Source organism: Xyrauchen texanus, chromosome 36 (assembly GCF_025860055.1).
Source record: "Xyrauchen texanus isolate HMW12.3.18 chromosome 36, RBS_HiC_50CHRs, whole genome shotgun sequence".
NCBI lineage: Eukaryota > Metazoa > Chordata > Actinopteri > Cypriniformes > Catostomidae > Xyrauchen > Xyrauchen texanus.
The window spans coordinates 8,754,688-8,898,866 of NC_068311.1; the positions used below are offsets into that span (position 1 = coordinate 8,754,688).

The 144,179-nt window shown below is 36.9% G+C and overlaps 9 protein-coding genes across 14 annotated transcripts in view; 6 read left to right on the forward strand and 3 right to left on the reverse strand.

Moving 5' to 3' along the window:
• The window catches only part of LOC127629754 (gamma-aminobutyric acid type B receptor subunit 1-like), a 68,717-nt gene extending 42,831 nt beyond the window's left edge, over positions 1 to 25,886 (forward strand). For both annotated transcript variants that reach the window (XM_052106976.1, XM_052106975.1), the window contains 9 exons: positions 1,468 to 1,618; positions 4,265 to 4,397; positions 4,556 to 4,672; positions 8,321 to 8,428; positions 8,677 to 8,770; positions 14,817 to 14,944; positions 20,306 to 20,434; positions 21,071 to 21,214; positions 22,768 to 25,886. In XM_052106976.1, coding sequence (XP_051962936.1) covers positions 1,468 to 1,618; positions 4,265 to 4,397; positions 4,556 to 4,672; positions 8,321 to 8,428; positions 8,677 to 8,770; positions 14,817 to 14,944; positions 20,306 to 20,434; positions 21,071 to 21,214; positions 22,768 to 23,028 — 1,265 coding nt within the window. In that variant the 3' untranslated portion in view covers positions 23,029 to 25,886. The remainder of the gene's footprint in view (positions 1 to 1,467; positions 1,619 to 4,264; positions 4,398 to 4,555; positions 4,673 to 8,320; positions 8,429 to 8,676; positions 8,771 to 14,816; positions 14,945 to 20,305; positions 20,435 to 21,070; positions 21,215 to 22,767) is intronic.
• Positions 25,887 to 27,516: 1,630 nt separating this feature from the next.
• On the reverse strand, positions 27,517 to 29,680 carry LOC127630185 (tumor necrosis factor-like). The gene is made up of 4 exons (XM_052107659.1): positions 29,448 to 29,680; positions 29,259 to 29,319; positions 29,018 to 29,077; positions 27,517 to 28,452 (listed from the first exon to the last, which is right to left on the reverse strand). Exons 1-4 carry the CDS (start codon positions 29,625 to 29,627, stop codon positions 28,025 to 28,027), a joined length of 729 nt encoding a protein of 242 aa, XP_051963619.1. The 5' UTR covers positions 29,628 to 29,680; the 3' UTR covers positions 27,517 to 28,024.
• A 13,611-nt stretch (positions 29,681 to 43,291) lies between these two features.
• LOC127630292 (uncharacterized) lies at positions 43,292 to 48,361 on the reverse strand. The gene is made up of 6 exons (XM_052107798.1): positions 48,232 to 48,361; positions 47,214 to 47,338; positions 47,038 to 47,086; positions 46,341 to 46,373; positions 46,037 to 46,084; positions 43,292 to 43,665 (listed from the first exon to the last, which is right to left on the reverse strand). The coding sequence occupies exons 1-6, from the start codon at positions 48,251 to 48,253 to the stop codon at positions 43,292 to 43,294; spliced, it is 651 nt and encodes a 216-aa protein (XP_051963758.1). The 5' UTR covers positions 48,254 to 48,361.
• Positions 48,362 to 57,262: 8,901 nt separating this feature from the next.
• bag6 (BCL2 associated athanogene 6) lies at positions 57,263 to 85,158 on the forward strand. The gene is made up of 25 exons (XM_052107454.1): positions 57,263 to 57,607; positions 58,082 to 58,180; positions 58,321 to 58,438; positions 59,018 to 59,262; positions 59,362 to 59,433; positions 63,241 to 63,363; positions 63,547 to 63,698; positions 65,570 to 65,699; positions 68,260 to 68,463; positions 69,612 to 69,831; positions 69,905 to 69,964; positions 70,164 to 70,483; positions 71,905 to 71,989; positions 72,208 to 72,521; positions 72,684 to 72,963; positions 75,767 to 75,936; positions 76,401 to 76,454; positions 76,548 to 76,650; positions 77,141 to 77,265; positions 77,490 to 77,624; positions 78,508 to 78,561; positions 78,671 to 78,835; positions 82,351 to 82,458; positions 83,875 to 84,021; positions 84,512 to 85,158. The coding sequence occupies exons 2-25, from the start codon at positions 58,097 to 58,099 to the stop codon at positions 84,605 to 84,607; spliced, it is 3,564 nt and encodes a 1,187-aa protein (XP_051963414.1). The 5' UTR covers positions 57,263 to 57,607; positions 58,082 to 58,096; the 3' UTR covers positions 84,608 to 85,158.
• A 10,094-nt stretch (positions 85,159 to 95,252) lies between these two features.
• On the forward strand, positions 95,253 to 102,386 carry LOC127630117 (uncharacterized). 2 transcript variants are annotated; one of them, XM_052107554.1, is made up of 3 exons: positions 95,253 to 95,277; positions 97,776 to 98,870; positions 100,247 to 102,386. In XM_052107554.1, exons 2-3 carry the CDS (start codon positions 97,862 to 97,864, stop codon positions 101,368 to 101,370), a joined length of 2,133 nt encoding a protein of 710 aa, XP_051963514.1. In that variant the 5' UTR covers positions 95,253 to 95,277; positions 97,776 to 97,861; the 3' UTR covers positions 101,371 to 102,386. The 2 variants fall into 2 exon arrangements, with proteins under 2 accessions (XP_051963514.1, XP_051963515.1); XM_052107555.1 differs by having other exon boundaries at positions 100,262 to 102,386.
• A 999-nt stretch (positions 102,387 to 103,385) lies between these two features.
• Positions 103,386 to 109,054, reverse strand: LOC127629957 (tetraspanin-13-like). The gene is made up of 6 exons (XM_052107295.1): positions 108,926 to 109,054; positions 107,131 to 107,298; positions 106,685 to 106,765; positions 106,474 to 106,587; positions 104,798 to 104,908; positions 103,386 to 104,661 (listed from the first exon to the last, which is right to left on the reverse strand). The coding sequence occupies exons 1-6, from the start codon at positions 108,986 to 108,988 to the stop codon at positions 104,587 to 104,589; spliced, it is 612 nt and encodes a 203-aa protein (XP_051963255.1). The 5' UTR covers positions 108,989 to 109,054; the 3' UTR covers positions 103,386 to 104,586.
• Positions 109,002 to 117,911, forward strand: LOC127629955 (ankyrin repeat and MYND domain-containing protein 2-like). 2 transcript variants are annotated; one of them, XM_052107293.1, is made up of 11 exons: positions 109,002 to 109,157; positions 110,389 to 110,453; positions 111,118 to 111,256; positions 111,924 to 112,022; positions 112,735 to 112,895; positions 112,998 to 113,063; positions 113,301 to 113,449; positions 114,130 to 114,265; positions 114,426 to 114,554; positions 116,850 to 116,979; positions 117,264 to 117,911. In XM_052107293.1, exons 1-11 carry the CDS (start codon positions 109,118 to 109,120, stop codon positions 117,392 to 117,394), a joined length of 1,245 nt encoding a protein of 414 aa, XP_051963253.1. In that variant the 5' UTR covers positions 109,002 to 109,117; the 3' UTR covers positions 117,395 to 117,911. The 2 variants fall into 2 exon arrangements, with proteins under 2 accessions (XP_051963253.1, XP_051963252.1); XM_052107292.1 differs by lacking the exon at positions 109,002 to 109,157 and adding an exon at positions 109,824 to 109,972.
• Positions 117,912 to 121,700: 3,789 nt separating this feature from the next.
• On the forward strand, positions 121,701 to 125,090 carry sostdc1a (sclerostin domain containing 1a). The gene is made up of 2 exons (XM_052107294.1): positions 121,701 to 121,997; positions 123,960 to 125,090. The coding sequence occupies exons 1-2, from the start codon at positions 121,799 to 121,801 to the stop codon at positions 124,391 to 124,393; spliced, it is 633 nt and encodes a 210-aa protein (XP_051963254.1). The 5' UTR covers positions 121,701 to 121,798; the 3' UTR covers positions 124,394 to 125,090.
• A 269-nt stretch (positions 125,091 to 125,359) lies between these two features.
• The window catches only part of crppa (CDP-L-ribitol pyrophosphorylase A), a 63,013-nt gene continuing 44,193 nt past the window's right edge, over positions 125,360 to 144,179 (forward strand). For 2 of the 3 annotated variants that reach the window (XM_052107290.1, XM_052107288.1), the window contains exons 1-8: positions 125,713 to 126,109; positions 129,634 to 129,910; positions 131,297 to 131,446; positions 134,499 to 134,603; positions 135,665 to 135,710; positions 136,765 to 136,862; positions 140,712 to 140,792; positions 141,518 to 141,610. In XM_052107290.1, coding sequence (XP_051963250.1) covers positions 125,877 to 126,109; positions 129,634 to 129,910; positions 131,297 to 131,446; positions 134,499 to 134,603; positions 135,665 to 135,710; positions 136,765 to 136,862; positions 140,712 to 140,792; positions 141,518 to 141,610 — 1,083 coding nt within the window. In that variant the 5' untranslated portion in view covers positions 125,713 to 125,876. Of the gene's footprint in view, positions 125,422 to 125,712; positions 126,110 to 129,633; positions 129,911 to 131,296; positions 131,447 to 134,498; positions 134,604 to 135,664; positions 135,711 to 136,764; positions 136,863 to 140,711; positions 140,793 to 141,517; positions 141,611 to 144,179 lie in introns of those variants that run through there. The other variant, XM_052107291.1, reaches the window with a different exon arrangement.

Here is a 144,179-nt window from a genome sequence, read left to right on the forward strand (position 1 = left end):
GTGACTCCAGCCAGGTCTCCAGGTTGCTCTTCGGCAACCGAATTGGCCCGGATGCTAGGGAGGGTAGAGTCACATGGAGTAACCTCCTTGTAGTCGCTGTAATGTGGTTCACTCTCGGTGGGGCGCGTGGTGAGTTGTGCGTTGATGCCGTGGAGAATAGCGTGAAGCCTCCACATGCGCTATGTCTCCGCGGTAACGTGCTCAACAAGCCTTGTGATAAGATGCGCGGATTGACGGTCTCAGACATGGAGGCAACTGAGATTCATGTCACTATGTCACCACGAGGACTTAGAGCAAATTGAGAATATCCAAATTGGGGAGAGAGAAAAAATGAAACAATCAATTATGAGTCCGAGTTTAAGTAAGAAACTTTAAAAATACAATGTACAGTCAAGGGATTTAACCATGCTAAAATAATGTTATTTTGCTTACTGGAAGTATTTTCACCAAGAATAATCTAATAATAAAGAGGAGAAATGGCCTTGTCAGTATATTTGTGCATTGACTTTGCAGAACTAGCATATTTTTAGAGGTTCATCTTTCAGCCTGTGCACTGCTGTTTTTACCACTTTGATCTTTAGTCATGTAAATCATTATTTACTAGTCATTTTCTAGCCCCTTCCAAATGTCTGCATACTAGATGTCATCATTAAACATCCTCCACTTATAAAAAATGGTTCCCAGTAGCAACATTTCCATGCATTGTTAGAGAAGAATGGTAAATGGTCTGCACTTATATAGCGCCTTTTTAACCTTAGCGGTATTCAAATCGCTTTTTCACTGCGTCTCATTCACCCATTCAGACACACATTCATACACCAATGATGGCAGAGCTGCCATGCAAGGCACTTGCATGCAATTGGGAGCAACTTGGGGTTCAGTGTCTTGCCCAAGGACACTTCAGCACGTGGAGTCGTGTGGGCCAGGAATCGAACCACCAACCCTGCGATTTGTGGACAAAACCAACTGAGCCACAACCTCCCAAAAAGAAGATAACCGAAGTGTTGTCATTCATTAAATCTGTTCCACAGGATTCTGTAGATGTTCTCTAAAAGAAATACAGGAAATGTGGGGAAAAAAGTCTGGACCTGCTATTGTGTGACCATTGTGAGATCCCTACACTTTCAGACTAGATACTTGTCATGTCAAATCAACCCAGTAGCCTTATTTTATTGAAAATTGTCTGTCAAAACATTTTCATTTGGATTCTATCCTTGCCATGTAGTTATGAGGTCTGACAGCGCATTTGTAGCTAACGACTCTCAGAACTGAGCTGAAATGCCTCTGTTGCTCTTCAAGCTGTCAATTTTTTTACGCTCTTTTTTTTGTTCACGTGTCTGATGTCACTGTGCTGTGATCTTTACACTTTGATCTGCCATTCTGCTCTGTCTGCATTCCTCATATCTTCACCTCAGGTCTCTTTTGGTTCCTTGGATATTTCCAGACTGATTTCTCTCCTCTCAACAGGCCTCGGCCCACCGGCAGACCAGACCAAGGTTATTGAAGAGTTCCGTTATCTTTCCCAGAAGCTCTTTGTGTCTGTATCTGTTTTTGCCAGTCTGGGAATACTTCTAGGCATAGTTTGCCTTTCCTTCAACATATACAACAGCAGTGTCAGGTCAGTATCCTGTTGTGGCAGGGCGGAGGGCGGGTCCGGGTCGTGATCCTACACACCCTGTCCCGTATTAGACTAATTATGCCTCCGTGAGGGTTAAGACACAAACACACACGACGGACATGTCCGTAAACGATCTCTCGCTCCCGCACGATCCTCTGCAGTCGACCTTTAACCCTCACAGAGGCATAATTAGCCTAATACGGGACCGGGTGTGTAGGATCACGACCCGGACCCGCCCTCCGCCCTGCCACACCTGTGTTTTAAAAAGGATTCCAAATGCAATTTCTCTTGAGTACTGTGTTGTAACAGTATGAAATCTTACTATTAAATGTTATGATAATTGTCTTTAGTACAGTATAGTGCATTGCCATGATATAGGAAAGCCCAGTAGGAAGTTCCTGTCCATTTTAATTTAAAAAAAAATTATTTTTCACATTTTATAGCCTCTCACATCTAATAAGTATCAAGTATCAGGAGCTTTTAATTGTGAATGTGTTCATCTTTGCACATTAAAGTGGTCGCACCATACATAAAATAAATACAAATATATATTTTTTATTTTTAAATTATGATGGTGTTTTAGTGCCATGTCCAAAAATAATGACACGCTGGTTTTTTTTCTCAAAATATTTCTACTTTATTCTCAAAATGCAACGACTTTATTCTCTTAATTTTCGTTTTATCCTCAAAATATTAAAACTTTAATCTCATAATGCTATGGCTTTATATTGACTTTATTCTCAATATATTTAATTTATTCTTGTAATTTTTGCTATTCTCAAAATATTACGATTTTAATCTCATAATGCTACAACTTTATTCTCGTAATTTAGATTTTTATCTCTAAATATTATGACTTTATTCTCGTAATTTAGATTTTTATCTCTAAATATTACGACTTTATTCTCGTAATTTGTATTTTATTTTCAAAATATCATGACTTTAGTCTCAAAATGCAAAAATGTTATTTTTTACTTTTTTCAAAATATTGTGACGTTATTCTCAAAACATACAACTAATCTCATAATGCTATGATTTTATTCCAAAAATATTACTATTCTCAATATATTATGACTTTTTTCTTGTAAATTTGTCTTTATTCTCAAAATATTACGATTTAAATCTCATATTGCTACAACTTTATAGTCATAATTTAGATTTGATTTCTCAAAATACTACGACTTTATTGTTGTGATTTTTATTTATTTTTTCCTCAAAATATTACGACTTTAATCTCGTACTGCTACAACTTTATTCTTGTCATTTAAATTTTTTTTAATCTCATAATTTTGACTTTATTCTCAAAATATTTACTTTATTTTTGTAATTTTTACTATTCTCAAAATATTATGATTTTAATCTCATAATGCTTCTCATAATTTCGATTTTTATCTCTAAATATTATGACTTTATTCTCGTAATTTTGATTTTATTCTCAAAATATTATGACTTTATTCTCGTAATTTTGATTTTATTCTCAAAATATTAAGATTTAAATCTCATAATGCTACAACTTTATTCTTGTAATTTTTTTCTCTAAATATTACGACATTAATCTTGTTATTTTTTACTTTATTCTCAAAATATTTACTTTATTCTCATAATTTTGACTATTCTCAAAATATTACGATTTTAATCTCATAATGCTATAACTTCATTCTCATAATTTTGACTTTATTTTTCTAAATATTACGGCTGTATTTTTGTAATTTTAATTTGATTTTGAAAATATTATGACTAATCTCATAATCATAACTTTATTCTTGTAATTTAGATTTTTTTCTCTAAATATTACGATTTTAATCACATAATGCTGCGACTTTTTTCTTGTAATTTTGACTATTCTCAAAATATTATGACTTTAATCTCATAATGCTATAATTTTATTCTCATAATTGTAACTTTTTTCTGAAAATATTATTTCTTTAATACAATGGCGTTTTAGTGAAGTGTAAAAAACAATTATACATTTAGAAAATAAAGTCAAAATTTCAAGAATAAATATTCCACAACATGAAATATAGAATAACATTTTATTGGCCTAATTTAAGTGTAGCAAATTGTTTATATCAAAGGACAAAAGGAGAGTGTCTTAGATTTCATGGCATGGGTTTTTTTTTTCAGAAGAGTAGTCTTCAAGCCATGTGAATAATTATTAACATCAGTGTTTTCATGTATGTGCTATCTGGACAAGACTCCTCTGTTCCTTTTATTTGCCAGATGTGGGTCATCTCAGACTCCTTGGCTCTTGCAGAGCAGAGTCTTTAATTTATGACGTTTTGTTAAAAGCTTGGGTTTTCCTGGAACCCCTCCCTTGTTTTGTGATAGTTACATTTTAGGCAGATGTAACAAACTTCTCATTTAGCTGGGCCATCCTAGACTTTAGGGTGCCATTTTGGCAGTGTCTTATTTTATGGCTTTGAGGAATTTCCAGTGTGGACTGCAGGGCCACTGTATTATTCTCCTAATAATTTTAATAATCATATAAAACACACTCATTTATTTCAGAAAGATGAAGGAACATTTTATTTTTCATCAACCTTTAAATGCTCAGCAGAACAAATTTTGAAGTACTTTTTGCAAGAAGTTAATATACCGGTGATGTAACTGAACATTCAGTTCCAGTCCATTCTAACCCATGAACAGGTACATTCAGAATTCTCAGCCCTATCTGAACAACATGACTGCAGTGGGTTGTGTGCTGGCGCTGGCTGCTGTCTTTCCCCTGGGCATCGACGGACTCCATATCCATAGATCACAATTCCCTGTTGTGTGCCAGGTAGCATTTATTGCTGTTTCTTCTCATTTTCTCTCTTCATTTGCTCCCATTCTGCCATGACCTTTGTACACCTTAGATGATTTGTTGTAACTGTAGCAATAAAATGGCTGCTCTTCACCTGAGCTCTCAAATTTACTCTCTTTCACTCATTCTCTCAGTTTCGCCTGTGGCTACTTGGTCTTGGCTTCAGTTTAGCCTATGGCAGCATGTTCACCAAGATCTGGTGGGTTCACACTGTCTTCACCAAGAAAGATGAGAAGAAAGAGAAAAGGAAGGTAAATTATTTTAGAATGGGTAAATGTATGTGTGCATTTGCATTTAAAGCTGAAGTTCACACATAAGTAATCACCCTCATGTTGTTTAAAAACCCCTGTACACACCCCAATCCACCCCCCCTCTCAATGTTGAATGCCAAATTCCCAATGCGCTCTAAGTCCTCGTGGTGACGTAGTGACTCACCGTATCCCGAGTGGTGGAGGACGAATCTCAGTTGCCTCTGGGACCATCAATCCATACATCTTATCACGTAACTTATTGAGCGCATTACCATGGAGACGTAGCATGTGTGGAAGCTTCACGCTATTCTCCTTGGCATCCATGCACAACTCACCATGTGCCCCACCGAGAGCAAGAATCAAACATTATAGCAACCACAAGAAGGGTTAACCCAATGTCACTCAACCAACCCTAGCAACAAGGCCAATTGGTTGCATAGGAAACCTGACTGGAGTCACTCAGCACGCCTTAGTATTTTAGAGAAATGTTAATGCTTTAAGTGATATTAAATAAATACGATAGAAACGCTACCTCTCTCTCTCTCTCTCTACAATTCTAGCTCTGAGAAGTTCACAAACACACACTCTGACATCGTACAGGCACACTATTAGCATTGCGACACATGTTCGCTCTGATCCCTTGTCCTAAAGCAGCAAGCCACGGCATTAGGGAATCCCTAAGTCCTCATCAAAAGATGACCAGATTACCCCAACTATGGACTATCTATGAATATGGATGAGCATTAAACTTCTTTAAAGGAAATCCAACCTTCGGGGGGCTTTATTATTCAAACGCCCTGCATTTGGGATGACTTTCAACTCTCCAGATGGGGTGATTTGCCTAAGTGGTTCGACAGCACTTGAAGAAAGCTTGTTACTCATGCAGAATGTGGTGGAAACCAGGGGCGCTCTGGTCATTTCATGCCTTGCTGGTGATTGAGGGAGTGAGAGAGGAGAAAGTGTGGTACAAAGCTCAGTTCTATCCCATTTTCTCAGTCTGATGGCCTGGAAGGAGCTCGTGGCCACGGATTAATGGATGGAATAGAACTGAAAATAACTCCACATTTGTAACACATGACTTTCGTCATTTTTGCTGATGATTGGCATTCCCTTTCCTGTTACCCACCATACAGTGGAATAAATATGTAACGGTTATGGTGTCAGAGCAATTTCATCTTTTTCCTTGATGGGAATATAAATGTGTTATTCAGACCAGCACCTTGAAGGTGGTAGTTTAGTTTAAATGCTGTTATTATTATTTTTCATGGAAAACAAAAGCCACATTTTTCAAAGTAATTTTACACAACTTATACAAAACAAAATTCATAATTTATATATTTTAGTTTTTTAAGAAAAAACGTAATTTGTTAAGACCTATTCACACCAAGTCTGTTTTTTTGGTGTGGATGTTCATTCTGAATGAGCTTTCGAATTGGAACAATGGATTCCTATGGCACTATTCACACCAGGTCCAGCAAGTTATCTGCCGAATCATGGTCCAATTTTTTCTTCTTCTTCAGACTGCAATGAAAACTGACTGACCAATGACAAACAAACTTTTTGTCACTTTTCCAGAGTCGTTGCAGCTGCTCAATCCAGTGCGTTGTTTGCACTAATCAACTGGTAAACACTAGGCATTGGATGTGCAGCTGATCCAAAAATATATACTTAAATTGTTGCAGTTTATAAACCCTTTGTACTGCAAACATAAACCCTGAAAATAAACCTAAAATCTGCTTATAATAAACTGTATGAGCATGTATTATAAATGTCCATAAACATAAAGACTCTGGAGTATATTCCTGTACTTTTAATTGTCTCGTGCAAAAAACACAATTCAATGCAAATATGCATTAAATAAATAATATAGAAGCTGTTAACACATTCTTTTTTTAAAAATACTTGTGTAATGTGCTGATACCTAAAATGTTTTTGAATGTACATTTTTTAATATGTATATCACTGTGCCTGTTATATTATCGTGGCATTACAAATAGCAGTGAGGTTCAGAAATTTGTTTGAACTAAGCTTGTAGTAAAATAGCCCATAAAAAACTTACAAAGACATATAATATTTTACTACGAGTGTAGACAAACAAATGGGAGAACCTCACTGCTTTTTTTATTGCAAGGATAATATAACAAAGCATTCCTGTAACAGTGCTCTTAAAAAAAAAAATATATATATATATATATATATATATATATATATATATATATATATATATATATATCTTTTCTCCCCAATTTGGTATACCCAATGCCCACAGTGCTCTAGGTTCTCGTGGTGACGAAGTGCCAATCTGGGTGGCGGAGGACGAATCTCAGTTTCCCCTGCATCTGAGACAGTCAATCCGCACTTCTTATCACGTGGCTTGTTGAGCTTGTTACGGCGAGACTCGTGTGGAGGCTCATGCTATTCTCCACGTCATCCACACATAACTCACCACGCGCCCCACCGAGAGCAAGAACCACATTATAGCGACCACGAGGAGGTTAACCCAACTTGACTCTACCCACCCTAGCAACCGGGCCAATTGGTTGCTTAGGAAGCCTGATTGGAGTCACTCAGCACGCCCTGGATTCGAACTTGCGACTCCAGTTGTGGTAGTCAGCATCTTTACAGTGCTCTTTTCAAACCATGCACAAGAAACCCTGAATTCAGTACAAATATCCAATAATTAAATACAGAATAGACAGAATAAAATGAGCCGGTGTTTTCTTCTATAATTATTTTTAATATTATGCATCATATTTTATACTATACCTGCTATTCTTAATGTACATTATTCCACGTGTATTTTTATCACTGTACCTTGTGTTATATTATTCAGGCATTAACCCTGGCATTATAAAAAGTGAATTTGGGTTCGGGAGTTCGTTTGGAATATACTCTTAGCAACATGTGCTAATATGTGCAAATATTAAGACACAGGATGAAGGCTTATGCAACACCATTCTTTAATCGCATAAAAACACAGATTCTATATTCCTTAAAATGACAGACTGCAAAATTAGGTACAGTAAATAAAAGCTTTAACAGCATTCAATATATTAATCTCTAGCACTGACAGCTGAATGCTGAAGGGTCTGGGAAGGAAACTAGTACAAAATAGAACAGCAACAGCATCACCTACTGTACAGGAGTGAAGTTTTTCGCTTCATTCAATATGGTTTCAATGTAAATAGACCTTTTGTCTGAAGTTTTCCTCACAAATTCATCATGGATTTGGTGTGAACAGGCCTTTATTCACTGATAATCTTCCTCTCTGATGAAGCTCACGTTTAGCCCCATCTGTGTCCAGATTCAAATTTAGTGCATGATTTTGTATGAAGTTTGTTTATGGTGCTTTATATGTGTTTTTTGTCCTTTTTGGAGCTTGACAGCTGCAAAAGCTACGGCAAAAGCTATGCAAAGACTCCTCAAATATTTCTCCTATTGTATTCCACAAAAAACAACAACATACTGGGGTTAAATAATAACAGAATTAAAATTTTTGGGTGAACTATTCCTTTAAAGTCTCCAACTGCTATGACCGTACCTACAGTATAATTTATTTTCTCATTTACAGCTATTGCTCATCTTGATCTATATTCTGAGTCTTGTGTATCATTGACTAGTGATTATGCTCTTGTTATGTCCCAGCAGCACTTGGATCCATGGAAGCTATATGCAACTGTTGCAGTTCTGCTGGCGATTGATGTAATCTCTCTGCTTATCTGGCAAATCATGGACCCCTTGCACATCACTGTGGAGGTGTGGTTACCCAATATATTTTGTTGTTGTTGTTACTGTGACTTTTATGATGTGCTTCCTTTGAAATGCTTTAAGAATTTCCTGCTGAGCAAGCTCATGGAAATAGTTGTTAATGGTGAAGGATTGTAGTGCTACGCTCTGCTGCATTGACCTCAATCTCTGTCCTTTCATCTTGCTCTCTCTCTCTCTCTCTCTCTCTCTCTCTCTCTCTCTTTCTTTCTCTCTCTGGTGTTTCTTCTTCTGAGCAGAAGTTTACTAAAGAGGCTCCTAAAGAAGATCTAGATGTGTTGATTCAGCCTCTTCTTGAGCACTGCAGTTCAGAGAAGATGAACACGTGGCTTGGTAGGTTTCCAGTACTTATCTTCTTTCTCTTTGGTCTTCTGTTTCTAAAAACTCCGTGACTCAGTTCTTATTGTTGATTACTATTACTATTGCTCACAATTAGGGGTTAGGGATTTGACACCTGAGCCTAAGAATTTCAATTTGGCATGTAACATCCTGTACTGTGTTATGGAAATAAATCATAGCTCAAACTGTGGAAATAGTTAAGGAGAGGTGTGCTATTACTTTTTAAGATGATTTTGACTGGCTGGTGATAAAACAGGCATATAAAACACATATACTTACATTGAAAGAGGGACCCATGCCAAATCTAGAGACCATATTGTTGTAGAGACTTGGTGGTGGGCTCTTTTTGGTTGAGGCCAATAAGCAACCACCCTAGCAAAACCCTAGCAACCACCCAGAACACCATATTAACCACAGAGCAACATCTGGTAACTAGGGCTGGGATGATTCATCGACGTAATCGATGCCATGGATTACAAAAATGTCGATTTGCATAACATGTGTCGGTGTGTCGCAATGGAATAATTAAAATGGCATCACACGGTTTAAGCATGGATTCACCGAAGAACAAACTGCAGCTAAAAAAAAACTTGCCCATGGTGATCTAAAGCATGGGAGTATTTTAGCCAGAGACCCAAACATGTGGTGCTGTGTAAGATATGCAAATTAGAAATGGCTTATCACAGCCGTACAACCACCATGAAGGAACACTTGATGCGAAAGAATCCCGGATCGTTTACTTTTTGTCCCCACCCACCCAAACATGATATAGTATTACAACACGTGTTTCTGTTAGTAGTAGTTACTTAAAATATATTTTCTAAATGTTTCCTCATCGCCCCCATGTTAAAAGTAATTTCTGCACCGCGAGTACATTTCGCACTATGCGACCAAAATACATCTGTTATTAGCCACTGGCAAGTACATTTTTACATTTCACTCGCCAGCGATAGAGTCGTGTAGTGTCCGAGGCCCCTTTACTGAATAAAAAGCAGTTGATTAAGAAGCTGGATTCAGCTTAGTCTTTCCCTGCATGTCTCATGAGCGCGGAGGAAAAAACACTTGTGTCTCGTTCAGTTGAGCATCTCCGGGAACTGCACAGCGGACGTCACAACAGCCGCTCTCTTGAGTGTGTGAAGATGAACCACTTGTCAAGTGCACTGGTGTGCACGCCGTCTACAGAGGCGTGTGCAAAACTCCCGCGAAAATATAAACATGGTATAAACGGATTTGTTTTGTGAATGCAAAGTGCTCCAGTTTCACTTTACGGCCATGTAATGTCAAATATCCATGGTCATTGTGGGTTTATTCACGCAGTTTAATAATAGGCAGTGAGAGAGAGGAGATGCCCAAGCAGATGCACTATTTCTGTGGAGATGATCAAACGCAAGAAACAGAATCTCAAAGTCTTCCTTCATGAGAAATAAGGGCTTGTGTGTTAATCAGAGAGCCTTAAAATAATGTGTGAAAGTGAAGAATTTATGGCAGATATATTTTAATATTGCATAATATAATATAAATACAGGTTAGCTGGGTTACAAAAGAAGCAAATGAAAACAAAACATTGAAAGTCCAATGGATCAAAAGTAAATCAGACAAATAGGAGAGATATATATATTTAGTTATTTAGACATATTTTAATAAATAAAATATGATTTTAATTATTTTATCATTTTATTTGACTGTCATTCATATGTTTTTGAAGCCAGAAAAGGAAATCATATACCCTTATTTTATTATATGACCCAAGCTAAATTTGTATACATGACTGTTGTGTGCATGAAGCACACACATAGTGAGTTTGTATGGTAATTAATAATCATATTTGTGAAACACCTAAAACAGACAATTAATCATCATAGTCCTAAAACAGTAATCATAGTCATAATCACAATTATTTGTTTGACAATTAATTGTCAGTCAAATTTCACAGTCGTGACCCCTAATTTTCATTATTAGGTTCCTACCTTGTGAATTGTTTTGTTACAAATGTTTCTTTTACTGAGAGTTGATTAAGAATGCACAAGTTTTAGTTATTACTGTTAGAAAAACATTTAAGTGTTACTCAAATTGCACTAATTTTTCTGTAAAATAATTTTATGTTGGACTGCTAAACTCGAGGTTGCACAATGTTTTGATATTCCTCCTGAAAGTGACTTGAATTTTACATTTTGTTTAATTTATTTTGTTGTTGGATTGCTAAATGTAGATTACTTTCATTTTCCAACATAAAATCTCTCCAAAATAAAATGAATGTTGGACTGTAAAATGGGGATTACCAGTTAAAACAGGGCTATTTTTGTTGCAGAATAATACCCTGCAGTACACACTTTGTTTCTTGTACATTTGTTTGTGTTTAGATAGATAATTTATTAAAATATTGAAATATTAATGAGACAAGTTTTTATATTTATTTTGGGTTAATTAATTGTTATATTAATCAAGAAATAATAATAAAAAATCGTTTGAATTTTTTAGAAAAACAAAATGGCAAATTAGTCGTTAGATTAACCGACTAATTGAAAAAATAATCGTTAGATTAATCGATACAAAATTCTCGTTAGGTGCAGCCCTACAGGTAACCACCCATAACACTGTAGCATTGTGGTTTCATGTATTGCACAGAAAAGCACATCTCACATTTGATTCAGAAAAGCTAAATTTAATAATGATTTCTTTAATGTAATGTATTTAAAAGTTTGAAGCATCTATACTTGAAGTTTTTGTGTTTGTTTTCAAGCTAATATGTTATTGCTTATTTCAAACTTGTTTCAGCTGAATATTGCCCATAAAGTTAAAGCATTTCACTTGGTCTAGAACATCTTATTTATATGTATCCAGGAGTTTAATTATCTATTGTGCTGCTTATCATGCTGCACTTCTCTGACACAATCTGTCTCTGAAATTTAAATTAATAATTTGTCATATGCTCAAGAGTTCCTATTCATTTTATATTCCTCGCACTCTTCCACATACATTCCTATCAACTCACTTTTTCTCTCTCGCTCTCTGTCTTACTATCTCTTTCTTTCACTCTCCCTCTTGCTATGGCTCCCTATCAAAGCACTGCAGTGTAAAATTAAATTATATGGGTCAGTGCACAGGTCTGAATCTCATAGCCTGACTCTCTTACACTGTAAGGGAAGATAATATTACAGAGGAAAAACCCTCCCTGAACTCAATACGAGATTAAACTCTAATGTGACTTATTAGTCATTCTCTTTTGACTCACTTCTATGTTTTTTCCTCTTCATTTTTTTCACTTTTAATTTCTTTCACAACTTTTTAGAAATTAACAAGTGATATGAAGTTGTATTTTTAGGACCATTTAAATTTTTGCATTGTGATATTATTTTCATGAAAATTAAGCACATTTCCCCCAATTATCCTTAATGCAATGCAAAAATCATTACAGTTTTACAAAGATAAACTATTAAGTATGGGGTAGTATTTGCTGTACTTTAATTTATATTCATTAAAAAAAAATTAAAAAAACATTGTTACCTGGCAAGATTAGTTATATAACTGTATTGCAGTAATGAGAATCATTATTGATAATCATGAGAAATATAAACAAACTATAAAGTAAAAACGCATTATAGTAATGGGAATTAAAAAGGGGTTGGGGAAGATGTGCTTAAAGGAATATTCCGGGTTCAATACAAGTTAAACTCAACCGACAGGATATGTGGCATAATGTTGATTTCCACCAAAAATTATTTCAATTGTCCCTCGTTTAAAATAAACAAAAATTTAGGTTAAAGTGAGGCACTTACAATGTGAACGGGACCCATTTTTGGAAGGTTTAAAGGCAAAAATGTGAAGCTTATAATTTTATAAAAGTATTTACATTAATTGTTTTTCTTAAAACAAACATTTTATTATTTGAGCTGTAAAGTTGTTTAAATTTTTGTTTTTACAGTCAATTTAGGGTTTTAGGGTTTACAGCGTTACATCGTCATTGCAACAAAGTTGAAAAACTGGATATAACTTTACACAGAAAAGGGTAGTAATTTAATTTATCACAGTAAAATCATGTTATCAGGTACACTGGCGACCAGAAGTTTAGAATAATGTACAGATTTTGCTCTTATGGAAAGAAATTGGTACTTTTATTCACCAAAGTGGCATTCAATTGATCACAATGTATAGTCAGGACATTAATAACATGAAAAGTTACTATTACAGTTTGAAGCTTAAACTACTTCAAAGAGTTCTCATCAAAATATCGTCCACGTGCAGATTGTAGATCCTTGGCATTCTAGCTGTAAGTTTGTCCAGATACTCAGGTGACATTTCACCCCACTCTTCTTGTAGCACTTGCCATATATGTGACTGTCTTGTAGGACACTTCTCACACACCTTACAGTCTAGCTGATCCCACAAAATCTCAATGGGGTTAAAATCCAAAACACTCTTTTCCAATTATCTGTTGTCCAATATCTGTGTTTCTTTGCCCACTCTAACCTTTTCCTTTTGTTTTTCTGTTTCAAAAGTCGCTTTTTCTTTGCAATTCTTCCCATAAGGCCTGCACCTCTGAGTCTTCTCTTTACTGTTGTACATGAAACTTGTGTTGAACGGGTAGAATTCAATGAAGCTGTCAGCTGAGGACATGTGAGGTGTCTATTTCTCAAACTAGAGACTCTGATGTACTTATCCTCTTGATTAGCTGTATGTCTGGGCCTTCCACATCTCTTTCTGTCCTTGTTAGAGCCAGTTGTCCTTTGTCTTTGAAGACTGTAGTGCACACCTTTTTTGAAATCTTCAGTTTTTTGGCAGTTTCAAGCATTGTGTAGCCTTCATTCCTCAAAACAATGATTGACTGATGAGTTTCTAGAGAAAGCTGTTTTTTTTTGTTTTTTTTTGCCATTTTTGACCTAATATTGACCTTAAGACTTGCCAGTCTATTGCATAATGTGGCAACTAAAAAACAAACACAAAGACAATGTTAAGCTTCATTTAATGAACCAAATAGCTTTCAGCAGTGTTTGATATAATGGCATGTTATTTTCTAGTACCAAATTATCAATTTAGCAAGATTACTCAAGGATGAGGTGTTGGAATGATGGCTGCTGGAAATGGGCCTCTCAAGATTTGATCAAAATTTTAATTTTTCTAATAGTTATGGTGTTGTTTTTACATCATTAATAACCTGACTATACTTTGTGATCAGTTGAATGCCACTTTGGTGAATTAAAGTAACGATTTCCTTCTGAAATAGTAAAATCTGTACATTATTCCAAATTTTTGCAGCCAGTGTATATTGTTTATGTCTTTTGGCTATACTTTTGAAACAGTGAGTATTTTCATGTTGACAGATTCACATCCATTATAAATGCCTCACTGTAGCCCAGATTTTAGGGCCAAGTTGAAATACTTTTATATGGCAATCAGTATTGTGCCTTTAATTTATTGTCATGAAGATAATGTAGCAATGCAAAAATCTTAATGGTGCTAAAATAGTCTGTTTTCATTTTCATTTTCATGCAAAATATAACTTTTTTTCTTTCATTTGATTTTGGAATTAAATATGGCACAGTGAATCAATTTGTTCCCTCTTTTCATTTCAATTATCTGGTTCAGACTGGAACCCAATTCACTGATGCACTTGTCTTTGCATCAGAAGTGTTATATTTTACGTTTAATTTTTGTAGTAAAACACATTTTTAGTGAGCTACTTCTTATCACTACATTTCAATTAAATTATACACTTTAGATTGTGTCAAATATCAATTTTACTCCTAAAGTTCTCCCTTACATTTGTGTGATTTACTAAGCTGAATTAGTTCAATAGAATAATTGATTTGATAAAACTGGTTCAGTCCATAAAAGTGGTTTATTTGTGGATTGGACACTATTTTTGAATTCTGCAAATGTGTTTACAATGTTTGTATTTATTTAGACAAAAGTCTTACACAAAATATACAGTATCTGCATGTAACACAGAATAATAGGCTTACATGAGTTCCAAGTTGGCAAAAACATAGACCACCTCAAACCTTTAAGAGCACTCACTATAACTAATGACTGTTTCCCTCAGGTGTTGTGTATGGCTACAAGGGACTTCTGCTGCTGCTGGGGATCTTTCTGGCCTATGAGACAAAGTCAATCTCCACAGAAAAGATTAATGACCATAGAGCGGTTGGCATGGCCATCTACAATGTATCTGTAAGTGTTGTTTCTGGCTGTTTCTATTTTAACAGCATATACTGTTATAGAAGGGCACTCTAACCGTAGCTGACAGCATAGTGCAGATGGGTGAAACACATGAGGCCATGTACTCTACTGTGAAGATTTCATGAGTGTTTAATTGTCACCAGCCCTTATCTTTAAAGGGAGAGTTAACTTAAAAATGACCCAAAACTCCTTTCATTATTTACACTTCATTATTGTTTCAAATCAGTGTGACTTTCTTTTTTCTGTGAAACACAATATAAGATGTCAGAATGTTAGCCTCACTAACATTCTGACATCTTTTACCATACAATGAAATTAATGGTTCAGGCTGTCAGTTCTTTTCATTTTTGGTGAACTATTCCTTTACAGGGTTTCCACGGGTCTTAAAAAGGTCTTAAAAATTCTTAATTCGCCCTTCTGCAAAATAAGGCCTTAAAAAGGTCTTAAATCGGAACAACAAGTCTTTAATTCATTTGGTGATGGCATTAAATGTTGTGTGTGAGGGATTGTTTTCTCCTTGCGGGATTGTATTCTCGTTGCGTTTAAGTAGGGTGAACAGATGTCCAGTTTTGAAGAGGTGTCACGGTGTCCCGACAATTCCCTTAACATTGTAATTATGTCCTGGTGTCTGCTGGTAGGCTCACTGATTTTTTTTTTTACTTACATTTGATGTACTCATTTTTCTTCTCACTATTGTCTTTGGTATCGTTTGCATAGAAGAGTAGCAATTTCGGAGCGTTGCACGTTGATTTGACGATACTTTCATTCTAGCCTTTCTGCAAATCTGCTGAAATGTATCTAGATACCATGGCAATGACATCATACATTTGGCGCGTACTCTTTGTCATCCTGTCAGTCAGCACAAGTAGAAATGCACCAATAAAATTTTTTTTCAACAACGAGCTGAAAGAAGTCACATTTAGACAGCTACACTTCACTTTTTACGTAGTACAAGCACTTACATGTTCAGACCTGGGGGTTGTGTTATGAACTTTTGGTTACAGTGTTGTGAATTTTTGTGAAGTCATTTAATAATTACACATGCATTATGATATCATATGGATAGGATAGGCAACTTGGAATTTGTACATTAAAAAAAACTAAAATGTGGTTAAATCGTGAAAGAACTAAATCTAAAATAAAATATACATTTTCACAAACTATATAGCCTATACAGTTAAGTGCAGAAGTTTGCATAACCCTTTTGTTTTCATACATTTCCACATCCCTTTCAGAATGTATACAAATACCCTATAAGATATTATATTTTTTATGTAGTACTGCCCTTCAAAAGCTACATAACACAAAATGTACTCTTATTTACACAAATCATCATGTTCATAAGTTTGCACCGCTTGGTGGATCTTATGTTGCCTTCTTGAGCATCAATAATTGTTTGCACCTTTTGTAATAGTTGTGTATTAGTCCCTCAATTGTCAAAATCTGGACCTCATATATAGCCACTGTTGGGAAGAACTGTGCAGAAGATGCTGAGAGACCAAATAATTTTACTGTAGTCTGATTTTTTCTTAAGAAAGGTGGACATCTTCACTGCTCAGGACGAAGCAGGGATTCATGAACAATTATTATACAAACAGTTATTAACCATTGAGAAAGCAACGCACCATATTAGAAACCAAGGGTATGTAAACTTCTTAACAGGATCATGTGTGTGAATTCAGTTACACACACATTGTTTCCTTACATTTTCTTTAGTTGGCCTTAAAACGTTCTAACAAAAGTCTTAAATTTAGCTTCATAAAACCTGCAGAATCCCTGTTTTAAACACTAGAATACACCCCACCTAATCTAAATCAGTGTATAAAAATGATCTTTACACAAACTATAAAGGCTGATGTAATCCTAACCATAAGTGTATCTATTTCTAACAAGAAAAAGACGACATATCACCTTGCGTGCAAGCCTTTTTTAGCACTTTTTTTGAATGAAGTGTTGATTACGGTCATATTGTGCTGCGCTATGGATTGCTAGACTGCTTGCAAACAGTTTGATTCCAGCAATAACTCCAAGTGCTTTGCTGGATGATTTGCATAATTGCAACTAATTGCTAAAACTCTGACTAAAACAACCAAATGAGGCAAAAAGAAACACTTCACTGGAACGTGAACATGATCACAGCTTTTTGTCAGTCCTACAGCTATTTTAAATAAAATCAGATGTAATCCCAGAACATCACCATGTCTCTGCTCTGTGTCAGAAATAACATCCCTTACTTTGATGCTACTTAAGTGTGCTTGAGTTAATCGTCAAAAACAAAGGAATAAACGTCTGTTTTTTTGCCATGATGCAACATTCTGAAATTAATCAGATGCAAGAGTTGTGTGTTCTGTTAGCTTTGAGGCCATCAATAGGCTAGTGTAGGGCAGAGTGGGGTAAGATGAGCTGATTTTTACATATGTTGTCTGCTATACAAGGACAAATTAGACCGAGGTAAAATTAATAGAGCTACCTTTATTACAAGGTGTCACTTGATATAATAAAAATGAATGCCCCCATGTTAATAGAGTGGTAAAAGTGGAGTGGTTATTTGGAGTGGTAGAATGATAAGAGTGGGATTCTCATTTTCCCTCCCATTGAGTTCAGTGACCCCACATCACAGTAAATAGACCAAACAAATTATATTTAAACAAAACAATCAATGCATTATGACTGCATAATAATATTTTGCAGGGTAAAGTTTAATTTTAGTTCAATATTGATTAATTATTCACTTATGGTGCAAAAGAGACCGTCTGAAAAGTCCACACACTGTGCTAAAACGTTACTGGTATCCAAGTGTTCAGTCCAACTGCCTTGCATGTTCTGTCTTAAACACTTATTAAAAAAAAACCTTTACACATTCTTAAGACTAAAAATTGTATGCATAACTTACAATTCAATTGGATTTAATTAATGAATACTTGGACAATTTAGTGCTGTGGGTGGAATTTTCCGTCAGTCCCTTACAAGCACTAGTCCATGAAAGGCCATAGGAGCATTATTATGCATAATTCTCCAGCTACAAGCGTTGACCATTTGAGATCAATGTTTTATACCTGTATGATAAAGTCATATATTTTTTAACATAATTGTGCTAATGATAGCATTTCAAAATTGTATTTAGAAATGTGCTTAAAAATTCTTAAAATAACCTGAAATGAATTAGTGACCATTTACAAGACCTGTACATGCTGATTATAGCCTACAGCTTAAATTATAATCTAAAATCTTGATGTGTAGCCTATCATTAATTTTATTGATAGTTTATTCATTAAGAATTGAACAGCATCAGTCTTTCTAAAGAACAGTATGGCAACATGGCTTGTGGCTTTGTGGGTAAAACCAGAATGTTAGTGTGTATTGACTTATTGAAACGTTTGTCATGAGCCTATTTGTTTACATATTTTCAAAATATTTACTCAAATTTGGTGAATCTTTGGTAGTCTTTAAAAAATTGCATGACTGATATTAAAACAGCAAATTATGTTTTATGGGCGTACAGGGGCCATTTAAGTTATTATACAGTTGCCCCCCCTACTAGCAAACCTGCCCCTGCCCCCAAAAACTGCCCCTGCCTAAAAGTTAACAAAAGTAGCTTTAAAAGGAATAAATATTAAATAATAATGGATGTGGCCTTTGAGACTCTATGCCCTATGCCCTACCTCTACTTCCTTTTTCAAAAAACTGTGCTCGTCAAGCAATTTCAATTGGTCTTTAAAACTAGCAAACAGCATGGTTGCTCTAGACAAGTTGTTTTTTTTTTCAGGACAGATATGACAGTCAGGTAATGCCCGCTGTTATCTGACTGTAGTGTGATTTTGGGAAATACAAGCTATTGTCCTGTAATGTTTGCCAGATATGACTTCTCCACTGTCATATGAGATCGTAATCTAGCACTGTTGCCCACTGGTAGTGTTTTGACAAAACAAGCTCTCTCTTTTTCATCAACAATTCTCTCTTTCTTTCTCCCTCTATCTCTCTTTTTCCATTTCATGCTTTATTTAATATCTCAATTCTCATATACAGCAAAGATTCTGCTCTGCAATGTTGTTTTTTCTTAAAGGCAATTTACGCCCTCTAGTGCTGATGCCAGTGTGGTATACTAACGCCTTATTTACTGTTAAAACAAATAAGTAATAACTTAAAAAAAAGTAATAACTTTTACAGAGATTTCTATTAAAGGAACTCTAAACTCAATAAAGTAAAAGTAAGACAAAATTTTTGTTTTGGTAGTTTGTAAAGTTTTAAGAACACATTTGTAGGTAGTTTGAAATCCGAGTAAAATCAGATGCGTTTCAGTCTGGACACATTTTCAAGTAGTTGTTTTGACCTTAAAATCAAAACATTTGCAATGTCAATGCACAATGTTCAGTAGTCTTTACAGCTGTGTCTGAATTCACTCACTTCCCCCCACATATCAAACCATGTTGCATTTGCTATCTTGTGAATTTTGAAAAAGTAAATGAGTAGGTGATTTCAGACACAGCATATGCATGACATTTCCAGTTTTACATCCTCTCTTTCCAGTGATATCTACTAAATTATTCTGTAAGAATGTCTCTTGGCATTGTGCTGACAAAGATATCAGATACTAACCACATTGTCTGAATAAACAGATCCGATTTAATAATTTACAAAAAACATATCGGATTTGTCTGCGGTGTGAACAAGGCCTAGGTAGTTTATCGCTCACAAACTCTAGAGTTGAGAAATTAGAATAATTGAGTCATTATCAGACATCCACTCACTTTATCGGAACACCTGTACACCTACTTATTCATGCGATTATCTAATCAGCCAATCATGTGGCATCAGTGCAATACATGAAATCAAGCAGATACGGGTCAGAAGCTTCAGTTAATGTTCACATCAACCATAAAGTATGGGGAAAACATTTTTATCTCAGTGATTTCATGTGTGGCATGATTGTTGGTGACAAACGGGCTGGTTTCAGTATTTCTATAACTGTTGATTCCCTGGGATCTTCATGCACAACAGTCTCTTGAGTTTACTCAGAATGGTGCCAAAAAACATCCAGAGAGCGGCAGTTCTGTGGACGGAAACACCTTGTTGATGAGAGAGGTCAACAGAGAATGACCAGACTGGTTCAAGCTGACAGAAATGCTATGGTAACTCAAAAAGTTAGAAAGGTTATGGTAAAAATATTGTAGTACAATTATAGTGAGTAGAATAGCATCTCAGAATGCACAACAAGTCGAACCTTGAAGCGGATGGGCTTCAACGGCAGAAGACCACGTCTGGCACTTTATTAGGACCATAGTGTTCCTAGTAAAGTTCTCAGTGAGTGTATAACACTACATTATTAACCTTTATTTTCTCTTTTTTTTTCAGGTGCTGTGTATGATTACTGCTCCAGTGACAATGATCCTCTCCTCTCAGCAGGATGCTTCATTTGCGTTTGCCTCCCTGGCCATCATTTTCTCTGTCTATATCACTCTTGTGGTGCTCTTTGTGCCTAAGGTCAGTGCACCAACAAAATCCCCATTAGCATTATATGACTTCTGCATTTGTGCTAGTTTTGTTTTTATGGGGGAACAGATTCTCATTTTTTTCTAATTTCAGTTTTCTTTCCCTTGACACAGTTTCTATTGTCACTGCAAATTCATTAGGTTATGTTTCATTCTCAATAAGAAATGGATGTATTTTTGAACATTTAAATATTTGGCAGATGCTTTTACTGTACGTACAAGGTATACATTTCATCAATATGTGTGATCCGTTGACTTTGAACCCATGACATTGGCATTGCTAGAGCTATGCTCTATAAGTTGAGCTATAGGAACATATTATATTTATTTTAACATGGCTATCTGGAATACTTGATTCTGATTGCATTTTACGGCAAATATTTTTGTCACTTGTATCATCCCACTGCCTCTTTTTCTGACATAATAATTTCAACTCAAATAAATATTTCATGTCCATTGATAGGGTGATACAATAACTTGCCAGTTCATGTTGGGATTTATTTTGTAAAATGACAGATTGGCTGTGCATAACCCCCTACTTATTACCTCTGTCCTCTCCTACACAATATTATACATAAGAACTATTAATTTCGGTGGTATTTAATTCAGTGGCCTGTTATTTCTGCAGATACGACGTTTGATCACTCGTGGCGAATGGCAATCAGAGCAGCAGGACACACTTAAAACCAGCTCCTCCACCAACAACAACGATGAAGAGAAATCACGCCAGCTGGAGCGTGAGAACAGGGAACTCCAGAAGATCATTCAAGAGGCATGTGCTCCTTTTTTCTCCATCCATCCTTCACTTCCTTCTTCCCTCTGCTTATGTGCACACAGCTTGTTTGTTAATTATCATGATAATAGATTAACAAATTAATGCACAGGATAGGATCTCAGAAATCCACAGGAAAGATTATATGAATTATAATTAAGGCAGTAGTCGCCCTTGTCTTTGACTTTCAGAGCACATGACCATGTGCTGTTCATTCAGTGAACAGAATAGGGTTTAGCTGAGGATATATTAATCACGTTTTGAGTTTTACACTAAAGTAAAAAAGAGTCTCTGCTTTTTAATGATGTAATTTTATGTTTCTATCCCAAACCGTTGCTGATATATAATAGTTTAAATGTTGGCTGTCATGAAACATTGTTTAACTCTGGAGATTAGATCACTTTCCTTAGGTAAATGAAGTTGTTGATGTTATTGACGTCTTCCCATGGTTGAAACGCTGTTTCCCCAATAACGTTAGAGACGATCATTTTAGATAATTGCATTGTGTCATTCAACATCCCCTCTGATGTTCATTTATAAAAAAATATATAAATTATATAATGTTTTCTTTAATTTGTAGTAAAGGCTGATTGGAGAGATGCTATCAAATTGACAAGCACTGCATTAAAGAGCATAAAAACAAAAGTTTCATTTGAATTTAAAACTGACACAACTTGAACACTGATGCTTTGTTTTATGGAAAAAAAGAAAAAAAAAAACGTTTTTGACTACATTTCTAGTTTCTCCAAAGATGGCCCATTGCAACTTCTGACTTATTTTATTACAGTGCATCACATATACATAAATGAAGGCTATTTACAGATTTCTAAAAAGGCACCAGCTGAAGGATTCCTGTACTGAAAGGTTAAAGAGATACATTTATGCACCCCCAAATTGTTTGACTTTTTTGGAACACAAAAAGAGAAATTTAGCAACATAATGTAGACAAAAAGGAACAAATAAGTATAAAAAGTAGCCCATATTAGTGGTGTGCACGGGCTGTAAAATTAAACCTGACCATACCCGTGACCGTGTAACCTAACCCTACCTGACGCAAACAGTACCGTCCAATTTTTAGGCAGAACCAAACCTGAAATCGGTGACTCTCTTTATAAGAGAAATCTGTCCAGCAAATATTTACATAGACAAGGTAAAGTTATTAAGACAAATAAGTTACATTTCGAACTTTTCTTTATTGTCTAATATCAATATCTATCAAGATATTGTATGGCTTCAAAACTTGAAATATAGTGCACAAGTCATATGAACATATGTTTTGTTAGTTCTATGGTGCTTTTTTGTTCTTTGTTGGAGCTCTACAATGTACATCCCCATTTACTTTCACTGTAAGTAAAAGATCAGCCTGAACATTTTGTTAACCTTTCCTTTTTGGGCTCCCCTGGTTTGGAACAACATGATGGTGAGCAAATAATGACCGAATTTTTATTTGTGGTCTCCAATACTGTGCAATACTGTTTGAAGATCTGTCAATTTTGTAATAGAGAATTGTATAATGTGGCTATTTAATTTTTGTATTATTATTGTTTGCACAGAAGGAAGAAAGGGTGACAGAACTACGGAGTCAACTTGCAGAGCGTCAGGCCTTGCGTTCTCGTAGGCGCCAGTCAGTCCTGAATCAGAACCAGAACCACAGCGTCCAAACATCTCAGGTGGATCCCCCTAGCTACTCCCCCGCTACAGACAAACAATCTCTGCCTCCTTCCTTCTCCAATTCCTCCAACCTCTACCAGGGCGAAGGCAAACTGAGTCGAAACAACTGCCACAACAGCCGTTTGCCCCTGCTGTATAAATGATCCAGGTGTTCTGTATGGTGCAAATGTATATCTAGTAACCTGTAGCTTAAGGACACTCTTTATTTCTAAGTTGGCAGGTTTATGACTCAACGTTTGGCTTCCTGACTTTCCACGACATTCCTATTTGTTTACTTTTGATAGCTCAAGAATTCTGGAAATGATTTAAAATGCTTTCACTGTATGAATCTTTTTCCACTCCAACTATGTGTAGATACCCATTAAGCTTTCTAACTTTCCTTGAGGGCTGGATGGGGCTAACTCAAAAGTAATGGATCTGAACTGCTGTTTGCATGCTTTGAAGTTCTGAGCAGGAGTAAGTCCAAAAGAGATGAGTTACTTAATTCACGTTTGAGTTTTGTCATTATTGTGCCCTTGAGCGTAGCACTTAAATCTGAGTTCTTCTAGAGGAACTGGAATTGGACCGTTGTAAATCCCTTTGGAACACTTGGACAAGGGTGTTTAGAAAGTTTTACTGAGGTGCTGGAGCCAGACCCGGTCAAAGGTTTCTTTGATATATTTTCTTCAAGTGTCAGTGGAAGAAGACCGTGTCTGAAGAAGAGCATACCTTTGTGCTTCACTTAACATTTGAAAAGACTAGCTGAGTGTCACTTTAATGAGACAGGCCTTGCATTGCGGCAACTCTGTATCTGATGAATTGCTCGTTCTCATCCAGATCACACAGGAAATGAGACAAGGTTTTAGCTGAACCTGTGATTTACGTACTCCTAAAGGTATTTGACCTGAGTCTGGTCGATACTCTATTTTTCTCATATGCTTTTTCTCCTCTAATCCCTAAGGCTGTGTGCCAGTGTGCTTTAATGGCTTTTCTGTCCTTGTATCACCCTCTTTTGCTCACATTTTTTACAGCCACTGTAGTAGAAGTGGAGTAGAATGAAATGGAAGTAAATGAAGTAAGGGTGCTTTATATTGGCCTGGAATATATAAGAAAAGTGTTGGATTGTTTTCCATTTATTAGGGTACAGTCATATCGCTATATTAACCTGAGCAAATCATCAATAATGGCTTTTTTTGTTTGTCAAATCATCTTAGACATTGTGATTTGTGTGTAATTCACAGTTCATGTGAAAAATAAGCACAGGCCTCAAAAAAGCTTCTGCACTTCCAGGGGAATTTTTGTAGACACCACAGAGCCTGGAGCTGGTGCCACTAACCCTATTTTATAAAAAAAAAATTCTAATATGAATTTTTTTATTTAGTTATTTTTGTTTTTGGTGATGTCACTGTTGCTGAGTTCTGACAGTGGAAAGTTGTCTCCGGTAACTAGCTGCCCGGCCAGTTTAATTTTCTTATCCCAAATTCAAGAGCAGTACTTGGTCTGTGTAATACTATATATGTTTTATGTTTATTTATTTATTTATTTATTATTTGTTTGTTTATATATTACATATTATATTTTTTTATCATTTACAGATGGTTTTAAAAATCTTTTTGTGCCTCCTACAAATTGTAGTAGACAAATGATTCCTCTACACAATTGTTGCATTGTATTATTGGTAAATGTTCACAAATATAAACAAATATACTCTTTTGTAAACATTTTAAATCATATTTATGCCACTCTGTGACATTTAAATGGATCAATATTATGTATTCCGAATCCTCTAGCAGATATGACATAAACACTGGCACAAATCACATACTACAGTATAACCATAACAGGTTAATGTGTGAAAAAATGATTGACTCTCTTCTCCTATTTGCAATTAAAAATTGGGTCAATGCTTAGAATTTTGTACTTGTTGACAATCACTATGTACAGTATATTTACATTAACTGCAATGTTATAGGTTAATTTTCTATGATAAGACAATCACTTTATTTTACTTTAATGTTTTCAAAATAATACAATATATGGAAATTTTTATTTAAGACAGTATGTGTACATTGTTGCATGTTTCATTCTTGTATTTTATCATTGAGTAGTACTTAAGTGTATATACTACCAAGTAACGAGCAATTATTCACAGTTGGCGAGCTGGACAACTAAGCATAGTACAGGGCACTGTTTTCCCTCTAGTATAAGCATTCTAGTAATGTAGCTCAGGGTGTGTGACTATATATTCTAACACTTGGCACACAGTAAAGGTACAATCTGTAATGACTGAAACAGTGCCTTTTGATCTGATAGAAGTGGTTCTACTTTGTAAACATCTGGGCTGAGTGACCACTAACAGATATGGTAGACTTGTTGTTATTCGAAAGCATCTATTTCTCTAAATTACGGATTTCCCTTTAAAATGTACTGATTGATTGTCAGGAGTGTGCACTATACAACAAGAAAAATTTGAATTTCCTTGTCATTTTTAAAGGATAAAAATGAGCATGTATGTATGTAAGTTAAAGATGTTGTAAGCGATTTTATCTGTTATGGAACATCCACAAGACTGAGACATTGAATGAAAACACACGACCCTCCAAAGAAAGCATTGAGACTGACACCAAACAGTAGAGCAGCATGTCTTCTCAGCTGACAACTGTTATGAATCTGAATATAGCATTAAACCTGAATGATCCACTTCAACTGCTACACTATTTGAATGCACAAAATGATTGACAGCAGAAAGCACATCAAAGTCTTGTTCTGATTGGCTGATCAAAGAATGTGACCGTGGCCTGCAGTCACATTTTTGTTTACTGTTAGCACAGTCAAGTCCTTTCACTGAGGCTGATGAGATATCTTAGAACACTTTATTTCCATGATATCTTTCAGGGAGAAGGAACATTTTCTGTATACAATTCCATAAAAATTTGAATCGCTTACAGCACCTTTAAGATTAAAATTTTTCTCTAAATATGCAAACTTTCTGGATTTCAATATTCAATAAACTCATTATTTTGCACAGAGAGTACAGCTGGGATTGTTTATGATGGCGCAAGATAATGAAGCCCACCCCTAAAAAGTAATAAGACTAGCTCAAAAATCACCCAAAACCTATACCAAAACTCAAAACAGAACACAGACTTTATAGTTCCTATTATGTATTTTTAAATTCCAGCACTGCAAAAAAAAAAAAAAAAAAAAAAAATTATAATTCTTGATAAGTATTTTTATCTTGTTTTCCAGTAAAATATCTTAATATTCTTAAAACAATATATTTTTACCTGATAGGCAAAATAGCATAAGATATTAAGTGTAGTTTTCAGATAAATCTGACAAAATGTTAATGTTATGTTCGGTAGATAAATGTTTGTTTGTTTTTTTTGGGGGGGGATTAGGCCTACTTTGAGATTGTGTAGGAGTCGGTGTTGTGCTGGGATCCGGCGAATTGCTGGATTCCATCTCTAGGATAACGTTAGTGTTGCAGTTTGTTGCCACTGTTGAATAGCGGAAAGTTTCTCATTATATTGACTTACAAAATGACCTTTTTTTTATTTAACTGTGGCGGAAACCGGCTTCCATATAAAAGTCATTGACTATATATATATATATATATATATATATATATATATATATATATATATATATATATATATAAGAAAAAGGAAGACAAAAAAAAAAAAAAAATGAAACGAGACAGCCTCGATGACGTATGTGGCCGACAAATCCGACCTCCGGTGTACTCAGCCTTCCAAACGAGACAGTTTGATCCACCTTGGTGGCATTTGTAATAATCACTCTCTCGCACGCGAGACAGGGGTATGAATTATCGACATGCTGAAGTCCTTCGCAGCTGCATGCCAAATCTAAGTGTGATTAAACAGCGCTATTCAGCAGAAGCGCGCAACCCGTACAAACATTCACGCGCCCACCGCTCATCACGCGCGACACAAACATCAGATTCAGCAGCGCTGCAGTGGAGGTCGCGTGAATAAACGCGTCTACGTTGCGGTGGTCGCGCTGTGCGGTTGAGCAGATTACAGCCTGCTTTACCACCCTGATCAGCTAAGGCCAGCTAAAACCAGCCAACCAGCTAATGCTGGTTTTAGCTGGTCTTTTCAGCAGAGCAGTATTTAATGATTTTTTCAATGATTCTGCAATGTAAAAACATCATGAAGTACGTACATACAAAATAATATGGTAGCCTACCATCCATGTTTTTATAGGCATAAAACAACACTCAATATGTAACTGTGTTCCCGGCTCCATCTCTCTACCCACCAAGGGGTCCTTGGCCTGAAAATGTTTGGAGACCCCTGCATTAGCTCCATAGTTGCACTTAATTGTTTAAGTGCAATGGGACAAGTGATGCATTCCTGTTAATTCAGTGCTCTGAGGTGTTGTGCAATCACACTTGGAAGGAAGCAGTGAATGTTTGTGAGGGAGTAAAACAGTGACATCATTTTTCTACAAATAAAGGGAAGTCATGCATTAGGAGGTTAAAGATCAGCGAATGCAAAAATCCCCTATTATGATGTTACTTCTTCTTTTTGAGGGGAATGCATGTGTTGAACAGTGCACCTGATAGGAAAGAGATTTTCGGATTGCATTATTACTTTTATTAGTTTATTGAGCATAGTCATGTGCTTCACTGTAAAAGTGTCAGAATCTGAGAGGAGTGTATAAAAGCACTTCCAGACATAAAGTACAGTTCATTCAAGAAATTATAGCATACATACTCGTTAATAAATAATCAAATGATACAATAAAATACATTAAATACGTTAATATAAGTTATAAATAAATATATTTGTGCTGCAAAAACATAGTTCTTTTGAACATTCACATTCCTCACTATTTCTACAACGAAATATGAAAGTATTTAATAAACATGAAAGTTGTAGTGCCCTTGGTATACTCATGACTAGGTACATAGTACTCAGTGCATGGCTCTCATTACATCTATTCTTTTTTAGAACCAAAACATTACATTCAAATGCAATAAGGACTCTCAGCATAAGTCAAAGTACTTCTAAACAACGCCCTGAGAACATACTTTCAAAGTTTTAACATAAAACGCCTTGCCTTTTTGCTGGTGGCATCCCTGTTTGTAAAACAGGTCATGCAACTAAGTTGTATAGAAAAGGATCATAAACCTTACAATGCAAACACTCCAAAAAATGTTTTGGCATAATTTTCCTCAATGTCAGATACACTGGTGGTTTTGGTTTTCAGCTTATCACCCTCCAAAAGACTAAAGACAGCACCAAGGTAGACAGTGCTGTACGTGGTCTTCTCGCTATATGCTGAATGACAGACGGTTTGAATTGAGTTCTGCAGGGGCATCCAATCTTTCCCTATGGCATTTGAGAAACGCATAATACTGTGGCTTAAGTACTTCTGAGGTCCCTCATCATCGTCGTCTTCGTCAAAGTTGCACTCTACAGCGTATGACACTTGGCTGTACACAAAGTAAAGGCCATCTGCGGGAATGTGAATGTTGTCATCTACCAGCTCAAGGCCACCCTGCGCAAAGGACTGATCCACACCGCTGACCCACTTCAGTGAACCTGAATTTAAATCACCTGGGGAGAGAGAGAATATATATATTTGAGAATGTGACTCTAGGTACTTTGTACGAGTACTGATTGTGTTTGTAATGTGTAACCTAAAAGATTGTTGTTGTTTTTTTTGAAGAATGACACTTTTTGGGGGGTTTTGAAGCAATAACTCATTTATGGCCTTTATCTTCAAAGGAGTAGGTAATGAAGAAATCACCTCTGTGGGAGTCTCCCCACCTCTTGTCTCCACCCTCCTCCCCCACAACCAAGCCACATTTGGGTGAGGACACTTTCTGTTAGTGGCTTAGTAGATATTAATTTCCACTACACTGGGAAAGCTACATTAGCTAATGTTTGATGAAAAAATCCTGACTTACTGCAACTGGCAGGCCATTTGTAACATCTATCAACAGTATGTCTATAGATCTATTTATCCATTTCCCATTTTAAATCTCTGTTTTTTAGGATCTGATAAGGTGTTTGAATTCCACTATGAAGACTAAAGTAAGTCTCCTAAAATGAGATAACCTCTGACGTATTTTAAGAACCAGTGCAAAGAAAGGTTAAAGACAATTTGAGATTAACTAACCATGTAAATGAATGGCAGCCTTTGTGTTCTCGGCTATTTGCTTCAGGACTGTTCCATGCTCTGTGGATAAGAAGATTGGAGTCAGTTTCAGTGATGCTAATCATTCTACGTCTAACATAATATGCCCAGCAAAGCAAGTATTCCATTTGTTTGTAGGTTAAATTTCTGTTGTTTTAACAGTGAACAGTGAAGCAGGTTTAGCTTTCAAAACAAGAAATGGTATGTCAAGAATGTCATTTACCTGATGGTGTGCTGGTCTGCAGGCCAGACTCGTAGATTTGAATTTCCCTTTTGTTCTGTTTCTGTGAAAGAGATTGAAAGAATTTTCGTCATTAAATATTGCTCGTCAAAACCATACTTTTAATTAGGTCGCTCTACCATGTACTTGAGTAATGGTGGTTAACTTCCTACATTAAAGTTTCGGTCTTACCATCATATGCCAGGCAAAGAAGACAGAAGCTGTGGCACAGAGGCCGATGAAGATGATTGCAGCGACTGCCTTCAAAATCCAACTGCTGGACGATTTCACCGGTATGGATGCCACAGTTGGCTGATAAACATCAGCTACACCGGCCTCCAGATCTACTACAGTCTTTTCGTATTTCATCATACTGTTACTTCTCTGTGATGTGTTCCTTTTTGTGCTAGTTTGTGATATGAAGTTATGTTTACTTCTCAGCTTATATAAAGAAATCAAGGGGGAAACTCCAGTGATGTCAGTGAACAACCAGTCTGAGGAACGGAGGTTGGTTTTGGGAAGGGAAAGAACGCCTCCAACTCACAAACACCAACTTTCCACCCACACACTTACACACACACACACAAATCTCTTGACAGCAGTCACATGTGCATAATTTGAGTACACTCACATAGCTCTGCATACTAATTAGCAGTAAAATTAACACTGTTTTTTACACTTTCAATAAACTTGTAAACATGTATACATTACAAGTATAATGTTATGACTTTGGTGATTCTTTGGTAGCACTATATAATAGCTGTCATTAAATGAATATTATAAAATTCTATTTCGATCTGTCCCTCCTTTGTTTTTGAAAAAACAAAAATCTGGGTTACAATGAGGCACTTACAATGGAAAGAATGGGGTCAGTCTGTAAACGTTAAAATACTCAAAAGTATACTTTCAAAAGTATAGCCACATGATGTAAACAATATGCATGTTAACGTGATACTGTAATAAAATCACTTACTGCACTTTTTTTGTGCAAAGTATTATCTAATTTTACAACTTTGTTGACACAGCAGCATAGTGCTGTACACTCTAAAATGACCCTAAAAACTAAGATTTAAACAACTTTACAGTTTAAATAATGTTATGTTTTAACAGAAGTATTAATGGAAGTGCTTTTATAAAATTATAAGCTTCACATTTCTGCATTTTGGCCCCCATTCACTTCCATTGTAAGTGCCTTAGTGTAACTTTTGCTTTTTTTAAAGAAATCTTTTTTTTGGTAATCAACATTATGCCATAAATGCTGTCGATTTAGTTTAAATTGTATTGAACCCAGAACATTGCTTTAATAGAATAATAGTAAACATTTTATTGTATTATGCTTAAAACTGAAGTGTGTCAATATTTTGTGTTTGATAAAATAATTTATCCTATCCCAGCAATTCGTAGGTTAAATTTAAAAGACAGGAAAATAAATTTGGAAAGCTGTTTGTACACGATGTTGATTTTTGCAGTTCTGTTCTGTGGGGCAAGTGGCACAGACAACACACTTAAGCTAACAGATCATTAGTTAGTAGTGCATAGTTAAAACAGAAAGAAATGTCAAAACTGTAATTTATATTTCATACATATAAAATATTAATTTAAATGAACTACTGATCTGTTAAACAATAAATAATGTTCATCAATGACTTGTTAAAGAAATGAAAATTATTTGGTTTATTTAAATGCTTTAATAATTAAATATAATATTGCATTAGCAAATAAAAAAATATTTAATAATCTAATATAATAGATTGCCCCTTAACTGACTTGTAACCTGATACCCGATACTAAGTGGTTAATAGTAATGAACCAAAGACACTTTCAGTTTCGAGCTGATGATGGAATAGCACAACCCATTCCAACACGACATGCTTCAACACAGCAAACATACTTCCTATACTGGGAGATTCCATTCTTATGGCATTTACAGATCTGTTTTCCCTCTCCTTTTCGCACTCATCTCTCCATTTCTCTTTATTTCTCAGGCTCTATCTACTCCCTTTTGAACATTATCACAAATTCACTTTCACTATGGTCACAGTGTTTATTGAAGTGAAAGTATAGTTATGTTAATTTTCTTTTGAGATGTAGGAGACATAAAAGCTTTATGACAGTTCTAATGTTACACCGATAAACATGACTAAACTCACTATTTTGCAATACAGATCCATTGATTGAACCTTAATCTGTCCTTTGTGGTTTCTTAAACCCCAAGGAAACACAATGTGAGTTATAATGAGGTTTTATAAATTTTTCTTGGCTTGTATCAATATTCTCTGCAGGCAGAGTAAATATTTCAGTGTGAAAACATATGACGTTAGGGGTTAGTTGTCAAACCACCACTAAAACCATGATAATTTACAGCAGATGTGTATTGTGCTTTTCAAGTCGTGCAGCTGGAAAGATCTTTGCATTGGATAATCAGGAGTTATTCAGGAATGCATTAATGAAATATGCAATAAAAAGCTGTTTTTCGTTTTTTGGGGATGCTGACCTGGCAATAAGAAATGTACCTCTCTAGGCCATACATTAGATAATTTTTTTCTGTTTATTGATCAACATTGAGGATAAAACTAAATTTCAGTATATCTTATTATTTGGTATTTCTCCCTGTAGAGTACATGTTCTCAAACTGGCCTGATTTTTTAATTTGTGGACTCAAATTTTCAAACCCCACTATATAGTAGTGCTCTATTTATAGCTGTCTGTGTAACAATGCCATTATGACTCTTTTCCTTCACTCTAATCACTGAAAAATGAAATAAAGTATGAGACCACAGCAGCCTTCACTATCTTCCCATCTCTACTTCCCCTTCCACCAAAGTTTCTGTCAACACTAAAGAAAGCATGCTAACTCACACAGGATCTCATTTATATATTCATTCAAAGTGAGTCATCACGTCAAGCTGCTTTGTGTCAATTTTGAAGTAATTGATACATATATAGCAGGGATGCTGAATAGAGTACATTATGACTGCTCCAGAATTGCATCATCTGGCTCACCCACTGTTTTGTGTAATTATTCCCTAATCTATCACTTTTTTCTATTGTTGCCTAATTGAGGAAATGCAATGAAACTGTTTGTTCATTAATTGATCCTTCCCAACCTTCTATCTTACCCATGCTGTTCGTTGATGATCTGACACCTCTGGCTTTATTTGTGGCATCTGATGTAATAGTGGATTCCATGTCAACAAGAAGTGATATTTATCAGGTCCTCTTCTGTAGTTGTCATGGCTAAATGACATTTATTTACAGTGATTTCGATCTATATGTAGGCGTTGAAGCTTGACCCTTAACTCATTCGAGAATCCACTGCTATCAATTAATAACCACTCAGAAGTCTTCTGCTGTAAACAGAGTTTTATCTGTTATATTACATCAGAGAGAGCAGAAAATGACTAGACTATAACCTTTTGAGTGATGTATTTAAAATGGCTTTGTTCTCTGTCATCATTTACTCATCCTCATGTCATTCAAACATGATCTCATTAGTATTCGTAAGTATTTGTACATAAAGCGTGGTTCTATCACATGTGTATTTTCGAACATTGGCATAGAAACATACAATATCCATGTATTTATAGCAACTAACATGTAAACCCTTTTATGTTTGAACAACTTTACAGATGTTACATATACTTATAAATTCTTTGGTGTTCAAAGAATCAGAAGTTTCAGAACAAGTTTGTAACACACACACTCACACATACACACGTTAATAGTACATTGCATTTCATACTTTTGATTATTATGATTACATCTAGCCATACAAAGAATGAAAATGATTATAATTTATTAGTCTGATTTGGATATCATTTATACATAACTATGGCATTAAACAGGTCTCTCTCATAACAAAGTTTCTCTATTATTCAGTGATACATATTGTAACCGACCAGAAATTGGTTACTGTGGTTTTTAAGTGTAATGCCACTACCATGCACTGGGGGTTCTATGTGGCATTCCTCCTCTTGTATACAGCCAGGTAAGAGGAGAGAAGTTAGATTGGTGAAAGGGAAGCATGGTCTTCTCTTGTGTTTACCCAAGTGCTCAGAGTCCTGATTGAGAAACTTTGGTTTCAAGCTCAGTCATAGGGACTCTTTACGCACTACCTTTCTTTATTGGCCGGCTTTATATTATGGTGCTGCCTTAACTCGTTTACCTGGAGTTTGACATTTCTAAAGACACAAGGCTTTTTAATCTACCAAAAAGGAGCAGACTGAGGACAGCGGAAGCTAGGCCTAAAATTTCAGCACATGGTGTTTGGATTTAATTTGGATTGTTGTTTCATCACACTGCATCATTCCACGGACATTACTTCAATTTCTCTTCATTTTTGCAACTACAAGACATTCGGATTACTCTATGGACAATAGGACAATGGTCTGATAAGGGTTACCTTCTTTCCCTCATTTCTAAACCACAGTGACAGAAGTGCATTTGCATTACTTTGGGTTTATTGTGTTGCTGTGATTTCTATATTTTTGGGGGGTTTTATCAATGCAAATATTTTTCAATTAAACTTTAAAAACTATATTTTTTGGCTAATTTGTGTTGGGAAGTTTATATGTTTGCGTTATAACGCTGGGGTTGATTGCAAATCTGGTCGGTGGGTCCATCCATTAAAATTATCATGTAGTTTGCCTCCTTAGAAGTTTGGAGACGGTTACAATATGTGCTTGTGTATTGAGCAGTCGGCTGCGTATTTGTGAATTTTTGAACATGTCTAAATTTTACGAAGGCATTTTAGTGCCATGTTAAATAAAAACAATCTAATATTTTGAGAATAAAGTAAAAATTATGTATGGAATTAGCAAATTTGTGACAGCATATTTACAACTGCCAGCTTTCATCACCAATTATATTTAGGGAATTTGCATAATGGTTAACTTTTGGCTTTAAGCTTATGCTTACGTCATTTTCCAACCACTAATGCAAGGAATTTAGCTCAACAAGGGATTAATGATTGATTTGGGGAATATTAAAATAATAAATGTTTACATCCTATCAAAGTCTTCGGGCAGCGATGAGTTGATCGGCACACGTAAGATTAATTCTTAGAGAAACATTAATTTCATTGCCATTGAAAATAATATCACAAATATATTTAAAGACGGATTAAGAGAATGCAGCTTTTTAAGATTGACAGATTTATAGGGACCGTATGGTTTGATAAACTACACAGTCAAATTCTCTTTGAATACAAACAAGACTTTATAACTAATCTACAACATACAACTAAACTAACATACAGACAAACATAAACACGGTTGGTAAGTGAGCTTTGAAAGAAGATGAATTACAGTTATAATTCAGTTATAATGCATGATAAAATGTCCTAATATTTCATTTGTTTCTTTTAAACATGGATAATACATTACACATTATGAGAAACATAATTGTCGGGGTTATCATCTGCATAGGATGCATTTGTCAAATGTTTTAAGAATAATCCTACACATGGTTCTGTATTTTGATAGTAGTAAAATAAGTAAGTCCAAAGTGGTTATATTGAAGAACAATGGGGGTTTCCATGGAGGTCATAGAACAGTCCCTCAGATTATCAGTCATGTGATGAGTTGGGGGTTTATCTGAAGAAACTTAAAGGCCGAGGAGTTTCATTGTGTTCTCCCGCAGTTAAGATTTGCCAGATACGACAAACTCAGTCTTGCTGGCACCAGTCCGAATTTCTTTATAGCTCAGAAGTATGTGTAGAGTCTGGATTGAATTCATTTTGCGAAATTGTAACATTTCTGTCAGTTTTCTTCTGCATCGATGCACTACAATTACGAGAATAAAGTCATCGCATTATGAGATTGAAGTCATAATATTTTGAGAATAAATAAAAAATTATGAGAATAATGTCATCGCATTATGATATTAAAGTTGTAATATTTTGAGAATTAAGTAAAATTACGAGAATGAAGTCATAGTATTAAGAGTATAAAGTAATATTTTGAGAAGTTGTAAGGAAAGTAACATCAAAGTGATGCAGTGGACAACAGCAAAATAAGTCTATACATTTTTATATTGTCCATATAATTGTATTGTCCATACTTGTTTTTGTCTTTTGTTATTTTTGGAGCTTAACCCTTAAATGCATTCCTCTGGTCTTAAGAAACCAGGTGCCTCACTCCACCCCCTGTACCTCATCCATATTTTGGAGTTGTGCTCACGCCTCTTTGGTATTCCTCTATCTATCTCTTATAAATAGTGTAACACAAAAAATTCAAAAATTTCAAAAAGACCAAAAGTGTATAGGTACTATGTACAAGATACTACGTATGTTTTTCTTTGCACTTTATTTGCAAATTATTTTTTATTGGAAAATTTTCATGCATTTAAGGGTTAATAACATCCATCCCGCATTCATAAACATTCTGCCTAAAATGTGTTCTGTGAATGAAAGGAAGTTTGGAACAACATTAGGGTGAGCAAATAATAAAAGAATTGCTCTTTTTTGGGTGAGCTAAACCCTTAAATTTGTATTACTTTGTTTAATAAGATCAAATTGTGTTTATGACTAAATGTTTATTTACCTACACCTGGTAATGAGAGAAAATCATTACAGTACATATTAAAACACAAACAGCAAGATTCTTGGATTTTCTGTAAAAAAAATTATTGGCGTACATGCAGTGTAGATTCACATGCCCTGCAAATCTGAGACCATGGCAGATTGAGATTGCTCTCTGTAGAAAATTCTAGAGAGCGCCACCTTCAAAGTGCACCTGCAATGTAATATCAAAGGGCAGAGATATGTTAGAGGGAAGTGTGGGAAAGCCCCCAATGTTTTCGATTTAATTAATGTGGTTAAACATTATTATGACTTTGTTTATAATTATGTAAGGATTCCTCCCATGAGTTCCATAGTTCTAACCCGTAACATCATTTTCCTTTTATGGTGTCCCCATAATGCTCCATGGAGAAAGGGATTTGTGACACAACCACGGCTGGTTTCACAACTCCTCTCTGTCACTGGGTTAGCACTTTTACCACAAGCTTGAAAAAGCACAGTCTTTCTTTGCTCTGTTAGTCAGAGGAAGGTGTTCTGAGGAACAGGACTTTCTAACCAATTAATCCCCATGCCACCTCTTGAACTGTAGTTATTACCTGGCACCTTGTTTGCGTTGCCATGTAACGTAAGCTAATTTTGCCTGAAACACAAATGATTCATTAAACAGCAAAAATGTCAAATAAAATTAAATAATGTTTTGGTGAAAGTAATTTCGATTTGTCTGTCCTTTTCTTTTAAAAAAAGCACTAATTGAAGTTACAATGAGGCACTTACAATGGAGGTGAATGGGGCCAATTTTTGGAGGGTTTAAAGGCAAAAATGTGAATTGTATAATTTTATAAAAGCAATTATATTCATTCTTCTGTTAACTCGTGTATGATTTGAGCTGTAAGGATGTTTAAATCATAATTTGTACAGTAATTCTTTTAAAGTTAATTGTTGACATTACATCGTCCTGCCACAAATGCTGTCAGTTCAGCTTCATTTCTACTGAACCCGGAATATAACTTTAATAAAAATACAATTGTTCATGGTTAGTTCATGTAAGTGCCTCAACTAATGCTAACATATTCACTTTTGATTTAAAATATGTAGTACTATATGTTGCAATTTACATTAACCAAGATATTACATTAATAAATGGTGTAAAAGTATTGTTCATTGTTAGTTGTTAGTTGATGTTAACTAATGTTGTTAACTAATGGAACCTTATTGTAAAGTGTTACCAATTAACTTAATATTAAACAATATCAATATTATATGGACAAATTCGAACACTGTTGCATAGCCATATGTAGATACACTAAAACAATATTTTGCAGGTGGATGGAGGGGCCAGTAGTCTGAAGAATTTAGATTGTGCTCTGCATTCGAGTGCACAAAACCACAAGCTAACAGGAAATGGTTGACAATGCACAAACAGACATCCACAAATAAAGTTCAGATGTTTGCATATCACCACAGAATTTAGCTGACAAGATGTTCTTCAAATCCTACATGTTAAAGCAAGTTTTTACTTGCTTTAAAAGGTAGAGGCTTCACATTTCAATTTTTCTGGTTTTGTATAGGTGTTTTAACCTCTAGGTGACGAGCAGGTGATTTTTTTCTGTAGAGTTGAAGTCAGACGTTTACATACACTGTAGCCAAATACAGTTAAACTCAGTTCCACTTCTGTCACTCACTCGACATTGTATCTATGTAGTGACACTAGGGGTCGCTCCTGGGAGCCCCAGACATCTCTGATCTTTGAGAAAAGGCCAATGAAAATTGGTGAGGGGAATTTGCATGCCACTCCACCAGATATATGTGTATATAAGGAGCTGGAATGCAACCACTCATTCAGACTTCTTCGGAGCCGAGCAGTTGTATTTCACTGAGCTGAATTACTCTGCCAGCCATTTATCTCTCGCTCTTATGAGCTGTTGGTTTCTACTGCGCATTGCAGTGGTTCTCCTCCTCTCGCACTGGTGTTGTGCAGAGAAACACCCCTGGGTTCTTCAGTAGCGAAAGAGTATATTTTCTAAAAATAAAAAAAGTATATTTTCTCTAAAAAGAGAATTTTCCTACTAAAAGAGTGGCACTTACGAAAGCATTTTTTTTCTAGATGCCTTTTCGTTTGTGTGTTATTTCTGGTTGCGGTCACTATCTCTTCGCTTCTGAAGGCCACGATCGCTGTCTCACGTGCTTGGGTGCTATCCACGTGGAGACGAAGTTTGTGGATGGTTCATGCCCTCATTGTGAGAGTAAGACCATGGCTATGTTGCGGTCACGGCTTTCCTTCGTCAGAGGGAAAGCCACCCCAGCGGTTCCCCGGCTTGGTCCTTCTACCTACGGGTATGAGGCAGAGTCGGTTAGCACTGGAGGCTATCTCTGGACTTCAATGGGAGCCTCTCCACTGGGAAACCCCCCACGGACCTTCGATTCCCCAGCACACTCATATGCCCCGGTCGAGATCTGGGACAAGACCGCAGGCTTGTTTCAGGGCGAGTTCTTTTACAGCCAGAATCCGATTCACAAACTCCTCTGCTCTTTCTACACCTCGACGATGGGGCGGCAAGGGGGTACTCAGCGATTCCTCAGGTGGATCAGGCAGTCGTAACCTGGCAGAGTCATCCGAGACTCCAGTGCAGGGCCTGTAGGCTTACGTCATCATTGGCGGCTAAGGCCTACAGAGCTGCTGGATGCACCGCCTCCACCCTGCATGTCATGGCACTCCTGCAGGTGCAGCATTCAAGGCAATTAAAGAACTGCACGAGGGTAGTCCTGACCTGGACTGATGCAGTTTGGCTCATTTGGCTCAACCTGGTTGAGACGAGAGAGGCCGACAATGTTCAATTCCTTGATGCCCCCATCTCCCAGGTTGGCCTGTTCGGTGACACCGTCAGAGACTTTGCCCGGCAGTTTTCGATGATGAGGAAGCAGACGGAGGCTATTCAACACATCCTGCCCAGGCGCGGCTCAAGATCCCGCACCCTGTCTGTGTGTTGCCAAGGGCGTCCCCCTGCAGAGGTAATACCAGCTCGGCCACAGCCAGCCCCAGTGGGCCGGCCTCGGCATGCAGCCACCCGCAGGAAGGCTTCGGAAGCTCCCCTGAGACGGGCTGCCCAGGAAGTCTGGATTCTGCACTTTGGGAGCTGGTAAGAAGCCCACTGCTTCCCCCGGTGGAGGGCCGGGCGGAGAATCCATATTTCCCTTTTCTTTTGATTAGCCCAACGGGCTGCGGTATCCACTTTCTCAAGAAAAGAGCAGTTTCCTCACTTCCAGGGCAATGTTCTCGGTGTTCACGTCCGTCGTTATCACGACCGCCAGGCACCATTTCTTTATGGCAGGTTCAGCGTGCCCAGCTGTGGCACAAATCTGCCCCTGATGTGATGGCCTCCATGGGCTACGAGGACGAAATTTTTAAGTGATTTTATGTCCCTGGAGTGGCACCTCAAGCTCCGCCAGTTCGCGAGGCCCCGTCCGCCAATATGTCCGACACGATTGTTCCATTGGTCCCCCTCGCGCGGAGCTTGGGAACATGGTTCGCACTCCCTGAACCGTTGCGGTGGCTGATCAAGACCGTCCGACTCGGCTATGCGATTCATTTCACCATAGAATTATAATATAAATAAAATAAAATAATAACAAATATAATAATAAAATTATATAATAAATAGTACTTTTTATATAGATATTATAATTCTATAGTCATTGAGTTTAGATTTATAGTGATAATTTAATATGTAAGAAAAGGACTGAATGTCTACTCCCAAAAACAAGTATTGTGCTGTATAAGTGTTTTGCAGTTGGTTTCATGTTTCTAGGTCAAACAGTCATTGAGTTTAATGGAATTAGAAAATGACAAACATTTACACTACTATATTTATTTGTAATGTAAATTCCACATACAGAGTCTTGTGTCATGAAAGGGATATTTTTAAGAACATTTCATATTTGTTGTGATGTCATAATATCAAATTGTTTAAATTATTTATATGGCTAATAAAAGATTTTAATAGGTATTGTCACGAATGTCAAATATAAAACTAACTGGGCAAAATTATCATCATAATCAGGTCATAATGATCAAACTGCTCGCTCCAAACCAGATTTGGATGACATGGGGTAGAGAGTGACGTCACTGTTCTTACAAGAAGTTTTTTTGTTATATTTATAAAACGATCACAGTTACAGGATTTTTTTCAACAGCACAAATCAAGCATAAACAAATGACACCGGTCTGGAGCGATTTGGATGACATGGGGTGGAAAGTGATGTCACAGTCCCGAATCATATTTGTTATATCTAAGGAATGGAAATAGATAAAGTGTTAATTTTAATGGCACAAACCGACACAAATCGAGCACAAACGAATTATACTTGTTTGGAGGGATTTAGACAACTTGGGGTGGAGAATGTTAAACGTGGGAAATAGTTAAACTTTTGTTTTAACGGCACAAACAGAGCACAAATGACCAGCACAGGTTTGGATAGATTTGAGCGAGATGGGGTGGAGAGTGACGTTACACAGCCCAAAAAGAATGCTTACTATCTCAAACACCAAACCAGCACAAACGTTAATTTTTGCGGCACAAATCAGCACAAACACAGCACAAATGAATGGAATAGGTTTGGTCATTATTTAAATATATGGGGTGCCATGAAGTACCTGAAGGATACGTACTTCCATGTCTCGATCCTTCCTCGCCACAGACCCTTCCTTCGGATTGCTTTCGAGGGCCAGGCATACCAGTACAAGGTCCTCCTCTTCGGTCTGTCCTTGTCACCTCGCGCCTTCACAAAGGTCACAGAGGCAGCCCTTGCCCCGTTAAGGGAAGTGGGCATTCGCATCCTCAACTATCTCAACTACTGGCTGATTCTAGCCCACTCACGGGACCTGTTGTGTGCGCAAAGGGACCTGATGCTCATACACCTGAGCCATTTGGGACTTCGGGTCAACTGGGAAAAGAGCAAGCTTTCCCCTGTTCAGAGCATCTCTTTTCTCAGTATGGAGTTGGACTCAGTCTCAATGATTGTGCACATCATGAATGAGCGTGCGGAGTCGGTGCTGAACTGTCTGCATACATTCAAGCAGAACACATTGGTCCCAATGACATCCTCCCACTGCCTGCTCTGGTATTCTCTGACTGAGGCTCCCCTCAGCACAGACGTACTGGCATACAGAGGCTACTTGCACAGATGTTGTGCAAGGTCAGGGAGGACAAGGAGCAGGTCATCCTAGTGGCTCCTTATTGGACTTGGTTATCGGACCTCATGCTCCTCGTGACATCCTTCGGGGGCCAACGGGGAGCGCCACTTGAGCCCCTAGAGTTAGCTGAGTTAAAGGCGCTTTCCTTGAAGACTGCCCTCCTGATGGCACTCACCTCCATCAAGAGGGTAGGGGACCTGCAGGCATTCTCTGTCAGCGAACCGTGTCTGGAGCTCGGTCCTCCCCAGGAGGAGGCAGACCCAGCCTTGGTGTTGCTGTGTCCGGTGCGTGCTTTGCGCATCTACTTGGATTGCACGCAGAGCTTTAGAAGCTCCAAGCAGCTCTTTGTCTGCTTTGGCGGGCAGCGGAAAGGAAGCGCTGTTTCCAAACAGAGGATCGCCCACTGGGTAATCGCTATGGCATATCACGCCCAGGACATGCCATCCCAGGTGGGGCTGTGCACCCATTCTATCAGGGGTGTAGCGGCCTCCTGGGCTCTGACCAACGGTGCCTCTTTAGCAGACATCTGGCCGGGTGTACCACTTGTGTATATCGCCTTTCCCCTCCCTTGAGAAATTACTTGTGCTATGCACAAAGTAGATGTTCTAAACGACTTGCCAAAACTATAGTTTGCTAATATTAAATCTGCACAGTGGTTAAAATATTTGTTTTCATGACTTCAACCAAAGTGTATGTAAACTTCTGACATCAGCTGTAACTTAAAGTGACATTTAAGTCAGAGTCTGACAAACACGCTTTTAAATAACTATCTGTCCATCAACTGATAAAATATTAGTGTTAGTGTCTTACTATAAGCAGAGCAAAAGAGAGGCCAAAAAGGGAAGTGTTATTTATGAAAACAAGGACATGAAAACAGTGCATTTCTCTTAAGATTTCAGTGATATAGAGGTCTTTGGGGATTTCGGTCTTGTGAAAAAAGAACAGAAAAACCTAACTTTAAATGTTATGTTTGTTTAGAAATGTTTACTTCCACTAAATAATTTTAGACAGCCTGTTCAACTAATAGAAATGTATAAGGGTAAAGTTATATGAGTAAATGATGAATTTCTTTTTACATTTTGCTTTTTCCGCCTTATCTATACAACACCAAATTACCAGTTTTCTCTTTGCAAATGCATTTTATAAATGATAAAAATCATCCTTAACTTGCAATGTTCGTCAACCACACTATGACATGACTGAACTGACAAGGGTGAGATGAGTTTTTAAGTGTGGGCAGAGGAATAAACTAAAAAGAAGATTTACAGATATGGGGAATTCAGAATTGTGACTCACAGCACATGAAATTAGCTGTCAGTAACCTCTTGCGGTTACAGTTTTTCAACGAGGGTAGGCTTTTGGAAATAATCTTTACTTTGCTCTGTAGAGTACCCCATCAATACTGTAAAATGTCAACTCTGTTTTAGAAAACTAACTAAAACCAGACTGTATACTAACTTTTTACTTTGACATATAATGCAGTACCTCCCTGACCTTCACTTAAACATAGATCTGCAAAGATGGAAAGCTTCCTCATGGCTTTGGCCATCCAGATATGATGTGTTTGGTTATCAATCAAAAACACTGTTTGTGACTGTGGCTTAAGTGGGTTTACATTTCAGTGGTTTGCTTTCAGAAGGTCAGCAGTAAAGCCACATTCAACTGCTGTTCTTGTAAAGACTAGCTCCATCATGTGGCAGCGTGTAGTAAATGAGAAGCAGGATCATTTGTTGGTTACTGGGTTATGTGCAATGTGTATCCGTGAACATATACAAATAAACTCAAGTTAAAAAAATACTTTATTTAAAAGCATATGCATAATATTGACTCTTGTTTATCATAAGTTGAATTGATTAAATTAATACATGTTTACTTCTACCTAAACTTTAAATGTAAAAAATTAAAATAGATTAAATTAAATTAAATTAAATACACAAATAACCAATTAACCATTTGCATCTGAATGTAAGACAAAATATTGTAATATAATAACTCAAAAATATTTAACAATTACTCTACAATATTTTATATAATATACGATGTATTTAAAACTCTACAAATATTTTAACAAACATAAAAGACAAAAGGGGTGAAATGATTCCTTTGAAACCCTTAAAAGTTTTGAGAACTAACCATACAAACAATGAATATTTTACATATTCATTAGACCATAGGTTATTAGAAAGAACTGAGCTTGGAACAGTGCATTTTTTTCTGAATAAAACCACAGACACTTTACTTCAGTTACATAATCCTTAAGAACAAAAACAATCTGCAAAAGAAAAAAAATATTTTTCAACCATGAGATGATCTGTCCTAGAATTATTATAGATGGTAAAGCAATATAATTTCCCAGTAAGTGTGTGAATCCTCAGTAGATAGGATCATAGATATATATAGATTCTGTATTTCCAGTTTGATGCTATCTCCCTTCTTTAGCTGCACCATTCGTATCATTGACACAGATCCTGCTTCATAGCGTTTGACCTCACTAAGCTTTATCTTGCCATTTTTTACCAAAGTAATAGTCTCGGGCTTCTTCCTCATTTGATTGTGTTGCTGATTGAGTTCGAAGCCAACTTGGGCATGGATGTAGTAAAAACCACTGGTTTTAATTTCCACTGAGTTGTTTTTCAGGGAGAGTGAGCTGCTCTCACACAGAGGGGTGGGACTGCAGATCCAGGATTTTTGGATGTCTCCTATAAAATTTGAGGAAGAGAGTTTTATTATGCATAATCTGAAAGCAGTATCCTATACAATAGCATTTGTGGCATTTGTGGCATCATGTCAATTACTATGAAAAATTATTTTGTTTCAACCCTTGTTAGTTAAAAAAGTAGTGACAGTAAGGAACTTACAATGAAAGTGAATGGGGCCATTCCATGAAAGCTAAACCACATACTGTTATAAAGGTATAGCCACAATATGTATACATTTATACACAGATAAAAAATATTTTACACTAAAGTTTTGTCGATTAAAGTGATTACAGGGTTTTGTTGTCATTGCAATGAAATTGTAATATTTGATATACACAACACAGAAATGTATAATGTTTACATCATTTGGCTATAGTTTTGAAACTGGCCCCATATACTTCCATTGTAAGTGCCTTACTGATCTGCAGTAATTGATGGCGTACTCTACAGCGCAAAGTAAAGATTATTTCCAAAAGCCTACCCTCGTTGACAAACTGTAACCGCAAGAGGTTACTGACAGCTAATTTCATGGGATAAATAAAAAACAAGAGATGAGTCTACATTTTTTGTAAAAATGTTTTTGGTAATCAACATTATGCCACAAATGCTGTTGATTGAACTCAACTTGTACTGAACCCGGAACATTCATTAACAGGAGAGTAAATGATGATGTAATTTGCACAGTAGCTAAACTTAAATTCTAAACCTTTTTAAGAATACGACCAAGATAAGATTCAGTTGAAATTGTACAACAAATACATTTAAGAGGCCTTCTTGTTTAACCCTCATGTTCTTTAGAGATTCTCTTCACTGTTGTATATGGCATCCCAGAGACCAATTTCAAATTTAGCCTCTTATTTCCCATTTAAATGTGTTTGCTTAGTTCCTCTGACCAAATCAAAACCCAGTAGGCTGATGTTATTGAAGCTTTAGCCCTCTAGAAGCTTTAGACATGCACTTTTTAGAAATGTGACTAATATTAATTTTATGTATGTTCCTTTTGTTTGGGGTCAGCGTGACATGACCCCAACAAAAGTAAATTGTTCTTTCTTTGCATTTATTCAGATTTCAGTCTCTAAGACCTCAAACAAATGTAATGTTTCCTGTAATGTAATGGTTCCAGTAGCTCGACTGGTAGAGCATGGTACTAGCAATGCTAAGATTGTGGGTTTGATTCCCAGAGAACACATAAATTGATACAATGTATACCTTGAATAGTGCAACTAATTAGGTCTTTGGATAAAAGCCTCTGCTGAATGTAATGTATCATATTTCATGGAGGATGTTTGAGGCATATTTTCATGTTGAAATTGTGTATACAACCAGTTCTCGTAAGATTAGGCCACTAAGTATCAATTTAATACTTAAATGTTAAGTATATTTGACAAGTTATAGATCAAAATAGCTTTGAGTCTATTAGACCCAAAACAGATTATGAGGGTTAATTCTCTTGCTCTTCTTAATTTCATTTTCTTGTGTCATTGTTGCATTTGTGGGGGCCCGAGCCACTATTCATCCCACATGTTTGTTACATTACAATACACTTTACACAGGATGTGAAGTGGTGTCAGTGAAGGTGAGACTTTTAGATTAACGCATCCACCTCCTTCCTCGTGTAAAAAATTGTACACACTTACTCAAACATACACACTGGATATGTTTCCACTGATTCACAACGCCTCTGCATAAAAAATTCAGCATCACCTCAAAAACTCATTGTGGTCATCGAAACTGGGTCATGTCATAAATGAGTGGAGGCAACAGTCTCATAGAAGATAATAGTGTTTTGAAAAAAAAAATAAAAATAGTACAGCTTCCTACTAATACAGTGAAGGTGAGCTGCCCAATACCTCAAGTAACCTCAAAGAAAACACTACTTATTTGCAGATACGATGTGCATCTGTAAAAGTGAATCTGAGCAAGTGTTTCTTGTGTATAACTAGATAGTTTAAGTTCAAACTTAGATTTTGACTTTGCAAAAATTTGTTTAGGCTGAAAGTAATTAATCAGACAGACAGACAGGCAGGCAGGCAGACAGGCAGGCAGAGAGACAGACAGACAGACAGACAGACAGACAGACAGCTAGATAGATAGATAGATAGATAGATAGATAGATAGATAGATAGATAGATAGATAGATAGATAGATAGATAGATAGATAGATAGATAGATAGATAGATAGATAGATAGATAGATAGATAGATAGATAAGACAACAATAGATTCTTTATATGCAGAGAGCCACATGTCTAACTTCCTCAATTCAACAGCGAAACAAAGACAAAAATGACAATCAAAAGTCCCTCTATATCTTTTTTCATGAAGAGAGACAGAAGTGAGAGACAGAGAAATGGGAGAAAGTTATTGCTCACCACTGATTAGACGGATATAGTCTTTGAAAGAATGGCCAGGCTGGAAACCTGAAAGTGAAAGTAAAACCCAATTATTTTCTCTTTCCAAATTGAAAGCTATTGTTTAAAACCTAATGAGAAACTAACATTGCCAAAGGTATATTTCCCAAAATAAAACGATAACTTAGCAAAAGATTTAAGCATAGATAGAACGGATACATTGCATTGTTTGTGTTCATTTCAAATTTGCATTACAGTCAAATATACATACCTTTGCTCACTATTCACAATCAATAATGTCCAAGAGTAGTTTAAAATTTCTCACCTATCATTTGGCCTTTAAGAGGGGTGTCGTTTTCTATAATACAGAATTAAATTGTTACATTCATTACAGTAATTATGATGGGATAATTTCCAATTAAAGGATTATTCCACGTTCAATACAAGTTAAGCTCTATCAACAGCCACAAAAAATCCTTTCGACTCGTCTGTCCTTTTCTATAACAAAAGTACAAATTGAAGTTACATTGAGGCACTTACTGTACAATGGAAGTGAATCGGGCCAATATTTGGAGGGTTTAAATGCAGAAATGTGAATCTTATAATTTTTTAAAAGCACTTACATTAATTCTTCTGTTAAAATATGTGTATTATTTGAGCTGGAAAGTTGTTTAAATTAAAACTGGATATAACTTTACATAGGAAAGGTTAGTAAGCAATTTTATCACACTAAAATCATGTTAACACACATATTGTTTCCATCTTGTGTCTATAATTTAGATTATTTTTTGAGTATTTTAATATTTACGGATTGGCCCTATTCACTTCCATTCAAAGTGCCTCATTGTAACTTTTGATAAAGATTTTGCTTTATATTTTAAGAAAAAGAGGGATGAGTTCAAATGCATTTTTGAGGTCATCAATAGTATGCCACAAATGCAGCCGATTGTGCTTAACTTGTATTAATCCCAGAATATTCCTTTAAAATCTGCTGTGCAAAAGTGAACCAAAACAAATCAAACCTTTTGAACTGTGTTCTTTGTATCTGTTTGCTGTCTTCTTTGTATTGTGCTAGTGAAGAAACAATTAAAAAAATACTGTCTCAAAACAAGCAGACGTATCAGGTACTACAAAACAACTATTACTCAGTTTAAACTACTCTGAAGCACTTCTATATGATCATGATCAGCAACTATACCTCGTTGTGGCAACTGGTCTTTGTAGCGAGAATTACAGTCATTATAATTAGAGCTGCAGACATCAAGCAGCACCAGCCAATCATAAGACGGAACCTGGGATTACTCGAGTCGGTCATCTTCGTGACTGCCAGAAACCAAGAAAAAGGAAATAGAATGCATCATTGAAACTTAAGATAATAATTTATAGTGAATGATGTGAAATAAACCACTACTGACCTAAATGCATGGGTTTGATCTACTTGTACAGTCTTAGAGAGCACAACACCATTCAAATACCACCACAAAATAATGGCAATTAATAAAATGAGAAAATGGATAATATATGGTGAACAATAATATATATATATATATATGGGGAACAAATATGCTTAAGCTGTCATTGAGGTTGTATGTAAATTACTCAGTACATATGCATGTACGTACTGTACAAACCTATGTTTTATATTGTTTTCACTTAGAGATGCCTGAGCTGCAGACCTTCTCCCCCAAACTGTTTCCAGCCTAAAATATTCAGCATGTGTGTATGTCTCAAAATAGCAATGGTACGATTGCCTCTCACCTTAGCAAGGTGATTTCCCATGTTAGTCATAATATTATCCTGACTTCACACACAGTTGGGTAGAACATAAAGTACTGAGTGTTAACGGTACTTTGATGTAGAATATTTTATGTGATTGTCTGCATGGATTACATGGATTACTTATCATCAAATGGAAGTTTGTTTGATTGCATTTTAACTGCTGATTTGTCATTTGGATTTGGTGACATTAAGATTGGCATAATTAATTTGTTCTTGGAAAGAAGAAATGCATTACATAACACAAATGACAATCTTCAAGAAAAGCTTCCCAAAGCATCAATCATTATCTTATGGCATTTCACTCAGCTTTCCAATAACATTTTATCTTGAGGTGCATTCAATCAAACAGCATTAATAAGCAAACTAGCATTAAGCATGATTGACCAATTAAAGGGATAGTTCACACAAAAATGAAAATTCTGTCATCATTTACTTACCCTCATGTTGTTCCAAACCCATATGATTTTCTCACTTCCGTTGCACACAGAAGGGGATGTCAGGGAGAATGATAGCCTCAGTCACCATTCACTTTGCATGAAAAAAAGGTGCAATGAAAGTGAATGGTAGTTCATTTAGGGGTGAACTATCCCAATAACTGTTGTAAACAAGACACAGAAACCTGTAATTAGCTAATGTGGAACCAAATATTCAGGATTTTCTGGGACCAAAATAAACGTTAAGAATTGATTGTTGGAAAACCCATATAGATCAGCCACAAATTTGAAAATCAAAGTACAACTACACTTGTCACTGATAAGAATCCTCCCTGTAATATGTGGCTAAATGCAGAACCATGGCTTCAGTCTATGCTTCTATAACATCAAAACCCCAATGGAAAACACAATCCTTGAATTAATTAATTAATTAAGACTCTGCCATAAAGAAATTAAAGAAATAAACTTGCAAAATCAGATGAACTAATCACTAGGCAATTAAAGAGATTGCTTCACGTACCTTAGTGTGCGCTGTAGTGTGAAATGTCACTTTGAGTCTGAATGAGCTTCAACAGTAGGCATGGGCTCTCCCACAGGGTTTCCCCTTATCATGATCTCTTTTTTTCTACCATTGCACCTTTTCTCTAACACTATCTGTTTTCTCTGTCTTCCTCTCTTTCACTCTGTGGTTGTGGTTGGAAACACGTTAGAAGGTGGATGGTCAAAGACCATCATTAGACAGAAATGAGTTTTAAGGGACCAAAAGTGATCAGGCTTTGTTGGTTTCATAGAGGTGGCTTCATATATATATATATATATATATATAGAACCCAACTAAATGATGTCAAGGTATAAACCTTTAAATTTACATATCTGACAATACTCAAATGCAGAGATGTCAGCACCAACACAATGAAAATGAAAGTTTAATGATATGGCCATCAAATGTGGATATTTGCATACCCTAAACGAATCAAACCAGACACTTTCTCTTCTGTTCTACAAGACTTTGGTACAAAAATGGGAAAAGATGGTTTAGTCTGGGAGAAATTGGGAGTTGATGTGTGTTTGAAAGATGCAGGTGTGTGTTTTTAATTTTTCTTTGGGTGAACATACAGGCGGCAGTGACTGTCATGTTTACACTGAAAAGAAGTTTTCACGCAGATCCACAGCATTTCTTCTTTTGTCCCTTTGGGACATCCCCAAATCAGTAGCTTGTACTTTCCTGAGAACACATGCATACATAACACTTACTCCTACACAAAAAACCCACATAAAGACAAACAAGCACATGTACTTTGGTGCTGTCCCCTGTATGCTGTCTCTTAAGTGATTCTGATTGGCTGCATCTACATAGACAGACCACTTTCCAAGAAAATAGTATATGTGAAGGTATCCTCTAAACACATTTAAAACAACTTGATTTGTGTGGAGATCTCACCTTTATATGGTTCTTGGAACACAAAAGTTATTTAATAATGTTTTGCGACACCATAGTTTGAACACAACCTGCTTCTTTACAGTTAAATGTTTTAACAAAATAATATTGTTTATGTACTTGAAGTTACATTATAAAACTGATTGTTCGGGTATTGGATGCTGATTAGTAAATACAGCTCTCCTAAAATACATGATTTAGTAATAGCTATGATGCAAAACACCTGTTTATTATATCACTGCACAACCTGATCATTATTTAGTTAAATAGCAAATGTATCCAACCTGGTGTCATAGAATCACGTTACTATACCTACATTTTTGCGAAAATAATTTTTTGCTTCACTTGTTGTATGTTCACATGGTGAAATGAACACTAGAGGCGCTACATCAACAATTACTTTTATTCCCTTTCACACAAAACACAGTTAAAAAGGCAGATTATCTGTTCACACATGATATCTAAACACTTTTAGTGCAGGACTTGTAAGATGATGAATTTTAACGTTTGCATTACATAACCAACTACATTTAAAAGCTTGCTCAAGTGCAATCAAATTGCATGGTTGCTCATCTGATAGAGTGTTGCACTTGTGATGCATAGGACCAAGGTACGAGTCCTGAAGAGCATGTAAATTGACACGTGTGCTGTAAGTGTCATAGAAGCACCACAAAATGACACTATTTGTTAGGTTTAGGTTCAAGGTTTAGGGTAGGAAGGTAGGCATTGTTAAGTTAAAACTTAATAGAGAATTAACCTTTAAAACCTCATTCGTTTAGGAGATTATTTAACTCGCTTTTAGTGGACATTTCCTCTCGGATCTGCCACGATACTTGTAAGGAGCCACAAATGTAATTTTGAAAATTTTCAAAATTGATTGGATTGCTTCAGAACACATGGATTAAACCATAGGAGTCAAATGGATTACTTATATGCGGCCTTTATGTGCTTTTTGGAGATTGAAAGTGTTGGACCCCCTTCAACTGTATTGTGTGGACCTAAAGAGCTGAGATATTCTTCCAAAAATCATATAAAATTGCAATTAATTCAATTTAAGAATTAATTAAGAAGTAATGGGTATGTGTGCCCATTTGCTTTAATAACAAAATTCACTCATGCAACTCTATAAGTTGGTGCAAACCCTGATTGTACATGTTATATAGCATGATTTTAGAATGTTCCAAATAGCATCTTTAAGCAAGGAAATCTGACCATATAAATGGGGCCGCGAATGGCTGCCTTGGTTTGGAGCTCTTCAATTTTTTTGTTGTTTTTGAAAATGGACGAACTACATCTCCTCACACGTACAAACAAGGACTTTTCAAACTCGGCTGCCTTGTGCTACACAGAAACCTGGCTGAATGAAGCCATTCCAGACAGCGTGTTACATCTGCCAGGCTTTTAGCTGTTCAGAGCGGATCGGATCACAGAGTTAACGGGGAAAACGAGAGGCGGTGGAACATGCTTTTACATCAATGAAAGTTGGTGTACAGATGTAACATGTTAAAGAGGATGTGCTGTCCTCATCTATTCTGGTGAGTGTGTATATCGCGCCAAACGCGTGTGTGAACACACCGTTGAAACAGCTGGCTGGTCAGATCACAGACACAGAACAACAATACCCGGACTCAGTTATTATTATTCTTGGGGAATTTAACAAAGCAAATCTCACACGTGAACTGCCCAAATACAAACAACACATTACGTGCCTGGCTCAGGTGGTAGAGGGGGTTGTCCACTAATTGCAGGGTTGGTGGTTCGATTCCTGGCCCACACGACTCCACATGCCGAAGTGACCTTGGGCAAGACACTGAACCCCAAGTTGCTCCCAATGGCAGGCTAGCACCTTGCATGGCAGCTCTGCTGTGTGAATGGGTGAATGAGTCACGGTGTAAAGTGCTTTGAATACAGCTAAGGTTAAAAAGGCGCTATATAAGTGCAGACCATTTACCATTTACATGCCCCACCAGAGACAGGAATATACTGGATCATTACTACACAATAATAAAGGATGCATATCGCTCTGTCCCTAGAGCAGCTTTGGGACTCTGATCACTGTCTGGTTCATTTTCTTCCAAACTACAGGTGGAAATTAAAATCAACCAAGCCAGTAGTATGGACTGCACAGAGATGTACCAGTGAAGCATAGTGGGAACTACAAGCCTGCTTCAATTTCACGGATTGGAGTGGTTTTGAGGCTGCAGCCACAGAACTAGAAGAGCTCACAGATACTGTTACATCATATATCAGTTTCTGTGAGGATATGTGCATTCCTACTAGGACTTATTTATAATTCAATAATGACAAACCATGGTTTACAGGAAAACTCAGACAGCTTCGTCATGGCAAAGAGGATGCTTACAGGGGTGGGGATAAAGTTTTGTACAATCAGGCCAGAAACACACTGAAGAAATATGAGTGGCTAAAGAAGTTACTCTGAGAAGCTGAAAAATGCTAACGAAACTGCATCAATGTGGAGTGGCGTGAAACATCTCACAAATTACAGGACTCCTACCCCCAACCCTGTTGTAGACCAACAACTGGCTGACGACCTGAATGTGTTCTACTGTAGATTTGAAAGGACCAATCTTACACTCCACACCCGCTCTGACCTTAACTTCACACAAACACCAACACCTCCTGCAACCCCCCTCCACCCCCCTCCTGCTACTTAACCTGCACTTAAGATCTGTGAAGATGATGTGTGCTGGGTTTTTCAGAAACAAATGTTGAGGAAGTCTTCAGGCCCAGATGGCGTTTCACTATCGTGTCTTTGATCCTTTGCAAACCAACTGGCCCCCATCTTCACACAGATCATCAATAGATCACTGGAACAGTGTGAAGTCCCATGCTGCTTCAAATGCTTAATCATTATCCCTGTCCCAAAGAAACCAAAAATCACAGGACTTTATGACTACAGACCTGTTACCCTGATGTCTGTGGACATGAAGTCATTTGAGAGACTGGTGTTGGCCCACCTGACGAACATCACTGGACCCTTTCTAGATCCCCTTCAATTTGCTTTTCAAGCATACAGGTCTGTGGATGATGCTGTCAACATGGGATTGCATCGTATCCTGCAACATCTGAACAGACCAGATATGCAAGGATTAATTCTATGCAAGGATATGCAAGGATCCTTTTTGTGGACTTCAGTTAAGCTTTCAACACTGTCATACCAGCTATATTCAAGAACAAATTACACCAACTCTCTGTTCCCATGTCTATCTGTCAGTGGATCACCAGCTTTCTGACAGACAGGCAGCAACTTGTGAGACAGGAGAAATTCCCTTCCAGCACCTGTTCAAATAGCACTGGTGCCCCCCCAGGGATGTTTGCACTACCCACTACTCTTCTCCCTCTACACCAATGACTGCATCGCCAAGGACCCCTCTGTCAAGCTCCTGAAGTTTGCATCCGAGATGACGATGAGTCTGCTTACAGAAGGGAGGCTGAACGGCTGGCTGTCTGGTGCAGTCATAACAACCTTGAGCTCAACATGCCCAAAACGGTGGAGATGATTGTGGACTTTAGGAGGAACACACCAACACTGACCCGCCTCACCATTCTAAACAGCACTGAGGCAGCAGTGGAGTCATTCAGGTTCCTGGGCCCTACCATCTCACAGGACCTGAAGTGGGAGACCCACATTGACTACATTGTGAAAAAGGCCCAGCAGAGGATGTATTTCCTTCGCCAGCTGAGGAAGTTCAACCTGCCACAGGAGCTGCTGATACAGTTCTACTCAGCAGTCATTGAGTCTGTCCTCTTCACTTCAATAACTGTCTGGTTTGGTTCAGCAGTTCGGTCTGCTGAGAGGATTATTGGTTGCCCCCTGCTACCCCTTCAAGAACTATACACTTCCAGAGTGAGGAAAAAGTCTGGAAAAATCACTCTGGACCCCTTTCACCCTGCCCATTACCTTTTTGAACTGTTGCCTTTTGGTCGACACTTCAGAGCTCTGAGCAACAGAACTGTCAGGCACAGGAACAGTTTTTCCCTCAGGCTATCAATCTCATAATCAGTTAAAATAGCACCATTTAGAATAATTATGTGCAATACACAGTTTAGTCTTTTTTATATTTATCGAACACATTTCTTCTTCCATTTCTGCCTTTTCATTCTTCTGAAAAGAATGTGTATGTGTGTATCTATGTACGTGTGTGTATGTACGGGGTGTTAGCCTGGGGAGTCATAGAAGACGGGATGGTATCCTCGTCCTCCGAACCCTCGAGAAGGCCTGCATCGTCTTCGTCACCACAACCAGCCGGCTTATTGGCCAACGAGGGGTCCCCTGAGAGAATGACCTCAGGGAACGCCAGGTTATTTTGATAGGCCCAGCTAAGAGAGGCTGCGCCCCGGGAGGGACCCAAGAGCGCGTCGTCATCACCGTTTCCCTCATCGGAGTCGGAGAGTTTGAGGTCGGTGCACTGGGTAGTGGCGACCTTGAGCCTCAGGCGCCTGCGTTTTTTAGGCAGCGCCAGGCAGTGGCTACAGTTTTCCGGAAACTCAAGTGCCTCCTCCACGTGTTTGAGACCCATGCACATGACACAGAAAGGATGAGGGTCTCTGGCTGCGATGAGGGCACCGCACGTGGCCGGGCAGGCACGCGATAGGCTGACCCCGGTGGAAGCCGTATGTTTGGAAAATGCCATATTAGGGCGAAACACTTAGGGGAAGTGGTGAGAGAGAAAGGCGGGCATCCTGGTGGTCGTTTAAGTGAGCGTGGGTGGCTTGTAATAAACAAGAAACAGCTAACCTGGCTGAAACAAGACAGTCACGTCTGGCGGAGGCTGATCTGAGCGATGTGTCCTCCTGTAGACAAATTAGTGAAAGTCAAAATCCAACCGAGCTGAGAGAAAAACAGAGGTCGCGAGAAGCGAATGTCAACTGAGGAGCAGCAGCGCGTGCAGGTCGTTATATGCTCTTAGGTAAGGGGGTGGGTCCTTACCGAGCATAGGTCACGTGCTTCTGTCTGTCTAGCCAGACTTGGTGCAATTGGATGCTTCTGCAGAGATCAGGTACGGATTCCCTTCCCATAGGTGGATCTCTCCACTCGATGTTTCAGAGAACAGGGGTTACGTGAGTAACCTATTGCTTTATAGAGTTAAAAGGATAGTTCACCCAAAAATGAACAGAAAATCAGATGTAAGATGAAATGTCTTGCAAATAAAAAGATGCAAATAATGAGGCAACATAAGTGAAAGGTCTATAACACTATCTGATTTTGTTCCATTGAAGAAAGAAACTCATATGAGTCTGAAACAAGTTTTCTCCTAGACAGCAGTGAGATTAATGTTTAACCTTGTTTAATACTTCACGACAGAGAATTGGAACTCCAAAAGACTTGCTATTGTTTCCTAAATATCCTTGTACTTGTAGATATTGTTTTAAACATTTAAGTAACAGAGTGTGAGTTTCATGCCATATCGATTTAAAGTATAAACTATGATTTTGCTGTTATTTTATCCATTACACTGCCATTGTGTTGCATAATCATGCTTGTTCATCTTTTATACCAAAAGACAGTTTGGTTCTTTTGCAGACAACGGAAATATTCAACAAGCTGTTGAACAAGTTGATGCACGATCCTACTGCCAAAACACTTCAGCCCACTCAGATATTATTGGTTTTTACTTACTGTAATTGAACATCTAATGTAAATTACACATTAACCTTGCATTTTTTCCCCCAGTGGTTTATGAATGTTTTTATTCATTGTAACAAACAATAGTCTCACATTAAGTGATAGTAATCAGATCAAATACTGCAATCTTTCTTTTCTTAAATTTTTTTTTAATGTGAGATGTGTATGAGAGTACTGAATAATGATTACGAATGAATGCTTATTATGCATTGATAAATATTTTAATAGTAGGGGATATTTTGTGGAGGAAGTAATGTAGAATAACATTGTATAAAATATATACTGTAAAAAGTGTTTTGGCAAATAATGTAAAAATGTGCGGAATGTGTAAACATAAAAAATAACTAGATTTATTCAAGTGCATAATATTATTTAATATGACACTAAGGCTGTCAAATTAAATAACCAATATCATATCAGATGCCACTTTTCTCATAAAGTACCAAGTGCCTTTCACCCAGTTGTGCGGTGTCAGGCATTTACTCTCTTTAGTGTTTACCATACATTGATATCATGCTTATCTGGGCCTTCTTCTCATCAGTTAACACCTCTGCACTGTTCCACAGACCCATTTCCCTTTTCCGGTTCCTACTTTGGCCCACCTTTCAACTTGTTCCATTTTCCATTGCCCCCTCATTGTACTTAAATGGCAATCATTAATATGCTGCATAACGATTTTTTTTTTTTTTTGCCGTAATCAGCCAGTGTTATTTATCATAGTGTTAACTATAGAAAGCAACGAATAATAATTTTATGGCAATTCATGTTTCAATATCTTAGTGAATAAGATGTTTTTATGAAAGAAAAAAAATTATACATATGCATTTCGTGATTAACACACATTTTTATTTAAAGCCAGAGTCAGAATCTTCAAAAAATCACAAAAGATCAAACTTTTACCAAAAGTTCTCAGGAATGTTTTTTTGGCAATATATCTTCTGCAAATATTTATTGCATCTTAATAAAATTATTTGGTGCATTTGCTATACAACTGTAAAATAGACTATTTAAATTTTACAGCTCAAATAATACATGATTATATAATAAGTGCTTTAATAAAATTATAAGCCTCACATTTCTGCCTTTAAACTCACAACATGTTGACATGTTGCAATGGTGACCAATTGATGGTTTACCCGGTTTCATTATTTTAAGTATCTACAGTATATGGATGTATGGAGATACTCACACACAATGCAAACTTTGTTTAAAGGTATAAGAGTACTGATTGTGTTGATATAAAAAAAAAAAAAAAAAAAATGCATGTACAATATATACTGTATCTTTCCAGCCAGAAAATATATGAATAACATAAATGGAAATTGTGGTCTTCCACTGTTCCCAAGACCACTGATAAAAAGCAAAGCAAGCATGCCATGCCATTACATAGCACACATTAACATATTTACGGTTGCCCCAAAATTATTTGGACACTTATGCCACACTTAAAAAACATATACATTTCTAGGTATAAGCAGCATAAGTGACCACCCTGAAAGTGACAAGGGCTTTGCCATTCGGAACCTAAGGGTGGATTTTGCAAAAATGCACATAAACACTTTATGAATATATTGTGATATTTCAATTTCTTGTGTTCATTGTTTAGTTGGATGTACATCTGGAGACTCTCAGAGTTCTGTTCTCTCTGTGCAAAGAGGCCTTTGTAAATGCACATGTACTGTATATTCATTTACAATGGGATGAGAAAGTGTAAAAAAACACACACACACACACACACACACATTTTATTTTAAACCTTATCATCATTACTAATAACAATGAGGTAATAAATCATTAATTTGCCAAATTGACAATTTCTCAGTTATTACTTACAATCTTGCAGGCCTCAACAGCAGAAGTTGCTGAGTGCTTTGTGACGTCACGGTACACTTTCTCGACCCTGCCGCGCGAGCTGCATGCGACTTTCGCACACTGTATTTATTTTGTTTATTTGGGGTGCCACGTAATCTCTACACATGCCACCATAGCTGCCATCTAACCCTATCTAACATTAACCATACCAATGACATGAAACTTAAACTAAACCTTAGAAACAGCGAATGAGAATATCGCGAGAGTTTGGCTGACGGGGTGTACCTTCATGATAGCAGCGCGACACCGGCTAGCGTGATAGCCCGATGCTATTAGCTTCGTTTAATTAAAAATGTTTTAGTGAAGCTGTTGTCGTTGTTGTACCAACAAACGCTAAATACAACTATACTGTTAAGAAAGTTAGTGTATATGTATATATAAACAAACAAGCCAAATTCTACCAAGAATAACAGCGTTTCAAGGTAGGGAACGCATTAGCGAGCTAACATTGTGTACCCTTTTGTTTGTCTTATTAGTTTATAATTTGTATTTGGGAACCAGTTATTACGAGTGAATGAGAGATGTATCTGTAATGCGTGTTTTTATGTTATGTTAAAACGCTGGATTGTTTGGTGGTAATGTAGCAGCTAATGACTATAGCAGACGGCGAGTGTGTGGAGTTGCAGGTGTTTAGGACTTATCGACATATCTTTATAGTTTATATACCTATTACTGGCTATATTACCGGCTGTATATTTATAGCATGTAGGTTCAAGTAAAGTCAAGAAACACTTGGAAAGGTAGTGTGTATGGCAGTTTAGATGCCAGTTTTGGCCTGTTTGTAACCTAACACAGTTCCTTTGGTACGACAGTGCAAGAGAAACGTCAGTTAGGCTAATATATGATTTTATGTATTAAAGTGTCACATTTGCAAATGACTGGTTATGTTTTTTAAGCATACTCCAGTCAGTATGGAAGAGCAAGTAAGCAATAACATAGAGGTGACTGTCAAAACCCTGGACTCTCAGAGCAGGAGTTACAAAGTGCAATCACAGGTGAGCTGGATTTTTCATAATGAACATTTTGACTTTCATTTGTCCTTTATGATTTACCCTCCTGTCGTTATTCCATCTCAAAACATATTAAGCTGCTTGCTGAGTGTTTACTAAAATTACAGCTTCTTGTTTCACTTTAGATGACGGTGAAAGAGTTCAAGGATCATATATCACCCTCAGTTGGAATTCCTGTTGACAAACAAAGACTTATTTACCAAGGCAGAGTGCTTCAAGATGAGAAAACCCTAACAGAGTACAGTGAGTTGATTTGCATAAAAACAGCTTTTTTTTATCAAATCTGATTTGCATGGGATGAGGGAACTTTTGAAGAAAATTATTGAATATTTTTGGTGTTGTCATCATGATGAAGAGAACATTTAATTAATTTCCAGAGCAAAAACAGGTTTCTGTGGTGTCTCAAGTGGAGCGTAACACTTAATGTGATAGTTTGCCCAGAAAATAAAAATGCTGTCATTGTTTACTCATTCTCATCCTCATGCTGTTCCAAACCCATATGATTTTCATTGCTTGTTTTGATATTTTTTTAATAATAATAATAAAAATGGCATTGACAGGGAATAGTAACTTATGTGTAATTCTACTCAACATCACCTTTTTGTGTTCCAGAGAATTAAGGAACGCCTCCAGATTTTGGAATAACATAACATTCAGCATTAGCATGTGTGTGTATATATATATATATATATATATCTGACCAAAATAACTTCTGATTTTCTTAGGTACAACTCAGAATGTGCTTAGTATTATTTACCCCTTTTTGACATTGCAGTCTTGTTATTTCTCTAAACTGTCCCTGCCATCTTTTGTTTTATACAGATGTGGATGGAAAAGTCATTCACCTGGTGGAGCGAGCCCCACCGCAGTCTACCCAGCAGGGCTCCGGCTCGGGTGGCATTCCAGGGTCCTCTGGTGGGACACAGGGAGGAAATCAGAACCCAAACGCTAGCAGCAACTCTCAGGGGATCCCTCTCGGACCTACACATGATCGCAATGGCAACAGCTATGTTATGTTGGGTACTTTTAATCTTCCGGTTAACATAATGGACCCTCAGCAAATTCAGGTAGAGATTTTGGGATATAAATGGGTGGCTTAATGTGAATGGACAATTGTAGATTCAATGTGGTAACTTGTTTTTAATTCATGTGTTGTCTTTCCTCAGATGTCCATTCAGCAGATGATGACAGGTCTAGGAGAGAGTGCTAGGAATCCTCGAGCTAGTACAAGTAACGGGGTGAGTTCCAGTGTGATTTTGAAGTGTGCTCTTCAGTAGCTGAGACTTGTTCGTCATGCATTCTCATTTTTTTATGGCAGTTGCTTGGTTAGCACAGGGTTGCCCGGAACTGTTAAAAAATGTCAACCTTTGTCGTGGAAAATCATGATGAATCTCTCTAAGTTGTAAGAAAACTCTCGGAGTCTTGAGTTCCAGATGCCAAAGTTGTAGTTTATTGAACACCAACAAACATGGGACCGGTCAGCTGTCCGTTCTGACATTATCCTCCTAAGTTCTCAGTTATATACCTTTTGTTATCTTTTACCCACTATCTCTGACCAATGGGATTATTGCCCTTGTCTCTTTCCCTCGCCACCAATATGTTTTGTCTCCTTCATTAATTAAATATTGGTGGAAAATCCCCCATCTATCTATTTTTAAAAAACATACATCAGCTGGTAACTTCACATATTTTGGACATATGTCATAGTTCATGGAAACCCTTACAATGAGGCGGCCTTGTTTGTTTCGCGGCCTTGTTTGTTCCTTCACATTATCATTTGATTAATGAAAGAAAATGCAAGCTCCAAAGATATTTAACTCATCAAGACAAAACACCATGGCAAAAACACATCATATAAGAGATATCGTCAAGGATATATGTTAAAATACTGCTGATTAACAGAAAAAGCAAAACACCAGCTGCAAGGATATCATACATTTAGCTTATTAAAACAAGACACCATTCATATAATAACTGATTAAAAGTATAAGAGATATCGTCAAGGATATATATTAGAATACTGCTGACCAACAGAAACACCTTTTGTCTTTGAAGAAATACATATTTTGTTTTTGAAGAAATACACCTGTTTTTCAAGGTTGTATACCATTCTTTGTGTTCTCTGCAGCATCAACACTTTTAGTAACCTCATATGCTCTCTCCTGGGTCACACAAAGGCCTGGAAACTCATATAAGTATTTTGATATATAAAAACATACTAAAATATTGAATGATATATAAAAACTTACTAGAATATTGAAAAATATACTATACCTTGAGTAAGTCTCTTTGGATTATTAAAAAAATGCATAAATGTCTTCCAAATGCATAAATGTAAAGGATGCAACCTGCCATCAGCAAAATGACAATAATATTTAATAAATATTTTATTATTACAAGTGAAACAAATGTTCTGCTAAGTAATTTAGTTTATTAGCCTAAACGTAGGCTAAAACTTGGCACATAAATATAGAAAGTGCGGTCACAGGTAGTGGTAGATCTATATTTTGCAGATTTGTTTTTAAAATTATCAGCATCAGCCGATAGATTTTCTCGCTTGGGTATTAGTTTCTTAAGCCGCGAGTGTTTTGAGAATCGCTTGCATGTGAAGGAGCAGTCTGAGATGTGTCAGTCACAGTTTTTGATTGGTTTTAGTGCCATCGTGTTGTCACATTAATAGACTGGTGTGCAAAACAGTCTAATTTAAACAGTCCAGCATATCATATCCGCAACAAACACATATGAGCTCATGATGTTTAAAGTGCTCAGTGTTTCTCTCTCTCACTCAACAGTTCCCTGTAAAGCTGCAACTAATGATTACTTTGATAATCGGTTAATCTAACGATTATTAGAAGTAGGGATGCACCGATAGCACTTTTTCTCTTCCGATACCGGAAATGTCAGTATCGCCCGATCCCAATCCAATAACGGTGTTTTTGTATTTTGCGTAATCAGTTTAGAATATCAGTTTACATTATTGTGTGGAACTAAGTGGGTGTGCTCTTTAATATGTAAAGAAACACAAACCTCTATCTACATATTTAAATATTAATGTGTAGCTTATTAAGAACAACTTTATTGTTAACTAGTATACTGGATAATGTTGCAGCAAAATTAACTAATTCCAGTATAAGTCATCAGTAGAAAAGAAGCCATTTATTATAAGATATCAGTTCTCTTTTCATTCACACGGTTATTTTTTGGAACCCATTCAACTTAAATATTGTTATAATTTGTAAACAAATGATGATGATAATAATAATATAATATAATAGTAATATATAGTAATATATCTCAATTGTGCACCTTTAACTTTAAAAACCTCATGCCTTATATTTGAAATTTTGAACTCTCCAGGAAGTATCACAGTAATTTAATTAGCTTCTTATTCAAATTCTGGTAAAATGCTTCACCAGTGCCATTCTAAATGCATATTAAAAGTGAACCGAACTATTGAGCATCTACATCTGAGATATTGCACAAATAGCTGCGAGTGCTAGCAGTTTGAGTGCTTATGTGTGTGTCAACATAGTAGCGCCATTCACTAACACGTTGGTGCTGCATGTGCATACTGGATTTTTACTTATTAAACACAGCTTTTTATGATTCACAGAGCTATCACACGTCTTCAAGTGGCATTGAATAAAATGCAAGGAATTCATATGAACCACTTTAATGTCTTTTATCTAATTTTGGGAGCTTGACAGTAACGAACATGACTAAACACGCAGTATCGGATTTGGATCGGGCTCGTTGGACCGATACCCAATCCGTCTAAAACTTCAGTACCGATACCTGGTGCATACCTAAGTAGAAATATTATTTGGCGATTATTGCAATGATTAATCATTAGCTCTTAACCAATTATTCAGCTGGTGCCCTGACATAAAAAGTTGTATTAAATGTACTTACTAACATTAAAGAGGGCAAACCCATCTTTTAAAAATACCTCTAAATGACATTTACTGAATTAAGGGTAAAATAATACTTTTTATTAAGTTTAATTCAGTAAAGAAATTCACTGCAAAAAATTATATTGTTATCAAGTGTTTTTTGTCTCGTTTTCCATTTAAAATAGTCTAAAAATCCTTAAAACAAGATACATTTACTTTAGAAGCAACATATAAAACATTTAGACTTGCTTTAAGAGAATGTAGCTTAAATATCATTGTATTTTGTATATAAGTGTATTTTTTCACTTGGTTATTCTTCTGTGAGTGCAGTAAAGACAAAATATACTCCTATTCAAGATCTATTCTCTAAAAGCAACTCTAAATATCTTATATGCTGCTGCTCAGGCGAATGCATTTTATTTTTAAAGGATTTTTTGACATTTTAAAATATTTTTAATATTATATTCAGCATTCTCAGATAATAAGAATGCAGTATAGCTGCTAAAGAAAATGTATGTTGTTTTAAAGGAGATTTATATATTTATATTGGTAAACAAGCCAAAACAGTGTGTAACGGGGCTAAGACTACCTCTCTCACCTTTCTGTTCACTTCAATCCAGCTTAAACTCACAAAAAAAAAACCTCTCTCATAATAATAACGCTGTGTACTGTCAGTTATCTTCACTGTAAGAAACACACAGTGACACATATATTATGAGTCAATAAGTCAAGAGCCATCATGTCTTAATCTAGCTGCATTAAGTGCTCGTGCTCGAGGCATGAGTGTGCCTAAGCTGAGTGCCGTTTCAGTCTCCCCCTTAGATCGGGACACTTCGCACAACTCATAGAAGAGATGCTGAGCAAAGTTAAAATTTTGTGTTAAAGTTTGAGTAAATATAATGTTAAATAAAAGTTAATACATTTTTTAGGCAATTTACATGTAATTTAGTATTATATAAAATTCTGTGATACACTACACCCTACACAATGGCATCAGCCATTTAAAAAATATCCCATATCAGTTGACATCTAGTCACAGTTGTGCATTTGTTGCAATTCACAGTTGTTTCAAACGTGGCACGTCCAATCAGAATTTAAAACCAGAACAATACATTTTATGTTGTTTTTTTATTCACTGTTGCTTTCTTGCAGAGCAATGGATCTGTGAATGTTCAAATAGATTTGGACCAGTCATTGCAGAGTGAGCCTAGACTTCGGCTGCTTTTGGCTGAGAACTTGCTGAGGGACACCAGTGCTTTGATCCAAATACTTGAGGTACCTTGCATTGCTAATTACATACTATGGTTTCAAGAAGAAATAAATATGCATTCACATTTGTTATTTGATTATTGATTTTCTCCATCTTTTTCATTGTTCATCCCCTCTTCTCTGTCATCTTCTCTTACCTTACTCTTTCTCCTTTTATTCTCTCTTGAAATCATTGGCTCCTTTTCCCAGGAGGACTCTGCACCGCCACCCACCTCCTCCAGTTCCACTCCATCTCCTTCTGCACAGCCCATGGACACTTCCCCTCCTCCTCCCAGCACCCCACCATCCTCCTCTTCCTCCACACAGACTGAAGGTGCTCCACCCCCTACAGCAGGCCTCAGGTGAGATCAGTTTAGTCACAATGTAATTATTTGCTTAATGTGTGGTTTAAGGATGCACTTTTTTGGAGATTTATTTTTGCCAAACTGATTACTGACCATATTTAATCTGTTATTAAACATTTACTCACAAGCCTTAAATCAAACATTTGACCCAGCAGTCATGCAGAATTGGCTAACTAAATACTTGTAAAGGCTTTGTAGCCAAATACAGAATGTTTTTGTATCCTAATTATGCAATTACATAAAACTCTATTAAACTTTGACTACAACTGATCTTCTAATAGATCTAACAGACCTGTTATGGATGTGGTATTTAGGGAAGAATATCTAAATGAAAATCCTAATCATTCTTGATTAACATTTTGGAAGAGTCACAGCCTGGTGAATACATGTGACACAAATTAACTGCTCTTCCTCTTTTGCATATTATAGTATCTGTTTGTTTATAATGAATGAACAAACTCAAAATGAATGTACATTTTTAAGACATCTAATTCATTATTTGGTTAAGTGCATCATTTTTCATTTAAATCATCAGTATGCAATAAACATGTCCTCATTTAAATTACTGGTAAATTGCCAAAGGAAAAAGTGTTGGATTCTGTGTGTTGCACTTTCAATAGAATGACTAATAGATTGATACAGAAACGTAACCTTTTGTTTTTCAGTCTTTCAGTTCCACAATACCTGATTCCTTTTGTCTCAGTTTATTTTCCCCTCAGACTTTAAATTTGTATGAAATATAAAGATACTTTAAAACCAAACACCTACAACGTGAGCAGAAACCGAGGGAGTTCATTAAACCAGGAGACAGAGTTTCGGTAGTGAAGCAGTAGGCATGACTTCAATCTACCTAGACATTGTTGACATTTTATTGGTTAGGAAATGTGGTTTTCATCTCATTTAACCTCACTTAGTAAATTAACAACTTGCTCATACAAACTGCTGAGCTATATATATTATTCGATAAGTACCTGTTACCACTAGAAATAAAGTTAAAAGTTTGCTTTAAAGGTATGGTTCACCCAAAAAGGAAAATCCTGTCATGTACTCGCCCTCATGTTGTTCCAATTTTGTCAAGGGGCTGTTAGGCAGTATGTTAGTCTTAGTCACCAATCACTTTGTATAGAAAAAAGATGCAATGAAAGTGAATGGTGATTGAGGCTAAAATCTCCTTTTAGGTTTGGAACAATATGATGTGTTCCAGTTTCCTCTCTTTGAGAAACAAAGATTATTGTTCAGTTGACCATAATCATTATTATTGTCATCAGACATTGAGACTCTTAAGTCATGTGATCACTTCTGTTTTATCAAAACAGAAGTAATGCAAAGCATCCAAATACACGAGTCACCCTTTTCTCAGTTTCATGTACAGGTAATCAGCACAGAAACATAAAATCATTTGTGGGTGTTTACCTAAATTAAGATGCCTTTGATAAGCCACTGAAAAGCAAAGCTTCCGCAACTCTTTTATCCTACTCACAAGTTAAAAGTCAAACAAACCAACATTCTCACCACCAATGACTTTCTTTTTTTGCATGCCAAACTACGCTTAACTAGGCATAACTAAAGGTTATCTTTAAGTGTAAACCATCCTGTTTGTTTGACTGCAGAGTTTGGCGTTTAATTAAGTAATTGCAATACAAATTACTGTAATGAAATTAACTATTCTTTACTACACTCGCACTTACTTGTGGTGGTTTATCATACACATTGTTACTGTTCCACACCTAATCAAACATCATGTCTGTATACAGTTTTGATTTCCTCCAATCTCATAAACTGCCCAAATACTTTAGAGGTACCCTGGCGATCCATGTTTTAAAACGGATGCTGAATTGATCAATTAATTGATGCTGTAATCCCATCAGTCACCCAAGCCCAGCTGAGTTGGTGGAGATGTTGACAGAGCTGAGGAGGGTGGAGGAGAGACTTCAGCCCTTCATTCAAAGAGCTCACCTCATTCTAGAGGCGGCCACAACTGCAGACTACAACAACAATGTAAACAGCTCACTCATTAGTTGTTGGGCTCTATTAAAGGAATAGTTCACCCAAAAATTAAAATTCTCTCATGATTGACTCGCCTTTTAAGACATCCCAGATGTGTGTCTTCGGTAGAATGGAAATGAAGATATTTGTAAGACCATTTCAGCTCTTTTTGTCTATACAATACTAGTGAATGGGTGCCATCAGGCTGCTGGCTATTTGATGGTCCAAAAGGCATATTTAGGCAGCATAAAAGTAATCCGCACGACTCCTGTCGATCATTTTATGTCTTCTGAAGCAAATCGTTAGGTTTGTATAAAAAATAATTCGTTTCAAAAATGCTTCCTGCTAGCAGTCGACACATCACGGAGCTGTCGCGTGACATAAGCGTGATAGCGTCACAAGTCATAAGTTCACTCCTTTTGGTCCCTCAAACAGTCAGCAGCCTCATGGCACCCATTCACTTGTATTGTATGGACATATAGAGCTGAAATGTACTTATAAGAATCTTCATTTCAGTTCTGCCAAAGAAGGAAAGACATGCACATCTTTCACAGAGAATTAAAAGTTTTGGGTGAACAAATCCTTTAACCTTATTGCTGTATGGGACAGAAGTACAGTCCATTTAGTATGTCAGTATTTTGTGTCCCTGGGTAATGAGCTGACAAAAAAAAAAGGAATAAATAACCAAAAATGTAAACATTCTAACTAAAATATTTGGCTGTAGATTTCCACGATTGACCAACTAAAATCAAGTATTCCAGATAGCAGTTTAATAAGGTCTTTTAATCTTTGTTCATATGTATATGGTGCATGAGAAGAGTTGTCATAATTATTATATTTTGATCTTATATTATAATATTGTACAATGCATCTGGAAAGTATTTACAGCGCTTCACTTTTTCCATATTTTATTATGTTACAGCCTTATTCCAAAATTGATTAAATTCATTATTTTCCTCAAAATTCTACAAACAATGCCCCATTATGACAACGTGAAAGAAGTTTGTTTGAAATCTTTGCAAATTTATTAAAAATAAAAAAAACGAAAAATTCACATGTACATAAGTATTCACAGCCTTTGCCATGACACTCAAAATTGAGCTCAGGTGCATCCTGTTTCCACTGATCATCCTTGAGATGTTTCTGCAACTTGATTGGAGTCCACCTGTGGTAAATTCAGTTGATTGGACATGATTTGGAAAGGCACACACCTGTCTATATAAGGTCCCACAGTTAACAGTGCATGTCAGAGCACAAACCAATCCATGAAGTCCAAGGAATTGTCTGTAGACCTCCGAGACAGGATTGTATCGAGGCACAGAACTGGGGAAGGGTACAGAAACATTTCTGCTGCATTGAAGGTCCCAATGAGCACAGTGGCCTCCATCATCTGTAAATGGAAGTTTGGAACCACCAGGACTGTTCCTAGAGCGGGACACCTGGCCAAACAGAGCGATCGGGGGAGAAGGGCCTTAGTCAGGGAGGTGACCAAGAACCCGATGGTCACTTTGACAGAGCTCCAGCATTTCTCTGTGGAGATAGGAGAACCTTTCAGAAGAACAACCATCTCTGCACCACTCCACCAATCAGGCCTGTATGGTAGAGTGGCCAGATGGAAGCCACTCCTCAGTAAAAGGCACATGACAGCCTGCCTGGAGTTTGCCAAAAGGCACCTGAAGGACTCTCAGACCATGAGAAACAAAATTCTCTGGTCTGATGAAACAAAGATTGAACTCTTTGGCCTGAATGGCAAGCCTCAATTTCTGGAGGGAACCAGTCACCGCTCATCACCTCGCCAATACCATTCCTACAGTGAAACATGGTGGTGGCAGCATCATGCTGTGGGGATGTTTTTCAGCGGTAGGAACTGGGAGACTCGTCAGGATCGAGGGAAAGATGAATGCAGCAATGTACAGAGACATCCTTGATGAAAACCTGCTGCAGAGCACTCTGGACCTCAGACTGGGGTGAAGGTTCATCTTCCAACAGGACAACGACCCTAAGCACACAGCCAAGATAACAAAGGAGTGGCTACGGGACAACTCTATGAATGTCCTTGAGTGGCCCAGCCAGAGCCCAGAATTGAACCCGATTGAACATCTATGGAGAGATCTGAAAATGGCTGTGCACCATCGCTCCCCATCCAATTTGATGGAGCTTGATAAGTCCTGCAAAGAAGAATGGGAGAAACTGCCCAAAAATAGGTGTGCCAAGCTTGTAGCATCATACACAAAAAGACTTGAGGCTGTAATTGGTGCAAAAGGTGCTTCAACAAAGTATTGAGCAAAGGCTGTGAATACTTATGTACATGTGATTTTCCTTTTTTCTTATTTTTTTTTATTTATAAATTTTCAAAGATTTCAACTTCTTTCACATTGTCATTATGGGGTATTGTTTGTAGAATTTTGAGGAAAATAATGAATGTATAAATTTTGGAATAAGGCTGTAACACAAAATGTGGAAAAAGTGAAGCGCTGTGAATAATTTCCGGATACACTGTATATTAAACAATATACATTATCTTATTTAATGGGCAAAATAGTTTTACAGTATCTTTTGATTTTAACAACAGACCCAAGAGAGGGATGAGGACCAACGCATTCTCAACGTGGTGGGTGAAGCTCTCCGTCTCCTAGGCAATGCCCTGGTTGCCCTGAGTGACTTGCGCTGTAACCTGTTGAGTTCCCCTCCACGACATCTGCACGTTATTCGGCCCATGTCGCACTACACCTCCTCTGTTCTGACCCCAGGGGGCGTTCATCACGTCCCCATGCAGGTGAGGATGTGATCTCTGTGACCCTGTTTACACCTGTTATTAAGATGTGTTTGTCGTCTTGAAATCGTGATCCAAACCCAAGTGTCAGAGTTAAATACAAGTGTTAATGAGGTGCAAAATTTTTGTTATAGGATCACAAAATACCACATACGAAGGAAGTCAAAAATGCATGCGACCACATAGTATTTGAGGTGTAAATTCTAATCTGTCCTGATGCTTCCCTGACAGCACCTCCCCTCCCCTCACCTGCCAATCAGCCACTGTGCTAAAACGGTTATGAGTGGCTTTAAAAGGATACAAACATCAGATCTGAAAATTTAAAGATGTGCTTGCATATACATGAGATCTTCACAGACCTTTCTTAGATTGTCTGGTATCGACATGCAGGGACACAGATGAGAAGCACACAAAACGAATTCTGCTCAAAATTTCATATTTTTTCTCTCATCCTTTCTTTGTCCCCTCGAAATACGAACACAAGTGGTCACATGAGATGCATTTATGGGACCAGGTGTAAACAGCGACATGTCTCACCTGATCACATGTGATTGGATCACCTGAGACGCACCTTAATACAAGGTGTAAATGGGGTCAGAGACTTGTGCATTACGAAACGTGCCGTGCATGACTCTGAAAGTGAAAGTTTCATGTTTTTTTCTTCACATTTTATTTAGAATGGTTTATAGAGGAGTGTGGAGGTGTTTTCAGTAGAAGTGATTTTCCAAAGTCTCAGGAAATGATGTTTATAATGGTAATTGGGTTTAAAAGCTTTTTGATTTGGTTGGTCAGTAGATACAACAAATAAAATAATTCATTTAAAACATTAAATTACAATTAATTCATATTTAATTTTACTAGAAATGTCAGTTTTGTTGAATTTTTTTTCTAGACTCAGAGTTTGTATATTTGCATTTCTCTAATGGCAGCAGTTTAAAGTGGTTTCTAAGTAAGCTCCGGGTGAGGTAAAAAAAAATGTATTATTATTTTTCTATCTTTTAATTGTTATTTTAAAATCTTGCCTTGAGTGAATGTACAGTATCTTTTTCAAAAGAAAAACATAGGTAGTTAAACTACTTTTTTTATGTGTTAGATTACTCGACTACAAAATTACTGAATGATGCCCATTCCAACATTTATCTTGTTTTTAGGTGAATCTTGGAACAACTATGAACATGTCAGCCAATGGCAGACCAGCAGCTGAGGGTCAACCTCAGTCTACTGGCCAGTCAGATCAGCAAGGGCAAGGACAGATGCCTTCCAGTCAGCATGCTTCAGCCAGTCAGCAGGGTGGACAGCCAGTGCCCAGAGTAATCCGGATCAGTCATCAAACCATGGAGCCTGTGGTAATGATGCAGATGAACATTGATGGTAGGTTTCATTAGTGTGTATTGGATGTTTAGTGCATTGTTTAATGGAAATTAATAGTGTTTAAATGTTTCAGACTCAGGAAACACTGCTCAGACTAATGGACAACAGAATGCTGCTGGCACTGAACAGCCTGGTAAATCCACAGATCATTTCATCTTAAAGGGATAGTTAACCCAAAAATAAAATTGTCATTTACTCACCTTTATGTTTTGCCAAACCCTATGTGACTTTCTTCCATGAAAAACATATTGAGATATTAGGCAGAATGTTAGTGAATAAGAGTAAATCTGAGCATATGTGTGTGTAAATGCATGCGTGTTTGCATGTTGCAGGTGCCCCCCCTACTGCCCAGATTCCTGGTTTACCTCCAGAATTCATGCAAGCCATTGTGCACCAAGCCACTCAGCAAGCCATGGCCATGGCAAATGCTGCCTCTACTGGCCAGCAGGCGCAACAGACCACCACACCTGCAGCAAATGCTGGCTCTGGCTCTACTCCTCCCCCTATGCCCCCATATCCCCCACAGGCTAGAGTGGTTTTCACCAGACCCTCATTTACACACAGGATGGCTAGTCCCACTTTTGCCACAAGAGGGGCCACTATCAACCTCAGAGCAGCTGTTCCACCTATGATGGGCCAACAGCCAGGACAGGTGAATGTAATTCTCATGGTATATCTAGAATTCAGAAGTGTAAATTCCAAACAGGGCAGGAAATTTGATGAGCTGTTTTGGACCAATATTTTTAAATGCATTTCACTGCATCAGAAAACGTTCCAATTAGTAATTTGTAATAATTTAAATGAATATGCACACTGAGAAGTGAAATACTTGGACGTCTAGAGATTAAAGTTGTAAAAATATATTTTCATGATATTGACAAGAATTAAAAGTGTCTTATTTTAGAAAGAGAATTCAAACACCTGCCCTTAACTCTTTCCCTGCCAAACACGGAATTTTCCGGGTTTCCGTGTTTTAGGTGTTATACGGTAAGGAAGACCCGTCCGCATGTTTTGAAAGAGTACACTCTTTGATCAAAGAAACAGACTGCGATCGTCTCAAACATGAAGAAAAGGAGTATTGAGAAGCTCAAAATATCAGACATAAACATGCCTTTTTATCAGCTTTTGTCTGAAATGTTGTTTTTGACAAAACCGACCTCTGTTCAAGTCGCAATAAAAAAAGAACAAATGAAGATAAAAAAAAAAACTTTTTTTTTGCCTAAAAGCAGAGGCTCAGATCTTTATTGTGATATATAGCATCTTCATATATTCATGGAAGAAAATATTCTGCGGGCCATTAAAGTTTAGCGAAAATCATCAAAAACGCTGGCGGTGGCTGGCAACTTTTTTTTAAAAACGCTGGCGGGGAAAGAGTTAATAATTTTCTACACGTTTGCCACCCCTTGCATGTTCATTAGTATACATTGCATTTTAAATCAATGTTGTTTACATAAAAGGAAAATAAAAAACAATTCAAATTGGTTTCTATATAAGCTCAAAGTTAAAGCAAATGTTTTTAATATTTGAATTTTTCTCTATTTTTAAATTAATTTTTCAGTCTTTTCAATCTATTTTTAATGGTTTAATGGAGTTTTTGTGAATGCTTGTTTTTATTTATTTTTTTATGATTTTGGCTATATGTGTATAATATTAATGTGAATAATGTTTAATAATTTATCATATTTACATCTATTTTGTATAATTCTGCTGATTATCCTCTAGAAGCAATGCAGAAAACATGAAGTGTGGAATCCGTATTCAGTCTAAAGCATTATTTAATATTTATTTATTGTTTATGAAACTGTTAAGCAAGTCATGCTGTGATACAGAGCAGAGTTATAATTGTGTGGCCCCATGCATTCATCTGAATCACAGCTGTGCTAATGTTCAGCACAGTAACAGGATTGCGAGTGTGATGTTCTATAAACAAAATAACACTTAATTTAGTTGATAGTTACTCATATTCTTGCTCAAGTTATATCGCTTAATTCTAAGTCCGGCTCAGATTCAGCACTTGAGCACCGTGTGTTAATTTGTACCATGCTTTATAAGGATTTTTTTGTTTCCCTTCAGCCTGGGCACATCCCTCCGACTGCTCTCAATCAGATGATCGGTGGTCTGGTTGGACAGCTTCTTACAGGGGCAGCTGGACAGATGGGTACATTTGCATAATACAAGAACTGTTCATTTCTGTCAAACTGATAACATTTCATGTGCTCCGAGTATTGATTGATAGCTGATGGCTACACACTCTTTGGGATGGAATGCTTGAAGGGCACATTTTTTTCTTAACTAAAACCATTTTCTGAATGCGAAGGAAAGTCTTAGCAAATCCATTCAAGTATAGTTTAATCTGTCTCACTCTTCTATCCTTAGCCGGTCAAACTTCCACATCTTCCCAGCATACATTCACCTTCTCCACATCCTCCTCCACAAGCACTCCATCCACCACCACCAGTAGCTCTGGACCCACACAATCTAATAGTACCAGCACTAGTACCAGCACCAGTACTCCCCAGTCTGGAACTGCACCTCCGCCCCCTCAGGGAACTCCTTTAGGGGGAAACCTGGAGCAATTGTTGGGGTCTCTTCTAGGTGGAGCTGTTGCTGCAGGCAGCCAGGGCCCTTCTGTAACAGTGACCATGCCTGGGGTCCCAACCTTCATCCAGGGAGTCACAGATTTCATGCAGGCAAACTGATTTCCTCTTTATAGACTTAATCAGTGAAGTCTTTTTTGTTTCAGCTTTTATTGATTGATTGGTCTCTTTTTGCCTGCCATTTTCTCATTGTTCTTGTAATGCATGCTGGTATATATAAGATATACATGATATGATATGCATCTCTGTCATCAGGCTTCCCAAACACTTTTCTCTCAGCCTCCCACTGGACAGCCTCCTGCCTCCACCCCCACTGCATTTGGGGTCACCCCAAATGCAGCGTCTGCTCCTGGGGCTGCTGCAGCCAGTGAGGGCCTGAACCCTGAGCTCTTCACTGGGATAGTGCAGGGTGTCCTTTCTACCATGATGGGCTCTCTAGGTACCCCTCAAAATGAAACCGAGAGTATCGCTCAGTTCATCCAGAGGCTCTCCCAGACTAGTAACATCTTCACTCCTGGCACTGGTGACGCTATGGGTGAGCTCCTTTTTTCTGCCTCTTTTTCTTCCTTTTATTTTCTTCTTGTTCCTTCTTTGTGGGGCTTGCTAAGACAAACTGCATTTTAAATGTTTCTCATACTTCTCTAACCTCCAAATGGATAGCATTATAGTAAAATAATGTTGTTCCAACTCGTATGAATATCTTTCTTCCATGGAACACAACAGGAAATATTAGGTGGGATGTTTAGGCCCTGATATACATTCAGAGAAGTTCTTATTCGTTGTTCGTTCAGGGTTCTGAAGTTCTAAACAGCCATTTACAATGGTATGCTGTTTGTGAACATTCAGACACCAGTCACCCTGCTGTGGGAGGCATTTAGAGGAGCATTTAAATATGAGGACACTACATGTAAAATATAAACTAATGTGACATTAAAATGTGTTATCAATGATTTTATGGCTCATTCTATGAGTGGAATTCATATGAGGTCGGTAAAAGAAGCTGTTTTAACCAACTCTATGAGGATTTAAAGCAGTGATTCTGTAACCGGTCCTGGAGGCCCCCCAGGACTGCACATTTTTCATGTTGCCCTTTTCTGACACACCCTATTTAACCCTCTGGGGTCGGCATGTACTGCTGGATTTTTTCGTCATTACAGCGGAAACAACATAAAATTCTCTGTCATTTACAGATAAGTGTAAGATATCATTAGAGACTATAAAGGGTCTACTTTTATTTGTGTACACTTACAATCACAACAAAACCTTGTGTTTTTGTAAAATAAAGAGTGAGCTGTCAGCAGTCTCTGGGTTTGCGAGCATAAATCTGAAATGCTTTTTCGGCTAAAGCAGGCATTTAAATTGTATGCTGTATGATATAAATATAATATGAATGTTTAGATTAGATTTTAACTAGTGTTTATGCTGCATCATTATCATCAACAAAGCTTGTGCTTGCAAATATGTGTTCAGGTTAAATTAGTAAAATGCACTTTAAATATGCCCATATTAGAAAATCAGCATATTATAATGATTATGTGATACTGAAGACTGCAGTAATGATGCTGAAAATTCAGCTTTGATCACAAATTGCATTTTACAATATATTCAAATAGAAAACTGTTCTTTTAAATTGTAAATATAGTTCACAATATCACTGATTTTACTGTATTTTGGATCAAATAAATGCAGTCTTGGTGAGCAGAAAAGAGTCTTCTTTTAAACGGTAGTGTAGGTCTAAAATTAAATAAAGTCTTTATGTAAAGGAAATGTATAGTCAGATTACTTTTAACTTAACTTGATTTTGATCATTAAGTCTCCTCACATTCATTCTCTTTCTGTCACATTCCTCATTGATAGGCCTAGGGGAGGGGTCTTTGTCTCCTCAGGTGTGAATTACAATCAGTATTCATGATAGTTCACGCCTCCTCGCATTTGACCTTTCTAACACTAAAAAAAGTTCTTACAAAAGTTAAATTACTATATTGTCTTGTATGAATGAGTGATCAGGATGGTTTTCACATAATTTTGTAGCAACAAATGTAGGCTACAAGATCCCGTTCTCAAAAGGCTTATGGACAAATGTTTAGTATGTGTGATATGGCCTTATTTCAATGACTTAAAAATTTTGTTTTTTCAAAAACCATGCATAAACGTTATTTTCTCAAAAATGCAAACATGTACTCACAGTGTTGCTCACATATTATTGTAGCCCAGTTTGTGCTGAATACAGTGTTATCAGACTTTAGCCATTAATGTGTTTTAAGCAGCTGAAAGAAGCACAAATGTCAAGGCATGTCAAAACTTCTCCAGGGTCCAAAACACCCTCAGACCCCAGAGGGTTAAAGGCACAGTTAACTTTAACACAGTTAACAGAAATCCCTTTCTCTAAACTTCTGACCCACTGGAATTGTGATAGTCAATTAAAAGGCAAACAATCTGTCTGTAAACAGTTGTTGGAAAAATAACTCATGTCATGCATAAAGTAGATGTCCTAAACGACTTGCCAAATCTATAGTTTGCTAATATTACATTTGTGGAGTGGTTAAAAATGTTGTTTAAATGCTTCAACCTAAGTGTATGTACACTTCTGACTTCAACTGTATATATTCAGTAGATAATGTTACATTTATATTGTTTACATTCTGAATTCATGACGCTAATGCGCTAACATGCTATACGCAGCCAAAACATGTGCTGATTAAACTCTGTTTTTGTAATTTATGATGGCACTGATAGTACTGCAAAGATAGGTTTATAAAATAGTGTTAATGTTCTGATTGAAGACAATGATGGAGGCATATCTTACTTTGGGAAGATGTTTGAATGCCTTTCGCAGCAGATGGTACATTAGTGAATGGGCACTTTGCGTAGATTTGATTCCTTTTATAGTCTAATTAAACAAAAACAAAATTGCATAAACATAAACATAGCAGTAGGTGGAGCTTCAGGTCACACCTACTGATGACGTGGACCAATAGCAGCAAGAAGGTGTTTAGCAACAGGTTAGAAGTTTTCCTAAAAGTATGCCCAGATTAGCTGTTATGAACCACCGAAACGAATGCAAAAACACCTTATTTTTGGCCAGATTTACTTTTAAATGATGTCATACCTGGTCATACTTCTATTTTGTATGAAGTATATCTGGGCCATTATGGACTGAGAAATTATACTTAACATCTACTTTTCCTTCCATGGAAGAAAAAATATCTTGTGGGTTTGGAACAACATGCGAGTGAGTAAATGATGACAGTTTTCATCTTTGGTTGAACTGACCCTTTAAGTATTGAGCTTTGGTGTGAAACTTGTCGCTTCACTTACATGTGGTTATGTGTGTTTAGGTTTCTTTGGTGATCTTCTGGCTCTGGTGTGTCAGAATTTCTCCATGGTGGATATGGTGTTTTTGCTCCACGGGCAGCACCAGCCACTTGGTCGTATCCAGCCCCAGCTTGCCCAGTTCTTCACTGAGCACTTCCTGCAAGGCCGTGAACCCACAGAGGCTAATATCACTGTAAGTCATACTTTAGCAGTATCAGGGTGCACTTGTAGGCAGGTGTATATCCCAATAAATGTTTGCAGGGTTTGATGGTTTTGCTTTCACAAAAAGGAAATGCAAACCAGGAAGTAACTGTAGTTGTCTGTTTGAAAGTGCTTTTGTTCAAAATATAGCCATATTTTGTTTTACCTTGTCTATTAGCAATCAACTAATATCACTCACACATATCTGTCTATATAAAATGTAATCGCTGTGACAGCATTCAGACAGTGTACACAACGTTTTTAATCATAATGTTTGCATGCACATTTGTGTGTTGTCTCTAGGCCAGCACAGAATCCATGCATAATTTTTGCCCTAACCACAGACCCTGAGCCAAATTAATAGGCTGCTTCCCTGCACACTTAGTTTTTGCTTTTGTCTATTTCTCTTTCTATTACTTGTTTTATGTCTTCTGGTTTCTCTTTCTGTTTTAACAGACAGCAGCCAATGATTTAATCGCTGAACTTGAGGAATACATCACAGAAAGTTTTGTAAGAACCATGATCCATTCCAAGATTAAAATGATTTCTGCTCTGCACACAGTGGGGAATGACGTATGTGACTCTTATGTTCATCTCATCTAGTCAACTGTCACAGTCCGTGATGGAGTGGATATCACCCAGACAAACCGGTTTTTTCTCAAACAGCAACTAACTGGCATCGCCACCCACATACTGCATTGCAGCGGTATGTCTAGACAATAGGCATCGTCAGATGAGATCAGTCTCCATGTAAATTCAGAAACCCAACACATTAAAAACATTTTAAATATCCACGTACAGTTTTGTATTTCCTTATCTATCTTTGCTTTGAAGTTATGTCTCAAGCCACTGTTGGAACTTTTTTGTGTAGAATACAGGGGGGAAAAAAACTATATTTTAGTTGCTCTATTTAGTATTAAGGAATAATTCATCCAAAAATTCTTCATGTTGTTTCAAACCCAGACCTGTGTGAATTATGTCTGTGGAACGCAAAAGAACTGAAAGCCTCAGTCACTATTCACTTTCATTTAATGGAAAAAGATGCAATGAAAGTGAATGGGGACTGATGATAATGTTTTTCCTCACATCTAGTGTTTGTATTCCACGGAAGAAAGTAAGTTATACTGGAGTACATTTTAGTTTTTTTTTAAAGATGAACATTATTATCTAATATTTTTTTGTTTACATTTCATCAGATCAAACTTTTGGACCTCGGCTCCTACAGCTGTGTAACCGAGCTCTCTGTGAGTGTCTTGCCCTCAACCTCTACTGTCTAAATGGAGAACAAAGTGCCCTTACTGCCGTCATCAACCACCGCATTGTTAGTACCCAAAACTGATGATTTCTGATTCCCCTTTCCTCTTTTTTAATTTTTTATTATGAAGCCTATGGTGAGGTCTCTGTAAATAAAGCATTTCCACGTTGGTGGAGGTTTGCATTTATAAAGCAAATTTGATAATCTAGGTTTTAAGAAAGGCTTTAGGCTAGATATATATGGTGTTTTGACTGTGCCTATACCTGAATCTGTAATTTCTCTTCTCCCAGAGAACGATGTCAGCAGAGGTTAATCCCAGTCTGGTGAACTGGTTAACCAGTATGATGACCATGAGGATGCAAGTTATACTGGAGCATATCCCGGTCACCGAGGAACAGATTACGCATTATGTCATCCACAGACAGGTTCGATTTTACTCACTCATACAGTACATTTACAGATAAGATACTGTCTTTAGAACAGTTTTGATCATTGTTCAGTATGTAATACATGTTTGCATAGTCAATGTAGTTTTGGTAAACAGGATACAAACTGTGTGTAGAAAACGCTTGAAAATTGTTCATTATTTAAATATTTTGATGTAGGTTCGAATCCTTCCTGCGACTTCTCCTAATCCCATTCCACCTCTCTCCCCTAAAATTTCCTGTTCCTCTGTCTCCAACACTATAAAAGTGACAGCCTGTAAATAAATATATACAAAAAATGTTAAATATAAAAAAAAAAAAACATTTTATTTTATGATTATTTTTAAGTAAAAAAAATTCTAAGTGAACATGAAATCAGAATTGACACTATTTACTTGTTTACAATTCAGAAATTCATGTTATTCCAAAGAAAAAAAAAAATTGTCCTTAATCTTTCAATAAATTGCTCCACCTCTGAAACTACTTTGCTTAGGTGAACTAAATCACTTGGGCTGTGTGGTCTATTACTTTGGGCTACTGTTTTTGTGTCACAAAGCAAAAACATAGTAACTACTGTATTTCAACTCTGAAACTAAGAAAGAATGGCTTTAATTGTTTAGACAAATGTGGATTTTAAAATACGCTCATTTTGTTTTCTCTGAATCTGAGCATAGTTGAGTCAAACCCGTCTGTCACAGGACAGATCAAAGTCTTAAGAGACACAATTTCAGTTATACATCTGTTGTGGCTGAATGTGGAGTGACTGTTTTTTGCTTTTGCAGTGCAGTGTTGATGGTAATGCACACTTTCTAAAATACATCAGTTTACTGAAACAAAAGGGTTGTGATTTACTGTTTCACTGCTATATCTGTCTGTCTTAAAGAGTCAAGAAGCAGCAGAGAGGCACACACAGGAACCTGAGCCTCGAAACGTGGAGGTAAATTAATATGAAAAATGGGTTTGAAGGGAATGGTTGTTAAGGTTAATGTATATTACATTAAGGTATAATTATATCATATCTATATCCTCTCCCATACATGGTTCAGATGGGGGACAGTCATTCTCCCACACCTGCTACTACAGCAGAGGAAGCTCTGGCCTCCTCCCATGAATCAGGAGCTGTGGGAGTTTCAGCTGGAGAAGGAGAGGGAGCTGTCGGAGGAGAGGAGACAGGGAGGGATGCTGAAGCTTGGGCAGCTGCATTGCCTCCTGTGAGTTTTCTTTCTATCTTTTCTGTGTTTAACCATTATTTGTTTTCCATGTTGGTGAATTTCACAAACATGTCTGGGTCATATTTCACCCCAAAATCAAAAATCAAATTTTTTCCCCTAAAAATCTAATTGTCTTTACCATACTGTTATACAATGATGTGTTAAAATCAGCAGAAATTAAAGACAGTAACAAATTCTAACATAATTTACGAAAGCTTTACAATAATAATAATAAAATTTAAATATATATAGAGTACTGTGCAAACGTTTTAGGCACTTGTGAGAAAGTCCAGTAAACATAAAAAAAAAAAAAAAAAAGCTAAATCAGTGTTCGGTGTGACAACCTTTGCATTTAAAACGGCACCAATTCTCCTAGGTACACCTGGACACAGTTTTTCTTGGTTGTTGGCAGATAGGATGTTCCAAGCTTCTTGGTGAATTCGTCACAGTTCTTCTATCTATTTAGGCTGTCTGAATTGCTTCTGTCGCTTTATGTAATCTCAGATTGACACAATGTTCAGTGGGGGGCTTTGTGGGGACCATGACATCTGTTGCAGGGCTCCCTGTTCTTCTAGCTCAGCAAAAAAGAAACGTCCCTTTTTCCTTTTCCCAAACTGTATTTTAAAGATAATTTTGTAAAAATCCAAATAACTTTACTGATCTTTGTTGTAAAGGGTTTAAACAATGTTTTCCATGCTTGTTCAATGAGCTATAAACAATTAATGAACATGCACCTGTGGAACGGTCATTAAGACACTAACAGCTTTCAGATGGTAGGCAATTAAGGTCACAGTTAGAAAAACTTAGGACACTAAAGAGACCTTTCTACTGACTCTGAAAAACACCAAAAGAAATATGCCCAAGGTCCCTGTTCATCTGTGTGAACGTGCCTTAGGCATGCTGCATGGAGGCATGAGCACTGCAGATGTGGCCAGGGCAATAAATTGCAGTCCGTACTATGAGATGCCTAAGACAGCACTACAGGGAGACAGGAAGGACAGCTGATCATCCTCGCAGTGGCAGACCATGTTTATCAACACCTGCACAGGATCGGTACATCTGAATATCACACCTGCCAGACAGGTATTGGATGGCAATAACAACTGCCCGAGTTACACCAGGAACGCACAATCCCTCCATCAGTGCTCAGACTGTCCTCAATCGGCTGGGACAGGCTGGACTGAGGGCTTGTAGCCCTGTTGTAAGGCAGGTCATTACCATACATCACCAGCAACAACGTCACCTATGGGCACAAACCCACCTTCACTGGACCAGACAGGTCTGGCAAATTGTGCTCCACACAGACTAGTCGCGGTTTTTTATCACCAGGGTTGATGGTCAGACTAGCATTTATCATCGAAGGAATGAGCTTTACACCAAGGCCTGTACTCTGGAGTGGGATCGATTTGGAGGTGGAGGGTCCATCATTGTCTGGGGCAGTGTTTCACCGCACCATCGGACTGAGCTTGTTGTCCTTGCAGACAATCTCAGTGCTGTGCGTTACAGGGAAGACATCCTCCTTCCTGCAGGCTCATCCTGACATGACCCTCCTGCATGACAATGCCACCAGCCATACTGCTCTTTCTGTGCGTGATTTCTTTGCAGGACATGAATGTCAGTGCTCTGCCATGGCCAGCGAAGGGCCCAGATCTCAACCCCATTGAGCACGTCTGGGACCTGTTGGATCGAAGGGTTAGGGCTAGGGCCATTCCCCCCAGAAATGTCTGGGAACTTGCAAGTGCCTTGGAGGAAGAGTGGGGTAACATCTCGCAGCAAGAACTGGCAAATCTGGTGCACTGCAGGAGGAGATGCACTGCAGTAATTAACACAGCTGGTGGCCACACTGGTAGCCACACCAGATACTGACTGTTACTTTTTATAATTACCTTTGGTCAGGGACACATTATTCAATTTCTATTAATCTGTGAAACTTGTTCAGTTTATGTCGGAATTTTTGAATCTTTGTTCATACAAATATTTACACATGTTAAGTTTGCTGAAAAAAAATGTAATATCCTCTCTCTTCCAACTGCTTTTATTTTAGAGCAAGTGTGCTATATGTGATTCGTCCAAAACTCCGTTAGTAATTCAAAAAGTTCACTTCAGAAATAGTATCATGGATTGTGCTGTTTCTATCAAGTCATTGGATAAACGTGTGTGTGTGTGTGTTAGAGAGAGAGACACGGAGCGTGTGTTCTCACCTGTTGCTACTCCCAAGCAGATATGCTGTCAGATTTGAAGGTCAGATTTCTCAGTGGAATATAGACGTCCAAGCGGGGGTATTTCTCCCTATTTCGTGGTAGCCACGCAAGAGTCGATCACTATAGAAACAGCGATGTCCTCCACCATTTTTAAACTGTGTGTATCCTATTTGGAAACTCGGTAAGCGATTTAAAAAAAAAAAGTAAAACAGTGTCCTAGCTTAAGTGATGGAGTGGTAATAGGAGCGATCACAGAGTGGTGTTCTATTTAAACAATGACTAACGGATACATTTTACATCACCAACTGGCTCATATTACACACAAAAATGATCTTTTGCCACCACTTGCTGGTTAACATATGTAATTTCAAAAATAAAGACCGTAACTCCTAACAGATCTGCACTGCTCTTACGCCTTAGTTTAGAATGGCATGAACACAAGCAGAGTGATATACACACACAGCAAAGCATCAGAGTGCTGATCCTGTCAGACCATCAGTGCTCATGGAACTTCTCTCGTCCAGATTTGATTCTAAACTAAGGCATAAGAGCAGTGCAGATCTGTTAGGTGAATCCGTTAGTCATTGTTTACATAAAACAGCTCTCTGTGAGTTTCCACATTGGATACATACTGTTTAAAATGGCGGAGGACATAGATGTTTCTATAGTGAATGACATTTGCGCACCGGCTACCCCGAACTAGAGGAATACCCCACTTGGACGTCTATATACCACTGAGAAAGCTGACCTTCAGAAAGCTGTAAGCATCTCTGATTGGGTGTGGCAACAGGTTGATCACACACTCTCCATCTATCTCTCTCTCTCTCTCTCAGACAAACACACATCCATTCGTCTATCCTTGTTTATCCAATGACTTGTTAGAAGCAGCACAAGCCGTGATACTATTTCTGAAGTGAACATTTTGAATTACTAATGGACGTTTGAATGCATCATTTGTTTTGAACCAGCAACGTCAGATTCTGGCCGCGTAATAAAGTAGTTCCATACACAAATTCGTTTTTATGACCGTACTCCGTTTTTCCTAATTTTTTTTAAATGTACTTGTTCATTGAACTGTTGTATACTTTCCAATTAACATTTTAATTGTTGGAAAAAAACTTCTAACTCTTAAACCTGTTATTGTTATTCCTTAGCCTACAGCTTATTCAAAAATAAATGCAAGTTTCCATGAGCTGGTCCCTCATATGCCAGGAATCTGACATTATGTATATTCATCCAGATCATGGGACCTGTAAGATTGAATGTTGTTTTGAGCATAGGCTTGATGAGCTATCTGTGCTTTATTGTTTGTAGGAGTGGGTTCCCATTATCAGACAAGATCAGATCAGTCAGAGGAAAATGAAGGCCCAACCTCCTCTCTCTGATGCATATCTGCACGGGATGCCAGCCAAGCGCAGGAAGGTAAACATTACATTATCCATTTCTTCAGAACACTTTAAAAGTAGCAAAGATACAACATAATTTTTTTAATATAAGCAATTACTCAAAAGAAAAATAGAAAAGAGGGCAGTTTGTGTTATCTTTTCCCAAATGCACATTCATTGATCAGAGAAAAACAATTTGAGTAAAGGCCTAATTCTAATTACAGTTAGTGGTAGACCAGTTGAGAGATTTTTTTTATTTTATTTTTTACCACAGTTTGCAATAGACTGGCGTGTCTTAAGGTAAATATTAGGTAAAACATTGCAAAAAAGAAGCCGCTTTTTCTAGAAACTCAGTCAGTCATTGTTTTGAGGAATGAATGCTATACATTGAAATTGCCATAAAACTGAAGATTTCATAAAAAGGTGTACACTAAGTCTTCAAAGACAAAGGACAGAAAGAGATGTGGCAGGCCAGATGTACAACTAAACAAGAGTATAAGTACATCAGAGTCTCTAGTTTGAGAAATAGACACCTCACATGTCCTCAGCTGACAGCTTCATTGAATTCTACCGGCTCAACACGTTTCATGTACAATAGTAAAGAGAAGACTCAGAGGTGCAGGCCTTATGGGAAGAATTGTTAAGAAAAAGCCAGTTTTGAAACCGAAAAAGAAAAGGCGGGCAAAGAAACACAGACATTGGACAACAGATAATTGGAAAAGAGTGTTTTGGATTTTAACCCCATTGAGCTTTTGTGGGCTCAGCTAGACTGTAAAGTGAGTGAGAAGTTCCTGACAAGACAGTCACATATATGGCAAGTGCTACAGGAAGTGTGGGGTGAAATGTCACCTGAGTATCTGGACAAACGGACAGCTAGAATGCCAAGGATCTGCAAAGCTGCCATTGCTGCATGTCGAGGGTTTTTTATGTGAACTCTGAAGTAGTTTACATTTTTTTTTTTCAAATTGTAATTTTTCACATTATTAATGCCCTGACTATACATTTTGATCAGTTGAATGCCAATTTGGCAAATAAAAGTACCAATTTCTTTCCATAAGAGCAAAATCTGTACATTATTATACATTATATATTTAATAAAAAGTTGTCTACTATTTGAAAAGAAATACTACATTTATTCATTAACCAAGCTGTTGGCACAGTTTGTAACTAACTGTCTTGTATTCATCGACCAAGCAGCTAACTGCCACTGCCGATGATCTCAAAATTGAACAATTTTACAGTTATGATTTCAAGGTCTGGAATTAATACATTCATAAAAAGTATTAAAACATTTATAGTTCTGCTTTGCTCTGTAATGTATAACCAAACAGAGATTTGTTCTTTACTAATCTTTACTTTTTTTCTCTGTTCAGTCATTAACCTGCTTGCCAGATTTGTATACCCTTGCTCTGCTTGCAAAGCACAATTACATTTTATCGTGTGTGTCTCACAGATGGTGAAGAGTGACGGGCCCAAACTGTCACTCTCAGAGGCAGTAAGCCAAGCCGTGAGGTCTGCAGGTGTAACACCCATCACAGCCCCAAATGCCCTGCAAGGAGAATTAGAAAGACCAGAGGTTCAGGATGCATACAGTCAACAGGTACTGTGTAATGAAACTGAATGGTAAAAAGTCAGTTTGTTTTATGCATTTATTATATATTTAAGCATCTTGATGAATATGATAATTTGACTGTATTAAGGGCAATTGTATAGAGACTAAAATAAACCATGCATGATTTCTTATGCATATAAGCAAAACAAAAACAACAAATCTAAACCTTTGAACTGAAATGGATTGGTGTCAACTATTTTGACACTTAAAACACTGTGTGAATTTGTGTTCAAAATGTATGAAAAAATGTTGCTGTTTTTTTTTTTTTTTTATAATTAACTTTGTTTGATATTGTTTTGTAATCCAATGACATTCGTACATTTAAGTGTAGCTTATGTGTCCCAATGCTGTGTATACATATCAAGAAAAGTGTTGTGCATGTCTGTGTCTGAGCTATCAAAATTTGTAACGGCAGTATAATAATAGCAATGTAACAACATTCAACAAAACTGATCGACAATATCTGCTTTTCTCTCAGATGAAAAATGACATCAAGAAACGAGTAAAGGATGACCCTGACTACAATTCTAGACGGTTTCCAAACACACATCAAGTCTTTACTCCAGATTCATAACTTTCCTACCGGCCATCTTACATGTTTCCACCTCAGCCCTATCCTTTGCGTGGGACTTGTTTTATTTCCTGGAATTTACACACGTCATCAGATGGCTTCTCTCCAGAAGGAAACCTTTCTATAAATGTTTTTATTAAAGGGTTCTGATAGTTGAGCCACATCTTTGTGTTGTTCAGTAGATTTATTTGTTCGGTGTGTGTGGATCATGTGTGACTGGATGTGGTGCTCTCATGCACACTAAACATCTGATCAGAGGGACATTGTTGCCAGCATGCTCTACCATAAATATTATCTGTTTTAATGAGTCAGTCCAGTCAGATACAGTATTGTAACTGAATCTAAAGAAATGTCAGATAAGAATGAAATGGACTGAACTAATAATGTTGAAAGCTATGAAGAATGATGCTGTTATTTAAAGTTCTATTGATTTATAACATTTTGCCTTGCCTTTCGCCTCTCCCATAGCTCTGCTAAGCCTTTTTTGCAATGTAATGTGGTACCATGAATGTAAAAAAAAAGAAAAATGCCTGTGATTAAACAACTTTGCACAAGTTTCAGTGCATATTGTGTTTTGTGAGGAAAATCAAATGCATGTTGCTTGATATTTTACAAAGTCACCCAAAAATAGCAATTCTGTCATAATTTGCTCAACAACATTTAAGTTGTTTACATTATTAAGCACATTCATTTCAAACCTGTGTGACTTTATGTGGAACATGAAAGATGTTTTGATGAATATTACGAGTCGTCTTTTCAAGAACATGGCATTAATTAATACATTTTACATATATTAATACATTTCTGTGGTTGGGATCAAATGTAAAAAAGGATCATAAGGATTGTTTTTTTTTTGTTTACAGGGCAAGACTGAAGGTACGTGGAAGGAATTGACTATCAATTAAGCCTGATAATTGTCCCTGGGGTTGCACCTTGTTATTTGAATTATGATTAAATTGAATTTATGGAGTGGTGGTGGCCGCTGCCGCCACGAAAGCGACAATAAAAGAGCAGACTACGCCACCCTGTATTTAACAGGGAAATAATAACCCAAATCGAAAAGGGCACACAGGTTCGTTGTTTCAAGACAAGAGGGCAAGAGACGTGAATACCAAGGTACAAAATATTTTATTCATCTATACAGATTAATCATAATGGGCACTGAATGCTCATTTCGTGCTTTAAAAGTGTATTAAAATTATGAGTACCACAATCAGCTGCGTGGTTTGTAGTAGGCTTCACACACCCATTAAACATATAGACACTGACGCAAAAGGCTGAGGCTTACCAGGAGCAGGAAGTCTAGCAGGGGGCAGCAATTCCCCGATAAAGACACGTCACCCCCAAGTGTACTCTCTCTCTCTCTCTCTCTCTCTCTCTCTCTCACAAACACAGGTGAGTCAGTTGTAGACACACAGCACTCCACAGGTTAAAGGGGCACTACCACCATTTAGCGCGGGGAACAGCTAGCCCCCTGCACTGGGCCCTCAGCTGCTGGGAACACAGAAGAGAAAATTAACTAAATACATCTAAACAGCAAAAAGACAAACTGATTCTCAACATACGTCAGTGAAGGGCAGAGATAATGACAACTCACCATAACAGAACCAACTTCACACAAACAATCCATCCATCCATCCACCTTCAACCGCTTATCCGAAGTCGGGTCGCGGGGGCAGCTGCTCCAGCAGGGGGCCCCAAACTTCCCTATCCCGTGCCACATTAACCAACTCTGACTGGGGGACCCCGAGGCATTCCCAGGCCAGTGTGGAGATGTAATCTCTCCACCTAGTCCTGGGTCTTCCCCGAGGCCTCCTCCCAGCTGGACGTGCCTGAAACACCTCCCTAGGGAGGCGGCCAGGGGGCATCCTTACCAGATGCCCAAACCACCTCAACTGACTCCTTTCAACGCAAAGGAGCAGCGGCTCTACTCCGAGCTCCTCACGGATGACTGAGCTCCTCACCCTATCTCTAAGGGAGAAGCCCGCCACCCTTCTGAGGAAGCCCATTTCGGCCGCTTGTACTGCATGACCTAGTTCTTTTCGGGTCATGACCCAACCTTCATGACCATAGGTGAGGGTAGGAACAAAAATTGACCGGTAGATCGAGAGCTTTGCCTTCGGCTCAGCTCTCTTTCGCGTGACTAACGGTGCGATAGAGCTGAGTGCAATACCGCCCCGCTGCCCCGATTCTCCGGCCAACCTCCCGCTCCATTGTCCCTCACTCGTGAACAAAACCCCAGGTACTTGAACTCCTTCACTTGGGGCAAAACCTCATTCCCTACCTGGAGTACGCACTCCATCGGTTTCCTGCTGAGAACCATGGCCTCAGATTTAGAGGTGCTAATCCTCATCCCAGCTGCTTCACACTCGACTGCCAGCTTATCCAGTGAGAGCTGAAGGTCACGGACCGATGATGACATGAAGACAACATCATCTGCAAAAAGCAGCGATGAGATCCCCAGCCCACCGAACCGCACACCTTCCCCACCCCGACTACGCCTCGATATCCTGTCCATGAATATCACAAACAGGATTGGAGACAAAGCGCAGCCTTGGTGGAGACCAGCCCCCACATGGAATGAACTCGACTTCGTGCCGAGGACCCGGACACAGCTCTCGCTTTGGACGTACAGGGATTGGATCTCCCTAAGAAGGGATCCCCCCACCCCGTACTCCCGCAGCACCTCCCACAGTCTCTCCAGGGGGACCCGGTCATACGCCTTCTCCAGATCCACAAAACACATGTAGACCGGATGGGCATACTCCCAGACCCCCTCCAGGATCCTTGCGAGAGTAAAGATCTGGTCCGTCATTCCACGGCCAGGACGAAAACCGCATTGTTCCTCTTCAATCCAAGGTTCGACAATCGGCCGAACCCTCCTCTCCAGCACCTTGGAGTAAACTTTACCAGGGAGGCTGAGAAGTGTGACACCCCTGTAGTTGGCACACACTCTCTGATCCCCCTTTTTGAAGAGGGGAACCACCACCCCGTTCTGCCACTCCTTAGGCACTGTCCCAGATTTCCACGCAATGTTGAAGAGGCGTGTCATCCATGACACCCCCTCCACATCCAAAGCTTTCAGCATTTCTGGTCGGATCTCATCAATCCTCGGGGCTTTGCCACTCGCGGAGTTGTTTGACTACCTCAGTGACCTCCCCAGGGAAATAGAATCTGATCCCCCATCATCCTCCGGCTCTGCCTCTACCATAGAGGGCGTGTTGGGATTTAGGAGTTCTTCAAAGTGTTCCTTCCACGCCCAATAACCTCCTCGGTTGAGGTCAACAGCGTCCCATCTTTGCTGTATACAGCTTGAATGGTTCCCCGTTTCCCCCTCCTAAGGTGGCGGACGGTTTTCCAGAAGCACTTTGGTGCGGACCGAAAGTCCTTCTCCATGGCTTCTCCGAACTTTTCCCACACCCACTGCTTTGCCTCCCTCACGGTCGAGGCCGCAGCCCTTCGGGCCTGTCGGTACCTTGCAACTGCCAGATGGTGATCGGTTGACAGCTCTGCCCCTCTCTTTACCCGAGTGTCCAAAACATATGGCCTCAGATCCGACGACACGATTACAAAATCGATCATTGACCTTCGGCCTAGGGTGCTCTGGTACCACGTACACTTATGAGCATCCTTATGTTCGAACATGGTGTTTGTTATAGATAATCCATGACTAGTACAGAAGTCTAATAACAAACATCCACTTGAGTTCAGATCAGGGAGGCCGTTCCTCCCAATCACGCCTTTCCAGGTGTCCCTGTCATTTCCCACGTGTGCGTTGAAGTCACCCAGCATCACTATGGAGTCCCCTACTGGGGCCCTATTCAGGACTCCATTCAGGGTCTCCAAGAAGGCCGAATACTCTGAACTGCTGTTCGGTGCATATGCACAGACAACAGTCAGAGTTTTCACCCCCCCACAACCCATAGGCGTAGGGTGGCGACCCTCTCGTCCACCGGGGTAAACTCCAACGTAGTGGCGCTGGTTCCTGGTTCACACAAACAATAACAAATTAAAATGGTTTCAAAGAACACAAAACACCATTTCCAAATTCTGATGATCTCTGTGGCTCAGGATACACACAGAGGACGGATCTCACTTCTCTGTGAGAGAGGAACCAGCACTTCTGAAGCCAGAGACAGAGTTTATAATGTAAACATACCAAAACAAATGTATAACAAAACAGAAAACAAAACAGCAGCATAGTTCAGCCCTGCAGCTTCCATCCAGACAGACAGACACCTTCTGGTGAGCAGATTAGATCATCTATAGAAGAACAAACAATTAAGCGTGAAACCCACACGAGTCACTCACCATCGTATATAAGGCGTTCACGTACCAAAAGTGTTGAAGCTACAGCCATAATTACAGCCGCACACACAAGGCTGTATAGAACAGCTGACTGAAGGAAGGCAGCAATTGGCCAGCGGAGCTCGATAACGAGCCTCGCGCAAACAAACGCTGACTCACATACAACGAAACTAACATTAACACAAGGTACCAGAGCCAGGCAGTTAGCCTAACGTTGAACATAAAAACAATCAATGACGACAACACATACCCCAATACCGGAGTAAAGGGGGAGGCCATTAGACCATGACGCGCATCTAGGCGCCACATAGCCGCCCTAATATTCCCCACGAATGCACGCTGCTAGGCTATAAACAAAACCACCGAATACTAAGGGGCGGGATATAATAAAACAGACAGATGAGCTGTTCTTATGCACGCCGCATAATACAAAATCGCATTAAAAATGTAATATTATGCATAACCAGGAAAATCACGGTTACACACAAATTACAACATTAGGAAGGGGGGAAACTGCTACAAGACATTAGTCTGTCTCACTACATAAAGAATAAAATAGAGTAATATATACTAACTGAGCCCTTTATTAGGAACACCTGCACAACTAATTCATGCAATTATCTAATCAGCCAATCATGTGGCAGCAGTGCAGAAAATCATTCAGATAGGGGTCAGGAGCTTCAGTTAATGTTCACATAAACCATCAGAATGGGGAAACATGTGATCTCAGTGATTTGGACCATGGCATGATTGTTGGTGGCAGATGGGCTGGTTTGAGTTTTTCTGTAACTGCTGATCACCTGGAATTTTCATGAACAACAGTCCTTAGAGTTTACTCAGGATGGTGCCAAAACAGATAAAAATCAAGTGAGCGGAAGTTCTACAGACAGAAATACCTAATTGATGAGAGAGTTCAATGGAATGGCCAGACTGCTGCGAGCTGACAGAAAGGCTATGGTAACTCAGATAACTTTTTGAGTATTGTTGCTGACCATGTTCATCCATTCATGGCCACAATTTACCCATCTTCTAATGGCTATTTCCAGCACTATAATACACTGTCACAAAGCAAAAGGCATCTCAAACCTGTTTCATGAACATGACTATGTTCACCCAGTCACCGGTTTTGGATCCATTAGGACACCTTTTGAATGTGGTGGAAAGGGAGGTTCGCATCTTGAATGGACAGCTGACAAATCTGCAGAAACTGCATGAAGCAGTGGACCAGAATCTCAAAGAAAACTTTCCAACATCCTGTGGGATCCATGTCACGAAAAATGAAGGCTGTTTTGAGAGCAAAGGGAGGCCCAACCCAGTAGTAGTATAGTGTTCCTAATAAAGTGCTAAGTGAGTGTATGTGGTGGGTGGAAGCAGTCAAGTGAAACATTTGCTTGAATAACAAATGCATACAGATACAATCTACACAGTCAGTACATTGTACCAGACTTTGAATGCAAACATCAGAATAGGAAATGTTTGTAATATGATCATGTAGCTGAAAATATTGACCGCACATTGCAACCTTTTCTCTTTCACGGACCGTCTATCAACAGCCGAAAGTTAAAAGGTAGCTTGCTTTATTCTCAGAAACTCAGATCTACCCACCCTATTTGACAATTTACATTTCACATACTGTAAAATGTATATTCTGTTCCTAAGTATACATGCTGTCATGTGCTTTTTCTATAAATTGTCTTATCTAAATATACAGTATCAGGACAGTGCTGATGGGAGAACTGAGTTTTGTCTCTCATGCACGTACATGGCTAAACTGGAGTTTGTCCACTCCTGACTTAAAGCGGAATCACAAAAAGCTTTATCAGTAAAAGATCATTTAATTCTTTAATAACCTACATTGCCAAAAGTATGTGCATACTTCTATTTAACAGGTCTAATTTGTGGTCTAACAGACAACAGTGCTGCAACATTTAAAAGAGAATTTAAGCCAACAGGACTATTCTGTTCCTGCATTGCATAAGTCAATAATTACATTATTTGCTGAGTCTGGTGTGGAAGAACTTGACTGGCCAGACCTGTCCTCCACTGAAAATCTTTGTGATGAATTGGTACGCAGAGTGCAAGTCAGGCCTCAGGGTTGGGAGGGTTACTTTTTAAATGTATTCCACTACAGATTACAGAATACATTATGTAAAATGTAATTTGTAATGTATTCTGTTAGATTACTCAAGGTCAGTAATGTATTCTAAATACTTTGGATTACTTCTTCAGTACTGGTAGATTTTTTTGTGCCTATTTTGACTAAAAACTCCAGTACAGTAAGACAAAATACACAGGATAAAATACATTCTCTGAAAAACCTTAATATCTTATGCAGAGTTGTTTCTAAAACAAGATAAATCAAATTGATCTTGTTTTAACGATTTTTAGATATTTTTACAGGAAAACTATAAAAAAATGATTATCAAGAATACGATTTTGCCCTTATATTAAAGGTTTTACAAGAAAATAAAAATTATGATCTAACGTGAATTTTCTAGATAAAAAAAATTATGGTAATGTGCATGTAAATTGGCTTGAAATAGCATTTTAGCTTAGCGTAAAGCTGACTATTTACTCAAGGTTTATTTCTATTTCTTCTACTCCAAACTTACTTTAAACGCACTTCTCAATCTGTTCGTATGAATGTAACACATCATAAGAAAGTGTTTCACCGCTGTTTAAATGCACTTTGGATCACATCATGTATATGTATAAATGTTTTCCATCTGAAAGTAAATATTAAATGAAACAAATGACAATAAAATGCAAAATAATCTCTTCAGTAAGCAAAATAGATTTTTGAATGTAACTGTATTCTAATTACCATTTATTTAAATAGTAACTGTAGTGGAATACAGTTACTTATATTTTGTATTTTAAATACGTAATCCCGTTACAGGTATTCCGTTACTCCCCAACCCTGCTAGGCCTCATCGCCCAACATCAGTGCCTGACCTCACAGATGCTTTTATATCTGAATGGGAGCAAATCCCTGCAGCCGTGTTCCATCATCTAGTGAAAAGCCTTCCTAGAAGAGTGGAAGCTATGGAGGACCATCTCGTTATTAATGTTAATGGTTCAATGATCAGCGTTTCCATGGGAGCGCTGATCATTCCAAGGGAGGCGCTGATCATGCCACTGATTAACGTGCTTGCTACACCTATTTCCCTCGAATTGCATTCCCTATTTATTCCTTGTGTGTCCTCTCTATCTAGTTTATTATTTGACCTGTCAAGAATTAACCTAGCTCTCTCTGTTTAGGTGGTGCTCTCTCATGTGTCTGTTGGTTGCCTGTCTCTGCCACCCACAAATCGCCGGAATAGGATTCCTCCTCTCTGCCCGTGTGTCGGCAAACGCCAGCCCTGCTTCACCTGGGCTCACTCCTTGTTCTGCACCACATCAGCTTCAACGGACACTTCCTACGGATCTGCTCCTGACTTCCACAATGCGCACACTCCTCCCTTAACCCACTGCGTGGCTACCATACACCTAGGACTTCTCTTGCCACTGCAGCCGGTGCCGGGGTTGCCTGATATCACCTATCCCATTGACATTTGCTGTTATTAATAAATCCCTGAACTGTTTCCTCTGCGTTTGGGTCCCTTTGTCTCACTCTAGTTCTGACATTAAGTGTACCTAGACTGAAGGGACTAAATATGCTCATTATTTAGAACAACAAAATATTGGTGGAATCACCTAAATAATGGTAGTCATTACCTCTGATTACTGTTAACATTATTAGGGCCAAGGGTACATAGGAAACAATGGAGTCTAATTAAAAGTACTATCTGGATATGGTAGCGTTGGTCTGCCTATCCAGATAGTAGAAGTCACTCCTCTGGTTGAGATTTATTTTAATTAAGTTTATGCAGATCTAGGGGGACTAAACAAAACTACTATTCAGATAAAAGTATGCAGTGATCAACTTGTCTGCACAGTATAATCAATTACCTCTGGATAATAATCCAAAACTGATCAGTTAGTGGAATGATCACGTATAACCTGGCCGGTGCGTAGACTCTAAAACAAGAATCCAAATAAATGACTGCACTACTCAAGGATCCCAATCTAGATAAGATCTCAATTGATGATCAATGATAATTGGAATCTCAAACTAAATTTGAGATATAATATAATTGGAGTCAGATTAAATCAGATAGTCGGAGAACAACCAGGGCGACCAATAGAGGTCACTGTGCCGTACAGCGCAGACATACTGAGTTTGGCAGATCAGCCTTCTCTATCAGAGCCTCTAAGTACTGGAACTTAGTCCCAAATGAGATTAGAGACATTTGTACATTTACTAGTTTTAAATATAAAGTAAAATTATGGCTAAAATCTATACAATCATGTACCCATTAATCATAAATTCAAAAAACTCATTTTTTTGTCGTATCCTAATAGTGTTTATTATTATTGCACTTTATTTTGTTCTGTTTTTCTGTTTTATTGTGCTTTTTTAAGAATGTGAAATTTTGTTGTCTGAGATGCTACTTGCGTGATGACGTTTTATGGTATATATGGTTTGTTGGATTGTTAATTGTATGTTACTTTTTCCTGCCCAGGGACTACAGATGAAATTTAGCTTGTAGCTAATTCTGGTATGGCTGAGTGCCATACACTGTCCCTGTTAAATAAATAAACAAATAAATAAAATAAATTATAAATGAAGTCTAGAACTAAATCACATAGTTATGACGCTTGCATGGACTACTATAACACTTTTATAATGTTTTTAATGTATAAGTAAATCACTATCTACTGCAATTGCATTGAATTCTGCTAACAGGAGTGAATTCGATTAAAATGTAATTATCTCCTCTTCTGTTCTGCAGAAAAAGAAAGTCATATAGGGTTGGAACAACAAGAGGGTGAGTAAATGATTATTGAATTAACTATTCCTTTAGGGCTAATGAGACTTAAAGGGATAGTTCACCCAAAAATGTAAATTCTCATTTACTCATTTACTTACTCTCATGCATCCCAGATGTGTATGACTTTTCTTTTAGAAAAGGTTTTTAGAAGAACATCTCAGCTCTGTAGGTCCATACAATACAAGTGAATGGTGATCAGCACTTTAAATCTCCAAAAAGTACAGACAGTAGTATTAAAAGTTCTTAAGCTATATAATAGGTGTGGTTGAGAAATAAATTTAAAATTAGAAATTAAAATTTAAAATCCTTTTTTTAACCATAGATCTCCACTTTCACTTCATAATCTGAAAGTGAAAGTTGAGATTTTTAATAAAACATTATTGAAATATTGGTCTGTTTCTCACTCAATGTGATTGCATCACTTCAGAAGACATGGATTAAATCACTGGAGTCATATGGATAACATTTATGTGTATTTTATGAGATTTTTGGAGCTTCAAAGGTCTTGTCACCATTCACTTGCATTGTATGGACCAGCAGAGCTGAGATATTCTTCTAAAATGGGAATTATATATTGATCTGTTTCTCACCCAATGTGATTGCATTGCTTCAGAAGACATATTAAACCACTGGAGTCTTATGGATCACTTTTAATATGACTGTCTGACTTACAGAGCTGAGATATTCTTCTAAAAATATTTGTTTGTATTCAGCAGAAAAAAGAAAGTCATACACATCTAGGATGGCACAAGTATGAAGTAAATGGTGAGAGAATTTTCATTTCTAGGTGGACTATCGCTTTAATGAGAGTATGACTGGATGATAAAATCACAATATGTTGTTAAAGATGCACATGAGTTTTGTTGTAATAGTGGTTTTAAACAATAAACAAAATATCTTATTTATATAGTCTTGTCCAGGATAGGAGAGCGGGAGGAAGTCAAGTCATTGTTATTTGTACAGTGCCTTTCACACACACATTGTTTCAAAGCAGCTTTACAGAAGATCTGACATTAACAGAAGATAAAAGATGTAATGTCTATTGTGTCTATGAGTCATCATTGTGTAATGGTACAGGCTAATTGACTGAATTTGAATTCAACTCTTTACATACTTTGTATTGCAAATACTTTATATACTCTTACAGATATATCTGAAGAAGTAAAAGATACCATCATTCATTCAGAATTCATTAACAAAACACATAACCTAAAGTTTTGGGCTAAACATTTGCCTACACTCATTTTTTCTTCTTATTTTAATGTGTGTCCATCATGAAATTATCTTATATAGAACCAGAGTTGAGGAGGAGGTACCTATACATTGGAATGTACTCCCAGCCAGATAACATGTATTTGTCCAATCATGCGAGTTGAAATGTGATGACAGTTATGAAGTAATAATTTGCATGTGTGTTATGAGGCGAGAGGAAGTGGTAGTATGTTTGTTACTGTTAAACCTTTGAGTAAAGCAGGATGGTATTTTGAAGTGGTAAGTTTTATTTTATTTATTTAATGTGCAAAGTATTGACTATATATGGAATTATAATTCTAAAGGGGTTGGGAGGATTACTTTTGAAATGTATTCCACTACACATTACAGAATACATGCAGTAAAATGTCATTTTTAACCTATTTTGTTATATTTCTCAAGGTCAGTAACGTATTCGAAATACTTTGGATTACTTCTTCAGCACTGGTAGATTTCTTTCAAATGTTTTGACGATAAAAACGTACTGCCTGTACAGTAAAACAAAATACACATGTTAAAAATACATTCTCTGAAAAACCTTAATATCTTATGCAGAGTTGTTTCTAAAACAAGATCAATCAAATTGATCTTGTTTAAAGGATTTTTAGATATTTTTACAGGAAAACAATACAAAAATTATTACCAAGAATATGATTTTTGCCCTAATATCAAAGGTATTACTAGAAAAAACTAATTATGATCCAACGTGAATTTTCTTGATAAATAAATGTGATCGTGCCTGATAACGCGCATGTAAAATGGCTTGAAATAGCATTTTAGCTTAGCGTAAAGCTGAAAATTTACTCAAGGTTTTTTTCTATTTCTTCTGCTCCAAACTTACTTCAAACTTACTATGTCTGCTCGTATGAATGTAACACATCGTAAGAAAGTGTGTTCAAATGCACTTTGGATCACATCATATATATGTATAAATGTTTTCCATCTGAAAGTAAATATTAAATGAAACAAATGACAATAAAATGCAAAATAATCTCTTCAGTAATAAAATAGTTTTTGAATGTAACTGTATTCTAATTACCAATGATTTAATGTGTAACTGTAGTGGAATACAGTTACTTATATTTTGTATTTTAAAGACATAATCCTGTTATGTATATATATATACAGTACATATATATACTGTATAAATACTGTATATATAGTTCAAGTTTCAAGTTTATTTGTCACATACGTACATAACCATACACAGTACGACATGTAGTGAAATTCTTGATACGACTTTTCTCCCCACAGTTTACGATAACAAATTATATATATATATATACTGTATACAGATATAACTACCATTCAAAACTTTAGAATCACAATATTTTTTTTAATATAATTTTATTCACCAAGGATTCTTTAAAATGATCATGCAATACAGTAAAAACAATTATAATGTAACAAATGACTACTTCTATGTAAACAAATACTGTGTTCTTCAAACTTTGTTCATTCATGAATCCTCTTGACACCGCAGGCATTCTAGCAGTTTATTTAAATATTCAGGTGAAGTTTCATACCATGCTTTCAATATTTCCTAAATGATCATATTGCATTGGGACACATCTCATGGATTTTACCATCCAAATTTTTTAACAACAGTATTGGTATTGGTAACACTTTACATTAAGGTTCCATTTGTTAACCACATTAGTTAACGTGAACAAACACTTTAACATAATTTATTAATATTAGTTAATGTTAATTTCAATATTAAATTTTTAAAAACAAAAGTTGTCAGCGAGGTCAAGGTGGCCGGTGATTTAGAACGGGAGTTAGCTCACATGAGTTCATCCTCACATGTTCATTGTCATGTGACCCTCTTGTTTTGCCATGTTTATTAATTAATTATTGTCATTGGTTTATGTTTATGAGTCTTGTTGTCAGTTCTATTTTATCATTGTTCTTGTTTCATGGCAATCTTGTTATTTGTTCAGTTTTCCCATTGGTTGTCATGTTACCTTGATATGCTACCCATGTCTGTGTATATACAACACCACTTGTCCCTTTAAGAAGCTGGACACCGACTGCACGGGGCCACATAGCTATTTAGCATGCCGGAGTCTCTTTCGTTATTGGAATTAACCAGACAAATATCTCCACCAACTAAGAACGGCTATGCACCACCACCCACAGAATTGAGAAAGAGCTATCAATCTGTCAATCCTTTCCTACGCCGGGCAAGTTTTCCAGTGTCTGTAACAGAGCATGCAGGACAGGCTGAAGACAAGGACAATGATGTGTGAAACAAAGTGAAATTTATTTACAAATCTAAAGTTGCAGTGAAACAAGAACCAATGATAAATCAGAACTGACAACAAGACTCATAAACATAAACCAATGAAAAGAGAGGACTAATAAACATGGTACAACAAGAGGGTCACATGACAAGGAAACCACATGACATGAAACAGGAACAGGAAGCATGACAACAAAATGTACAAATAAAAGACATGACTAAATGAAGAACATGAATCAAAACATGAACAAAAACTAATTTGTACATGAGAAACAGGAACACATACAACACAGCCTGTATTTAGGCTGTGTTGTATGTGTTCCTGTTTCTCACATATAAATTCGTTTTTGTTCATATAAATACAAATATGTTGCTTATGTAGTGGGACAACTGGACAGATGATCCAGTCCTTTGAGTTAGAACAAAAAGCACATGTCTGCAGTATATTATATGCAACACATTTTATGTATTGTGTTGTTTTGTCTTTTCAAAGGCGCACGCTCATTAACTATTTATGAGCCTGATTCCAAGACCTTTTTTGAACTTCAGAACTGATAGAAGATAAGAGATTACATCAGGATGGATGAAAGTGATGACAAGCAGCAAATATTAACGATTCTTTCATGGAATGTAAATGGTTTTAACCATAAAAAATCTGAGATCTTTCATCATTTAAGTCTTCTAAATGCCGATGTGGTATTTCTTCAAGAAACTCATGTGGGTCCAGATAGAATCTACTCAACAGGAAGCATTAAAATCGAGGCTTTAGAATGCAATTATGACATGGCGGCATTCACGGTATTCAAAGGAAGTTCACGTGGAGTGGCCGTACTGTTCAAAAAGAACCTTGGATGTGGTGGTTTCAAAGTTGATGGTGATATCAAAGGAAGATACATAATAATCTCTTGTCAGATTTGTGGGCACGATTTTGTGTTTATCAATGTATATAACTCAAATGATGAAAAAATTATGTTTAAACAGTTTGCACATTTTTCTACCCAAATCCCACCAACAGCATTTCTTGTGGTCGGTGGGGATTTTAACACCGTAATGGATGCTGATCTTGACAAAACATCAAATTTAAGAAACCGAAGTCACAGAAAGTCTTTTGATTCTCTGCAGAGTTTTTTGGAAACTTTCAACTTGGTAGATGTCTGGAGATGCGTTTACCCTGAGATAAAAAGCTTTACATACTTTGATGGGAAAGGACAATCAAGACTAGACTACTTCTTTTTGCAAAGTCACAATTTAACAAGCGTGACTGCTTGTCGTATTTATGAAAGACCACAGTACACAGATAAAGAAGACTACGTCTCTGATCACGCACCTTTATCCATTCAGATTCAGGTAGATGGAACAAAAATGCAGTTTGACTCTTTTCTTCTCAAAGATAAGGCCTGTATGGAACAAATCTCAAGGACAATAAAGACAATTTCAGGTATAAAGACCAAAAGGAAAAGAGATCTGTGGCCAGGAGTGAAGGTCAGACTCTTCTGTGAGGCAATAGCCTTGCAAAATCTGTCAAGATGTTCAGACACAATGCAAACCTTTGAACTTCCTGAAGAGTTGGAACACATGGAGCCAGGAGGTAGATCATATCTTTTTGTACTAGACTTTATTAATTAGTGTAATCAATATTTCGGTTTATTTTTCATGTACAAATTTCAAAACATCCTTAAATGAATGTTCCAGGATCAATACAAGTTCAGCAAAATCGACAGCATCTGTGGTATTATGTTAATTACCACAAAAATTATATTTGACTGCCCCTCCTTTTCTTGGCTATACTTTTGAAAAAGTGGCCCCGTTCACTTCCTTTTGGAAGTGCCTCACTGTAACCTCGATTTTAGAATAGGAGGTACAATTCAAAATAGATTTTTGTGGTAATCAACATTGAGCAAGTTTATATGCTTGTTCTTACATGATTAGGCTTAATAAGATGACAACACGTGCGGTCATGTAAACGCAATAAGACGCTTTTCTTTATCGCCGTAATCACCATAAACGGCTTATGAATTGTCACGTATTGTCTAGTACTCAGAGATGACAGAGAGATGGGACATGGGACATGTAATGCAGGTAAGTTTAATAGTGAATTGGCTGGAACACAGTGTTCAAACAGGTAAGATGATCTGAGGAGAGGTTCTTGAAATGTGGGATGGTATGGTAGCAACTGAGGGTTTGGCCACTGGTTTCCAGAGCACACACACATACACTTGGGAGAAGACGAGGAGACGAAGGAAGACAGGAGGATGACGTGGGTGACTGGATGAATGGATGGCAACCGGGAAGACTGGATGACTGGAAGTTAACTTGGGAATGAATAGATCAAGGGGATAACGCTGGTAGGGTATAGTAGAAGCTTGTAGTAGGTAGCTTTCGAGGTAAGTAATCTTGAAGCATCAGATGAGGCCAGACAATGACTGAGGGTGTGTGTGCTCTACTTATAGTGCTGGTGATGAGGGCTGATGAGTATGTGCATGATTAGTACGCCTGGCACGATCGTGACAATGAATAACCCGATCGACACGTGTAGATTTTTGCCCATTATGGCAATTTCCCATGCCATGTAAACACCTTACCCAGAGTTCTTACTGGTTCATCCAATGTGTACACATGTTGAGTGTTTGCCTCTTCATGTCAAAAGTAGAGAATAACGTGATAATTTCAAATGTCATTACGTCAAACGCTCACTAGGCCAACATGCTGTCGATTTAGCTTAAGTTATGTTGAACCCAGAATATTCCTTAAAACATTCTAAATTAACTTGACAGCAAAATTGTGCATGATATTAAGACCCGTTGTCAGTGAACATACCTTGAATTAAAAATGTCTTACCTTACTGGCAAATCGGTTTTTTTTTTTGTTTGTTTGTTTGTTTTATCGTACTTTAAATTGTAGAAAATTTAGTTTGCACTCTTTTTTTTGGGATGTATTGAAATTTTGACAGTATGATTTTTTTAGTGTGTTCGTTTTCAGAATCATACATTGAGGTTCTCCATACATCAAATGGTTCCTGCACATCCAGGAGTCTTCTGAACTTCCTTGATCATTTACACCAAACAGAGAGATTTGAAGAAATTAAATTAACACTGAATGCTGTTTTATGTGAATCTGTTTCGAGGAAGGAAATCCTGGTCTCTATACTCTCCCTGCCTCAGTCTGATTGTCTAACATCAGATGGATTAACAGTACATTTCTATATACACTTTGCAAGTAAACTAGTTGACCTCCTGCAAGGCTTTTTCAACCAAATCCTTGATCTCAAGCCTATAAAATGTTTAGTTATTGAATCACCAAGCCAGGGCAACTATGATCATACCTACTGCTGTAGCATTCAGCATTACTGCAGTCCGATTTCAGTGATTAATGTGGATTATAAAATTCTGGCTTTGATTCTGGCTGACAGGTTGAGTAGTGTTATTAAACATGTTCTAAATCCAGGTCAAAGCAACCCACATGCTTCTGTTCAAGACTTCACTAGTGCTCTCCAAATTCCAATGCTGATTGTTACATTAAAAGTAGACCCAAGTGCATTGAAGTGGCCCTATTTGTTTAACAGCTTAAAGTCAGTGAACCTTCCTGACAGATTTAGATCAGTACTGGAGCTGTTGTTGATGACAGAGGGAGGTGTAAATAGTCATCGGCACACTAGATCAGATTCGCCATATTGCCCAACACAAGGTCTAAAGGAAGAGTGCCCATTGACTCCATTACTAATAAGCATCTGCCTTCATCCTCTTATCTACTCCATAAACTGTGAGCAGATGCTTCTGGGACCTACAGTCCAAGGAGAAATCCCAAAGTCAGTCATTGACAAAGACAGAGCCTTTATTTTCCTTTGTAATACCAGTGAGACTTTGGATAGTTTTGAAACGATGCTCCATGATTTTACAGAGACATCAGGATTTATTATAGATGACAGATACTCTGAGGTATTCGTAGCAGGCACCTCTAACTTCAGTTTAGGCAAAGACAGACTTAAGCTGTTTAAGAGAACAGACAATGGATTTCATTGTGATTACTTTGCAGACTCAAGAGATTGTGGCATTGTACAAGAGGAAAGGGTTTTCAAACAGTCAAACTGACTGTGTAAAGGGGTGTTCACACTACCAGCAATTAAACCACCCGTCTCCAAGTCTCTGTGCTGTTGCTAGTTGGCATACCTACTCAACAGCTGTTTAAAAACTATGTCAAGCGGTGTATCATCTTCTACACTCCCGTTGGTAGTTGCCACATCGTATGGCTGCTCATTTGCACAAGTTCTAGCTCTGCTCAACATTGTTGTATTGCCAATGGTCACTATTGAGCTTAGAACTGCCCCTGATTAGTTCATCAAAAAGAAATCACATTACTATTTCATTTTAAACTACTTTCTAAGAAACTCTAGAAGTTCTCTGCACAGTAAAGTTTATATTTCCTCCTTTTTTATTGTTTCACGCAAGTCAAACACTCAGCACCACATGTTTCCCCATTGTCTGGCTGCCACAGATACAAAAATAGACATACATATGAACATAATTCATGTATTACATGTATTCTACATAACTTTATTTCAGTAAAATCTGTTATCTATGTAATGTACTGTGATGTAAAGTTATTGAAAGTCAGTGACTGTAATCTGATTACAAGAATTTTAAATGTACAGTTTACACTATTTTTGCACTAAAAAGTAATTGGATTGCAGTAATTATATGTAATCAGATTACACCCAAATCTGATCACTAATCCTTTAATCACACCATACATCATAAGAAAAGAGAATGGATTGCCTTTGTACTTCTGATTCAACAGACCCATCTACTGGTGGATAAAAATTTGTAAATCACTGGCAGAAACTAAAAGCAATTGGAATTATTTGAGGGAATCTGGGAATATTTTGTGATTTGTTCTGGTTTGTCATTTTTTTTTTTATTTGTTTAAGTTTCAGAATAGCAAACTTTTTTACATTTAAATTTAATTTGTCTTAGTTAGCCACAATTTTTTGTAACTTACTTTGATATTATTTTATGCATTTAGTTGTATACTGTATGTAGAAAATACGGTAAAATATGAACTCTTTAAAAACACAAATGTTCGTATTTTTAAATTCATGACTTCTGTTTCAGAGATTATACATGTGTAAATAAATGTTATTCAATTATACAGTTATACAATTTACACATTCCAATTTGTTCCATATGGAACACAAATGCAATGCATTCCTCTTAAAAAATTTAACCAAAAAGGTGGAGAAAATGCAATACAGAACAGCTGCAAGTTTGCACACTATATTATTTTTATTTTCTTTCTTTCTTTCTTTTTAATTTTCAAAATGTTTTCAAAAACCCTGTTTTTCCATGCTCACAAATATCATGAATAACATACTAAAAAGTTTAATAACTAGGTTTTGAGGTAAGTATTGCAGCATAATAGTGTGTAAAATCAGATCAAATGTTTTTTAGACTCAGATAAAATGTAAAAAAAAAAAAAGAAGAAACAAACCCCAAAACGCTTTAATTGAAAAAAAAAAAAAAAAATGCAAAATGACTTCTTTGCAAGCTAATAATCAGGCAGGTGGTATATATTGTGATCCAAACCCATATTGTGTGCAAATGAGCAGGTGAAGTCGTTTTGTTGGTATGTAGCCAGCAGAGGACAGCACTAAGAAAACCTCAGTAAATATATTTGGTATACCACACTGTAAAATAAATCCTGTTGTTTTTACAAAAAAAAAAAAAAAAAAAACAGGCAGCTGTGGTTGCCAGAATAATTATGTAAAAAATACAGTAAAAATGAAAACAACTTTACAGAACAATCTGTACATTTTTGTTTAAAACTGCTGTAATTTACATGAACACGCACGCTCGCACTGTAAAAAAATAAATTATAAAACAATCTATTAAATTTACAGTAAAAACATGATTCAACAACTTGATTTTAACCTTCTGAAACTGTTAAATTCTGCTTTTCACTTTATAATGTATTGTTACTCACTGTATAATTACAGAAAGGCACATGATGACATGAAGTTCATCAATAGTGGCTCCTCCAAGAGCAATGGCCAATAAACATGTAGAGCCTCATGTAGTGCCACTCACACAAACACTAAACAACATCAGGTTTACACATGTGAAATTTTAATAATGCAATAAACATTAACTAAATTACATCAAATATAACACAGAACACCCCAATGTACATAACTGATTTTAAAAATAAGAAGAAACATAACTATTCCCATCAAATATAATGAAATATGATGGGTCATGACAGGGAATTGTGGGAACACCTGATTACAGTTTAGTCATTTTAACAATACTTTACTGTACTCTCCTGTTATAATGTACATTTGTACCATTAATTATACAGAAAAATCATACTTTTTACATCTAAATAATACAAATTTTACAATATTACTACTGCATTGTCTTAAAATATATTACTGTATATTTTACAGTTAATACTTGTTAATCAATTAATGTTTTTTTTTTCAGTAGCAGTTTTACAGTCTTATACCATTAACATTACAGACATTTTTTACAGTGCAGTTGAACAACAAAGGAGTGCCACACAATTGGTTATGTGGAATACAAATAAATGATGTAGCACTCCCTGCTCATATCCTGGTCCGACCGACTATTGGAATTGGGTTGGGTGTAGTTTGCAAAGTTTCAGTATGTAAGCTTCAGTTTGGCAATAGTCAGTTGAACATGCCTTAACATTTTTCTGTACACTTAAAAATAAGTATTCAAAAAGAACATGCTCTCTAGATCTCAAAATACTGTATTAAGAAGCATCTAAACATTTTTATCACTTCAAAAACCTGCTTTGGTTTTATTGTCTATTATTATAGTGTTCAAACAATGTCATTACATTTCAATTTGGCTTATTGAACTTAACATAATGACCATTATACTGTAGTTTGATTTACAAGTTTAAAGTCTTTATATAAAGTGTCTTTTCTGTCAAACTGTATCTCTTATAGTTTACATAACAACTCTTTATCTTTGCAAGAGTTGTCAATTGGGATCACAGTTCGAGCCCAGCTAACCTACTTACTTATTCAGTGGTAATAAACATTTATTGTGAAGTCCACCATGGAGCAAAAGTATAATGGCTGTTTCAATGTCAAATATTTTACAGATGAATGTAACATTGGACTTGTTATTGCACCCAGCAGCTACAGTAATCACATGCAGTTAACACATTACTATCTTCAAACTAAAATTTGAAATGGATTACATCATGAATCTGGTTATTAAGAGAACACAGCACAAATGATAAGTTAAAAAAAAAGAACACAAGTGCCACACCACAGTGTTTTAAACAAAAGCACTTGGATTTTGTCGAGGGTCTTTCTGATTCCTGTACCTGTATGCTAGCCAGACAACCAAAATCTGAAACAGGAAAAATACAAATCTCTTTTAATTTAGTATGTCATGATAATTAGCACATTTGGATGTGTTCAAAGCTTCATTCAAACTTGAAAACTTCCCATTTTAGCACAGTGGACACCACTGTAAAATCACTCACCTCTGTAAAACAAAAAAAAAGGCTGATTCCTCCAGTAAAATGCAGAGCGTCATCAGCATAGTCCTGGATTATCTCTGAACATGGTCTACAAGTTTGACCATTGAAACAGTTCTGATGTCAAAGAGAGGACAGAAAGAAAACAGAAAACAAACATTACTACCACAGTGAAAACAACATATTTACCAAAGCTCATCACATACATATATTAAGACTTCATACACAGATGATCTCCATGTCAAATTCATCCAAAACCATCCTTTTAGAAGTGTTTTTTTTGTCCACATTTGGGTGAATACAACCTTAGAAACTTACATTTGAAAAAAACTTGAAATATGCCCAACAACTGTGAAACAAGTGGTCACCTTCAATTGTCACCTAAAAGGGAAAGTTCACACAAAAATTGTAATTCTCTCATCATTTACTCCCCCTCATGCCATCCCAGATGTGAATGACTTTCTTTCTTCTGCTGAACACAAACAATTTTTTAAAGAAAGTTTCAGCTATGTTGGTCCATACAATGCAAGTGAATGGTGACCCGACATTTGATGCTCCAAAAAGCATATAAAGGCAGCGTAAAATTAATCCACCTATGGTTAAATCCATGTCTTCAGAAGTGATATGATAAGTTTGGGTGAGAAACACATCAATATTTAAGTCCTTTTTTAATATAAATTCTCCTCCCTGGCAAGAATGCGATTTGCCAAAAACAAAAGAGGAATAATGTGAAAGTGAAAGCGGGGATTGATATTTAAAAAGGACTTCAATATTTATCTGTTTCTCACCCAAATTTATCACATCGCTTCAGAAAGATATGGATTTACCACTTGAGTCTTATGGATTACTTTTACGCTGCTTTTATTTGCTTTTTGGACCTTCAAAATGTTGGTCACCATTTACTTGCATTGGATAGACCTATAGAGCTGAGATATTCTTATAAAAATCTTCGTTTGTGTTCTGCAGAAGAAAGAAAGTCATACCGATCTGGGATGGCATGAGGGTGATTAAATAATGAGAGAATTTTCATTTTAGGCGAACTATCCCTTTAAGAATCTATTTCTACCTGATCTAACCCTTAAAATAATGTTTGTTGGCATAGCCTATTGTATTCAAGTTGATGCATTAATGGTAATATTTTTTACTTGAATAAAACCAGTTAGTTTAGATGTTACCACATTAAGCATATTTTTGTTAAATATGTTAAATGTTAACCTAAAAATTGTGCTTCATGTGGTACCATCTAAATTAACTGGTTTTATTTCAAATCAAAAATATTATTTAACATCAATGCATCAACTTGAAAACATTAGGTTACACCAACAGAACTAATTTTAAGGTTTAACAATTGCAGATTACCTCTTTTTACTGTGTACCACTAGAAGATTTATAAAACATTAACCTTTAATCTTGGCCTTGGGTGAATATGGGTAAGACGTAGTTCTTGATATTACCAAAGCTCACAGAATACACTGCATGACTTCACATTCCAGGTATTCTCCATAGGACTATTTGTTTAAAAGGTGCGAATGGTCTATCAACTTTCATTTTAGAAGCATGTTGATTTTTGTTTTCAAGCTTAGAAACAACATATTAAAATGTCAATATTTTACCAGTACCAGAAGATATCACATTACATGAACCTTGTGATTAGACTAGGCAGGATAAAGAGAAGTTCTTACTGCTTCACATGTTCCATTGTAGTTAACTTCATTGAAGTCACAACAATCCAACGTTCTTTCCAAATCCTTCTGCATTGATTCAGACTTATTCCATCCAATCTCCAGAAGAAGGTTCTATATCAAAGCATTTGAAATGTAATTTAAAACCACCTTGCTTGAGGAATGAGGAAACTGGTATCACATGTCAAAGTAATAAAAACATTGTAATTACCTGTTGTTCTTTACTAATCGCCAAGCAGGCACATGATACTGAAAACTGCACTATGAATACCATGAAAAGAATGAGCATGTACTAAACACCAGTTAAGGCTGTATTTTGTATCATTTGGATCAAATAAAACATTTGTTGATTATAGAAATCTTAAATTGCACATGCAATCAATGTGCGAGTCTGAAAAATTAGTAGGTTTTGGACCAGTTTCCAGAACATACTAATATACACTGAGACTAAAAAATGTATAGCCAAGTATTTCAAGCATGATTGATTCTTATAGTTAGTTTATGTCAAGAAGAAACAAATGATCCATGAGTGTGCTGACAAAGCAGCTACTGAGTTGCTCAGTGTTCAACTTGCAGATTAAATCTTATTTACAAAAACACACTTAAATTATTATTAAGAAGAGGGGTTCTTGTATTCATGGTCACTCCGAAGGATACAAAGAACAAAAGGACTTGGTGATGCTTAAGAGCTCCATACAAGCCCACAATCGCCACAGCAAAGAGAAAGAGTCCAACTGCAATGACAGCAGCCATCACTCTGAAACTGGAGACCAGTCCAAACCATTTGCCCCATGCTGCTACGCCAATCATGAGAAGACTTACCATCTGAGAACAAGAAATAAGAGATTAATTGATTCACTTTCTATCAGCAAGAGGGAGATTGGCAGTTGAATCAATACTGGTAGCACTTTACACGAGTTATCGCAATAGTCAACATGAACTAACAATGAACAATCCTTAAATAGCATTTATTACTGTAATCTTGATGAATGCAAATTTGATAACACTTAACATTAGGTTCTACCTGTTAACATTAGTAATTGCATTAAGTATGAACTAACAATGAACAACATTTTATTTCAGCATTTAAGCTTGGTTAACGTTAATTTATGAAAATACAATTGTTCATTGTTAACGCTAATTAATAATGCATTAACTAATGTTAATGTATACAACTTTTAATAATAATACAAAAGTATTAGTGGACCTGTATGTTGAATTTAACATTAACCAAGATTAAAATGTGCTTTAAAAGTATTGGTCATTGTTATTTCATGTTAAGTAATGTAGTAAACTAATATTAACGAATACAACCTTATTTGAAATTGTTACCATTCATTTCTGCATTTACTAATATATTGTTTCCACAGGGGAGGTTGCTTAGCGAGTATTGACACTGACTGGAGTCGCGATTTCGAATCCAGGGTGTGCTGAGTGACTCCAGCCAGGTTTCCTAAGCAACCAAATTAGCCTGGTTGCTAGGGAGTGTAGTCACATGGGGCAACCTTCTCATGGTCACTACAATGTGGTTCGTTCTCGCTGGGGCGAAGAATAGCTTGCCACAAAGAATAGCTTGAAGCCTCCACACGCACTATGTCTCCGCGGTAACACGCTCAACAAGTCACGTGATAAAATGCGCATATTGACAGTCTCAGATGTGGAGGCAACTGAGATTTGTCCTCCGACACCCGGATTGAGGCAACTCACTACGCTCAGAGCGCATTGGGAATTGGGCATTCCAAATAGGGGAGAAAATTGGAGTGAAAACAATGTGTGCATTGAGAGTATCAGTTAACATTAGTTAATACATTAAGAAATAACATGAAATTACAATGAACAATAGTATATTTATAAAATAACATTAACCAAAATGGTAACACTTTACAATAAGGTTCCGTTTGTTTACATTAGTTAACAACATTAGTTAACATGAACTACAGTGAACAATAATTTAACAGCATTTATTAATCTGGGTTAATGTTAATTTTAACATATAGTAATACTTTTTTTTTTTTATCAGAAGTAATATATGTTAACATTAGCTTATGCACTATAACATAAACTAGCAATGATTAATAAATGTTGAAAAACAAAACATTGTTCATTGTTAGTTCATGATACCTAATGTATTAAATAATGTTAACGAATGGAACTTTATTGTAAAGTGTTACCACCAAAATGTATAATCATTATTCATTGTTTGTTCATGATATCTAACGCTTTAACTAATATTAATACAGTTAATTAATAGAACTGTATTGTAGAGTGTTACCTGAATGCTAACAGTTACTCATAATTAATTTAATTTAAAGTCCTTATATTGAATACTTCTTTGAATCTGAAAGCAAATATGAAAAAGTATTCATGACTTGAAGTATTCATGAGTGAAAACAAGAATTTGTGTAAACTGCCTTATAAATACACTTATACATCAATAATGTTCAAGACTTACCACATAAATAAGGTTGAGCAAACAGAGGGCATTTCTGGAACAAAAAAACCCACCACACGCCATATTGAAATGTCTTGTACACTCCGCAGGTGTATTCAGGTAAGACTGCTCTAAGATAAGGAAGAAGTTGTCCAGGATTTAGTTAAGTATGACTCTTCAAATCGACAGGCTATTGGTCCATTCTTTATCTGTATGCAAATAAGCGAAAGCTTCACTGCACTTCAAACACAAGGTAAATCAAACTATGAGCTCATTTTGCCTCTCACATAGAAATCTTGATATACACAATATATTAATTTGTCAAGTAGGGTATAGTTTTTTTGTATGTAATTCATCCTTGATAAATTCATAATATTTTTTAAATAATTAATTAACTATTGTTACTATTTTTGTTGTTGTTATAATTATTTTCCAGGAATTAATTTACGTGTCACATTTACGTGTTGGTATTTGCTATCTCGTGGTGCTGGTCGTGATTATTGTACACTTATATCTCCAAACAGTTTGATTTTGATGACCAGATTGTGTACTAAGGAGAAGTACATGTAAGAAACACGCTTACGCCAAAGTATCTCTTATTTTGAAAAATTAAATTTCGGAATGACGTTTCTGTGCTCCACGGGACTGAAACACCTACAAACAGATGGGTTACGCACGCGTCGCTGAATGTGTGCATAATTACCTTCTATAACAGCAACATTATACAATACACAAAAGAAATACTATTTAAAAAGCTAATACCATGATCTATTATATCATATTTAAAAAAAACAATTATATCAAATTGTATAAAAGTACATGCATAAACAGATCCCCCCTACGTTACAGTTGGTTCAGTCCACTTGCACCGAACTACCCGTCACTGTCAGAATTAAAGTCACTCACTGTGAATCAAACACTGCAGAGCAGTGCTGTTACGTCTATCAGAATCATTTTGTTGATCAATTATAAAGACCAAAAGCGTCTTTAAATATATAATAATGTCTGCACCAAAGAAAGGAGACCTGACTAATACTGAGAAAGAACTGCTTCAAGTTATTGCTGCAGGTAATGATAGCATGATGCTATCAGGCTAACTGCATGATTAACAGATTAACACAACGAACATCTCTGAAAATCATCACATTTATGTTTTCATTTATTAATTAAAAGTATTCATGTCACTTTCTCATTCTTTTTCAAATAACTGCTTGATTTGTTGCAGATTAAATGTCATCATATGTCTTGATAAACTTTGTATTTTAAATTAAGATTATGGGATAACAACCCATCTGTTTCTGTCAAATTGTCTTTATTCAAGCTTTCTTAGTATTTTATTACCTAATGATGAAAACACATGTTTTATATGACGATATTGATGGATATCATTTTGCATTGAATATTGCAATAATAATGCTTTTGATGTATAATTTGGATTAGGTTTGCTGCAGTGTCTGACCACTTTTATTGTTAAATATTTACAGGAAATGTGCAAGAAGCCTCCAGGTTGCTTGGATCTAAAGATGTCAGGGTCAACTGTCTGGATGAGGTTAGGAAATGTAGTGCTTATAAATTGTCTTTTTGGTTCTTTGTTTTGCACATGAATGTGTTCTTTCCCTGAGCTAAATTGCACTGTTAGTGGTGGTCCATTTTTGGGAAAAAGGGGGTTTTCAGGGTAAAACAATACACAGTTAAGAGGTTTTTAGTTAAATAAAGGCTCCTCCAGGGACCTGTCCAAATGTTAGAGATACTTGGAGGCTTTCAAAGCAGCTGCCTGAAATTGTATTGAATGGCCTCCTTTTGTTTCATCTTCCTGTTAGGTTTAAAACAAATAAACCAAAAATATATGGAAACATTTGCGCCTTACACTTGTGTGAGCAGTTGAAAACTCAGTGTAGTTTTTGCTGAGCTCCCCACTTCAAACAAACAACAAGATCCTCCTGTCTATCTAACTTTAAAGGGGACAGACAGATTTTCACTTAGATTGAATTATTCAGTCCTTTTTCACAATGGCTCAAATTCAAAACTCAGCATCGCAAGCAACAAGTATACTCATTATATTAAGAATAGGTTCATGCTTTTGGAAATGTAATCAGGGCCTTCCTGTTTCCCCAGATCAGCAATAATATGTTAATATATCAATATATGTAAATATTTTTGAAAAAATAGTCAATGATTAACAGTTGTTTTGATTTTTCACGTTTCTTTTTCAGTTTGGCATGACCCCCCTCATGCATGCTGCATACAAGGGAAAGGCAGATATGTGTAAACTGTTACTGCAGCATGGAGCAGATGTCAACTGTAATGAGCATGAACACGGCTACACCGCACTCATGTTTGCAGGGCTCTCAGGTCAGAAAAAAACACATATTTCAGCTATATTAAATGGCTTTTTGGGTGACCTTGTAAGGCTAAATTTCAAGAAGATTAAAATGGGTTCTCAAGATATAGAAAATGTTTATTTTAATACTATGGCTGTGTCTCATATCGAAGGCTGCATGTTAGGTAGGTCCTTTGAAGGCTCCAGTATACCGAGCGTCCTCCTTTAAACAAATCTTGTTTAATCGAGACTGCCTTAGTAGGACAAATGGAAACGGAACGTAATATGGATGATATGACTGCACGCCACTTTTTAACAAGCGTGAGTGCTTTGAGTGAGAAGGAAACAAAGTCCTTTTAGAAGGGAATGCATGAGGTACATTTTAGGAGTTATAAAGATGTAAAGAGAACAGAAAAATAGATTTGACAGATGTACTTTTAGTTTAATACTTTATTTTAATTTTATATTAATATAATTATACATATTATATACTCTGCACCCATCTACTGAGGCACTTCATCTTGGGAATTATAATTTCTTGCATTTGAACATCATATTTATGGACAAATTGTGAGTGTCCGCATTCGATGTGCCTACTTCCTTTTCTGAAACGAGACAGCCTCTATGACGTATGTTGACTACATCAAACAAAGCAATGGAGCAGATCCACTTAAAATTGTACATGATTTCATTATATAGGAAAGACGGATATCACCTGGATGATGTTGGATGCTGGAGCTGAGACTGATGCTGTGAACTCAGTTGGCAGAACAGCAGCACAAATGGCGGCTTTTGTTGGTATGCAAACACTATTGTCTTGTGGGAAGTGTGTGTGTGTGTGTGTGTGTGTGTGTGTGCGCTTTGCAATAAAGGTCAAACTAGAGAATAAGTCTATTTTTAAATCTTTCCTGGTTAGGATCTTTACTTAAAGGGGTCATGACATGAGGAATCAAATTTTCCTTGATCTATTGATATGTAAGAGGTCCTTACTATAAAAACATACTGTAAGTTTCAGAACTCAAAGCTTTCTCCTCACTGCAAAAAGAGCATTTGTTTAAACCAAGCTGCCAAAATGACTTGTTCTCTACTTCCTTCATATTTTGATGTCACACTGTGGTAGACATTTGCATCTGACTGCCTCAAAAACAACATATCAACGCTTACTTTATCTTATCACTTCCGTAGTCTGCCCAGTAGTGGTGATCATTGAAATGGCAAGTAGAGAGAGCAGGTCAGTCAAGAGCAGAGAGCTAATCATAACATTGGGCATTTACTGTTTGGAGTAGCAGCACCAAAACCAAGGGTTTCTAACAAAGGTCAGAATTTGGATGGAAAATAATCATGACTTTACTAATGTTATAAGTAAACCTGAAGGAACATTGTAAAATAATAAAAAAGGCATATCATTACCCCTTTAAGTATTTGCAGATTCCGAGAGTGAAAGTGGAAAGCAAGTTATTTATTTTTTTAAAGTGTACAGTAAATTAGGCTAAGCACAGGTTCTTTTCAGGGCAGCATGACTGTGTGACGGTCATTAATAATTTCTTCTCCCGAGTGAGGCTGGACTACTACACAAAACCCCAGGGGCTGGAAAAGAAACCAAAACTCCCTACCAAGCTCACTGGACCATTGCACAAAATTATTATGAGTACCAATCTCAACCCTGTAAAGGTAATATTTTTTAGACTGAAAATTGTGTGACATGTCCCTGATAAATCCACTACAAATAAAACACCATTTTAAATAAGACTTGTTCTTTTTTTTGGGCTTAAGATAGTGATGTTGGTGAAGGAAAACCCTCTGCTGATGGACATGGAGGCACTTGAGAAGTGTCGCAAGGTCAGTTGCATTTTTACTCTTTTATACTCTTGTGTAAATTTCATAGCTAAATTGAGATTAATTACAACAAATCCAGAGAGATTTTAAGAGTTTAAATGACGAATAAACATACTGGAAAATGGCAAAGATATTTGAATGTCCTATTAATGCACATGTCATGATTATGCTCAGTTGAAATGGGACGAAAGCGACTTGAGTTAATAAGGCAGTGAGTAAGGTTTTTAGGACATCTTTCAGGTTCTGGAGCTAATCTGTGAGAAGTGTGTGAAGCAGCAGGATATGAATGAGGTGTTGGCCATGAAGATGCACTACCTCAGCTGTGTGATGCAGAAATGCGGCTCTTTCCTTAAAGATCGCCAGGATAAACTTGATGGCCTAATCAAGAGGTATAGATATCTTTACTGTGTAATACTTAAAGTGAAAATGAATGAACGTTACATTTATATAGCGCTTTACACAGTGAACAAGGGGACTCTCCTCAACCACCACCAGTGGGCAGCGTCCACCTGGATGATTCAACGGCAGCCATAGTGCGCCAGTACGTTCACCACACACCAGCTATTGGTGGAGAGGAGAGAGTGGACTGATTGAGCCAATTCATGGATTGAGATTATTAGGAGGCCATGATTGATTAGGGCCAATGGGGGGAATTTGGACAGGACACTGGGGTTATACCCCTACTGTTTTCGAGAAGTGCCCTGGGATTTTTGATGACAACAGTGAGTCAGGACCTCGGTTTAACGTCTCATCTGAAGGACGGTGCCTTTTTACAGTAAAGTGTCCCCGTCACTATACTGGGGCCTTGGGACCCACACAGACCGCAGGGTGAGCACCCCCTGCTGGCCTCCCTAATACCTCTTCCAGCAACAACCTTAGTTTTAATGCAAGTACTGTATGTCTGCTTTGAAGTTACGATTTAAGTTATGACTGTCACTTCATGGGATTATTACTTGTATTCTTATTGTCTTAATTATTTTATGTACAAATCCAAACCCTCCTAATTTTATTTGTAACTCTTTTACAAATATTATCAGTTTAGTTCTCTCTGAACATACTTCTTTTGTAGCCTTCTGAAAGGGCGAGACAGCGATGGCTTCCTAGTGTTCCAGGAGAAGTTCATCCGGGAGTGCATCCGGAAATTTCCATATTGTGATGCCACATTATTACAGCAGCTGGTCCGAAGTATTGCTCCAGTGGAGATTGTGAGTAAGCATTATAGTGACCCCTGTGTGCTCATATTGAAGAGGCTGTGAGTGTAATACATTTATGACTACTTTCACTAGAGAGTATTGAGAAAAAAAAAGAGAGAATTGTGTTCCATGTATGGAAGTTCATCAAGTCTCACCAATGCTTTTCTGACAGGGTAACGACCCCACAGCTTTGTCAGTGCTCACTCAGGCCATCACGGGCCAGGTGGGTTTCATGGATGCAGACTTCTGTACCTCCTGTGGTGAGAAAGGGGCAGAGAAGAGATGCTCCATCTGCAAAATGGTAAAAATCACTTGTTTTTGTCACTTGATTAATGAACATAAAAAACTACAAAATCAATCCTTTTCCAGGTCTTAGATGCCTTTTTTTTTTTTTTTTTTTTTTACTTCTTGCAACCTTGCATTCTCCTACGTGGACATTATGCTTTATCTTCACTATACGCTATGCATAATTTCATTTCATTTAAACCGACTGATCTCAGTTCATGACACTCTTGACTGTCAGTAAAGGGTTAAACTTTTAACTTGCTGAGCCATGTGACAAAAGAACATGGTGGCAATTTCGGCAGAGTTCGTCTTTAGGAGAAACGCCAACAAAACTACACCTGGTAAGAAACCTCATTACGTTTTTACATTGAAACCTATTTGAGTGAAAAGATAAGAGGCTCTAGTTTCATCTGATATACCAGTTTTATAAATTTGAGCGATATGTTGAGAAACGGCACTCTGTAGAACACTGTCCAATATAGTGGACTATAGCACTATTTTTCCCTAAGAAACCCTTTATTTGCTGTGCATTATCACATGGAGAATCAATGAGTTCATCCAAAAGCTGAAAATGGTGCTTTCAGATTACTTTATATGGAATTATGATAAAAATAATGTGCATTAACTCCTAACATCCGTTCAAAAGTTCAGTTTCAGGCTGCAGATGATGTTTGGATCACTCAACATGTTTGACAGGCATGGGACAATGATAATCAGTACATAGATTCAGAATTTATAATGTATCATTTTATTTTAACATTTCACTTATCAGAATTAATTATGCAAATTTCTGATTGGTAAAATGCTTCAGCTCAGGCTATCACTTGTTTGTTTTACAGTGCAAAGAGAGAACATTGAGATTTTGTTGCAAAAGCAGAAAAAAAACAATGTAACAGAAGTCAAATGCTGTCCCCATATACAGTGCATCCGGAAAGTATTCACAGCGCTTCAATTTTTCTAAATTTTGTTACGTTACAGCCTTATTCCAAAATGGATTAAATTCATTATTTTCCTCAAAATTCTACAAACAATACCCCATAATGACAATGTGAAAGAAGTTTGTTTGAAATCTTTGCAAATATATAACAAATAATTTACAAGTATTCACAGCCTTTGCCATGACACTCAAAATTGAGCTCAGGTGCATCCTGTTTCCACTGATCATCCTTGAGATGTTTCTACAACTTGATTGGAGTCCACCTGTGGTAAATTCAGTTGATTGGACATGATTTGGAAAGGCACACACCTGTCTATATAAGGTCCTACAGTTAACAGTGCATATCAGAGCACAAACCAAGCCATGAAGTCCAAGGAATTGTTTGTAGACCTCCAAGACAGGATTGTATCGAGGCACAGATCTGGGGAAGGGTAAAGAAACAGTTCTGCTGCATTGAAGGTCCCAATGAGCACAGTGGTCTCCATCATCTGTAAATGGAAGAAGTTTGGAACCACCAGGACTCTTCCTAGAGCTGGCTGCCTGGCCAAACTGAGCGATCGGGGGAGAAGGGCCTTAGTCAGGGAGGTGAAAAAGAACCCGATGGTCTTACTCTGACAGAGCTCCAGCATTTATCTGTGGTGAGAGGAGAACCTTCCAGAAGAACAACCATCTCTGCACCACTCCACCAATCAGGCCTGTATGGTAGAGTGGCCAGATGGAAGCTACTCCTCAGTAAAAGGAACATGACAGCCTGCCTGGAGTTTGCCAAAAGGCACCTGAAGGACTCTCAGACCATGAGAAACAAAATTCTCTGGTCTGATGAAACAAAGATTGAACTCTTTGGCCTGAATGGCAAGTGTCATGTCTGGAGGAAACCAGTCACCGCTCATCACCTCGCCAATACCATCCCTAAAGTGAAGCATGGTGGTGGCAGCATCATGCTGTGGGGATGTTTTTCAGCGGCAGGAACTGGGAGACTAGTCAGGATCGAGGGAAAGATGAATGCAGCAATGTACAGAGACATCCTTGATGAAAACCTGCTCCAGAGCACTCTGGACCTCAGACTGGTGTAAAAGTTCATCCGCCAACGGGACAATGACCCTAAGCACACAGCCAAGATAACAAAGGAGTGGCTACGGGACAACTCTGAAGCACTGTGAATACTTCCCAGATGCACTGTAAGCTCACAGATTTTTAGGAAAACTATTTGTGTGTGTAATATAATATATATATATATATATATAATTTTTATTGGGGGTTACTAGTGAACATACACACTGCAGTCATGCTCTGGTCTCAGGAGGTTAAATCAGGCTTGACATTAATCAGTTAACTCTCAAAGATCACTCAAAAGCCATCTTTGCATTTGTTCAGGTGATCTATTGTGACCAGGCTTGTCAGAAGCTGCATTGGTTCACCCATAAGAAGGTCTGTAAAATATTACAGGAACAGAGAGAGAAGCATGAAGCTGAGTCAGCCACACGACTACAAAAACAAGCCAAAGGTATCCTAAATTAATCTCCCCTAAACTTTAATTATGACACTTACAAATAAGTATCATGGTATTACCATGGCTTTCAGGGATATAATTCTCTGGAATACTATGTAAAAACCATAGTATATGAATATGATAATCATTTAGTAACATGACATACTGTATATCAGATTAGCATGGTATTACAAGCTGAAACCATTATTGTACCATTGTACTGCCACAGAACATTTTTAATTGAGGTTAGACTTTGCCTTCATGCATCAATTAAAGTACACCTTTTTTCTCACCAACAGCTGAGGAAAATCGAGCATTGGAGGAGACGACTGGCACTTTGGAAGAGCTCTCAGTCAGCCAGAGTGACGCCACCTCAGATAACCAAACTGAGGATCTTACCTCTGACACAGTCCCTGTATCTGCAGACTGAGTCACTAAGAATGTACCCTATAGACACTGGTTCAGTCCAGCAACTAATCATCATAATAATCAAAGATCCATTTAAACCAAAAGAGAGCCAATCCGTGACCTTACCCAGAGGTAACAACAGCATTGTTCATGGTACTCACAGAAGATGCAATTCTGAAGCACATAAAATGGGGGAATACACCGAAGGCTTTGCCACAATATGAAGGGTCAACGGGAGACAAATATAAATATTGTTTTTATTTGAAGTAATCTGTTTACGTTTGTTGAAAATATTTGATTTTATGTTTTAGAAAATCCTAATATCATAACTGATTTATTATTGACAGTTGTATGTATGATGGGGTTTTACTTTCAGAAAGATATTATAATTTATTGCTGAAAGACATTGACGACTATGCCTTAAATTTCTGTCTGTTGGCATCATCCGGTCATAATAATAATGCTGAACGTAGTGGTTACTTTACTAAAACGTAAATATTGAAATGCCGTAATATTTCATAAAGTGAATAAAGTCTATTACCAAACTGATCACCCTTTTTTTCCAAGAAACAATTAACATATGCTATGTCAAATATCACTTGCAACAGCTGTTTATGAGGGCATAACTTAAACACTCTTAAGTCTTGAAAATGTTAATTGACATGCTGTTTTTCAGGGATTTAATTTAGTGTCTGGCCATGGCAGATGTGTGGTTGAACTAAGTGTCCCTTGTGTGTAGGGTTCTGGATCTCTAAGTTTGACGGTTAGTATTTTGGTTGCAGGTTTGCCTGACTCTTCTAAATGGTTCCACTGAGCCATACTCCTACCACTCCAGTTCATAATGTAGAATTGCATGATGGACTTCCGTGTAGTTCTGCTCAATGATGGGTTTCTGGTTCTATCAGAAAGGCAGCTAAAGAAAAAAAAACAAGATAAACTCTTGTGACATTAAGTTTGCCAAAGTTTAAACATTTAAAATGTTTCATTCTTAACCTGTCCATCTTTGCGACACTAACCTCTTCCTTAAACTGTTGACCTGAGAACAAAAACAAGCCACTAGATCAGGTAGGCTAGGTTCTTTGATTCTTCCAATTCTGGTTAATTTCCTTAATGAATTTCTAGTTGGAGATGTATACTACCTGCTTGTTTCATGATCTTGTTGGTCACTTTCCATCCTGCAGGAGGTGATAATACTCGCCTGCCAAATAGAATCCACTATAAACTGTCTTTCTACGCAAAACAGCTTGAATACTTGCCTTCGTTCGGCTTGTTGCTGTCAATCATACATTGATTTTTAATCACATTGCATTGATGGTAAATGCTATAAATTACTTTATGCGGTTTATGAGAGCACGTGTGTCAGGACTGGGTTGTAAAATAACTACAAATATCAGCAATGTTAGGCTGCAACATTGGTGTTCAATGGTGTAATTTAGTTTAAACGAATATTCCCGATTCAAAACAAGTTAAGTGCAATCGATTTTAAAAACAACAACAACAAAAAAAAATAAAAAAAATAGCAAAAATCGAGGTTACAGTGAGGCACTTACAATAGAAGTGAATAGGGCCAAAATATTTTTAAGGGTTTAAAGGCAGAAATGTGAAGTTTATAATTTGATAAAAGCACTACTTCTGTTAAAACTCATGTATTATTTGTGCGGTAAAGCGGTTTCAATCTTAATTTTTAGTCACTTTAAGGTTCATTGATGATACATCGTCATGGCAACGAAGTTGTAAAATTGGCAATAACTACAGAACAGGTTAGTAAGTTTATCACACTACAATCATGTAAGCGTGCATATCGTTTACGTCCTGTGGCTTTACTTTTGACAAGTTTTTGGTCGCTTTTGTGAATTGTCATTTTGTAATAAGTGTAGATGTTTTTGGATGCCAAACTTTTCTGTCTAAAAACGGCACAGATGGCAAATAACTGACCACATATTGGCGATATTCAGGATCTTGTGTGAAGGGGTTCAAGTAAAGAGTTGAGACAGAAAAAGCAATTACCTCTACTAATTACATCTACAGTGTAATTAGATTAGTGTACTTTGTATAATTACTCTGTCTGAAAAGTTATTACATTATGTATTACTAATTATGTTATTAAACCCTCATCCTCGACCAGATGAAAAATACAAGGATATACATGAAATTGTTCTTTTAACATTAGACGTTATATTTTGATTTTAAATTCACTATTGTTTTATATAGAATTGTACAGTAATATAAAATTAAATGTAATTAAACTACTGAATGTTTTTTATTTTTATGAAAAAGTAATGTAATTACAGTTATTAATTACTTAGTAATGCATTACACCCAACACTGTTTATCACACACTTTTGCAAAGGGTCTTTATTTTTCTCCCACAAGGAAAAAAATATTAGTCATGCCAAAATAGCAATGGTGGAAACCTAAAGTCACTATAACTAGACAAATGCAGACTACCTCACACCTACCTCCATTTCTTACGACACAGGGCGGTTGCTAATAGAAACACTTCACTCTTGTTTGATGACCAATCATAGTTAAGCAGTCAGGGGAAGCGCGCGCTCTTAGAATCTCTCTCTGCATGTGGGTAACGCGCAAATCAACCAACACAGGGACTGACGACAAGCCGTGACAATATATTTTTTACTCAAACCTTTAGAAGTCCTAAAAGCCTACTTACAATAGATGGTTCTGCTTGGCTTTTCTAGTCCACCAGGGGGCAGACGTTCCCCTAAATGTTGTGTATCTTCAATGAATAGTTAACCCAAAATTCTTAATCTGTTTTAAGTAATATTCCGGGTTCAAAACAAGTGAAACTCAATCGACATAATTTGTGACATGATGTTGATTACAACAAAATTTATTTAGACTCGTCCCTCCTTTTCTTTAAAAAAAAAAAAGAAGCAAACATCGAGGTTACATTGAGGCACTTACAATGGAAATGAATGGGGCCATTTTTTTGGACAGTTTAAAGATAGAAATGTGAATAATTTTATAAAAGTACTTGCATCTGTTAAAATGCATGTATTATTTGAGCTGTAAAGTTTTTTTTTAAATCATTTCTACTGTCATTTTAGGGGTTGTTGGCATTGCATCATCATGGCAACGAAGTTGTAAAATTGGTTCTAACATTACACAGAAAAGGTAATTTTATCACACTAAAATCATGTTAACGTGTATATTGTTTGTCTTGTGGCTTTACTTTTAAAACAGTGAATAACGTTTCATTGTTGATGGGTTTTTGAGCGTGGGGTGGGGGGGGGAAATCACCAAACTGGTTTGCGCTACCTTCTCCCACCCCCTCGGACTGTCAAGGGCCCCTGGGCACTGGCCCCATATGTCCAGTCGGTAATCCATCCCTGTATTTGATGATAGATGCAATTCTAGACTAGTAAAACAGTACGTTATTTTTATGCATGTGAGTAGTATGAATTTCAGACATACTTCAGCTGGGGAGGTGGGTATTGACCCGTAACCTGAATCTATGAGGTAAAAACAATAACTTTGAAAATAATCTACTCTGGTTTTGTTAAACAAGCACAATTTAAGCACAAGGAAAAACATTCTTGGTATATACAATATATCACTTAGTTGAAAAGAGTCCTCCAACTCGTGGTTCATATCCGTTCTTTTTAATCCAGTGTTCTGAGCGTGACGTTGTCTCCTGTCCAGAGGGATTATGGAATAGAAAAGTGTCCAGTTGATCCTCACTTCAGAATCTCACTGGAAATATAGGTCATCCAGGTATTTCACGCTTACTGTTTTATGAATACTGAGGATTCGGACATACTATTCCATTGGCATACTGTTTTTGACATTGAAGGGTATATCGTAAGGATATTTGGATGTAGCAACAGTCAAAATGAGCCAATCAATTGTGACAAAAATCTGTTTGGGTGTCATACATTTGCCCATCATTCAAGAATGAATCCCTGTCATCAACCATTCAATCAACTCAATCAAACCTGGCAGCTTTTCCCAAAATAATTGTTTTTCATCCTCATTTACAAATGGCAAAAGTGTTAAAACAAGTCAGACACTTTAATTGTTCCAAACAGTCAGAATGAGTAATTAACCCCAACAACTCTAAGTTAAAGGATCTCTGTCTTTTTTCACAATGAGAACATTGTACTCTTTAATAATAAAAAAAATCATACACATGTACAGTATAACTGCACAAATATCCCTAAGTGAATTAGGAGCTCTCAGGGGGTCCAGTAAACCATTCATTTTCATCCCAGATGTTTTTTCACTGGGAGTGGTTAATTTAGGGGAGAAACTGCGCTTGTTTAGAAATTCACCTGAGCTTTGGCCAGCGCTGGAGGCGGGAGCATGCATATATAACCCAAGATATGATAGTGACTGAGGGAGTCATTCAGATACAAGGCGCATCTCTCTTCTTGTTATCGGGGAACCGTCTGTGGGTTATTTAAATATGTATATAAACGCACCCGAATCGTGCAATTTTATGTTTTTATTTTGCTTTTTAATAAAGAGTGGTCTGACTTTGAAGAACGATGCCACGGAGATTTTCTACACTCATGTGGTCAGTCCCGTTCCGGATGCTCAGAGCAACGCGTCTCTGAATCGCGCGCGCACCGGCAGCAGAGGGTTCCCAGCACAGGAGAGAGGCGGTGAGTTCACGCGCAAACTTAACGACGCTAATTAATGTTATTAAATTATAATGCATTTTTAAATAGTTAAAAGAGATTTATTTTGACATTCTGGAGTTAAGTTTAATCCCTTAAAAAATTGCGTTGCCTTGAGAAGATTTTCACAAGTCTGCCATAGAAAGCAAATTTTCCACAAAACATTGAATAACATATATATTTTTTCTCCCATTAATAATTTTAACTTAACTAAAACAAACAAAAACTTTAAAAAATTAAGACAAAGGTTTTCAATCATTAGCTACACTCCAACTCACACACTCAGGGTACCAAGGGTCCTCCAATATATAAAGAAAATATTTTCTTCAGTAAACCGTGATAACTTTTATTAATAGTGTAAACTAACAAAACAATATTGCAAAATACGTATCAATAGTTAATGGTGATTCAAAAGTTTTAAATGTCTTGAATATAGGTTTATATATCTATCCATGCAGCCCCTGCACTATTTATATGGCCCCCAGGGGGCCTTGGTTGAAAAACGTTGGCTTAAAAGATAGTTCACCCCAAAATTGGAATTCTGTCATCTTTTACTCTACCTTATGTTGTTCTATACCCATACAATCTTATTTCCTCTGTAGAGCACAAAAGAGATGTTAGGCAGAATGTTCAGTCTCAGTCACCATTCACTTTTATTGTATGGAAAAAATAAATAAAATAATAGATGCCATGAAAGTGAATGATGACTAAGGCTATCAGTATTTCACATTCTGCCAGAAGAAAGAATGAAAGTCATACAGGTTTGTAAGAACAAGAGGGAGAGTAAATGATTATAGAATTTTCAGATGAATTTTGGATGGACTGTCCCTTTAAGAGTAGCTTTGCTCTAACATTGTCCATTAGTAGAAGGGTTGTGAATTTATGTGAATTTATGTGACATATTGAGATGGCATAATGATATGAATGACACACTCTCTTGGCTCACAAACTTACCGGGCAGTGGAGATAAAAGAGAGCTGAGCACAATGCCCGCTGAGTGAATCCCGTCAGACTGGGAGAGTGTAGGTGCAGCTCAGTTATTCAGGAAGTGTCCTATGGGAGCCCTGTTTGTTTTGAAATGCCTTAACTTGAAGTGTGGAGGTAGAAAATGGCCCTCCACTCCTCATTCATCACCTCCTGTCATGGAGAGGGGGGCACATTGTAACTGAGGTGTGCTTTTGCTCTGTGAATGGATTTTGACTTGGGTTACGCTGACAGGAGATATTGCTTCCAGGCAGAACAATGCTGACAGTATTGCCAGCAGCAATGGCTTATCAAACAATAAGAGACTATTTGTCATCAGTCATCTGTACCCTAAACCATTTCCTCCCAGTTCAGAGAAGGGCCGTTATAGGTGGGGTCTTGAAATACACCAAACAAAGCACATATTCTATACTGCTGTTGTTTAAGTATGATGAGGTAAAAGTGAAAGACCATTAAGGTATATATATGTATATATCAGCACAACACCAAGGTGTATTCTTAAAGTTTTTCTCCTAAAACCTTGAAAATATTACAGTTCTCAATTGACCCATCCCTAACTGAGCATTTTTAAAGCACTTTAGCACATCCTGCTGATGCATTCTCTTGGCAGGGGTTCCATACCTTTTGAACAATGAATTTCAGTGACTTTGTTCAAAGAACACAGTTTGAGATGGCTAATGATTTAAATAATAACAATTATATATAGATTAAACTCACAAAGGACAATTTCTAGCTGTTGAAATATTTTAGATCTGAGCTGTAGAACTAGAAAAATTTATTTACTATAGAAATTCCACAACTTTTCCAAGCCTGAACTTCAATGTGTGAACCATGATTGTTTTTAAATTATTTCCAAACTTAGCAAAGATATCAATCCAAGCATTGCAAAATCTATCAGATATAAATTTGTATTATTATTTTTGATTGAAAATCTTCTAAAGTTTCTTTCACTTTCTGTTATAGAACGTGTTCCTGTGGGCTGCAGGGAACTGCGTTCAACAAAGTACATCTCAGATGGACAGTGCACCAGCATAAACCCTGTTAAAGAACTGGTGTGCACAGGACAGTGCCTTTCAGCGCAGATGCTGCCCAACTGGATCGGTGGATATGGTAGAAAGTTCTGGAACCGGCAAAACAGTCAGGAATGGCGCTGCATGAATGACAAGACCCGTACCCAACGGATTCAGCTCCAATGTCAGGATGGTAGCACTAGGACCTACAAGATCACTGTAGTGACCTCCTGCAAATGCAAAAGATACACACGGCAACACAACAAATCGGAAAACAAGTCTGATGGATACACTCAAACCCAGATGCCTCACAAACCCAAAAGGCAAGTGAAGCATCGGAACGGCAAACTCAATGAGAACTGGCATGAGTCACTGGTCTATAACTGACCAAAGCACTTGATTTTCCCATCTAAATGAACTAAATATGAGAGCTTGTGGGGTCTACTCATTGGAGCAAATGTGCTGCATTTGAGAACGAGTGCAGGGCTCTGACTTCACTGTGAGACAGAAGTTATTTGCAGTCATTGGAAGGAAAAAACAAATGTCATTACCAACAAATTCACAATGAATCCCATACGAGACCCTGAGCCAAAGATACTGTATGTCCATACGAATGCCAAAAAAAGACTGACACTGACCATTGCTCATGATCTGCAACAACTGCATATTGTTTTGCAAAATGAATGGAAATTGACCTGCGATTTGTATTGTATTTGTCGTCAATGCCTGATATGTGTAGAATAACAAAATTGCATAAATGTACTTAACTTGCAGTAGTGTAGGTCTATGCTATATATAACAATAACTGACAATAACTGCATCTCTCAAACCTGAGAAATGCATAGCTATTTGTAAATCAAGTATCTGTAAATACACACACTGTCATTTGTGTAATTATTTGTTTTGCAGGACCTTTCTGTGTTATAAAATGTAATATTTTTTTGTACAAGTTGATGTTATATATTTTTAAATCATGTATTTTCAGTTTGTCCAAGCATTATTCAGACAAGATATTGCACTAAAGTGACAATGTTGATATTGGCTGTTACAGTATGGTGTAAAAACATTAAAATTATAATCTCAATGTGTCTCAGTATACAATGATAAGGTGATGCATTGTGACCTCTATCTAGTAATTACAATGTATATTAATGGACTTATTATGGTTCATTAATAAAATACATGAACATGCTTAAACGTTTTTGTTAATTCTATCTATATATCCATCCATCTATCTAACCAGGTGGCAAAATCCCTTCAATGTTTTTTGGAAAATATGTTCAAATTAATTATTAAAATCCTTACTTATTAGGCTATATGTGAATAATTTGTGCATTTCTGTGGATCCGTTATAACCACACGTGCTAATGTGCATATAAAAAGAAAGGGTGGAGGTCACTTCAGATATCTAACAGGTATTTAAAAAGAATATATATATATATATATATATATATATATATATATATATATATATATATATATACATAAATAAATTGAGATAAAAGAGAAAGAGAACTAGTAATAATGTACACTGACATCCGCTGTCACCACACTGTCAGAATTATTAAAAATAAAAAGTATGTGTATATTATAAACAGGGTTATTAAAATATCACACAATTTTCGGTTTTGACTCGGCAGATTATTTATACATGCATTGAGAACACATGTTGTAGTGTCATTATTAGCTTGTTGGCAACCTTTGTCAGTCTGCCGGTGGACAGCATGACAGAGTAACTGCGGATGAACCGCAACATTATTCCGGCGAAATACTGCTCAAATCGCGCCGATGACAATGCATAATCAAGCTACGAGGTTTTTCCGATGAATAGGGTTGGTACATGTGAGGAAGACATTAAAATCTTTCAGAAATGCAAGAAGAGAGCGGTTCTTCGTCATACAGGCCTCTCGAGCCCGGCTGTCTATTCGCAGGTGCCGCAGAGCGAAGAGATGACCGGCCCGGGCACACCGCGGTCGATTTCCCGGTAGCTGTAGTGCTGCCAGCCGGTGGCTCCGGGGAGAGAATGGGACTGCCCACACCAAAACAATTCTGCACGATTCTCGACAGACCGCTGATAAGCTACACGATTCAAGCCTTCGAGAGGTGAGACTTCCTCTGATCGTTACATTTAAATTATTTTATTCACCAAATACATGACTTTGTTTGTTATTGCTAGATGATTTAGAGGAAGAACAGCACAGCAATAAATCATTATGCCTGTCACAATTATGTCCATTAGTTCCCCCCTTGGACAGGCAGAAGTCCAAGGACACCTACTGCTTGTAGACATTGGCTCGTGCATGCTGCGTTTTGCAATCCTTATTAAGAACATCTGCAGATGCTGCGAGATTTGGAAAGTGCTTAAAGCACTTGATATAATTGATACATTGTACAATAAAACAAACGCTAGCTTCTAATATCATATTTTAAAAGCTGTTCACTTTTTTCCAGTAACAAAAGCATGCATTTAAAGCTGTGGTAAGTAATATGCTTCCTAAAAAAAACTGAATCTGACCTGTGCCTGCGTGTATTAGCCAATCAGAAATGTTGGAGGCAGCTGTCTGCCAATGGCGTGAGTTTGGGGCGGGGTTATCGGTTAGTTTGACCAATGGACCCTTTTCACAGACCTTTACATAACCTAAATGTAGCACACTTTTTATATTTTCAATTGTAAAAAATATTTAGTGTAAATGTATAACATTGTAATTTTTATTATGTATTATATATAATATATATTATATATTATATTTATTATTTTAGATATCCATATCTGAGATGAGGCTTCTTACACCAGTGTTTCCCAACCACTGTGCGGAAAATTATAAAATTCCACAAAATAAATAAATGCATGAAAAAAACAATAATTTCAGGGAACCAAACTCCTCACCTTTTGTAGAAATTTGCCATTTGGAAACCTTAATCGGTCACTTTTGTGATTGTGTAGCGTAATGATTAATGTGCAAAAGTGACTGATATTTATACGTGTTAAGGGTCTTTCTCGTGACTCGCGTCAGTGCTGCAGAATACATTGAAGTCTATGAAGTGACTTTACACCAAAGTGTTTTTCACACAGGTTTTTTGCTTCACCAGTAATGTCTGTGAGAGTACTAAGCAACAAATATTTGAAAACTGTCCAAATTTGTGGAGATATTGAATGTCTCATAATTTCTTTTAATTAAATATTACCTTTATCGTTTAAGAATATCAGAGACCCCAGTTATTGAACTAATTTAAATTCACCAAGAAAACACTTAGACCTAAACATAAACAAGTCCTTTTATTACTTTCTGCTATCAATGCAACTGCAAGCTTTTCTCTCTCTTCCAAATACATGTTTTCAATGTTTATTGTGAAAACCTCCCGCTTTTTACATGGCAAACTCATAAAATCAAATTCTATGCATAAGTTTCCCTTGATTCGTTTGAATAGGCACAGGTGAGTTTATGTCGATGCGGACCAGGAGGAAGATTTGACTTGTTGATAGAGTTCTGTTCAGTTCATTCTTTAAGTTTTTTGTTCATATTTGAATCATATTTGTTTTTTTTGTAATATTGCGTTGTTCATATGCTGTGTTTTAGTGGCCTCCCCTGTCACTGCGTGGAAAAAACATTCATCTGCTTCGTGTGGTGTCTCTATTGTTCATCTGTTCTCTTCATTAATAAATAAATGCATAATCTGCTATAAGTTCATGATTAATGTGAATGAAAATAAAAGCTATTAAATGTCTTATTATCATTAAATATGAAAATTAAAAATGATGGGTAATAATAGATTATGACAGAATTTTTACAACCCTGCCCGTCCAAATTACGGACAATGAAGGTCTAATTTTTGAGAAATATTTGCATAGCCGAATTTTAAACATTACAAGTAAACACACTACGGACAGAAAACATGGACAAGTTCTTGAAAAGGAAAAATATTGACAATGGTTTTCCTATGTTGGATAGTGGTGTGCCATAGAAGTTTTTAGTTGTAAAAAGCGTGCTGTGGCAGAAAAAAGGTTGGGAATCACTGTCTTACACAAATGATGAGGGAGTGACAGAAATTTTGGCTTATTTCTTTCTTCTTACTGCTGTTATTTAGTCCTGTATATTTTTATCTTCTTTTGCAGAGCTGTGAAAGGGTAATCATTGATTTATTTTTTACATTATATTAATGACATAAAATGTAATAAATTACATTAGCTGTGGTCCCCAATATGTCTTTTTCACACTCCGGGTTTTTGAATGCAGAAGTAAACATTTGCAGAGTAAACTTCGACAGTGGTGAAGATCACAGCAAATATTATTTTCACTTACCCATTTGCTCCAAGACCAAAAGAACAAAAAAAAAAAAAAACACTACTATGTTTGAATGACTTTCCAGAAGAGGAAAAAAAATAGAGAGAGGTGGATTAAGACAGTAAAATGGGAGAAGATGCCAAATTTACTGTCACTCTCTCGACAGCTGTAATCGAAACCCCCTCGCAGCTGTGGTAATCCTTTTTTTAAAACGAATTCCAGTGTAATTTAACAATAAGCATAATGTTATCAATTTAAAAAGTGTATAACTTAAAAAAAACGTGAGATTTACACTGCTAAATAATGCAGAAACGTGTCATCGCAGTCTGTGAAAAAGGTCTATTTTAAGTTTAACCAACTATGACAACTTCCGCTTTGTGAACGCGGACATCGTAGAATGGTCAATGGAAGGCTAAACTGTGCTCTTTTGACTCATGACCTAGAAATCGCATAGCAAAAACACTGTTGTTTTTACACACACACACACACACACACACACACACACACACAAATGTTGTGTTTCCATGTTTTTTGGGGACTTTCCATAGACATAATGGTTTTTATACTGTACAAACTTTATATTCTATCCCCTAAACCTAACCCTCACAGAAAACTTTCTGCATTTTTACCTTTTCAAAAAACATAATTTAGTGTGATTTATAAGCTGTTTTCCTCATGGGGACCGACAAAATGTCCCCACAAGGTCAAAAATTTTGGGTTTTACTATCCTTATGGGGACATTTGGTCCCCACAAAGTGATAAATACACGCTCACACACACACACACACACACACAGACACACACACTCTGACATCCATACCAACACACCCACACAATTTTAGCAGCATCATTTATTCAATTGGACTGCAGTGCTCTATAATATAGCAAAATGAAAAAAGCATGTATTTGCTCCATAGGCAAAGCATGAAAAAAAAAAAAAAAAAAGAAAGAATGGCGCCATCTGGTGGAAAATATTATACATTTTGAAGCCAGGGCACCAGAACAAAAGCAGAATATCATAGAATTCATTTTTATGCTTTAATGGCACTGGAAACAAATATAGCAGTTTAATGGGTTTCAATTGGGAAATTATTGTCCTGAAGTTCCTGAGTGTAACTATTTTGTGAACACTGTGTATTATAGATGTATTTTAGGAACTGAGGTTTTGATAGGAAATATAAAAATTCCCCCAAAAATACAAACCTTTGGCAATATATATTTATGCCGTTGGCATTAACATAGCCAAAATTATTGAATAAAACTAAAATGAAAAGACAAAAATGTCCCGAAGGGTTAAGACTCGATAAATGAAACCTGTTTTTCCATCTTGTATTTTCTTGACAGATTGTCATGGATTGGAACTATTGTTGTTGTCATTGCTAAGGAGAACCACGACTTGATGCTGAATATTGTCAGAAAATTTAATCACACAAAGGTAAAAGTTGTCCATGGGGGAACCACCAGACACAGGTCCATCTTTAATGGACTTCAGGCCTTCAGTAATACTTCAGATGACTCATTGACTCCCAAACCAAAAGTGGTCATCATCCATGATGCTGTACGGCCGTTTGTGGAAGAAGACCTTCTTCTGAAAATTACCTTGGCCGCTAAAGAGCAAGGGGTTTGTACTACTGTTATTTTCCTTTGTGTTGTGGCTTAATTTTGTTGAGTTTTCAGCTTTTATTTGCTTTGCTAATTTGATTTTGTTTTGCACCCCTCGGCCATGTATGTTTCAAAGTATTGTATGTAGTACAGACAAAATTTGATGATAGAGTAGCACTTTTAAAGGGGTAGTTCACTCAAAAATGAAAATTTGCTTATCATTTACTTACCCTCATGCCATGGACCTAGAGAAATTCTTCTATAAGTCTTTGTTTTTGTTCAGCAGATGAAAGAAAGCCATACACATCTGGCATGGCATGAGGTTGAGTAAATAATGAGAGAATTTGTATTTTTGTGAACTATACCTCTAACCCCACATTTTAAATACTCGTATCTCTTATCTCTGATCAGTCAGTCCTTATGTTTACACTGTGTTTTTAATCAGTGATTGTAATTATCTGGTTTGCTTATTCAAAGCCACAAAAATTAAAAAGAGTCAATTGAAAAATACTGTATGTAAAGCTGTTATGGGTGTCTGTTATACAGAACATTTTATTTTAAAAATGCTCCCCTAAATTTTTGTGGTGATGAATGTTTAATTAATGAGGCGAGGAAAAGTCAGGCTACATAAAGCTGTAGAAGAAGAATTCCTAAAAAAATACATAGAGATATATGTATGTGTGTGATATAGATGCTGTCATTTATACTATGAAAACATTCACATGACCACTGTACCAATCAGAGGATGTTCACTAGGTAGTGTACAGCTGGGCTTCATTAGTTTAACGTTATCTCTTATTATATAGGAATGACAAGCATGTTTTCACAAAAGAAAATTGAATTAAAAACACTTAATAAAGTATAATTTTTCAAAATGATTACTAGTTGCCCCTTACATGCAATGAGGTCATGCGGCGGCAGTATAGCATACTATTATATTAATTTTAAAATTAAAATTAAAATAAAAAGCAGTGTACAGTACTGTGTTAGGATCTGAATCAAATTAGCATTGCTTAGCATAACAGCCTTTCTTTCCTTGGTGCAGCTTTGTGATTGGTTGTACATTGTTTAGTTTAATGTGAACAAGGTTTTGTTTTAATAACTCTATGAATTTTAAGACATAACACAGAACATGAATCCCATACTCCCACCCTTCCAAGGCAAATACATCAAAACACAAATTAGTAACACATTATGCATCGAGAACAGAAGAGCTAAGCAGAAGACACAAACACTTCATTTGTAGTTTTAGTAATTTGCTGCAGGACCAAATCTAGAGGGGGGCTGGGGTGAGCTCTGCCTCCCAAATGATCCCAAATAAATCATATTGTAATAATGAATAAACAGCTATACTGAGAAGAAATGTTTTGAATTGACATATTGTCCACCCTTCTTGTTCTGTTAGGCCTCAGGAGCGATACGTCCTCTGGTGTCTACGGTTATTGCCACCACATCAGAGGGTTACCTGGACCACTCACTGGAGAGAGCAAAATACAGAGCCAGTGAAATGCCTCAAGGATTTCTTTATGACTTCATTTTCCAGGCCTACCAGCGGGTATGAGCAACCTTGACACTGTTTTCTCTATATTGGATTGCACCAAACTCAAATGTTAATGTGCAAAGTTAAATCCCATTACAGTTTTTACTGTCCTCTCTCACTACAAACCTCAAACACACATTGAGGCCCTCTGAAATGGCTTTTATGGTAATTTTGGGGATTTCAAAATGTATGTCTTTACATAAATAATTACTTGCAGTTAGCGCTCAAATCTTGGAGCAGCTTGCCTTTTTTGTTGATTGTTCCTGAAATTTGCAAAAACTTTGCAGGTTCTTCTGATCTAAGGCACAATGGTTATTATTATTATGCCAATGTTAATACATTGTGTGGCAAAAAAAGCAAAATTATAAACCGTAATTATTAAGTCTGAACTGGGATAGCAGACCGTAAAATCAGTTTTATTGCAGTAGTACCTCTCAAGGTCAACCTAAACAATGGCTGCACAGAAATTATGTTAAGTTTCTAATATTGGTGAATGAAAACCCAAGTGTAGTTTACAGCAAGTTGAGAAAAGTTTGTAAAAATATTTTTTTAATGGGCAGATCTTTGTCTGAAGACATGAAATAACACTTTTTGTTTCCCAAAACGTATACAGTATAATAGACTGCTTCATCAGCCAGGCCAATTAAACGGCCAATACTCTGCAATGTTTGGAATTATTGGTATTAATAGCTGATAACCATGCATGTTCAGCCAATTCACAGAAGTTGTAGCTATACTGCTACAGCCCTTATTGTAGCCCTTATGTCAGTTCCAAAATCTACCAACAATAAGTACTGTGTAAAATAAGTTTATTTAATCAAAGTGACACTTTTCACACAGGTGTAAATAACACCTGCCACACAGTGTGGCTGTTTGCACCCCAATAGTCTATTGGAAACATAGAAATCTAAGAAAAACCTCATTGTTGTGAGTGTTGCTTCAGTGGCGTGGGGCGAAATGCTGGTGAAACTGTGCCTTTTTGACCCGGGTTTGATTCTGAGTTTGTTGCTGTCCATTCTCTCATTCTGTTTCCCTCATTCTCTTTCCTCTCTTAATATTTTCTTTATACTAATTATTATAATACATCAAATGAATATGAAGGTAGTTTTATTATAGTAAAATTGTAGTAACCAATTTTATCTTTTTGGCAAAAACCATAGATTTGATGCAATTAACAATGGTGTTACTACAGTAATATGGTGTTGTTTATATTGTCACATGTTTAATTTTGTAGTTACTTTGATTTTGCTATGAAATACCATTGTGGTACTATGGTTACTGTAAAACCATGGTTAATTTTGTAAAGGAAATTTAGGGTTAGGTTTAGGGGTTAGTGTAGTGTGTCTATGGGACTCTAAATCAACACAATACAAATGCTGCAGAGATGCCCCTATACTGATAGTGTTTAATTAGGGGTGCAAATAGTATCTACCATTATTTGAACCATGAGGTTGGAGTGGAAATTATATTTGCCACTATATGCACTGGGGTGTAAACATCATCTACCTATATTTGCACCATAATCTGCATTATTTTATTGGAATTTTGTGTATGTCTCTTTTGCTATCATTAAATCATTAAAGATTATGAAGTCTTTACAGCAATTAATTCCGCAAAAACAAGGAGATTAATGGTATAGTGGTCGACCGATATGGACTGAATGGTCGATGCCGACACCAATATAGATCATTGTAGCCGACTGCCGATTTAATGCTGTAAAGACTTCATAATCTTTTAATTTGACTAACCCCTTAGATAACAGACAGAAGTGTCCAAATGTAATATATATATATATATATATATATATATATATATATATATATATATATATATATATATATATATATATATATATATAGTCATATAGAGAATAATTTCCTGGGTGCTGAAGTTTGTGCTCCTGGAAAACTTTGATTTCACAGTCTTGCTGTTTTTGGCTCTGTAATATTGAACATTAGCGTCAGTTTTCCAAGTCAGGTTGCAGCTGTTCATCCTCAATTAATTGTAAATAAAGATAAGACCTTGACATTAAGAAATACCTAAGATGAGATGAGTCTTAAGAATGGATAGTATCAAACCCACTCAGGCATTATCTGACACCCCAACTCTTCTGGGGCTTTTCATCTCCAAACCCAACTTTGAATTGTCTACAACGATTTATATACTTCTTGCTTTTTAAACCCAGTATTCTTTAAGACCCTTCCATTGCATGACATAAGGTAGTTCATACTTCTTTTTTAATGTCATATTCAAGGGGTTTGATGCTTTTTACAATAGGGGTTATTTCAGGTGGATGTTTTGAGTAAGTCAGCGTTGCACAGGCAGGTTTGTGGACACAGCCAAAGGCCTTTCTGTGGTAGCCTCCAAATGACTGATACCATTTCAGCATGGTAACCACTGAATCCTTGAGAGCTAGTGCTTTACAAAAGAAAAGACAGCCAACCCTTGAGGGACTGGCTATGCGTTGAAGAAAAGCAAAAAATGGCAAAGGTTAAATGATTGCAAGACTCTGAAAGTTCTCCTTTAATTTGCCTTGAAATTACAGAGCCCTGTAAATTAAGCTCTCCACTCCACCCTGGATGAAATACGGCTGTAGGTATTGCCTTCCTATCATCTCGGGTGGCATGATTTAGACCCTGTAATCCACCCCCTGTCTTAGAGTGATTAGCTTAAAAAAATCTATTCAGTTTTTTCAACATGTTAACAGAATCAGGAGCATTTTTTTAACAAATTTCTCACATGCCCCAATGCTTATTTCTGTAAGAAACAGTACCTTATGACCTAAGCGTTAATCTATCCACAGGTGTTTGAATAAGAGTTGAGTGACGTTTAATACACAGTGAACCTTTAAAAGCTTAATGGGCACTCAATGTGTGCAGATTTGGCTTATATTACCATTTTGAAAAGCCTCCTTATCTCTAGTGCATTTATTTACATTTTGATTTAGCCAATAGTCATTAGTGACTCTGCTCATAGCTATGTAAAAGAATGCATTCATTCAGTATTTACCAAACAAGACTGAACTGGAGAGATTCTTGTTTAATTTTGTCCTGGTTTATCCTTTCAGTGCAGTGAATTTGACTTTGAGTTTGGCACAGAGTGCCTGCACTTGGCTTTGCAATACTGTGGCACAAATGCAAAGCTCATAGAAGGACCACCGACTCTGTGGAAAGTAAGGGACATTAGGTTTGGCTTTTATTTCTGTCATACATATGATTTATGTTATATATAGTGGCCTCAAAAAAGTATTTGGACACTTAACCCACATGTAAAAATGTCTGAATGTCTGTGATTTATATAACAAAATATCAAACCAAGTTGCATTGATTTTAAAGATAGAAAGCACAGACACACAGAGACGTTTGTTAGGTTTCAAATGATATAACCGATATGTTGTTCAAAATTAAGACTGTGTATTTGGTCACTTTTTAGTTGTCAAACATTATCGGAACATGTCTACATATCATCTGTTGTTACTTTACTAGGACAGGGGTTTTCAAACTTTCAAAAAGTTGAAACAAGAAAATGCAGATAGAAAAAAAAATATTTATTTAGAATTAAATACATAAATGCATTCCTTTGTGTTTCTAATAATTGTTTTGTGTAATAAAAGGAAATACCTAACAAAATAAATGAAATAAATCATGATTTTCTATAAAGCTGCTTTGAAACAATGTGTGTTTTGAAAAGCACTACACAATATATATATATATATATATATATATATATATATATATATTATAATTATTTATATTAATTTCTAATGATCTATGCAACGTGATATTAATATGCTAAATGTGAGTTCTATTGTTTAAAACAGCAAAATTATTTAAAAGGGAAAAATCCTTTTACTATTTACTATCCTAACTTTACTATTATTCTTTCCACTGAACCCCTAGCACCCCCTCGCAGGCCCCCTGGGGGTCTCTGGACCCCAACTTGAAAACCCCTGTACTAGGACACCTGTGAAAAGGCCTAGCATCATCTGTGTCCAGATGCCAGTTGGATTGATATGTAGTTATTTATGCAATTAAATTTGTGCATTAAGTGTGACTTAAGTGTCCAAGCATGTCCAAATACTTGTTTGGGTTACTGTCATATGCATATTGCAACAAGTATTAAATCATGCTAACAGATTGTCCAATCACATTTGGGCATATTCCTGCTAAGCACAAGCTACAATCCATTTCTGTAAAGTTTTATAGTGCTTAAACATGCTTATTTCCTTTTTAGGTGACCTATAAAAGAGATCTAGCAGCTGCGGAGGCTATTATTAAAGGTATTTTATTTCGTTTATTTTATCTTAAAAATATAGGCCTTTTTAATCATTCATTGAAATACAATATCACCATTCACTGGAGTTACAGCAGACTTAATTTCTGTTTGATGATATATTTCAACTTGACAAGTCAGGACATGGTTTTAAATGGCCAGTGACAATATTTGGCAAAACGAGACTGTTACTTATGTGTGTGTGTGTAAATATGCAAAGAGATTGGCAAACACAAAGGCAAACATTCAGCCATTTTAAGATGCACACACACACTGTCCTTTTTATATAGCATTTATGAGAAATTAAAGAAATAACCTATTAGTTACTAAATAGATGGCCAGTTTATGGGTTTGGATGAAAAATTATAGTGGAATTCAAAGTTTTGTCATCTATGTTTGTGCGTATTTATGTGACTTTGATGCTGTGCATGACTTTTGTAAAGTTTCCATGCACTCAGGGTCTAAGATTTTAACCATGGCAGTCTTTTCAACCAGTGCAATTAGCGACTGTTGGAATGTAACCCGTTTCCACACTGCCAACTAAGTGTAATAAAACAACAAATTGCTTAAAAATGTCCTTTTAAAGAGCAGTTTTATACTTGGCTGATTATTTGGACCCTTACGGTTTTCTGAGGTTTGTCTTTACAATAGAGGATCCCTCTGGCAGTATGTAAACTTTCAGAGTTAAAAGCAGGCTAAATTTCCTTTGCCTAGTCTGCCATATCCCTGCTTTTACTTGTGGTGAAAGGTCAGTAAAAAGCTGTTTATCCTTGAGTTTAAATGCACGTATTATTACTAAGACCTATGATTAACATTGATGCCCTTCAATGTGAGAGAAGCTTAGGAACATCCTGTATCCCTGAAGTCTTTAAATGCACATTGGATTTCCTTTTGTTCTTATTTATATTACATTAAAACCCACTGTTCCTCCAGACTGACACACAAGAAAGATCACAAAGAATAATGCAATTTTGTTAATTCATTGTGATATCAAAGATGCTCTGTCGTTTGTAGTTTATTATCCATTTAGTCTTCAAGCATTCCTTTCATTTCCCCTATAGAGACTCTTTCGATGTCAGCTTATATCATCACAGAAGATGATGCAGAAGCTGTAAAGCTGGCCAAAACACTCCAAAAAAATCTGGCAACCCTGAATATGGTACGTTAAAGATGACATCTGTTTATGGATATGATTGTTACTGCCTCAACTCAATGTTTAAAGTAGTCCTTGCTTTGGATGAATGATTCTGTTAACAATTCTTTTGATAATTTTGAGAAAGCAGCCTTAAATACCCTGACCATATACTAGACAAAAATACTAAACATTAACAATACTGTTTTTGGTAACATTATGTCTTTTTTTTTTACTTGAAGAACTTTTAATCACAATAAAACTCTGAATGTGTATTTATAACTTCCAGTCTTTAAACAACCAGCCAGTCAGTTCTTTTTCAAGTTAATTTTCTACTTATGGATCAGTGAGTAAATCAAAAACTGACTGAGACAGTGAGGGAGTGAGTCATTTGACTTGTGCTAGAAATCCAACCAGCGAGAAGAATGCTTTTAAAAGACGTGCTGTCTATTTATTGTCTTTGTAATATTTTGCAGCGCCCAGTCTCTCTCTCTTGACTGCAAACTCTCCCCTCATTTAATTTTTTTTAAATGCATTGTAAATTCAAGTGGAGCAATAAACATTGTCACTGTTTTGTATTACGATGTTCAAGAACAACTAACAGAGCCAAACATTATGAAAATCATTCGTTTCCAGTGTTTTTCACTGTCCTCCAGCAAAGCATGAAATGCTTTTCATATCTTGATCTTAAAAGCTATTTGTCTAAGAACTGCTCCATCTCCACTGCCTACAACCCAATTTCCTACCATCTCCTCACCAATCAAGCTTCTACCTGCCCTACAACTACATGAGAAATCACAGATGGTTGGGGGACACTCTAGCTGTACCATTAGATATACTCGTTGAAATGGATAAGGTGTCTTGTGAAAGTGTGACCACCTTTCCATTTATTCCATTTTCATTTTGGAATCAGTCCAACTCCAGTCATGTCTTCACATTATAGCCCTCAATGTTGGATACTTCGGGAGATCCATCTTCCTATGTACTCACAAAAAGGAAATCTGACGTCTTACACTCTGGCTCTGTGCCATGGAAGCCCATCCTACTATGTAGCAGTTCCAAGTTATTTATCAAATGGTGTCAAGAACATGTCCTCCTCTTGATAATGTTGCAAACATGAGTGCAGGAGACCACGCAGCATTCATCTAGGCCTGATTGGTTCCAGATGTTGCTGCTCCCCCAGGTGCCAAGATCAGTTCTCCCGAGATGGTCCTGTGACTCGAAATGCTTCCATGTTCCAGGGAGATGAAAGAAAAGGTGGAGATTACAAATGAGGAATCGAATTTGTCCCAGTGCCTTTTGTAAATCTAGTCCCCCGTTACAGTGTCTCTGTTACAGCAATGTGGGACTTGAGTTGAGCCCGTTTTAAGAGTACAGGTTGTACCATTGGCTCTGGGTATGTGTTTTGGTTTTAAAGAAGAGAGAAAGATAAGGGGATCCTTTTAGCAAGATGTAATAATTACTCCAGTTTATAATGCAGATAAGAACCTACTGAGAATATGAGGTTACCGCTTAGTTTTTATCAAAGGCGTATGTTCTGTTGGGCCAAACATGTTTTCTTAGTTCTGCTTGGAAATAGAAGATTAAAGCCTAACATGGAAACTTTGCACCTTTAGTGTCACCAAACGGAATTGCAAAAGTAATGACTGTCTCTGTCTTTAATTGGTCGGGCAAGCAGCTAGACCTGCCTCCAAACTCACAAAGTTGGTTGTGTCAGTGTTGCTGTGTCGGGTTTCTCTTGAAGCTCAAAAAATTAGGACATTGTTTTGAAAGCGCCACAGTGTCACAGTGACATTTTTTATGGAAATCAACCTGCAAATGGCTTACTTATAGTTGTCTCTGCATATTAAAGAAATGGTTCACCCAATAATGAATATTCTCTCATCATTTACTCATGCACATGCCATCCCAGAGGTGTATGACTTTCTCTCTTCTTCAGAACACAAACAAAGATATTTAGAAGAATATCTCAGCTCTGTATGTTCATACAATGCAATTGAATGGTGACCAAAATTTTTAAGCTCCAAAAAGCACATAATGGCACCATAAAGGTAATCCATACGACTCCAGTGGTTTAATCCATGTCTTCTGAAGCGATCCAATCCATTTTTGGGTGTGAACCGACCAAAATATAACTCCCATTTTCACTACAAATCATGAAATCTCATTGCCGATCATGATAACAAGCTAGATTACACTTTCTAACACCATCTAACACTCTGTGCATGCGTCAAGCACTAGGAAGCGTAATCAAGCTTGAAATCATGCGCGTGCCTAGAAACTGCAATGGCAAGATGTACAGTGAAAAATTATTTTTATTTTGGTCTGTAATCACCCAAAATGTATACAATTGCTTTAGAAGACATGGATTAAACCACTGGAGTTTTATGGATTATGTTTATGCTGCCTTTGTGCTTTTTTAAGATTAACATTTTTTCTCACTATTCACTTGCATTGTATGGACCTACAGAGCTTTCAGATTCTTCTAAAAACCTTAGTTTGTGTCCTGCAGAAGAAAGAAAATCATACACTTCTGGGATGAGTAAATGATGAGAGAATTAAAATTTTTGGGTGAACTATTCCTTTAAGCAGGGATACAAGAAAGTGTTTTAACATAGAAAAAATTATTTCAGCTTTAAAATCCAAATCAATATACCATAAGGTTTGGATCTCAACTGTGGGGTTTACATGATATTTAGTCCATCATGACCTAGTGATCACATTCCTCAGCTGTGGGAACTTTGATAATATTGCACTGAGAACACGTATGTAGTGTGTATATAAGCCATCCAAGTAAATCTCACACAAAAAATGTCTTGATTTCCACTGTAAATCCATCAGAGACTATAAAATTCCATTGATTAAATGTAATCCTGGTAAGATGGCATTTCACTGACCATGCATAACGTTTGACTGTAATGTATTCCTACGTCAACTTTGGACTAAACCAAGACACAAGCCTTCTAGATTGTCAGCCTGTCAACTCCTTGGCCAGAAAAAGCTAATTTCAATTGTTGAATCATGTACAAATCTCCAATTACAATGAGAAGGAATATATGTTTGTAAATGTATCGAACAATTATAGCATTACCAGAATTTATGTGAGGACGTAAAAGGTGTAGCTTGTTGGACTAATTTCTTTTGGTTTTAGTCATTATGAAATCTTAAAAAGTTCTTATTCTCAGCTAAACTGTAAACAAGATCTCATGCCCAACCAGGCTCACATGTCGGAATAATCCACATAAATCCAAAGCACGCCTAAAGCCGCAGTTGGTTATCTTACAAGAGCAAATAAGTCCCTACATGTGTTTCCAATAACAATTTCATATTTCCAGTTTTCTTGTCAAGGTTGAGTCCGTGCCAGACGCTTCTGTTTATTTCTGTTTATATCATCTCTGTACAAGATGTTAGACACTGCCAGGGACAGGCACATCATTTGCAGACATTACAGCTTTGTTCTGTTTCCATTAAAGGAATAATTCACTTATAAATGAAAATTCTGTTATTGTTTACTCACCATGTTGCCTTAAGTTATTCCAAACCCGAATGCTGTTATTTTTCTATAAAACAATTTCATAGTTACCACATGCTGTCATGCTTTAAAAGGGCCAGAAAAAGCACCATAAAAGTAGTCCATGATATCATATAAACATGAGGGTGAAGCAAAATGAATGGCAGAATTTTCATTTTGGATTCCAGTCTAGATATGGCTGTATGCAGATCATCTGTGCTTGTATGTGATGCAGTGTTGCTACTTGTAAAAATAGGCTGAGTCATTAAATCCTAGAAATATTTGTGAATCAATATTTGGATGGCAATGATTGTCACATTGCTTGTTGCATTTAATGTTGTGGTTTTTTTTTCTGCTTTTGCCAGATGGTGACAGACATCATTCCATGTGCAAAGGAAATTAATTCAGACTCCTTGTCAAAAACTCTGAACTTCATTCAGATATCCGTACGTCAACACTTGTGTACACATACACATTGTAATTCCATGTTATTGATGCACTGCAATGCCAGGTTATACATACAGTGGCCCCAAAAATATTTGGACATTTTAGTCACACTTATGAATGTATAAATGTCAATGTATTGGATTACAAACTATCAAGCCAAGCGACCATTTATTTTAAAGAATAATAGCAGGTGCAAGCACACTTTTCTAGCTAAACCTTTCACAAAACGTTTGTTTGACTTTACATTATAAAGCAATAGATTGACTGTACAAAATAAAGACAAAAAGTATTTGGACACTTTCTGGTTGTCAAACTTTGTACAATATGTCCAAAGTTAATGTGATGATCTACAACACCCATGGTTAGTCTGCTAGGCCACCTGTGTAAACTTGAGGAGGGGAACTGACTTCATACATCCATTAAAAATGATCTTGGGACCAGCTGGTTAAAAGTGATTGGGAAAATGGCAAAGAAGTGAACTTAGTTTATCTTCATTTGTGCATAGATGCAGCTTGATATGATATTTTGTTATCTAATGCAATTTAATTAATTCAATTATGGTGTGGCTTGGGTGCCCAAATATTGTATGGGGCCGCTGCATATAGAAGTAATCTCTTTTGCTGAGAATTTTCTTAGTTGTATTTTCAGGCATAATGTTAAAAGTTTAGCCTCCTTGCAAAGTAGTTTGTTGAGACTCTAACATTATTTGTTATGTCTTTTTTAGGAGAATGGATCAAACTTCTCAGGGGTCCTAGAAATGGTGAAAAGTTTTGAGGACACAAACCACTCTCGTTTATACCCAGTAGTTATTGTTTGGGTAAGTTCTTATACACCCCGTTGTCCTCAACAATCTGGGTCTCAGATGGCAAAACACCCTTTAAAATGTGTTGTAGGTGATTTTATTTTAATGAAATGACATGCAGTAAATGTCCCTATAAACTGTCAGATATCCCTGAAATAGGTGCCATGAAATATCACATGTTCTCTATAACAGCCCTTTGCTTGGTAAACAGTGGGGTAAAAGATGATCAGATTATTTGTTTAGACAATCAGCACACTTGTGCCTGTCAGTCATTATGCATGTTCACAGGGCAGAGCATAAATGCTTGTATAAGTGCAGGTACAGTGACCTGCTCCCGTGAAACGCTCGGGGTCAGATGGCGAAATGCTCATGAGGACCCATTGCCCTCCATCTGCTCCAACACAATGGTCTCATGTGTGTCAGTTTGTATGTGTGTGTCTTTGGAGTGCCACATTTTGAGAGAAAAAAGCGTGTGGCTAATTCAACGGCTGGTCTGGAGGAAGTTTCAGAACAGTTAAAATTGCTTTCAGCAACCTTAAGATCTGGTTTACATTGTTTTTACACTTGAGACTGTTCCAACTGATTATGGTAAGCTTAGGTTGTTTTTTATAGTGCCAACCCTGACAATCAGTGTTTGAACACACAGAAATGAGAGAAGACCTGCTGCCATTGGTCAAAAAAACAGATAGTCCTGCCCCAAACTCCATTGCTGAATGGGCAATGCTGCTGTATTGGGCTGGAGAAGATGCTCAAACATACAGCAATATTTTGATTGTGCCAAAAAACACTTTTTAGGGGAAATTAACCTGTGAATTGCATACTCCTAGTTGTCTTTGCATTGGGGATATTTACACTTGATCACACATTTTTGCTGATCAGATAGCAATTGTAAATGTTTAATTGAATTACATGTTTTCTTCAAACGGTGTGCAACGGTCTTTGAGGTACATTTTCTCTCGTTTGGTGGGTGTGTCAGAGGTGTTACTCAACAAGCAATGACGTGTATATAAACCCTGCCATATTAAAAAGGCAGTGCGTACAATGGATCCAACTAAAGTCCTTTACAGATGTGTCCACTGCAGCTTGGTGTATGCAACAACTGAAGATATTAGAAGAAATGTTTGCCTTGTCATCCTGAAATGCGAGGCCAATGTTGGATCACCATAATTAGGAACCACAGTTTCCACATATCCCTTCAATCGATTGAGATGTTCTCTGCTATTCTGGATGGCAATGGCAGTGATTGTAACATTGAGCATATTTTGTAGTATTAAACATGTATTTAAACCGATTTCATGAGGCTTCAAAAATTATTAGAAAAGAATGCAAAGAATGGCCTTCTCAGCTGCCAAAGTTGCAACGCTTGCGTAACTCAACAGGATGTTCAACGCACCACCGTTTCCGTTTAAATAAACACTTCGCTATGTTTTGTTTATTAGTCCTGTCTTTTCATTGGTTTATGTTTATGAGTCTTGTTGTTATCAGTTCTGTTTTATCATTGATTCTTGTTTCATTGCCTAGTTATCTTGTTATTAGTTCAGTTTTCCCATTAGTTGTCATGTTACCCTTGTCTGTGTATTTATAGCCCTCATGTTCTCTTGTCCAGGGTCAGGATAGTTGGTGTAATAGTGTATGTAACAGTCAAGTCGTTTATGTTTGTTTTGTTTTTAATTCGTAGATCATTGCTGAAACTAAACACTGTCAATAAGCGCAATTGATGTACATGATAAATCTTACCTACAAACAAGCCAGAGGGGAAAAAATACACTGCACGTACAAATCGGCAAATTCACTTGGAATCAAATAATAAATCACATCTTTTAAATTCGCTGCCCTGTGTTAGCATAATCACGGAAGTGAACTCTGTTTTATTTGAATGTAGTGTGGGGATTGAAGATCAGATTTATATCCATATGATGTAAATGTGTAAATGGAATGTGCTTATTTGGATAGCAATCCTTTCAGTAAAAATGCAAAAAAAAAAATAAAATATATATATATATACCCAAGATAGAATAGGAGTTTTTTAACATCCAAAAAAATCACACACTTCACCATTAAAAGATATGTTGCCTGTGTACTATGTAAGTGATCTACTTTTTATTTATTTAAAAAATAAAAAAATATTTTTTTTTAATTGGCTGATTTTCGAGAAACAGTAATCTTTGGCTTAGATGTTGGTGTATATTCACTCTTACAATGCAAGATGTAGCCATGACTTAATCTGTTATTTGTATGTAATTGAGATAATTTATGTTAGTCAGTACTGAGTATAGCTTGAACAATTGCCTTAACACCAAAATGCAAGCTTGTCCAAACCAAACACAATCTAAGAGGGGTCAAAGTAAAATAAATGTTGATGTTTTGACCAAAGAAAATTCATTTTTCTTCTGTGCATTACACATCTGCCTAACAGCACTGCTGGGAGTTGAAAAACCAAAGATGTTTTGTTCCCTGGTTCTCTTCCAGCATGTCATCCTTAATCACTGGAAATGTAATCTTTATCTCACCTTGACTACCTTGCCTCTTGTGTTTTGAAAACGCAACATCTCTGCTTCTGCAGTTCTGAGGTCTGGATCCAGTG

Excerpts from the sequence above, each read along its gene's own strand:
- LOC127630292 (XM_052107798.1), bottom strand. The coding sequence starts at position 48,253 with ATGGGTTTGGAACAACATGAGG. Across the intron at positions 46,374-47,037 it reads CAAAGAACACAGTTCAAAAG|AAAACGACACCCCTCTTAAA; the intron begins GTTTGATTTGTT and ends TCTGTATTATAG. Across the intron at positions 43,666-46,036 it reads CTATATCCGTCTAATCAGTG|GAGACATCCAAAAATCCTGG; the intron begins GTGAGCAATAAC and ends CAAATTTTATAG.
- LOC127629957 (XM_052107295.1), bottom strand. The coding sequence starts at position 108,988 with ATGGCGTGTGGTGGGTTTTTTTGTTCCAGAAATGCCCTCTGTTTGCTC. Across the intron at positions 106,588-106,684 it reads CGATTAGTAAAGAACAACAG|AACCTTCTTCTGGAGATTGG; the intron begins GTAATTACAATG and ends GCTTTGATATAG. Across the intron at positions 104,909-106,473 it reads ACAATGGAACATGTGAAGCA|AACTGTTTCAATGGTCAAAC; the intron begins GTAAGAACTTCT and ends CTTTGACATCAG.
- LOC127630185 (XM_052107659.1), bottom strand. The coding sequence starts at position 29,627 with ATGATGAAATACGAAAAGACTGTAGTAGATCTGGAGGCCGGTGTAGCT. Across the intron at positions 29,078-29,258 it reads GCAGACCAGCACACCATCAG|AGCATGGAACAGTCCTGAAG; the intron begins GTAAATGACATT and ends TCTTATCCACAG. Across the intron at positions 28,453-29,017 it reads GGCTGCCATTCATTTACATG|GTGATTTAAATTCAGGTTCA; the intron begins GTTAGTTAATCT and ends CTCTCTCCCCAG.
- LOC127629955 (XM_052107292.1), top strand. The coding sequence starts at position 109,906 with ATGTCTGCACCAAAGAAAGGAGACCTGACTAATACTGAGAAAGAACTG. Across the intron at positions 112,023-112,734 it reads ACAAATGGCGGCTTTTGTTG|GGCAGCATGACTGTGTGACG; the intron begins GTATGCAAACAC and ends GGTTCTTTTCAG. Across the intron at positions 114,555-116,849 it reads GATGCTCCATCTGCAAAATG|GTGATCTATTGTGACCAGGC; the intron begins GTAAAAATCACT and ends GCATTTGTTCAG.
- sostdc1a (XM_052107294.1), top strand. The coding sequence starts at position 121,799 with ATGTATATAAACGCACCCGAATCGTGCAATTTTATGTTTTTATTTTGC. Across the intron at positions 121,998-123,959 it reads CCCAGCACAGGAGAGAGGCG|AACGTGTTCCTGTGGGCTGC; the intron begins GTGAGTTCACGC and ends TTTCTGTTATAG.
- bag6 (XM_052107454.1), top strand. The coding sequence starts at position 58,097 with ATGGAAGAGCAAGTAAGCAATAACATAGAGGTGACTGTCAAAACCCTG. Across the intron at positions 69,965-70,163 it reads TGCTGGCACTGAACAGCCTG|GTGCCCCCCCTACTGCCCAG; the intron begins GTAAATCCACAG and ends TGCATGTTGCAG. Across the intron at positions 82,459-83,874 it reads TGCCAGCCAAGCGCAGGAAG|ATGGTGAAGAGTGACGGGCC; the intron begins GTAAACATTACA and ends TGTGTCTCACAG.
- LOC127630117 (XM_052107554.1), top strand. The coding sequence starts at position 97,862 with ATGGATGAAAGTGATGACAAGCAGCAAATATTAACGATTCTTTCATGG. Across the intron at positions 98,871-100,246 it reads GGAACACATGGAGCCAGGAG|TGTGTTCGTTTTCAGAATCA; the intron begins GTAGATCATATC and ends TGATTTTTTTAG.